At 41.1% G+C, this 125,965-nt stretch overlaps 2 protein-coding genes across 2 annotated transcripts; one reads left to right on the top strand and one right to left on the bottom strand.

Moving 5' to 3' along the window:
- Positions 1 to 23,079: 23,079 nt before the first annotated feature.
- ANAPC16 (anaphase promoting complex subunit 16) lies at positions 23,080 to 49,092 on the bottom strand. Its single transcript, XM_044420525.1, has 4 exons — positions 49,005 to 49,092; positions 38,955 to 39,109; positions 24,125 to 24,199; positions 23,080 to 23,877 (listed from the first exon to the last, which is right to left on the bottom strand). The coding sequence occupies exons 2-4, from the start codon at positions 39,091 to 39,093 to the stop codon at positions 23,762 to 23,764; spliced, it is 330 nt and encodes a 109-aa protein (XP_044276460.1). The 5' UTR covers positions 39,094 to 39,109; positions 49,005 to 49,092; the 3' UTR covers positions 23,080 to 23,761.
- Positions 48,799 to 121,769, top strand: ASCC1 (activating signal cointegrator 1 complex subunit 1). The gene is made up of 10 exons (XM_044420524.1): positions 48,799 to 48,947; positions 52,791 to 52,921; positions 57,541 to 57,640; positions 58,802 to 58,899; positions 60,795 to 60,973; positions 76,518 to 76,654; positions 78,607 to 78,726; positions 82,462 to 82,586; positions 84,263 to 84,339; positions 121,369 to 121,769. Exons 2-10 carry the CDS (start codon positions 52,813 to 52,815, stop codon positions 121,483 to 121,485), a joined length of 1,062 nt encoding a protein of 353 aa, XP_044276459.1. The 5' UTR covers positions 48,799 to 48,947; positions 52,791 to 52,812; the 3' UTR covers positions 121,486 to 121,769.
- The last annotated feature ends 4,196 nt before the right edge of the window (positions 121,770 to 125,965 follow it).

The raw sequence follows: 125,965 nt of genomic DNA, 5'->3' as shown, positions 1-125,965 counted from the left end.
TCTGTCTAAACATATATACAGTTGCATATAATAGTAGGTAAATTTGCCTGGCTTGAGGTAGGGTGTAACATAGTTTTCCACACTGAAGCTACTGACAATCACAGGTAATACAGTTTAGATTTTAAAAAACTGAATGGAACAACTCTTCTCATGCCACTGCTTGGATAAAAATCAAAACTCCCTTTATTTGCTTTAAGTTTACATTAAAAGTCAAGAAATTTGACCCACAACTGACATGGTCCCAGGTCATTCCTCCATTCCCAAGCTCAGAACTCTGACCTGCTGCATTTGGCCACCATTTAAATTTTCTACAATAGGTCAGAATTAGTTTCACCCCAAGGCACTGTGGGAAATTTAAATGGTGGCTACATCCAGCCACTCATCACTGCTTGGGATGCTACTCTGAAATAAGTCCATCAGATCCATTAATGGAAGAATAGGCCCATCACTTTGGCCAAACGCCCTTAATTCTGGAGCCAGTCCTGTGTCTGGGTCATAGTGTTACCCAGAATCCACTGTAACATGCAACGATTCCATGATGGAAAGGAAGGATCTCCTCAGCAAATAAACTGATGTAAAAAGTATTTTCTGAAGCAGAAATTTGAGGGTAGAGATGACCAATTTAGACATTTACTTACCATTAGAAGGTTTTTTTTCTCCCCCCCCCCTTTTTTTGGCTTCATTAAGCCAATATTTACCAAGTACCGTTAGTCAACAACAAAGCACACCTTTAAATACAGGTGGTTCTCCTCTCCTTCATCTATCTACCACTATTTCCTTTCCCATCTGACCATAACATCCTGGCAGAAATTTAGGTGTTTTCTCAGTATTTGTCCATGCACACTGTAGTCCTTGGCCTTGGTTGAGAGGCTTGGTATGAGTGCAACAGGGAGGGTTCCTAGGATAGCAAATAGAAAAGCAGCTGGATTCATGAATCAGTCTTATTTTCTAGGAAACTAAGCAAAGTTTTAAAACTTCTAGTGGAAATGTACAGGTATTTTTCTTAGCTGTCATCCCCTGCTCTCTCTCTGAGCTCCAGCCTGTATAGCCTCTCTCACCCTGCATTGTGAAACTGAACAGCAGCCATGAACAACCCAAGCTGCATGAGCTATGTGCCGTTCTCTGCTCCATCTTTGCTGATAACAGTGTCCCAAATGTACGAAGAAGTTCAGGGTTCATAGATAGACTATGCAAACAAATTCGTTCAGTAGTAGGTATATTGGAGGGTTTGCATAGTTTGCCTTTCACTGACATAAATGTGCTAGATTCCAAACTAGATTGATGGACGTGTTGAAATGGCAGCCTCTAGTCAGGAGATGGGGCAGGGAGCAGGGTGGAAATCTACTCATCTGTCAGCCATCATGACATTTGCACAACAACAATCTTTTATAAGCCTTTTACTACGCCCAGTTCTTGAGTGCTTTGTGCTATAATTTCAAAATGAGTGAATAAGCAAACAGGCGGCAGCAGTGAAGTGGAGGAGTGGCAGGACCTCACAGCAGGTGCCCACCTCTGCTGTCCTGCCTCAGTGGCAGAAGAAGACGGTGCAAGACTCAGATGCTGACAGAATTATCCAGCCATGAGGAATCTTGGAGGTCATCTGATCCTACTACTGCACAATGCAGTATCTACAGTCTTGAGCAGAAAGCATTGGGGAGTGGGGATATGGGAGAAGGTTGACCTTAAGATCTCTGGATCCCAGCCATTTATGTGTTTAAAAATCAAAACTAGCCAAAATCAATGTTTTCCCCTACATACACGTGCTGTATCTGATCATCCCCCATTACCACTTTACAAAAAATGTTTCAATTAGTCTCTCCCTACCTGATACCTGTAGATACTCTCCCGGAATTTCTGTCCATGGGCCATACTGGTTGGGGCTGATGGGAATTGAAGACCAAAATGCTTGGAGGGCACCAGGTTGGGGGAAAGTTAAATCAACTCTTTGTTGAAGATAAAGATACCAAAGGGGGCAACCACAAGAAGGGCCACAATACGGGAGGGATACCACATGTTTTATTAAAGCAGGCATCCTCTGTCCATTGAAACAACATCACTCTAGAATCCCGGTATGTATACTAACATTGCATTTACATAGGGAAACTGCATTCCTTATTAGAAGATGTATGTTTTATAAAGTCAGCGAAAATGAATTGGGCTGTTAAGCATTTGACACTACTTTCCTGACTTTGGAAGCAAATCAGTGCTGCAGGTTAAAAGTACAACATCATCTAATACCAGGGCTCTGATACCTGTACAGATGCAAGGATAATAACAAAAGGTACCTTTGAGCACGAGCAGAGTGCTTTTTCCCTCACCTTCAAATACACACAGCTTGTCTCCATGCAAAGGATTATAGAATAGGATTTTTGGGGTGGGCAGCATGCAGTGGTGCTGCCAGGACTGGTCTTTGGGGCAGGTGTGACAACCCTGGTCAGCAGAAGCCGCCCACTGCAAACGCAGCTAAGCTCTTTTATCACACTTTAAAGTAAGTGAAATCGTTCATATTAGCAACTAATTAGTAAGGGGAGCAAAAGACCATGAAGTCAGACCATGCTAGATCAGAGTCTAAAATGATTTAACTGCACCAGAGAGGCCTTTTTGACCCAAACACCTTTCCAGTTCAAATGCAAGTGCTGCTTAGAGCAGGACAAAGGAATTAGGCCAGTTCTGTTTGCAGGCCCTACTAACAGTTCAGTAGGTCTCTTTGAAAGCAACAGTGATCCAGGCTGGGTTGCAGTGATTCAGCCTATGCATCGTTAAAAAGACTGTCCTAAGGTTTCTGCAGTGCCTGAGTGATGCTCTAGTGCGTTCAGATGCGTGACTTATATGAAGCAGTCAGAGGTGACAGTTCGATGAAGGCCAAGCTACCTGCAGCCATGGCAAACTGAGTGACTATTAAGATACACACCTTTCCTTGTCTTTTACGGCATTACTAAGGATAGCTTTTTTATCATTGTGCAAACTCTGTCTCTGGGTCTAAGGCAGCAAAAATAACATAATAATGTGCAGAGTGGATCATTCGTACTCACTTCAGATTAGACTGATTAGTCAGGCAAAAGTTCAGAATGGGGTGGGCAAGTTGTGGTCCTACAGATGCTTTGGTCTGAGACCCTCACCATTTCTCACCATTGGGCATAGGGCTGATGGGAGGAATAGGCCAAAATGGCTGGAGGGCCACAACTTGCCTACCCCTGGCCTAGGAATAAAGATACACATTCAGATGGCTTCTTTTGCCAATTCTGAAATCTGATGTGTTTTCACGAAGCGCTCCATGTTCCGCCACCATTCTCAAAGGCCCCTCTCCAGGAGCCTTCTCTGAGGGAGACTGAGAAGATGGCAAAGGGAAAGATGGCCTTCTCAGAGATGGCCCTCACGATTCTGGAGGGCTGTGTTGCAGCCAACATTTCTATCTTTCTAGCACCAGGTTAAGAGTTTCATGTTCTCTCAGGCATTCGATGCAGCATATGATGAGACTTTAATCAGGTCTTGAATCTTTCTAGTTGTTGATTGTTTAAAATTGTTTCAGATAAATCTGTGTCTCTCTGAGTGGTAACCTCACATTTAGCTGTCTCCTACTTGATGACTCATCTAATAAAGCCTCAAATCCACTGCCTAGGAGGCAATATTCTGCTGTCTCATGGTATTTATTTATTTTAGAATATTTACTGTTTCCCATTTGAAAAAAATCCAATCCAGTTTACAATGAATGATAAATGCAGTATTCTAAAAGAGAGCCAGTGTGCTGTCATGTTAGACTGGGACCTGGGTTCTAGTTCCCACTCGGCCATGAAGCTCATTGGGTGACTTTGAGCTAGTCATGGATTACTAGCCTAACCTACCTCACAGGGTAGTTGTGAGGGTGGTTGTGTTAAAAAAGAGGAGGAGACCCTTGCAAGCCGCTTTGGGTTCTGTGCCAAGAGGAAGAAAGGCAGTGTATTAATATCATATCATTAGCACAACAACAAGTTAATGGTTGAGAAAAGCCAACAAGGATGCTTTTTAAAATTGTTAACATCATATGATGGTTAGCTCCTGATATTGCAGAGTAGATGTCATTCCAGAGGGAGGGTATCACCCCTGAGAAGGCCCTTTGTCATATTTTTGTCAGATGGGACTCTGACATGGACAGTAAGGCCTCCCCTGAAGATTGCAGTGGGTCTATATGGGGGGGCAATCTTTCAGCTAACCTGGTCCTAAGTTGTTTAGGGCTTTATATATTAAGAACACCACCTTGAAGCTGGCCTGGCAGCCCATGTAGCTGTTCCAACAAAGGTGTTATGTACACATCACAAGATAACCCATTTAGTTCTCCTAACTCTTTGGCATGTTACTCAGTCCAAATTTAGATGCATTTTGTATCCATTGATTTTTATATCCATTTAAATGCCATTTTCCAACTGTATTGTTTCTACAAGTGATGCACTATGAAATTAAGTCAACAACAATGATAGCACAGAGACTAAAACAATAGCAACTCCCTCAAACTGTCCTTGGGGGTCAAGATGAGAAAGTTCAAGAATTTTAGACTGCAGCCCCTGTCTGCACTTACCTGGGAATAAGATCCATTGAGCAGCCAGTGCAGTGCGAAGGCCCGGTTCCCTACACTAAGGCAATAGACCTGTTCATGGAATTTATGGCTTGCTACGGATAGTTTTCCTTCATTTTGAATGCTTCTCTTTTTTTAAGTCTGATGACTTCATCCAAAACACACCTTCTTTTTAAAGTTGAAAACCAGCATTTTATTGCATTTTCCTGTTATTTCCTTCAAGTGAATGAGCTTCTGTATTCTGAGTCCCTAAAACACTTGAACCAGCATTTCTCAGGACCATCCGTGACAGAAGAAAATTATTTCAGTTTGCTTGGTTTTTGACCTGAACAGGGTTTGGTGGTGTGTTGTTTTTTTTTTAAAGACGTCTCCAAAAAACAAACCGGATGGAGTGGAAACTGAAATAACTCCATACATCGGTTGCACGTTGGATGCACGGGAAAGCTGAGGCAGTGGGAGACAGCATGTTCCAGCCTTTTCCAACTGGATGCCCTCCTAATCTTGTGGAATATAACCCCCATCATCCCCAGCCAATGGCTGTGCCGCCAATCTTGTTCAATCATGTATGATGGAGCATGTGAGGTGCTGGGTGCTTTCAAACATCTGGCAGGTGATCTTTTGAAATGCAAAAGGGACAAGGACTATGACACTGGCTCCCTTTCCATCCACTTTCCTCTTTCATATGACATTCCCAGGGTGGCAGAGGCTCCTCTTGGAGATGCACATAAGGAAAATAACAGTTGATTCCCAAGCCTGAAAATCTAGATGCCCTCTTACTAGGGAGGAAACTCCATGCATCACAGCAGACTTTCATTCTGGAGCTGGGAACCAATGGAAGGCTTTTTCAGAAAACTGAAGGGAAGAGGGGAACTGAGGCATAATTTTCTACAGCATGTAAAATGAACATGCGTGTTCATTTGTTATTTCACTGTTCACTGTTATTTCTCAGATGTAACATCTCCCGGACCCAAAGAGTATCCTCGGTGGTCCTTCTGAAGAAGCCTCTGCCAATGGAAATCAGGTGGATGTTTACTAAGAAGAGGGCCTTTTCTGCTGTGGCACCCAACTTTGGAATAAATTTCCAAGGGAGGCTCACCTGTCACCCACATTGTATCTTTCTGGCACCAGGCAAAGACCTTTCATTTTCCCAAGAACTTCCCCAGAAATTTCAGGTTCAGTCTGTTTTCAGTTCTGTATTTTAAATATAGGGCAGTCTTCAAAAAGTTTCCACACTTTTAAAAACTCATTTTATTAAGAATTTCAAAAACAAATTATATCACTTTTCTACATAGTCACCTTCCTTTGTAATGCCTTTTTCCCAGCAGTGTACCAACTTTTTAATGCCATCAGCAAAAAATATATAAAACTTATTTATAAAATATAAAATACAAAAGTGCAGAAATTTTTGGAAGACCCCTTGTATGTGCACTGCTGCTAGGTTTTGCTCTACTTTTCACTTTTATTTTGTACTGTAGTTATAATCATTTAATTTTTATACTGTAATTTATACTATTTTAAATTGTTGTGAACTGCCCAAGAGTTTTGACAGCTTTGGGTGGTATAAAATGTAATAAACAAACAAATACCAGTTTCTCTTCAAAGGTTTTAGTAGTTCTTTTTTTTTTAAACCTGCAAATCCTGTTTGACCAGGCAACGGCAAGACCAAAATGAATGATTTGTATCCCATGGGAAAGGATGCTTCTGTGCTTACACTCTGAAATCTAAAAAGAAGGTCTCTCTTCCACATGAGTAAATATGCATAGATCCACACTGCAGCTTTCTTTACTTGGAAGAAAGTATGCCTGGAAACAGTCATAGCTTGTAGCAGAGCTTGTGCCTTGCTAGAAGAAAATTCCCAGTTTGATCCCAGCATATCCAGGAAGGGCAGGAAAAGATCCTGTGGGAAGCCCTCAGGGTCAACTGTACCAGATTAGACCAAGTTGACTTCTCCAACCTGGCACTTTCTGAATGTGTTGAACCACAACCCCTCACAACCATAGAAGAGTAAATGTATTTGTAGAAAGGAATTCTGCATAGCAGCCATTACCAGCCATCAACTAGCAGCAAGCAGAGAGCCGGTGCAGTGTTGTGCTGAAGGGTTTGGGACTGGGACTCGGGAGAGCCAGGTTCTAGTCCCTACTCAGGCCATGATGCTCACTGGGTGATTGTGGGCCAGTCACTCACTCTCAGCTAACCTACCTCTCAGGGTTGTTGTGAGGATACAAGGGAGAAGCAGAGGAGAATCTTGTAAGCTGCCCCAGGATCCTTGTACAAGAGAAAAGGTGGGAAAGAAATGTGACAATAGATTAAGATAATCAATAGCAGGAAAAGCTATGAGAATGAAAACCAAACACCAGGCATGGTGGAAAGCCTGGCCAAATTTGCTGCCAGTCCTGCAGATGAGAATAAAAAACACCAGGTGACATGATGTTAGGCTGCTTAGTATACGTCCGTGCATGTGAGCACAGCTTTGCCTTTGAGCAGAGTGGTAATACGGACCTGCTTTTGTTGGTGTTTCTTTCCAGTCTGGTCTTTTTCGCTTGAGGCCACCCTTCAGAGCAGAACCACACACACTTTCTGAGGCTGCCTCCCTGCAAATGCTGAAACACACACACACACACACACACACACACACACACACACACACAGGTCCCGGACTGTTAGGGACGTGTCCGGCCAGGCGTTTGCCTGGGAAGGCCGTGGCAACGCCCCTCCGCAGCAGAACAGGCAGACGTGCTGACTTGGGCCGCCTTGCAAGTCACAGGAGCAAGCAGTGGGAGCCGGGAAGGCAAGGATCAAACCGCAAGGCAGCGCAAGGAGCCCCTGGCAGCGACTCGTAAAGCTAAGCAGGCAGGTTCATTTTCAGGAGCGTCTCAGAATCGGGGGCTGTTTTGCAAGGATTGCCAAGCAGACCCTTATTGCCTGCTGCGTGCTTTCAGCCCTTGCGGTACGCCAGGCATCCCTGGACCCCAAGCTAGCCCCCTCCAGCTGTGCTGGACTATTACCCTTGTCCTCCATATGCATGATGGAAGTTGTAGTCCCACACAGCTGGATGACTCCAGGTTGGGGAAGCTTGTTGTCCATCTTCGACAAGTAGCAGTCCCTCATTTCTTTATTTTTTGAACTTAAGCTTAAAATGTGCAACTAAAATTAACATCAATCCAGCCTTCCCCAACTTGGTGCCCTCCAGATGTGCTGGATGGCCATGCCAATGTCCATCGTGGCTGCAAATTGATGGCAGGTACAATCCAACACTTTTAGAAGGCAACAGGTTGGAGGAGATGGTAGCAAACCGATCATTCTTTCATTCACTCTTTCCTCCCATCCATATATTCCACACCTGTGATGTTTGCTTCAGAAGAATCATCTCTAGGTTCAGGCTGGACATCAGGAAAAGCTTCCTCACTGCCAGAGTGATACGACAGTGGAACCAGCTGCCTGGAGAGGTGGAGGGCTCTCCCACACTGGAGACATTCCAAAAGAAACTGGACAGCCACCTGAGTGGGATGGTGTGACGTGGTGTCCTGCAACAGCAGGGGATTGGACCTAATGGCCTTCATGGCCCCTTCCAATCCACTATTCTATGATTCTATGATCTCAGAACTACTTGGCATCCATTAGTGGATCCAAATTCTTTCTTTTTTATATGGTTCAATTCTTGTGTTTTAAGAGGAAGGCATAGGACATTGATGTTCTCTTCAAGTGTTTGAGTTGTATAACAAGTAGGTGTCTACCAAACTGAGAGGTGTCGGGACAAACGATCTGATTTTGCTTGTTCTCTCGGAAGGCATTTTTTTGGATTACTCTTTCTGCCATAACTACATGTCAGCCCCTTTGGCTCCAGATCTCTACAGCCATCTTTTCTTTTTGCAGCTTTCTGTTATCCCTGGCTGCAGTGATCACAGGGCAGTCTGCAGTGTTCCCACTCCACTTACACCATTAACGTAGCACTTGTGTAAGTAAATTATATGGAAACCCAGGATGCCAGCATACCGTATGGGTGTTGTGCTACAAGATCAGTTTTGGTAACCCTGCAACAACAGTGCAAGCACTGGATACTCTCCACAAACAAAACCAACTCATTGGACAAGAGGCTAAGTGATGCTATAGTAGGATTGTTTGGTATCTGATACCCTATAATGGCTGAGACTTCTTGAAAGATCTGGCTCCAGAAGTTATCAGCTAGTGAGCAAGTCTACCGCTTGTGATAGTAAGACTGCTGTTTCAGAAACCCTCCATCAAAAGGGAACCCTAACCTCTCTGTAGAACCTTCCTGGATTCCTCTAGTGGGTGGGGCTTGACTCTAAGCTCCGCCCCTGGAGGAATCCCCACTGTTCTCTCTCATCACAGATTGGAGGGATCTGGGAAGCAGAGGGTTAATTTGTGCATCCCCGCTTCATGAGATAGCTATTGAACACTAGGAGCTTGCAGCGTGGGAGAGTCACATATGCCATCTGGATTACTTTATCCTCTTAGGTATGACAGGACAGATTTTAATGGTCAGTTTTTGCTACCATATTCTCCATTTTTAACTCTGGATTAGTAATTCTACATTTCAAAAAGAGCCACTGCCATCTCAGTAAGAAGACTTCTTCTTGACTGGGGGTGTCTGTCAGATAAAAGGAACAACGTTGTGTAGATTGCAGACACTAGAAGATGATAGCATGGAAATCAACAGCTGCATAACCTCTTATCCACCTCTTTTGTCCTATCATCTGATTGGACCCTTTTCTTAATCATTCCCCTTCTGCTCTGTAACAGACAGCATGAGCTCCCTCCCAGATAGAAGCCAGTAACTATGTGGCACACTGTTATTACATTCATGCACCCAATTTTAGGGAGTGCTTGTAGCTATACAGTGTTTGATAGTCTTCTCCAACAATGTACAGTAAGTTGACTGGAAATGCTAAATTTGAAAATGAATAGAAGCAGATTTGGAAGGGGCCTATGAAGACATCAAGTCCAGCCTCCTCCTCTGCTTCTCTATGTGGTCACCAAAGCTCAGGGAACCAGGGTTCCATTTGGATGCCAGGAAGCACTTCCTGACAGTCAGGACCCCGAGGGTGTGGCATGGGCTTCCACGAGAGGTCGTTGAGGCCCCATCAGTGCGGGTGTTCAAGGATAGGCTGGACATGCACATGGTAGGCATGTCGTGAGCGGAGCCGGCTGGTGCCGGAGGTCAGACTAGATGAACCGGGAGGCCCCTTCTGGCTCGCTCTGTGTCTATGTTTCTACCATCCAACATCAGGCCCATACCTTTCCAGCTTAGCAAAGGTGACTCAACTTGCTAACTCTATGTGTTGCCAGGACAAAGCATGTGTGAGGATTCAGACTCATGGGCTTCGGCTCCAGAGTCTAGCACCTTCTCCACTGGGTATTCCAGCTGCTTCAGCCTACATTTATTCTTCCCTATACTACAGGTGCTGTTACCAGGCTTGCTCTATGTAAGGCAACGTTGTTGTAAGTCACCCCAGATTTTCCAGCGGTGTACAGTCCTGGGCCCAGGGGCCAAATGTGGCTCTCTGAGGGTCCCAGTACAGTTTTCTAGGCTTTCCCAAATGGTCACACCCCTTCCACCAGCAATTGTTTGGTGTGTTCCCAGCTTTTGTGCAGTTTTTTGCCCACTGGAAGAGGTTAAAATGCCTCTCCCAAGCCTTAGTTGCTGGCAGTAAGAGCTTTAAACTAAAATATGCAGGCAGTGTGGCTGACCCTTTTGGCTTTTAGCACCCCTGGAATATGTTGCTTCTCTGTAATGGAATTTGCCTCTTGGGCTGAAAGAGGTTCCCCACCTCTGATTTATGCAGCTCTGCCAAGTAATAAACAAAAAGGTCTCTGCCCCAAGAAGCTTATCATTCAATGGTAGCAGAGATCACAAAGGAGAGAGGAGGGATAGGCAAGGGTAAGAAGGAATCGTGTTCGCTGATGCAATTACAGACAATTAGCTTCAAGTTAAAATGGTCCTATTGCTTTTCCGGGTTTAAGAAAAACCTGCCTGGTTAAGCTTTATCCACCTTCTTATTGTGCAAGTGAAAAGCAAAGCAGGGTGGATTTGGACGACTTACAGATGTGATTTATCACATGCAAACCTTTCTGCTAGCAAGCTATTCCCATTGTGGGTTGGAAAAGAAATTGTGGGAAGAGTCAGAAGGTGAGAGCAGGTTCAGCCAGCAAAGCCCAGGATGCCGCGTGTGTGCGACCGAGTGCGTGCAGGTGCTCTAATTGGCAGTTCCAGTCACTTCTGGCAAAGCATTTAATAAATGCACATCCAGATTACAGCCTAACACATGCCCAAACCGGCCTTTTGCAAGGGGAAATAACGGTGGGCAGTTGAAGCTGGTCTATCAGCCTTAGCTAAGGTATGTTGGCCATGTGCCACAGCTGAGTATATCCGGTGAGCCCACGGCTGCCCTGCCTGCCTGCCACGAGCTCTGAGAGTCAGTGCAGAAGTCTGATTCTGTCTACAGCTGCGGTCAACCAGGAAGTCAATGACCCAAAGGGAGGCCTCAGTCAGATTGTTGCACTATCTAGAGCCCCAGTTCAGAATACTCCATTCCATCTCCCCATCTACCCGGTTTCCTTCACTTCCCACTGTGGGCACATGGGTGCTATTTTGAGCTATTTCTGCCAATGTGGGAGTTCCCCCTCGTCTGTGGTTCGCTCCCCAGTGCGTGTGAGGGGGAGCCATTTTGGCTGCATAAGCTGCAGCGTTCAAGAGCCTGAGGAATGGAAATGGAGTCGTGCAGCATGCTGCAAAGGGCAGATGTGTGGGTGCGTGCCTGGGTAAGACAGCACGGTCTCCCCGAGAGTCCCACAGGGCTCTGCCTGGCAGTACAGGGACTACGGATGCATAAGTCCCTCCATCGGTCAGAACTATTCACTGAGAAATGCCTGCAGGACTGACTGCTCAGTTTGCGGGGAGGGCAAAGCAAATGAATGGGAAACTACACAGGAGAAGGCAGGTATACCCTCACTGTCTCTTTCTCACACATACCACCACAGTAGTATGCCTGAGTGGTTACATGCACACAGCTGGGCAGCTGACTGTGGTTAAGAATGAAGGCAGGGAAGAGCTGCCCAAGTGCACAACTAACACTGAGTAGGCCCCTCAGCATTTCCTTTCCCTGCTTGCTGTGTAAAGCGGAGCAAGGTGTGCTCAAAGGCAGTGGGCAGGCAGGTGAATTTAAACTCTGGACCTGTCCAGTTTAGACGGCCATCGCAACTACTTCAGCTGGGAGGCACACGAGCGACATTTCTCTTCTTCTTGGCCCCTGGCACCATTTCAGGTGTGTAGCTGCTTCTGCATACCTTTCATGCCAGAATAGCCACCGCCAAACTGTTTGCTAACCCTGTTGTTGTGTGTTTTGCTTTAAACTTGGCTGCCTGTGCAGCGAGGCATTTCAAACTCCCTTGGAGGATGGCACCATGATGACTGCGGCAACAGGATGGCGTTTGCATCTGCTGCTGCCTCTATCGCTCCCTGCTCCCCAAGGGGTGACCGTGGGGGTCCCTGGATGCAGGGCCCTGGACTTCATCCCCCAGGTTGGTTCAGCCCTGGCTGCACACAGCTCCGAGGAGAGGCTTCCCATGTTCAGAATCTGTGCTGAGGCTCAAGAAAAATCTGCCCGAACTCAAGGGTTTCAAGTGAAAATTGCAGCTGGGCTTCTTGCCAGAAGTAGCCAGTCTAGACAGAAATAGTCCCTCTCCCCTCCCAGTTGCCAAACCAGTCTCCATGAATGCTAATTCTTCAAAACCAGTCAACTAGCTACACTGAAAAAAGCAAAGCAAAGCAAACCAATCAGCGTCCACAGACAGGGAAAGGCAAAGGCAAAGAACATTTCTCTGCTGGGTTTGTATCCTTGCTGTGTTCAGTTTTTCTAAACTGGGGCTCTTTCAGTACGTCATTGCCCTGTCTCATGTGTTTTATCTCATCTGGCCGCTGCAAAGCAAAGTGAGGGCAATAGCAGATCATGTATCATCTCTCAAGGAATGCAAGCCGGCTCTGGGAAAAGGTAGGGATTAGAGTCAGAGGAGGAGGAGTCTTCTCTGACCCTAGATGTCCTCTGTAGCTGTCTTTGCCAAATGGGTGAGATGCAGATTTGCTGGACTACCACCCCCATAATCCTGAGACAGCAAAACCACACTTGCTGGGGAAGATGGGTCTTCCGGTCCAAGAAGGCACCAGGTTGCAGAAGACTGCTCTTTGCTGCCACTTTCCCACATGCATTTGGAAACCCAGAATGAGACGGCACAAGGACGGAACAGGCCTGCACATAGTGTGGTCCGTCAAGCTCATCACAGTTCAATTACGTACGGTGGACATACCGGGATTGCACCGATCTCCCACTTTTGCTACCATCCTGAAACCGAACAAAAGGCTTGCTGAGCATCTGGCAGACCACAGGAGGGAGAGGCTGCTTTTGAATGGCTCACCATTTCTGCAGCAATATGCTTGGTTCACGTTGTCTGGGGAATGGAAATCCCCTTCCTCTGCTTGGCAAGGTGGCTCAGTGTTCTTCAGGGGTGACCTTCAAATATCAGTACTTCCAAGTGCACTTTCATATCCCCAAGAGGAAAATAACAAAAAGATTCTGAAGAGCCAGAACTTTTCTCTTGAAAAAAGAAGTTTTTGTCACGTACTGAAGAGGCAGTTCCTATTTAAACTCGTCAAAAGAAAAATCCCCTGAAAAGTGGCTTGCATTTTCAGACATGCTGTGTGGTGGAACTGTAAAAAATGTCTACATGGTTATACTGTATTATAACCAGAAAGGCTGAAACAATTAGTTTGGAACATAGTCAAAGATTCAAAATCAAACCAACATGGCAGCCCACCAAAAACAAGCAAACCCATTCAGTGTTCCCAGTACAATAGAGCTACCTGTTAATATTTTGCTCGGCATTAAAATAGCTAATGTGGGTGGGCAAGATGTTATTTTATGGGCAGCCACTCCTCCAAACCTCTTGCTAATGGACCAGGAGCCAGTTTGCCAGTGCGTAGAGAAGCAGGTAGCAAACTGAAACATCTCCTTGCCCGTAAATTAATTGGATGGACTTGGGCAAATTTGTACTTGATTCAGTGTACAAGCTCCTTGATTAGGAGCTTAACAAGTATGCCTTTAATTAATGCACAGATCTGGGAAATAGGCTGCTGGCAGTGTATGTTGGTATCCTGAAGAGAGTGCAAAGACACCGATCCAAAAAAAGGGCAAGAGGGAAACTCAGTGCAAAGTGCACAGAATCACACATTCAGCCCGTCTGCGCACCAGCCTCCCCCAACCTGGTGGCCATCTCGGCCTTTTATTTATTTTTCCTTATTATTCCCAAAGAATTAGAAAAATTACACATCTTACAGATCACCTTTTCTTTACATTTCAGGTTACTCATGGGGTGGGGTTACACAACATGGCAAGCCACAGTTGTTTCTTGCACAGGGTGGTCTGATTGTGTTGTCCAGCCCCTTTTGTGGTTATTTCAGCATGGTGCAGTTAGGTTTTAGAAACCACAGTAAAAAACAATAGTCAGTTCTGTGGTTTCCACACTTCACCATGGTTCCTCTGATTGTTCCAACCCAGTATAGTGGTTTCCACAGTCCTGGAATTCACAGATTCCCCTGCAAAGTGTTGCAGGTGCTGCAGCAGCTGCTCCAGCTATCCAGTATGGGATGGAATTTCAGGTGTGGTGGCTGATGGCATATGTGCAACAGCAGTAGGACAGAGTGGGGAAGATGGATACCATGGTAAAGTAGAAACCACCTGATTAGTTGTCAGGAAGATCATGGTAAAAAAAAACAAAAACCAATACACATACACACAACCATGCAGCTTGTTATGTAGTGTGAATGCAGCCATGGTCAGAGCTGAATGAAATAAGAAGAGGAAATTCTCTATTCAGCTTAAACAGTGGAAAGTTGCTTTTGTTTCCACATGTACTCTTTCTGTAAAAGATGTGATGGGCGAACCCAGCCACGGGGTCATAAGACTCAAGCTGAAATAACTATGAGATAAGCAGATTGGCTATTCAGTAATTGACAACGCAACCATGCCAGGCTTTGATATGCTAATTTTACACCCACAGTAGGAAAGCAAACTATTCTCTTGACTGAAGCATAAATTAATACAATCAAATCTACTGCTAAATTCTAATCCAGCAATTTCACATTGAAGTCTCCTTTTGAAGTTCTGTCTTTTTAAAGAATAGCATCTTTCAAGTCAGTAGCAGAGTGTTTTAGGAGGTTGAAATGTTCTCCCAGCAGTTTCTGAATGGTGCTGGTTATTTATGTAAGATCTGTGTCCATCCATTCTTTAATTTTATTTTTGTTTATTTATTAAAACATTTCTATGCCGCCCCATTCGCCGAAGCCTCCGGGCGGCTCACAACATAAAATATAATACATAAAACAAATTAACAATATAAAATAAGTCGCCCTGGCCAAAGAATAAAATAAGCAAATAATATTAACAGTTAAAATGCCGCTTAAATAAAAAGGTCTTTGCCTGGCGCCGAAAAACAAATAATGACGGTGCCAGGCGGACCTCTCTGGGGAGCGCATTCCATAGACTGGGCGCCACCGCAGAGAAAGCCCTCCTCCGAGTACCTACCCTCCTAATTTCTTTCACGGAGGGTTCCCGGAGAAGGGCCTCTCCCGCAGATCTCAAGGGGTGGGCGGGCGTATATGGATGTAAGCGCTCCTTCAGGTAACCATGTAGAGATGGACTTGGTGTAGAAAGCAGAAGGGCATTGTTGGCAAGTGATGGCACAGCTAGTGAATGAAGTTGTGATGGGCTTTAGTCTACTAAGATACTAGTCTACTACACTCCCATCTATAAGATGCCAAAAGGCTGATTTTTGGGTTGATTGTAGCAGACGATTGCTCTGAAAATACCAGACACATTTCACATGGGATAGAAACGTAAGGTGTGTGTGGCTTCCTATAACAGGTACATGCATAGCTCTGGACCCAGCTAGCAGCTTGCACGATTATGCCAATGGCATGGAAAAGCTGTTTAAGCAAGTGCAGGCACCCTCTATTTCAGCCAATTTGATTTTACAAACTGTTGCTAACTGGGATTATATTCATCTCAGTTGAGCACAAGACAAAGATAAAACAGGAGTTTCAAGAGGACAATGCTGTCTCCCAGCCTTCCAACATTGAGTAGATCTGGCCCTGTTGGCTCAGCAATTTGCATTCTTTACTCAGCTACCCTATGCACACCCCAGCCCCATGCTGTTCTTAGCCGCCACACGGCAAGTGGAAACCCATCTGACACATTCCTCCTGATCATATCTCCACATTTCCTAGAAAGGCTGAAAACTCAGGATTCATAGCAGAGTAACTGTTGATCATCACGATTCTTCACAATTCCTTCTCCCTTTCACCAGATTGCTGGGGCAGCTGGCCTGCCTCCCTGAATGCCATTAGGGATTTTAGCTTTTTGTAAGGAATAGGGTCAGGAATGATGGTGATGCAAAGGGAAGAGATACATGCTGTGATAGCTACAGGAAAACTCAGCATTTTGGCAACATCCACATGAAACCCGGGAAGTAAAATAAGCCCATTCAAGCTCTTTAAAACACCTGTGCATATGTGCCTTGGAAACTTTAACAAGGAATATTGTCCAAAGGAAAGGGGAAATTTAGATAACAATCCCAGCATCACCTGAGTTTAAGGTGTGTGCTGTGTATAGTATACTCAGGACTGAAGTCATCATGGAAAATGCCCTTCCGATTGGTCACTGGTGCAGCACATATTTTGCATGTAGAAGGTCCCAGCTTCAATTCCTAGCATCTTCTGGTAAGACCGAGAAGCTCTCCTATCTAAAATCTGGGAGAACCAACAGTGTGGTAGACAGTTGAATAAACTGGAGTGTGGCAGCTGTGAAAAAGTCCGATTCCATAGGAGGGATCCCCAGGAAAGGGATATTCTCCTGTCCTGCTGATGGGCTTTCCATAGGCATCTGGTTGGCCACTGTGAGAAAGAGGATGTTGGATTATTTTATTTAAAACTTTTATACCCCCTCCACCACTTTGACAGCTTATAACAAAGATTAGACAAGCCTTTGGTCTGATCCTTTGTTTGCTCATCTGCATAGAAATGCAGGCATGATTTTGTTTGTTTGTTTGTTCTGCCCCCTGGTCTAATGGACAGGATTAGAAGATGCTAAATCTCCATCTGATGCAACAGAAGCACTTGACATATCTAAGCCTCGAAGCTGCTTAGATTATGGCAATCATTAGTAGCCAGCAACATTAGGACCCTGTGGTTAATCACCCGTTCCAGAGAGAACTACGGCAGCACTTCCGCTGCGGCAAGTACAACCAGTTCCCAAGCAGCTGCAGCAAACAAAGGGCTGCTGGTGTTCAAGCAATCAAAACACTCCCACTGGTGGCTTATGTGGGAGTTCAGCTGAGATGGAAAATCTCTTAAGAACCTTCCTCAGTACTTAAGAAAGCAGTTGAAAGGAAACCCACACAACTGCTGAGACAGTTTCCCTTTCAGCCCCTGGTGTCAGAAGTTTCAATGCCAACGTACAGTGTCTGAGAAGCAAGTCCTCATTGGCTGGTTTACCTATTTTTTCTCATTTAAGGTACACCTAAGTGTTTTTGTAGGTGTATTTTAAAAGCTATAAAGTGTGGGTGAGATGGATAAGCGTTTGAAAACCTTGCCTGCCATACACAAACAGCTGGGATTTGGGGGCTGCAGTTTCCCCGTCAAGCATGCATTCAGTGGCAAATTGGGGTACATTGCTACCTGGGTGAATCTTGTCCTCAGACAAGAAGATAATTATCTTTTTAAAGATACCAGTTTAGGGTTGTTCCCTTTTCAGACACTAGTTTAGGGTTGTCCTCAGCTTTAACAGCAAATTAAAATAGAAAGGTGGCTCTTTTGTGGAGTCTCGAAGAGATATAAAATAATGGGGAAAGTTTTGCCTTTAAAACAAAGTAAAATACACAATAATGAATTATATTACACCATGAATGTGTAATAAAAACAAAAAAGATCCTCCAGATATTTCTAATCTAAGTTTCAAGAAGTTAGTGGGAAGAGAAGAGTGAAGCTTAATTTCTATATGGCATCTGTTTAAAAACATATGAATAAAGTCAGTAAAACAGACAGCAACATTTTAGTTGAAGTCCAGAAAAAAATACTTGGGCATCCCACTGAAAACAATGGGATTTTACTTAGTGCCAAAGTGACTTGACTTCTAGGCCCCTTAATGTTTAGTCAACAGTAAGTCTTGCTGAGTTCAGTGATGCATAAGCATTCCTCATTGTCAACTCATTTTGGAAAACATAAAAAAGCACAAACTATAAGAACAAAACAAATGTCAGTTAATAATTAGGAAAGTAGAGAATGTGAAAGAGCTATGTACTAAGCAGGAGTAGGAAATATGTGATCTCCAGATGTTTTTGTTTTACAGCTCTCATCATTCTTCATGGATACCTGTTAGGGCTGACAGGAATTGTGAGGCAAACTGTTGGAGGCCCACAGGTTGTTCACTCTGGGCAAAAGCTATACAAATTCCATAAACAAAGAAATGCATCAAAACTGAGATATGCCCTTGCTGCTTCATAATAAGTATTAAACGTCTTTTTTGCTGGAATAGGATTTTTTGTTTAGATTATAAGCAACACCGTGGCAGAAACTCATGAACTGCCAGGACCCAGTTATTTTCCTACACACATCATTTCTGTGTTCAGGTCCTTTTTGTGTGGATATCTAAACAGTAAAAAAGAAATATTAGCATAAAGGTGGAATGTTCTTCCCCACTGTGGAAATTTCCTGCTTGGACTAGAGAGTTAATTAAAGGTTATATTTAATGTTCAGGCTATGTCACTTTCTGGAAATTAACAACTGTAGCTGACTTATCTGAAGACTGGATGTGCATTCTGGGATTTGACTGTGAAGTGCGACAGCAAATGTCTGATTGGGTAGCACAACAGAAATCTCTAGCTCAGAACAGGTGCATGCTTTGCTTACACAATGCTTCAGGTTTAATGCGATGCATTCCTATTTAGGAAGCAGATTTTGGAAAGCTCTTGTCTTGTCAAAACTAAACCAGATCAGCCTATGGTCTGACTTGGTATAGGCCAGCCTTCCTAAACCCAGTCCCCTGAAGAAATTTTGGACTTCAGTTCCTACAGACCAAACCAGTATGTCTAGTGCTTAGGAATGCTGGTAGCTGCAGTCCAAAATGGCTTCGGGCTGAGATTGGCATAAATAATGAGAAAATGCCAATAATCCTTCACCATTGACCACATTGTCAAGGGTTGAGAACTGTAAGCTGAGACACCTGGAGGGCCACAGCCTGCTCATCCCTGCAATAGCCTGTGAATGGCCTCTGAAGAAGCAAAAGTTCACAGATGCCTCACACATAGACAGTCCTCTACATCTGCCTAGCATTGCGGTGGCCAACTCATAGGCCAAAGCCATCCACAACTCCCATCAGCAGCAGCTGGCGCAGCCAGTGGGGAGCAGTGCACCAAAACATCTAGAGGGCCAGGTGTGGCCGCCCTAGCTCTGGCAGCTGTTAAACAGTAGGCTCATTGTTCTCCTCTTTCCATTGGGGGTGGAAGTTCTCAGCAAGCTCCTATCAAAATCCTCATGCCACTGCATATTTTGATGATGTGCCAGGCTGGTTGAAAAGAGAAACAAGCTAGCCAGCCAGCAGTGCAGCAGCGCCTCATACTGAGATCAGCACATGAAGCTTTTTACACCCTAAGCGATGCTGAGCACTGCAAATGCTCAGATAGTGTTTTGCTCCACACTATCTCCTACAAAGGTGTTTTCAAAATACAGAATTGCCCAGTTCATTAAACTCCAGGGAGAATACCCCGCATAGCTAAACACTGAACACATCCATAGGGCTGAAGGGGCATGGGTGGGTATCCAGGCCTTAGGTCGTTTACTAATTTAAGTTGATCATTAGTCAGGTTGGCCCAGGCATTTAGGAGCAGTCTAAGAATCTTCCTGTCAATTCATGTCACTCAAATTTCATCTCTTAGCCTTCCTTACACTGGGACTCTTGATTAAGAGTGTATGAGCAAGGCCATTAAAAAGTAACATCTTTGACTGCTCAGATTTAACAAACATTAGAGGTTCCACTGCAGCCGCACTCATAATCTACCCATTTCCTCATGCCGAGGGCATGCTCATCCTGCCACATTGCACAGGAACTCCTTCAGGTTGCCATTTTTTTTCTCTGTTAGGGCTGCTGTGACTTCGGCAACTACACAGAGAAAGAAACTGAGCAGGTGCCAGGCATTCCCATTCCTGTGGCTGCATGCAAGACAAGCTTTGTCAGTTAGAATTGCTGGGTTTTCATGCAGCTTTTAAATGCATGGGAGCCCTTTGAGGAAAATAAGACAAAAAAGCATCTCCGCTACTTACAGAAGATTACAATTGCCCTCTCTTCCCAGACAAGAGAGCAATGGCTCCATGCCAAGCTGTAGGAGGCAACCGCACAAAAGATATATCTGGGTGCTTTTTAAGCCACACTACAGGCAGCATGTCAGAAATTGTGCTAGGTTCAGCTTTTACAAGCACACACAACTGCAAAGCCAGCCAGGTCAGAAGTACTGGCATGGCTCCGTTTTGGCGGAGACCAGTAATATTTGCTGTGCTATTTACTCCCAGTTATTCAAGAAGCTTCCCTTCTGCTGTTTGAATCTGGAATTATTGGCTGGAGATTTGTTTATACATAATTAGAGTTCATGTACAGATTGTAGCACTTGGGAGGGAAGAGCATCAGAAAAACCTTTACTCAGTACAAAATGTTCCTTTTGGCATCTCCTAGAAACACCAAGAATATCACAGGACAAGGCCTTTTGTTGTATTCTCTCTGTGTAAACTATTTTTAATACATGTCTTGCATCTCAGTCTTCCGCTACTTAAGAAAGCATGATGTACTCAAGATGATGAGATCCATCCACAAATTTTGGATGGGCCAAGGGTCAAAATATTAAATGAAAACTGTTGATCAAAAGTTCACTGCGTGTTTTTTCTACCAGTCCCTCCCTTTCTCACAATGAAGAGATTTCTAAGATTATCACCTCTTTGAAAAGAAAAATGGCCAAAAGATTAAAGATGCTGCAGTTCTGTTTTTAAGAACATGGGAAACTCTTCATGGAAAGACAGCTTCCATGTTCTTGAGACCAAAATGGACCTACTGGCAAGTTGCAATTCATGGCCTTTTCTAATCTACAAGCCCCACAGTGTCTTAAGGCTAGATTGGCTTCCTCTCTGTCTGCCCACTGGCAATGTTTTATTCAAGCAGGTCTTTCCCACGTAAGACAAGGAAGGGCAGATCTCCAGTTGTTTTAGACCTCAACTTCTAGAAGTCCCTTTCCAGCACTGCCAGTGGTCAGCATGCTGAATGCTGCCCACCCGATAGAAGCTGATTTGTTGCTGATGTGGGTTCTATTTGGTGCAGCTTTCATGTTCTTAAAAATTGTTTTGTTTTTATTATTGTTTTAACCAAGTCTATTTGAAATTTTGTTAACTACCTTGAGTGCTATTATTTTGATGGAAAGATGGGTATAAATTGAGCATCAAGTAAATAAGGCAAACTTTCTGTTTTTGTGCAGAAAGCCTGAGGTCAGATCAGTTCCAGTTCAGTACTCAAAACAAGTTCCTTGGCTCAGAAGTCTTTACTTATGTCTTTTACACCTGGGTTTTGATGGTTCTTGGGGTTCAAGTAAAATTCAACAGAGATACTTCAAAACCCGAAATCTGCCAGGCCCTTCTGTAGGTGTGCTGCAAAATAGCTTGGGATGGCACGTTGACGATTGAAAGGCTGGAACCATTCTATCAGAAGGTAAACCATGGCCTATGTTACGTTTAGACTTTCACCTTCTCCCCAGCTCTGATTTTCCCCACTTGCCTTATTGGAGCCTCTTAAAAACTAGGACTTCAATGGGAAAAGAGTGTAATACACTAAGCATCCTTTATTTCCCCCCAATTTAAAAGTAAAAGGGAAGCGAGATTTTCAAAAATAAAGGGGAAATTTCTGAGTCGTAACCTAACCACATTCTTCAGAAACACAAAAAAATGGTAGGAAAGGGTGCTGAAGAAATACTCTTTGAACTCTTTATGAAGTCTCATGGCAAAAATTATTCACCAACTGACTTTCAGTAAAATGTTTTTGTTTGGCCAGAAGGAATCCATATTAGCTAGAATATTTTGTATACAATTAGTTTTAACCTTTGGGTTGCACACACCCTTTTTCCTACTTGATAAAAGTTTGGTTCAGTGTGTTCTGTATTAAAAATTAAGTGGAATGTAGATTGATCACTAATTTCACAGCTTACATGGGACACATTTTTGGAAAGTCTGAATTGCAGTGAGAAATGTACATATTAATTAGTAATGAGAACATGGTCACAACTTGTTATTTGAGCACCTTGTAATTAGCTTTATTGCTTACCATGTTTATGAATATAGCAGATGTGTACCAGCTGTATGCCAGCATGCTACATTAATCTCATAGAATTCCTATTGTGAAATCATGGTGCTCAAAATCCGACAAATCCAAGTCAGCTATAACAAAATGAGATTAATGAACTGTAAGCCCAATCCAGTCAGCCTTTAGTGGCAGCTGAAAGGAGGTTGGAGTCATATATGTTGGTTCCGCCTGCCAAAGGGGGAAAAAAAAGAATGTTCTCCTTAAACTGAAATCAACAAGATTTATACATAAACTTGCTTAAGGCTTGGATTTTACTACAGCAAAGTTATGCAGGCCTAGCTTCATTAAAGACTTAGAATATGCAGGCAGAACTAAATAATTCCTTTCCTACTGGGAGGTATGTTTAGGCTTAGAAATGATAAACATAATGCATTTTCCAAATAGTCAGAAGAACTAGGCATGTTTTTTTATTTTTGAAGAGTGAAAAAGAGAAGAAAAATTAAATTAATAGGCCATTATGTCACACAGAAGTATTTCCAAAGCTGCATGTTGCCCTGTATACAGACTGGATTAAAGCCACTCCAGCAGGCACAGGCCATTTGTTACCTAACTGTTCTGGGCATCATCAGGACCCAACCACTTATAAACAGAGCATTTTTTAGATAATTTGGACAGTTAAGCAGGCAGTTCGGGTCAACAGCTTACCTTCCTATACTGTACAGTAGGGATGTAATTTTGTGCACATTCAGGCAGAAAACATTTCTACTGGAAGCTGGGTGTCCTTTTTCTGTTTTTCTAGGATTGCAATCAATGACAACCTCTCCAAGTAGTTAACCCCCCCCCCCCCCCCAATTTAAGGAAACCAGAATACACAAAGCTTAGTGGTAAGGTGACTTCCACAAGCAAGCACATAGTTAAGAGTATGCTGTCAACTTGGATGTTACTTTTCTAAACTGTGTCACTTTCTCTGTAGTAATTTCTTTTAAATTACCCTTACACTGCTAGCCTTTTTTTTAAAATAACATTTAAATACGGAGAGCAGTTTAATAGATGCTCATGTTGGTAATCAGCCTATTTTCATTCTTTCTACTTCCAAGCCCTTGAAAAGAATACTAGAACAGACACCAAAGCAGTAGTTGAAATAATTTATTTGCCAAGCAGACAGCTCAAATGCACTGGAACCAAAGGAAAGAACAGCCAATATCTCTTTTCAGAGACTTGCCCTGCTTTTAACAGCACTCATCCTCTGTCAGTATTTCCACATACAGTTAACAAAGAAACAGCTGAGAAAACGCAGACTACGCAAAACACAGGATATATGAGAGACAGGAAACAGTTAACATTCTTCTGCCCTTCAAGTGATCTGTCCTATTGTTTTATCACATCCATCTTCAAAGGAAGAGCTTAAGGCCAACGTCTTATGCCTTTTTACTCTACCCTCCAGGAGTTTAACTTGAACAGTAACAAGGGTCCAATTATGGGGCCAGCTTTCAGCACACATCCTCCAAGGTCAGCATAAAGGCTTGTTAAGTTTAAGCAACCATTCCTTCACCTTGAAGCAAACAGGTTATTCTCTGCAAACGGATTGCATCTCCTTATTTGCAGACATCACACCCTTGTGAGACAAGTTGTCCAGGCTGGTGAGAAACTGAACAGATTTTATATGTGACCATAATTCAGTGGATTGTGTAAAAGAATGGCCTGCTATGGATTTTCTTTATTCTACTGGAAGAGTACAGCATAAAACCATTAAATGGTTTAAAATGGAGTTGTGCAAGTGTTTGATCTTTCCACATCAACAAACTACAAGCTTTCAACCCAAGGAAGGAGTGAACCCGAGAAGCTGTTCTATGGGCTTGTATCTCCACTCATCTGCTTCCAGTTCTTCAACTAATCCAGCAAGTTTTTCCATTCGAGCAACTTGCTGATCTGTAAAAAACATAAAATAAAATAACTGCGGGTTGCAATCAATTTTCACTCAGGTCTTTTAAACAAAATGCACGAATGGCCATAAACAGCCTGTTGCAGCAGACAATTCTTTCATCAATTACAAGGAAGTTCCTGAGGACCCCTAGATCTCCAGCTGCAGCCTGATGCACAAGTCATTCACCAGGATTTATGTAATCCCTAATGTGAATATAGCCCCTGACATTTTATACTGTGCTGGAATACTCACCATGTTTCACTTGCTTTAGTGTAGATGCAACCTGGTAGCTGAAAACTGATTCACAGAGAAAGCGCTCTGAGCCATCTATAAACAGAAAAAGAGGACAATTTAGCATATCCCAAGACTGTTACGACCCTAAAAAGCTCTCTATGACAATGTTTGTCCTTCCAGGACCTGAGCACCACTGTGGGTTCTGATTACCTTAAGTGTGGCTTTTCCTCGTCTGTGCTCACATGCGCTCTCTCTCTCTCATAAACATTTTACAAAAATTGCTTACTTTCAATGGGGAGCACTAGGACTGCCTGGTTGTTCACTTTATTTATTTAAAGCATTTCTATCCGATTTGATTAGCATAATACTCTCCAAAAGGTTCACACAATGTTTTTGTTGTAAGTTGCAAAGTCGTCTCCGACCCATCGCAACCCTATGGACAACATTTCTCCAGGCATTCCTGTCCTCCACCATCCCCCGGAGTCCACCTAAGCTCACACCAACTGCTTCAGTGACTCTATCCAGCCACCTCATTCTCTGCTGTCCCCTTCTTCTTTTGCCGTCAATTGTTCCCAGCATTAGGCCCTTCTCCAGGGAGTCCTTCCTTCTCATTAGGTGGCCAAAGTATTTGAGTTTCATCTTTAGGATCTGGCCTTCTCAAAAGCAGTCAGGGCTGATCTCCTCTAGGACTGACCGGTTTGATCGCCTTGCAGTCCAAGGGACTCGCAGGAGTCTCCTCCAGCACCACAATTCAAAGGCCTCAAATCTTTGGCGCTTACACAATATAGCAGAGCTTTAGCAATGGATCAGCTCCTGTGATCTTGGCTATCAGAGGGGGTTTCAGGACTGGAAAGTTAGGAGATCTGTGGCTCAGGAACTGTAAGGTGGAACAGCAGATACTGCAGGGACAAGAGGGGCACTGGAGAAGCCCAAAAGGCAAGGAGTATCCGTGCAGCCCACTTTACAACTTTGCCTGCAATGCCTGAAGCCAAACTAATTTCTGCTTGAAAAATGGTGAAGATCATTGCTTGGTGGCCTTCCTGTGACAATCTAACTATGCTATTGAGAACAACAGCTTTGCTGGTGTACCAAATATTCCAGCTAGCCTGAGGTGTGGAGTTATGTAGGAATGAAGCAAAGAATATCAATCAATTGCTTGCAAGAGTTCATACAGAATTTTGTTAAATGTAAATTTCATCAAAACAAAGAAAAACATATAAAAGAAAAAATATATAATTTACTTAAAGAAATTAAGATAAATGGGTCTGCATGATATGGATATTAGTAAGTATGTAGCAATATAGGAATTAACAGAAATACTTATGCATTAACTTCAGAAAAGGTGAACCAAATATCCATATATTTATCCACCCACAAGTGGCATCTAAATACACCCCCATTCAAATATTGACAGCATCCTCAATCTATTATAGGAGCTGGGTGTTTCCAGTGTTGTAATATCAGTCTTTCAGCTGTCAAAGAGGCATGGGAAATCTACCTATGTTGTCCTTGTGGTCCTTAAAGAGCATTTTATTACTAAGCTTATCCACATAATAATAAGCAACCACTGGACATCACCAGAACAAGTAGACAAATGAAGCATCAGCAGTATTGAGCCTCCAACCACTGGCTGACTTTGATAAAACCTTATTAAAAAGGCACCATGGCATCCATTAAGCATTAAACAGAAGTTTTTGCTGACTAAGATTAACTTCAGATCCACAGCCCCTTCTGATACAAATGCAAAAATAATGAAGGCAAAACAGGAACATCTGATCCCATTTTCTATTTGTCTTTAAGACTCTGGCTATCAAACTATTCAGAGATAGTAAGCATTTAGAAATATGAATTGTGGGTCTATGTAACTGTTCAGACTCAGTCAACACTCTACTAGCAGAGGTGACTCTGATGCTGTAAAAGCAGCAGGACTAAACCTAGATTCTAGTACATGTAGTAATTGCAAGTAGAGCCATTCAGCAGAAGCAGGAAAGTCATCATTTGGCATATAGAAATGAAGACAAGAAAAACTCACAGAAAAAAACCACATCAGCCAGTTCAAAGCAGCAATCAACCTGTCTGTCCAAGGCTGCCACATTTTCTTAATAATTTTAAAGTCTGGATTTCTCCATAAGGTTGTATGAAAAAAGGGTCAAACTATAATCGACAAGCTATAATATGCCACACCTCTCTATTGTGATCATAGAAGGGATCCTATTTGTTTTAATGTGCCAAGTACACAATGACATTCACTTGGTGAACAGTTCAACTGGAAAATACCAAAGTTCAGAACCAATCAAGAAATAAGGCCTATGATATAAGGCAAGATCTGGAAAGCTGAACTCACCCTGAGGTGGAAGGAATCCCTGAGAAATCACTATAACAAACCATTAAGTTTTTCAAAATATTAGCCAGGTATAAAAAGAAGATTCCCTCATAAAATAGTTCCCTCTTAACTATATTAAACTCAACACAATAAACTCAAGAAATGCTCATCTGTGTATATCCTGTGAAATCTCAGTGATCATTTGGGATATGTCTCCAGAGATAAACATTCCCAAATAGGGGTTAAAATCTGGGCACCACTTAAATTGCTAATGAGCTAATACATTATGAGATATAGGCCAGGTTTACATGTCACACAAAGCCATGGTGATCGACCCTTGTTGGTCTTTTGTGCCATCTGGACCCACTTGTGACAGTTCTGCATAGTGCCTTTAGTTTCTTAAAACCATGGAGAGAATCAACAGTCTGCTCTAAGTTTTCCACACTGTACCAAGGCTCCTCCAGGTATCGCCATTTCACAATTATTAGTATGGAAACACCATATAATTCTATGGAAAGAACAGCCATGGAGGTAGCCATCTGGCCACTCATTTGCCTTCAGCTCCTTAGCAACATACACATCATCACCTTCTTTATTCCTACTGGCAGAGCGATGGGCACCTCACTCTGTTTACTCTCAGAAATAGGGAGAAAGTGGATAAATGCATGAAGTGAGAAAGGGGGAATTACAGCAAAAGTGTTTATTATGATTTTATTAAAAAAAATCCTTTGTGGACTGGAGTGCTAAGAAGTGTTGCAGAGATGCAAGTATACTCAGGAGGGGGAAGACAGAGAACTTGCCTCAAAGGTGCTTCAGTGGAGGACAATCAGGACAAGACTGCTGAGATCCACAGAAAGCAACGGAGTAAGGAAGGAGAACTGGTTCATGTGGGTGTGGAAACTGTTGTCATGGAAACCACATGCTTGTCTGACTGGTAAGTCTGTGCAAACATCTATGCGTTGCAGAAACCACACAAGGCGGTTTGCCATGATGTGTGAACCCAGCCACAGTGTTGCCAATTGACATCAGTTCAGACTTTGATGTATTAATTAAACAGCCAGACAAATCACCCCAAGTACTAATCACCTGCATCAAAGTTGGAACCAATGATTGAAGTTTTGAGATAAATCTGCATAAAGAATAATTGTGAATTCTGAAAACTCATATACAAATTCATGAATATTACTTTTATGTCCAATAGCACATGCTGGGGGTTCCAAACATAAATCAACCGTCAATGTGGAAGTGTACATCCCTGTTAAGTACTCCCAAAGATAAAATGAACTGTGAAAAAAACCCAGCCTTATCTGTGGCTTCTGGAATTGAATATAAACATTCATTCATTCATTCATTCATTTGGAACACTTATATGCTGCCCCATTCACAAAAGCCTCAGGGCGGCTTCCAATACAAAAAAAAAACAAAAAACAAAAAACCATTTTAAAAAATGGTTTGGGAAAGCCAACATTTCACAACACAGAAAAGATAAATTTCCATTTTTTGTCAAAGGCCTTCTTAACATCAAACAAAATCATGGCAGCAGAATCTATTGTATTAGTATCTAAAGCAATCGGGTTGATAACAAATATAATATTGTTGGTTTCCAGCTGATTATTAATACATCAGACCTGACTGTATCAAATAAGTGTTCTGATCTCTTAGCCAAAACTGTTGTTAACACTTTAATAGCTACCTTAATTAATGAAACAGGTCAACAGTTAGTGCAATGCATCTGATCCTTACCAGGCTTAGGAATCACAGTAATATCAGCATTATTTCACAATACTAAAAGAAACCCTGATTCAAAAATATAATTATAAACGTGATGAAGCAATGATGAAACAAAATATTTCATACAACTCAGTTGGAAACCCATCTGGCCCAGATGATTTTCCAATATTCCTATTTGAAATTGCTTTCATAATTTCATCAATATAGGGGAGCCAAGAAGAACTGTCACTGTGAAGAATCTAAATTTGGAAGATACCTAACCCATATTATGCAGATCAACATAAAACTTTAAAAATTCTGAATTTCTATTTTTGGGAGATATGTAGGTCATATTATACTCATCTTCAATGGCAGAAATAACACTTTGGTGCCTTTTCTGTTTAAAACAATGTGTAGAAATCTTATTAGGATGTTCATCCTTTTATGCCTGTCATAAAGAGGTTAAAGCAAATTTCACCTGCTGTTCAAAGATATTATTCAATACATATTTAATGTGCTGCTGCTCCTGGTAAATTTCCAAGCTGGACAAATAGCAAACCAAGTTATAAGACATTTCAACTTTGTACTCAACAGACATTGTGTATTCTTTACATTTCTGTTTTTATAGCAACCATAAGCATTATTTCAGCCCTGTATAAAGGCTTTACTGGCCTCTCACTCAATGGGACATGAACTGCACTCTCACTGATTTTAAAATACTCTTTTAAAAAACAACAGGTTTTCATAGTATTAACTATCTCATCAATAAGAAGAGAAACATTTAATCACCAGAGAGCAGAGCTAAGAGAATCTGCAAAGTGCAACCCAACAGACCAGAGCACAATCCAAATCTATCAGTACTTCAATTTTACAAACATTTATATAACATAGCAACAATGCAGAACCCCCCAAAAATATTGAAAACAATTATGATGTACAGGTGAAATAAATATGTGGTCCCTTTTATCATGATACAAAACTCTCCAAACCACAGTCAAACCAAATTCAGCCATATACACCTGAAGTATAAAACTCAGTAATGTTTGCTTCCTAGGTACAAGCCTATTTCTATCCAACAAAGGCTTTAAAAAGCTTAAGTCCTCAGCCACAATCAAATAATCAGTTTGCTAAAACAGTCATGAAACATGAGAATCATTTACGGGGCCAATATAGATTAAATAGAGCAATTACTTAGTTATTGTATTCCCCAATCAAATTATAAAATGGCCTTCAGCATCACTAATAACCTGTTGAACTGAAAGGAAAGTTGCTTATGGATTAAAATCACAACCCTGTGAAGTATCAATTAGATATAACTCTCCAACCCAATTTTTCGTCAACAGGTATTTCATCAGATGGCTACAGATGCTCTTCGTAAGAATAGAAGAGCCCACTGAATTAGACCGAGAGTTTCTCTGACACAGCATCACTTCACAAGAGATGCCTCTGGGAAGCCAGAGGACTAACAGGACAACAACCGTCATCCCCCTCCCAGCATTGCCACTGTCTGTGCTCCAGCCAAGGCTGACTTCAAAGATAGGCATGGTCAGGGCTCATGCCCAACTGTGGGCTGATTGTTTACCTGATGCTCATTCTGAGACCACGTGTAATACTGGCTTGGGGGCTACACAAGTATCAGAACTGTTGGGATAGGGAATTCAGCAGCAGGGGGCAGGGTACTCGCATGGAGCACAGACATGTGGTGTGCAGGTTGTGCTCACCCACCTTTTAGGGAAGGTTCTCCAAGGCTCTTGAATGTTTGGGTTGTGTTTTCTCTCTCTCTTTTGCACTTTGCCCAGTTCCACAATACTCTTTTTGAAATGCTGCATCAGGATTTGTGATCAAGATTGCAAATTCACTGTCACCTTACATTTATATAAACGGTCATACTGTTCATTCAGTATTTTCAGTCCCTTTCCAAGTAATCCCTTGCACAGAATCTAGCATTCATCACCACTGTAGCTACACCCCGGGAACTATGGCAAGAAAGTAAGTCTTATTAAATGATACCCATCCCAAAATTGAAAAGGAAATAAAATGGAAGCTCACACATTTTCTTAGCATCTTTGAATATGACATGAAGCAAACTAGTTCCTGACTACGATGTGTTTAAAGTAACAAATTACTTCAATCCTCTTAACTTGGCAAGTGACAATGGATTTCACCCTTGAAGGAAAATAATGCATTCTTTTTGTAGAAGTGTCACAGACACACTGCTATTTGAATTGAGATTCAAGAGATCTTAATATAGCTGTGCAAATACTAAGCACTATGTCAGTGCCCAAAAAAAGACTGAGAAATTGGAGGTGAATTTTAACCCAAAGCCTTTGGTGGTGGTGGTGAGACTTCTTCTAGGAATGACTATTTAGGGAGACTGTGTATGAGTAACTCATTCATAATGGTGAAGCACACCTTGCCTAGTCAAGAGGTATGCAGAACAATATGAAACTATGCATTATTCAACCATTTCAAGGCAAATCTACCTGTGAATGGAAACAGTAGCCATTTGTAAGCACAAGTTCATTAACTTTCTACAAAGTTAATGAACAAGTCTGTTATTTATGTCTAATCTGCATTTCAAAGCTGACCAACAACCTAACATCACAGGGACAGAATCTGGTTATGCACAGTATGCCACCTACCTTCCGTTACTAATTTGTCACTGTACAATACTGGAGAAACTCCTCCAAAAAGAGCAATAGCTGTGTGACCCCCTTCCAAGTAGTGCAGTTCTAATTGCTCAAGACAATTACACTTTCCTTCGAACCTACCCAGAAAGATGACACATTCATCACAACAAACAGGCTTGAGATTGGGATATCAGTTACATAAAAGACCACTGAGTAGCTTCCTGTAGACTACTAGGTATACAGTAATTTCACAGAGGTTTTTGGATTTCTCGACAGGGCAGGAAGAGGGTGATTTGAGGGTGAGGAATTTGTGTCTGACTCCCCTTGTCATGGTCAGATCACTTTCTCATGAGGTTTGAGCTTGGAGCTGGCCTTTCCCTCTATAAGTGTGCAGACCCTATTGTGATGGTCCACCTCAGAGCCGGATGGATTCCTGGTTTCTGGAATGATAAATTTCAGAAATGAAATTTAAATGATAAATTTCTGGAATGATTTCTGGTTGATAAAGCTGGTGCTCCTGTTGATGCTTCGGCTGAACTGTGGAATGGGGAAATGGCCAGAGCAATTGACACAATCGCCCCTAAGCATCCTCTCCTGCCAAGCAGAGCCCGTCCATCTCCATGGTATACATCTGAATTACGGGCGATGAAGCGGGTTGGGAGACATCTAGAGCATAGGTGGAGGAAATCACGGGATGAATCTGACCCAACATGCTTACATGCTCATTATCGAGTCTATGCTGTGGTGGTGAGGGCAGCGAAGAAGAAATTCTTCTCCACTTCCATTGCCTCCTCACAGTGCCGTCCAGCGGAGCTTTTTTGATTGGTACATGGGCTGATATACCCCGGCCCTAAGAAAGATCCTGTACCACCATCGATGGCCTGCTATGACGACTTTGCCCAGCACTTCAAGGAGAAAATCACTCAGATTTGTCACGAGCTGGACAACTGATTCAGATCCTTTAGGGGAGACACCAATGACTCTGTCTGGTCAGGTATTAATGGATGAATTTCAGTTAATGTGGCCTGATGATGTGGACAAGGTGCTCAGACAAGTACGTCCTACCACCTGCTTACTCAATCCTTACCCTTCATGGCTGCTGACCAAAGCCAAACACGGGAATGGTTCCTGCATCCTAGAGGTTATTAACGCCTCTCTGAGGGACAGCCGGGTGCCCGCTCCTTTAAAGGAGGCAGAAATCAGACCTGTCCTAAAGAAGGTGTCTCTGGATCCAGAGATGGCTGCCAATTATAGACCGGTGGCCAACATCCCGTTTTTGGGCAAGGTGTTGGAACGGGTGGTGGCAGGACAACTCCAAGTATTCTTGGATGAAACTGATTATCTGGATCCATTTCAGTCTAGCTTCAGACCCGGGTACGATACTGAATCTGCCTTGGTCGCCATGTATGATGACTTGTGCAGGGAGAGAGACAGGGGAGTGCATCCCTGTTGGTTCTCCTGGACCTCTCAGCAGCTTTTGATAGCATCAACCATGGTATCCTCCTGGATAGGCTGGCGGGACTGGGAGTAGGAGGCACTGCTTGGCAGTGGTTCTGCTCCTACCTTGACAGCCGATTCCAGAAGGTGGTGCTGGGCCACTTTGGGTCTGCGCCATGGCAACTTTGCTATGGAGTACCGCAGGGTTCCATTTTGTCCCCCTTGCTATTTAATACGTACATGAAACTTCTGGGAGAGGTCATCAGGAGGTTTGGGCTGTGGAGTCATCAGTATGCTGATGACATCCAGCTCTACCTCTCTTTTTCAACCGATCCAGGTGAGGCAGTGGCTGTACTGAAGTGGTGCTGGCCGAGCTAATGGGCTGGATGAGGGACAATAAACTGAAGCTCAATCCAGATAAGACGGAGGTTCTGTTGGTGGGTGATTTGAGCTCCTGCGTAGGTGACTCGGGCCTTGCCCTGGATGGGGTTGCACTCCCTCGAAAGGACAGGGTCCGCAGCTTGGGAGTGCTCCTCGACCCGGAGCTGTCCATGGAAGCCCAAGTGACAGCGGTGGCGAGGAGCGCTTTCCTTCAGCTTTCAGCTGTGTCCCTACCTGGAGGAAGATTGCCTAGCAACAGTAACACACGCATTGGTTACTTACCGGTTGGATTTCTGTAACGCACTTTACGTGGGGCTGCCCTTGAAGACAGTCCGGATACTTCAGATGGCTCAAAATAGAGCTGCCAGGATGCTGTCGGGGACTGGGCGTTATTCTCATATAACCCCAGTCCTCTATCAGCTCCATTGGCTTCCCATCGAAGTCCGGGCTCATTTCAAGGTGCTGATTATTACCTATAAAGCCCTAAACAGCTTGGGACCTGGATACCTAAAGGAACGTCTTCTTTCCTATTTGCCCTCCCGCCCCCTGAGATCGGCAGCAGAAGCCCTCCTCCGGGAACCCTCTGTGAAAGATATTAGGAGACAGAGTACCCGGAGGAGGGCCTTCTCTGCGGTGGCGCCCTGTCTATGGAATGCGCTCCCCAGAGAGGTCCGCCTGGCACCGTCATTATATGTTTTTTGGCACCAGGTTAAGACCTTTTTATTTAATCAATATTTTAATAAGTTTTAATATCGAATTTTATTACATTTTAATTGCAGCCAGAGTGGGTCATCAATTTATTTATATTATATTATGTATTTTGGAATTTTATTTGTGTAAGATGTCCTGAGGCTCTCGCAAAGGACAGCATACAAATATCTTAAATAAATAAATAAATAAATAAATAAATTTATTTATTTATTTATTTCAAGGCAGGAAAGGAGCCATGCATGATAATATGGTTTCTTTAGCTTGGGAAGGCCAGGAGCCTGGGAGAAAAAAATAACTGCATTTTATTTTCACCAAAGCAGACAGACTAACAATACCAGAGCAAATGGGTATTAAGCATGCCACCATGCAAAATGGTTGGAGAGCAAAAAGAAAAATTCCTACTGATGGAGGTATAAAGTCTGCAAATAATTTTCTTTTATTCAGTCGTGGCAGCCACTCTCTATCAAAGACAGAGATGGATGAATGAGAAAACGATCTTTTAAAAAATCACACCTGGTTTTACTTAATACACTTCTTTTCTCAGAAGAATACTCTGTGCTGAGGGCCTGGAGAAATAGAAGTTTCTGGATGTTCCTGGAAAGGTGTAGTAGGGTCTTGCTTTGGCAATCAATGGCCTAGGTGCCATGTTTCCACACAGAATGATTTGCAGGATAAAAGGAGAACTATACTGGCTCCTGTGGATCAGCCCTGACTGCTGCTATCTGAAAGGAGAACAAAATTCCACCCAACCTATTTTTGCTGACACTTTTTTGGGGGTGAGCAGGGCTATCCTACATCCACAATATACACTGGCTTCCATGGATACCTTCCCCAGTTTAAGATGGAAGACTGCATAGGACAGCTGCAACTGAGGGGGTGGCCACAGTATGCAGGGTGAATTAACCTCTCTCTCCCTAGCTACATCCCCAGCCTGCAAAAATTACCTCTTTTCAAGTCTAATCGCTTCAAGTGAGGTGAGATGCAGAGGGAAGAGCATGCAGACTGTTTGCAAGGAGGCTGTGGGCTTCATCTGACACATGAGCTGGTGGTTTCCAATCCTGGACTAGATGTTCTTATGTACAGCTGACCTCTGCTATGCAGACTGAAGGAGCTCAGAAACACAAGAGCTGAGATGGATGATGCATTGAAGGCTACAAAATGCAAAAGGACAAGCATCTTCCTTCTGCCAGACTGCACTTCTTTAACTCTGCTAAGTAAAACTGCACAGGTATTAATGTTTAGAAACATATAATTAGCCACCCAAGGTTGCACTGGCCTCAGTTTAAACATAATTAAGCACCTTTAAGCCTGATTGTTTTAGCAAGACATGTTTATGTTCTGGTGGCTCATACCCACTATCTTTTTCAATCGTCTTGTCATCAGTTATAGGATAAACCTAAAGATCTGACTAGGGCAGTGCATATTTCCATGTGAGAAGGGTGGCCACCAACCAACCAGAGAGGACTACTTGGCTGAGAAATCAGTTTTCGTTAATCTTTTCAAATTCATCTTCTTCTTTGAAGGCAATGAAGTACTTCTTTGTTTACTGAAAAAACACCCATTATACAATACTGTACATCCAAACTTGTCTTGCAGTTCATGGCATTTATGTCTGTGAAGAATGATCTGTAATTAAGTTCTCTTAAACCAAGATTTCTCCAGATAGATATAACGTGGAAAATTCCAGGTTGTTTCCTAAGAGCCATAATCTATCCTACAGGCAACACTGATTGGTTAAATGATAGTTTTCACATACAAAACACCTATGAGAACAAATGTTTCCACTAAAATTAAAGCAAAGTATGCAATGATTTTATCTTGATCCAAAAAGCTCACACTACAGCTACTAACAAAGAGACTAAGATCATTTTGGGCCAGGGATCAGTGTGGCTAGTTTTGCTTTTTTAAGGACTGCTTTGAACTTCTGCTTCTCAAATAGTAATCCTCCTCGCCATATGGTGTGCATTGGTTTTGTTATAAACAGAGGAAAAAATTGGAAGTAGTTTGGCCACAAGCTCTCAACAACACAGCCACTCTTACTAATAAGCAGTGGACACCCAATCTGCCCAGATACTGCTGACCAAACCCTTGCAACTCACTCTTCCTTGCAAATTGAATTCAAGGCACACAAAAAGCAGGATTATGCACTGACATAATTCCAATACCACTTTCCACTCTGGGTGAACAAGTATCACCCCCGACACTTGTGACTCTCTAAACATTCACATTAGCAAATCTACTAATCAGAGAGTAAAGTTGGAGCATGCAGAATGTAAGAGAACCCAGGTGGCAACACCCTCTCTCAATTACTCTGGCAACAACTCCTAATGAGCACCTAGTCCCTACCCATTATTTAAAGTTATTTATACCCCACCTTTAAAAGAAACTTTCTCAGGGTAGTATTAAAATAGCAAAATAATAAGTGCACAATAAAATCAAGAGCAATTAAATCATTTTAAATTATTGTATGCACTCTGCAGAAGTAAGATTCAGTCTCCTTCCTAGCATCCACTGAAAGATAGGTTACATGACAGACACCACCATCTCATCATGCCCTGAAGACTGCTAGAACTGACAAATGGAAATAACTGGGCCATCTTCAATAAGGAAGTCCTCCCAGCAAATCTAGGTGAGGCAGTAATTGAATTATTATGAAGAGTTAAAAGAATATCATACTTCAGCTGGAGCACTTTCCCTCCATCCAGGACAGTCTCCACTGCAGTAGTGATATGGCCAATAAAATGGCAGCTGCTTTAGAGATGTTAGTATTTCTAGTTGGGCATGAACCACATACATGTAACTCTCCCCATGTGAACAGTGTGTCACATAAATGCCTGCAAGCAATACAGAAAAAGTATGTGCTACAGTGTAGCCCACATGACAGCTAATAGACTGGGAAGGCATTGTTGTGTTTCCAACCATTCACTGAATTGTTTCCAGTCAATCTAGTCATTATAAGGACTTTGAGACCTTAACAACTGGTGCCTGTTTGCTTGTTTTCACCTTTCCATCCAGTCCCATTTTCTTTCTGATGATCCATCCTTTAGTTTATAAACCAAAAGACACGTTGCCTTGCTTGTTACTGAATTTATACTGATATTTTTTTCAGATTAACAGCAGGTTTATAAAATGTTTTAAATAAAATAAATAAACTGCATGAAGTCTAAATGCAATACAGTGCAAACTGTCAGACTAATTTTAAAAAACCACAAAAATATCCTTTTAGCTATTACCTGAATGATAATTAATCCAACAACCTGACATACAGATACATGTGTGTATGTATAATTACATTAAAATTGGCATTGTGACAGACACAGTGTATAATTAGTACCACATAGTGTATTTATGCAAAATACTGTCATAATTTACCTGCACACAGCATTCTTTCTTCCCCCTGAATTCTGTTCAAACTCTAAATAAAATGCATCTACCTTTCATGGAAATAGGAAATGAAACATTAGTTTGAGTAGTGAAAACCCTGTAACCACCCATTCTAAAATGTCTTATAAAGGAGGAGTGCCTCCATTCCAACATTTTTTTTAAAGTAAATTTCTAACCCTGCTGGTTGGTGAAAGGTTAGATTATGTGATGTCAAATGTTCCCTAAGCAGTTTCTTACTGGTGAACAAAATTATCATGCCTCTGCCCTGTGATATTTCAGTGTATTTTCATTCCTTCACGATGGAGTGTATAATGACGATCTCAACCAAAACACTCAAATATGTCTAGAAGTTGTTCTTAATTTTAAAAAGAGTACATCCTATATTTACAACAGGGGTTATTATGAATTTTACCCACTATAACTGAAGGGCACAATGGTTCTGGAAGTGGAACAGCACAAGAAAATGCAAGCTAACCATCCCAAAAAGTTTAAAAAAGCAGAGACAACAGTTCCTAAAAAAGTCAATTATGGTAATTAGCTGATAAATCATTATATATGCGTAAATACAATATGCAAGAGCAATTGTGCAATTCAGAGTCATTCTCGTTCCAGTATAAATGAAAGGAAGGATCCTGTCTTTCTTCATGCTATTACAGAGGTAGTTGTGTTGATCCATTGAGGAAAGGACAAACTATGACCAAATAAACAATTCTGTAACTTTAAAAGATTAGGGTCTTTGCCTATCAGTATAAAGCTACCTAGAATGTGGTTTCTTTCTCTGAAAGCAAGGAAGAAGATAACTTTTTTTAGATAGCTACTGCCTCAATCTTAACGAGCAGGCCAGACATCAACTATAAGGTAAAACAGTTCAGTTCATACATTATTTTATACCTAATCAGTTATTGTACTGATAGTATGCCATCCAAGGAAATGAAAGCCAAGTTTCAATCAAAGGCAAAGTTCATTTATTCACAAATATTACAAGACTACCTGGAGTTGGCATTAGGGAAAAAGTAATTTTTTTGCCCCTTCACTTGTCAGCTCAAGCATTAGGCAGGGAGAAGACAGCAACATAAAGCAAAAGGATGAGAAGAAGGGAGAAACCAAGAGAAATCCAAGAACCACCAATGCAAAATAGGAACTAATTCTTGAGAGCAGTCACTGATAGGACTGCCTGACTCCATGGGTCTGTTTAACTGCTTGGCAGGAGCACTGCCTTCAACTTCATCCTTTTGGTCATCCTTCCTACTTACTTGCTGGGGGACAACCAGTTCTGCTTGAGATAGAAGGAAGGAAAAATGGGTCAAGGGACTATCTGAGCAGAAGGTGCTGTGATTGCACACTCTCTTTTTAAGCATCCAGAGGCTTTGAGACAGACAGTCTCCTAGTTAATACCTGGGAACTCTTAAGTATCTGTGAATGTGCTCTATAATTAACCAGAGTGAATCTTGGATCAAGGAGCCAAATGCACACCATGCACATTCCAAAACTCAATAGATTAGATGCCTCTCTTTTGCAACATCAGCAAAATGGTGCCAGAAATCAATATGGGTCACTGTAATAAACTCAGGCCAATTGCTATGCCAATTAAATAGATGCTCCCAATGGTTACAAAAGTAATGCATACTCCACCAAAATACACTCTGTGCAGAACAATCCTAAGCTGGTACACTCAGAAGTAAATATCTTCATGTTCAGGGGAATTTACTCTCTAGTAAGCGGCATATATGGATCGCCTGAAAGCTATTTCTAATTATTCTCATATGCACAAAGAGGAATCTTATTTTCAGTCATGACCCATAGAAGCCACTGCAGGATAGGTCCATAGATAAAAGTCATGCAGTTTCCCAACCTTTGGGTTAGTGGGCATAGTTGTAATTTTGAGTGTTGTGGGCACTGATAAAATGGATGCCATGGAGTGGGGCTTGTGAATTCATAAAATGGATGCTACTAAGGGCATGACCAGTCACAAACCCCTCATTTCCAAAAATGCAAAGTCGTGAGACTAAAAGAAAATAACTTGCCCAAGAACTGAAGTGGGGGCTGATTGCTGAAGTCCTCTTTTAAATTAAAATAAAGATGGACTGGAGCAGCACTTCATTTTGCAGCATAACAGCCTCCTAGCTGCTTTAAAGAAAATCCAGCAACTCAATACAATAAATATCAGGAAGGGCAGGGAACCTAGCAGGTGCCAAGGAAGGAGTCCATGTGCATATTTAGCAGTTTTCTGTACTGGCATGACTGAGGTGACAAAACTAGATAAAGCAATTACCTTCTAACATTTCTCCAGCACCTTTGGGGTAGGTAAACAGAGCTTTTCGTGGTGTGGCAAGATCTGAGACACTGAACCCAGATCCAGTTACAGAACTTCCACTAACTCCACCAGCTGAAGATGAAGATGAGGCAGCCATTTTGTTCAGTCTGGACCTAATGTAGGAGAAACACAAAATCCAGTTAAGAAATTCAGGTGTACTGTTATGTGTGCTATGCAGAGATTTGGGTTCAACATGTAATCCCAACAGATTTTTTTTTTTAAAAACAACTTACTGCAGTCTCAGAAGGGCTAGCCAGTCACAAAGCAATTCATCTGAAACACACACTTATTTTGTGCTTGTAACTGTATCATTTATTGCTTCATCCTTGTGCTGTTATTCAAATTGCACTGTGTGGGCCAATCAGTGGGGGGGAATTTAGGTGCACACTGCTGAGTAATTGAAAAAGATGGAATTTTGTTCAGACAGTGGTTACTGAAGAATAGCAGTAGCCAGTTTATTAGAATACATTATCTTGTGTGTAGCTTGAGGCCAAACAGTTTTCTTTCAGCAGGGGAGGAGATAATTGAGCTTCTGAAATGACCAGTCTTTAAATGATTAGCACTGGCTTGCCTGTGGCTTCTAGACTAGAGGAAAAAATAATCTGATATATTACAAGCCCACCTTTGCCCATATCTCAAATTACAAATCTGCTTCTAAGGAAACTTCTAGAACCTGGATGCTTGCAGTTATGAGGATGGGAATGGAAGAACACTGAAGGTGGGTTTCATGGACTTGCATGACCCCAATTGCAAATACATCTCCATCAATGGAACCTGCTTCTGAAGAATACAGACCACATAATTACAATGTAACTTCGTGCCAGAACAGGCAACTTTTTGCCCCCCCCTCCCCAAATATACCAACCTTTTTCAACCAAGTGCCCTCCAAGTATCAACTCTCATCGTCCCATCAGCATGGATGATGGGTGTTGCACCCAGCAAATTTGGAGGGCACCTGATGAAGGAAAGCTGAAGACAAATATGTGAAAACCAAATCAGCCTCTGTGAGACAAAGAAGCTGAACAAGATTTAGTTCTTTGGAATGCGCAGCAATATATAGTGGGTCTCAAGCAGTCAGTGTACTATTTTCAACTTTCATTTCCTGATCATCTTCGCTCTGTACAGTTGAACCTCAACTTTCACAGGTTTAATTATTTGCGAGTTTGCCATCAATAATTATTTTTTTTAAAGCATTGCAGCATACTATGGAAAATCATCATCACCAGAGAAAGGACATGAAAGGGCAGAAAGGGAAGGCCTCTAAAGCCATGCCCATCCAGGGAGGGAAATTTCTCTGGTGTTACTTGGTGCAAAGAGGAGGCACTGGTGAGTGAAAGGGAGGGGGGAGAACAGGAACATAAGAGTGTAATAAATGAAGAAAGGGAGCTTGCTGGATTAGATCATTGTCTGAGGATGAAGGAGAAGCAATCCAGTTCACGTATGGTCAACAATATTAAGCGTTATGGTTTGGTTTAGAGATATTCATAGTTTTTCCACTTTCATGCACCCTCTAACCCCTACAAATGTGAAGGGCCAACTGAATTTCAGACAGTGCCAACACTGGTATACTGCTCCACGGGCTTGCAAGAAGCTTGTTTCCATAAACAGAATGCAGTACAAAATGTCACCACATTGTGGCACCAAAAGCTAAACCTTGAATATCGTGGAGGGATGTGTGACTCTCCACTCTTATCACCTGGATGCAGATCAGAAACATTTTGCATTTGGAAGCCCATACATTTCACTGGACACATTTCCAGAGAAAAATATGTCCAACAAAATGTGCCATTCAAAAAATGTTGGAGAAAAATGTGTAACTTCAAAAATGCGTACAAACCTGCATCAGTCAACAGATGGGTGGATGCATATAATTCAAAAATGAGTTTTGTTTTTTAAGGCATCAAAACCCAGTGAGGTTTCTTCTCATGAAAAGAATAATCTGTGTGGAGCTGGAACAGAGCTGGAAATGGAAGAAGCCTATGGAAAAGGACCTGCTAGAGCCAATCATTCCTCACCTTCTGCCGTCTCATAGGCCAAGGCTAACTTCACAAATTTCCATTTTATTATTTAACTTTCATCAAGCTGTAACATATATTCCATCTTGCATGTGACAGTGAGTCCATCATAGGCTGTTTTCTTCCTGTTCTTCCATAAGCATTCATTAAAGACTGTTATGCATGTTCCTTTTTAGTATTCTGTATTTATAACTTTATTTCAAATTAAAATTTCCTCAGCAGTCTCCCATTGTGCATTAATTGGCTCCACACCCACTTAGTTCCATAGTTACAGTACAGTCAGGTGCTACCAGATCAGGATCCTATTTTATGACCAAGAATTGATTAGCAATATTTCAAAATGTGCCTCTTTTATAAAGATAAGAATCTTTAAGCAGTAAAATGCACCTGAGTTATTCTAGTTGCTGTTTGGTGTGCTTTGTAGCAAAATCCGTGCTTTAAACAGGTAGGAACTATTTTTAAAAGATGCTATGCACATTTCTTTTGCACTGAAGGAACTGACTTTCAAGGGAAATTCTATCTCTTTTTGCTACTGCAGACTCATTAACTGGCTTTTCTGAACAGGCTGCTAAACACCTTGTGAAACCAGGTCTTGGAAAGAGGGAATGGATACAACAAATTATATGCAATGCTGTAGCCTAATATAGTCACTTCTTTCCTTTTATGTCATCCAACCAGCCAGGCACACAAATAAGAACATTTCAAAAGATCTGCTTAGTTATTAATATTATAATGCATTAAAGGAAACAGAGGAGTGTCATTTTTTAACTAATGGAAATTTCTCATCCACACAGCATTTTCACTCCACTTACAGATACAGAAAATGTAAAACCCAGTTTAACCATAGCTTATGGAAGCGGGTAGCAGGACTCCCTTTCCCTTAACAAAAGTGCTTCTAGATCTACAAGAAGGCAGTCTGCCACCTCATCACATTCCCTGTGTTAAAACTGTTGGGGGGGGGGGTCCTCAAAATGATGCATCTTCCTAATACAATTACTAAGATACATGTGCTGGACCTTCACATTTGATGCCAAACCTTTCTTTTTAGAAAAAACTCTTAAGTCTGTTTAACAGAACTTGTTATCTTATTGTATTAACTACTCCCACAGCCTAAAGAAACTGCATTTTAAGATACTGATGTAGAACATCATCCTCCCACACGCTATCCTATCACTGCTAGTCCTTGAATACCTACCGTTTCCATTATCTATTCCAGATTCACCACAATTATTTGGAATCTCTTCTTTCATCATTATAAGCCATGCTGCCCATTTTACAGGCATACTCTGATGACTATCCGATCAATGGCTCAGCATGGAATCCAAGCATTTGCTGTAGGAAATGCATCTTTGAAGAACTTGCCACAGCAGGAACAGTAAATTAATCCAATCAAGAAGCCCCCACCACCCACACCTTCTGGCCTTGTATTTTCATGTACTGTCCTATATCATATGCTAACAAAGCTATCAACATCCAAGCACACAAGAACCACCGGATGGATTATAAACCAGAGACAGATCCTGCAGCTTTCTTTTACACGTGCTTCAAAATGTCTACATTGTAACAGGATAAACACCATGAATAAGACATGTTCTCTGATTTTAAAAAACACAATGAAGGATACAAATCTAGACTCTCTCCATGGAGAGAGCGGACTGTAGCAGCTGTCTATGTGAATTTTAGTTTGCACTCGCACTCACTCAAGGCTAGGCTGATTGGTTTAAGTATCTATTCTGCTGTACACATCAGTATACCCACGACCTCTTTATGCCCAGCTTGGTCAAAGACACATCCTGAAATCTGAATGTGCTTGCATCATTAAAGTCTCAATCAGAATCACAAGGTTTTTATAGCAGCAAGTTACAGAAGGGTAGCTATGCAGTATTAGTCTATTCTAGCAAAAAAATCAAGGACTTTTAGGGCACCTTACAGAAGAACAAATTTACTGCAGCATAAGCCAATATGAGCATTAGGAAGCAATGCACACTTACAGTGAAGTAATCTCCACTGAACATAGTAGGCCTTGCTTCTAACATACACCTACCTGGTTGCATAGTTAATATTGTTTCCACTTCCAGACAGAGGAAATATAAAACCCAGGTTAAGCAGCACTTCCAGAAATGGGTTCTTTAAGACACAAGAGATACAGTATATCACAGAAGTGAGTACACCCCTCACATTTTGTAAATATTTTACTGTAACTTTTCATGTGAGGACCCTGAAGAAAAGTCACTTTGCTACAATGTAAAGTAGCGAGTATACAGCTTGTATAACAGTGTAAATTTGCTGTCCCCTCAAAATAACTCAACACACAGCCATTAATGTCTAAACCGCTGGCAACAAAAGTGAATACACCCCTAAGTGAAACTCTCCAAATTGGGCCCAAAGTGTCAATATTTTGTGTGGCCACCATTATTTTCAGCACTGCCTGAACCCTCTTGGGCATGGCGTTCACCAGAGCTTCACAGGTTGCCACTGGAGCCCTCTTCCCCTCCTCCTTGACGACATCACGGAGCTGGTGGATGTTAGAGACCTTGCGCTCCCCCACCTTCCGTTTCGGGATGCCCCACAGATGCTCGATAGGGTTTAGGTCTGGAGACATGCTTGGCCAGTCCATCACCTTTACCCTCAGCTTCTCTAGCAAGGCAGTGGTCGTCTTGGAGGTGTGTTTGGGGTCGTTATCATGTTGGAATACTGCCCTGCGGCCCAGTCTCCAAAGGGAAGGGGTCATGCTCTGCTTCAGTATGTCACAGTACATGTTGGCATTCATGGTTCCCTCAATGAACTGTAGCTCCCCAGTGCCGGCAGCACTCATGCAGCCCCAGACCATGACACTCCCACCACCATGCTTGACTGTAGGCAAGACACACTTGTCTTTGTACTCCTCACCTGGTTGTCGCCACACACGCTTGACACCATCTGAACCAAGTAAGTTTATCTTGGTCTCATCAGACCACAGGACATGGTTCCACTAATCCATGTCCTTAGTCTGCTTGTCTTCAGCAAACTGTTTGCGGGCTTTCTTGTGCATCGCCTTTAGAAGAGGCTTCCTTCTGGGACGACAGCCCTGCAGACCAATTTGATGCAGTGTGCGGCGTATGGTCTGAGCACTGACAGGCTGACCCACCACCCCTTCAGCCTCTGCAGCAATGCTGGCAGCACTCATACGTCTATTTCCCAAAGCCAACCTCTGGATATAACGCTGAGCACATGCACCCAACTTCTTCGGTCGACCATGGCGAGGCCTGTTCTGAGTGGAACCTGTCCTGTTAAACCGCTGTATGGTCTTGGCCACCATGCTGCAGTTCAGTTTCAGGGTCTTGGCAATCTTCTTATAGCTAGGCCATCTTTATGTAGAGCAACAATTCTTTTTTTCAGATCCTCGGAGAGTTCTTTGCCATGAGGTGCCATGTTGACCTTCCAGTGATCAGTATGAGAGAGAGTGAGAGTGATAACACCAAATTTAACACACCTGCTCCCCATTCACACCTGAGACCTTGTATCACTAACGAGTCACATGACACCGGGGAGGGAAAATGGCTAATAATGCCCAATTTGGACAGTTTCCCTTAGGGGTGTACTCACTTTTGTTGCCAGCGGTTTAGACATTGATGGCTGTGTGTTGAGTTTTTTTTTGAGGGGACAGCAAATTTACACTGTTACTCAAGCTGTATACTCACTACTTTACATTGTAGCAAAGTGTCATTTCTTCAGGGTTGTCACATGAAAAGATATAATAAAATATTTACAAAATGTGAGGGGTGTACTCCCTTCTGTGATATACTGTATCATGCTAGGTGCAGTCAGAAAGATTTAGCAAAATGTAAGAGGATCTGTAATATTCAACCATCTTAATACAGAAGTGACCACAGCAGGTCCTGAACCTAGGGTTGGAACGCAGTGGGTGCTGCCACTTACATTTTGGGCAAAGAGGGAATTATAGGAAAACCAAGCAGGAAGACACAAAATATGAGTACCTGTAGCCATATATACAGGTGACTCCATAAAAAGCTTGTGATGGTTTAGAAGCCTCACCCAGTGCTTTCTCCAGGTGCAGAGCACTGTCAAGTATGGTGACCCATGCCAAAAGCAGCAATACTACAAAGAACAGTCCCATTGAAGTGGGACTGTGCTCCCCATGTAAGCTTCAGACAACTTAAAACTATACATTTCAACCTGTATGTTTTATTTGTTACATGTATAGCTTGCCTTTCTTCCCAGGAGCCCAGGACAGTGTATATGGACCTCCTCTCCATTTTATCCTTACAACAATCCTGTTAAGTAAGTTAGGCTGAGAGTTAGTGACTGAGTTGGTCATCCAATGAGCTTTATGGCTGTCTGAGGACTAGTACCAGTCCAACACTCTACCACATGAAGTGTCCTCTATGGGACAGAATTACTATTATTAATTGCAATTATATCCCACCTTTCTGCCAAAAATGGCATTCAAGGTAACTAACTATAAAAATAATATAATGAAACTATAAACACAGATTGAAAGCAAATCAATAAAAGCACTCCTCCTTGTGCTAAAAAAAACCACTTTAGATAGCAACTTGGCTTAATTGCCAAAGGCCTGTCTGAATGAAAATATCTCTGCTGGCAGAAGGACAATAAAAAGTGATCCAACCAAGCTTCCCTGAGCAGGATGTTCCAGAGTCTGGACAAGCAGCCATCGAGAAGACTCTCCCTGGCATTCCTGCCAAACATCCCTCTGAATCAAACCATGGTTAGCCAAAATCTTTCTTTCCATACAGGACAGTATCAGTGGACAACTGCATCAATTATACCCAATGCTTTCTTTGCACTAAGGACATTCACAAGTAGGTATGGTCATACCAGTCTGAGCTGAGATGCATAAAAAGAACAAGCAACTAGACTGAGGTATGGATAGCTAAGACTGAATTCTGAGTCACTGAGGTTAACCTCCTGGACATGCTGATGTACAATTTGGGTTGTTCTAAAGCTTACTATTTGGTGCATACACTTTATCCTTTTCTACATAGCTTGGCTGTTACCTGTTGTGGATACTACTATAAGTGTTTCTGTATTTCCTAAGAGAAATCAGTTGGTTTTTTACAGAAAGTCAAGTCTACTTATTTATCTTTTGAAATGTAGTAAAGTAGATGTTCAGAAAGTTAAGGGGAATGGAATAGAGAATTAGAATGCTCTATACAACCTAATCAATTGAAAGCTGCCCTAGCTTACATCTACAGCATTTCTGTGGATTTAAAATTGCAGCTGATTCAACAAACAAAAATAATGTTTCATGCACACTGGACACCACAAAGGCTTGTTAGAAAAAGCTGGCTATTGGACAATGCCTCATTGAGGCATATAATATGGTCATGCATGGTGGTAGCTCCTTTCAGTTTGTATAAATTTTCTTCTTGAAAATTCATATTTCTGTGTAGTGGGGATTAAGAACTGAACAGCAAAACCAGAGTGTGAAAACCCTTACAGTTGTGCAGAGACTCAAGGTTTAAGCCTGGAAGGATAAACCATCAGCCATCTTTAATTATCTGAGGTTCTTACTACTCTTGCAACATTTGAATCTATAGAGTTGTCAGTTTGATGCTTAAAGTATGTATCTAAAATATATGTCGAATCTTTTTTCCCTTTTCTGTAAGAATATCTTATAAAAACAGTTATTATGAATGGATATGCTTTTAATCTCTTTTTTCTTTTTTCACTGCTATCCTACTCTTCTCCTGTTTGTTTTACTTTCATGTTTAAAAAAGATAGTACCCTGCAAATTAAGAGAACTCAGAGCCTGATGCAGTTCAATACCATCTGGCACAGAACACTTTCAGGATTGTGAAGTGGGCCAAGGTTTGGTATGGCAGTCATACTTTCTGTTTTTAACTGTCAATGGAGTAATCCTGTGTTGACATACATTGCATAAAAGTAACTGTTCTGAGTTGAAAGGTTTGTTGTCCAGCCTGAAAATGACAGCCTTTCAATCAGAGAGGTATGTGTCTTACTTCAAAGTTCATTTTGGGGTGCATGGCCATATACACTTTTAGGTAATCATTCAGTTTACTGAGGTCTATGCAAGCTTTTCCTTATTTTCACAAATAATTAACTGGGAACTATTGAAAACCTCAGCATAATATGTGTGGTGCAACTGGATCTCAAGCATTTTTACTCAAATGTAAGTCTTCCACTATGTTCAACAGCGTTTACTCCAATGAAATGTTACAATAAAAAACCTATTAGCTTCCACAGACAGTGAAACAGAGGTACATAAGAGAAAACACAAACAATTAAGACAGTCAGTATGGTGGTAATTTCCCCATTTGTATTTTGGAAGTGCTACCATATTCCAGTCGGATATATGAGAGAGCAATAACTAGCTTGCAAACTTTGTTTAATAAAATACTTTGCACGTAAGAAGTTATACAGACTAAAGAAAAGACTTTCCAAAGAAGCATTCATATTGAAAGAGATTCACTCAACACAAGTAACAACCTAATACTACACCTGGCAATAGTATATGTAAGTATATACCAGAATCACAGGAGGACAATTACACTAGGGAAAGCCAATGACAGAAGAAAAGGACCATATATGAGTTGACCTAACTCTATAAAGCAGCCTTCCCCAAACTAGTGGCCTTCATTGATATTCAGACTGCAACTCCCAGAATTCTCATCCAGCAGGGCCATTGACTGGGAATTCTGGGTGCTGCAATCCAAATCTGTCTAGAAGTCAAGTGTTGGGCAAGGCTGCCATAAAAGAAACCATAAGCATAAGCTGGCAAGGTTGTGAAAGACAGGACTTTTGGGGGGACATTCATTCATAGGGTCACAATAAGTTGGAGATGACCTAACGGCACAGAACAAATATAGTACCTAAGTCCAAACAGTATGGAAAAATGATTGTAGGAGCACACATGTGAACATTCTTCTGCTAACTATTTTCTAAAGGATGCAGCACGCCAAAAGCAAAACAATAAAGAATTTGCCAGTTGTTCCTTCTCCACTGTTGTATTGAACCCTCCTGCTCTTCATCCTCCAAAACAATGGGAGACAGGGAAAGAGCACAGAGAATTGGCGTCTTGTGCACTTAGAACCCGTAGGATCATTGGCAATGTAGTTTTCCCAGAGGATGCTGCAACTGCCAATGGCCTTTGGGAGAACGACAGGCCTCACAAGCTATAGGACTCAGTGGGTAGATGGGGGAGCCAACTCATCTCTCCGGTGATTAGTGGCCTGAAAACGCGCGTTCTCTTCCACACCTTTGCATGGCTTCCCTCAACAGAAGAAAACAGTGATGCAAGTTTAGACCGAGCATTTCTCTCCTATCCCAGAAGCATTTTGGGCTAGTGCCTCAGCAGCCTCCGCGGGAAAGATCTGGAGACAGCCCCCCCCCCCCCCGGTTTCCTTATCTCTGCCTATGCTAAGCTAGAGAAGCCGGGCAGGTCCACCCACGATACCTTTCTTCCTTCGAGGCCACGCGGGTGTTTTCTAACTGAGGAGTCCCACTACATCCAGTGGCGCTTATTTTTAGATTTTCTGTAACTAAGCATAGGATCCCATATAGGTTTAGATTGAAAAAGGCTAAGCTGAGGCATACTGGGAGTTGCAGAACTTTTCAAAAAAAGGTTTAAACCGGTATTGTTTAAACCGTGCCCTAAGATTCACTGAATACATTATGATTTATCTCCGTGGGGGGGGGGGTGGAAGCACAGAACATAAGTGACGAGATGCACGTTTGTTGGCCAACACTTTGCAGTACGCCGGTCACTCAGCCAACTCAACACTGGAACGCATACTGGGCGTGCGTCGTGGACCAACCCCGAAGACGCATGCGCAGAGCCTCCCCGCCAGCAAGACGCAGGTACAAGGCCTGAATAATACCGGCCTTTCGTTAATCCTCCCTTAAACACTAGATTACCAGCTACGGCCTCTCTGACGTGTTTTGCGGCACCCGGGTAAGTGAAATGATCGGGCTCCGCTCCCTCCTCGCGCTTACAGCCTCGCATCCTTACCTCTCTTTCCCCCACTCCCACCGTTTTCGCCTCACTGCGAGGGTAGTACTACGACGCCACAGAAGACGTGCGCGTGCTCGAATGACGCGCGGGCACGACCGCGCCCGAAAGACGTAAAGCGCCGCAGCGAGAGACGCGGGGAGGGGTTGCCTTTCTGTTGGGTGCTATGGCAACGGGGAGAGGGAGGCTTGGGCAGAAGCCGTACGGGCGGCGAATTTCTGAAATAAAGCAAAACGGGAATCGCGAATATTGTATATCCTTAATGGCTGCGAGTTAGCGTTAAGAGAGAGATGGGAGACTATCCTTCCAAGCAATAGGCCGGTTGAAGGCTGAGATATTTACGGCTTTCTCCTCTTGTGGGATTCCCGAACCTTTAAAAACCTGCATTACACGCTTAGTAGAGCGAGTAAAGCTGTTTATCGCGATGCCGTGCCGAGGGGAAGTTTGACCTGTAGAATTTCTGTCTGTCCTGTGAGTGCCTTAGGAGCCCTGCTAAAAAAAAGATGGCGAATGAACGCCAAACATAGCGAGCTTTTGGAAGGCCAGAAGCAGAACACGAATTACGAGAAATGAGTGGAGGACGTAAGATCAGGGAGGGCTTCCATTACTCCACGTTCTAAGTTTGAGGAAGTCCTCGTATGTGTAGGAAGTGTTAGGGATGACAGTTAAGTTACAATATGGTGTGTACAATATGATTTGTGTGCCAACTCTGCTTCTTTCCCTCTGTGTGGGCAGAGTGTTCTGAGAGCAGTGTCAAATTCTTCATTTTTGTCATGTGAACAAGCAGATTTGTGCAAGATTGCAAATGTGTGCAAAATGTCATGTACACAATTGCACAAAATGAGTATGCCTAAAATAAGCACACACACAAAACATATAATCAGAATGGATGTGCCTTTCTGGTAAAAACAAGGAAGGGTGCATACATATTTTCTGTATCCAAATCTTTGCATATATTTCCTCTTCCCTATGGCTGAATACGGCGAGACTATTAGAACAATGTACTCCAAATACAGAATGTAAACCCCATTTTCTCACTAAATATACATGTAAAAACAAAAGAATCCTCCTTGGATCAGGATGTACAATGGCCAGCATTCTGTCTCCAGCAGAATGGCCAACCAGATGCTCTGGAATCTCAGAGGAAGGAAGTATACTGGTTTCCCCCTTTGGTTTCTCCTCAACATCTGGTATTCAGAGGTATATTGCCTCTAACCATGGAAGTTCCATTTAGATATCATGGTTAATAAGTCTAGTTATGGCTAGCTTCCATGAATTGGTCTAATTATTTGTAAGCCAGTTACTCCAAATACAGTAACTCTCTGCCCATTGACATTTGTATGTGCATTAATTCTACATGACTTCTCTGGAGAAACCTAATTTTCTGGAACTGCCTTTTTCAGAATAAAGCTATGTTTAGTTAAGTCTTGAATAGCACAGTCCTTTTTATCTTTATACAGAAAGCAGGTCCTTCAACTTTCCTATTCCTCGCCAACCATGCTAGCTGGGAGATGCTGGGAATTATAGGATTTTTTCTCTCCAAATATGCATAGGATTGCATCCTAAATAAATTCTTCCCCAAATTGATAAAACTCACACAAAATCATATCATGTTTTCCTAATCAAGTGTAACCAATTAGAATTCAGTATTTAGAAGCTTTTCACATTGCCAACAAAGATTTGTTGTTGTGCTGCTCTTTCAAGATTGTGATTTGAAATGGCCATTTCACAGTGTCAGAACTACCTTGACACCTTTTATAATAATCATACAGACTCATAACATGAGCAGAGCCAAAGGTGAATGCGATATTTGGACTCATTTATTCCATTTGTACATTCCCCTTGGCCCTAAATAAATTCTCCCAACTTTGCACAGTTGTGCCAGTGAGGGGAGTTTGGTGTTGCAGCTTTTTTCACTCCTGCATGCAAGTTGCATCAGCCAAAATTTCTTGCCAGAATATAGAAAAGTATTTCTATAAAAAGCTACCCCACTTTGCATCCAGTAGCTCTAGTACAGGGTCCTGTGTGTCACTTTTCCTCTTTCTTCACCATAATGTCAATGTTCTGCTGAGATAGAACTCCATTATGCATGTTCTTCCTTTAACCTGGCCCATTAACTTCAAATGCTGGTACTGATAACAATAGCATTTTATTAGCTATGATAAGTAAATGATACATTCCTATTCAGAGTCAGTAAGTCTCTGATTATCCAATGCTTGGATGACTACCTCTGTTCTGTGCTGTTATGAGTTTTCCAGGCTTTCACCACGGTTGGAAATAGTGCTTAACCCTTTAGCAAACCCAACATATTTAGTTCTTATACTGTTGTTGAGGCATATTAAGTATTTGATTCTGTAGTACAGGGGTGGCCAAACCAAGGCTCATGAGCCACATGTAGCTCTTGGGAGTTTATTTTGCAGCTTGCAGAGCACTCAGGACTCCCCTGTTCAGTCCAAATCACAGTTATGGCCCAGGCGTGATTGCAGTGAGCAATTCTAAGGCCACTGTCCTATCCCACACTCTTCTTGAGGCTCAGGAAGAGAGTGGGTTGGGCTGGCAGCCTTGCAAGATGTCGCCCCAGCATGCCTTACCTACTCCTGCTGACAAGTGCAAAGGTGCTTTGGCAGTTCTACCTCTGCCACTGGTCCAGGCAGCAATTCTTGTGGTGCCATTGAAGGTGATGGCATTTCCTTGGCATCTTTAATGGTGGCCTCTTGAGCTGCAGCCCTACCCCTGGTGAAGAAGCTGAAGATGGAGCAACTCCAGGCCAACTACAAGCTCTTCCTTGAGGCCTTCAAGAGTGAGCATGAAGTAATTGAGTGGGAAGGGAACAGGGGCCAAAAGCAACACCCTCCCCCATGCCATCTGCTCCATCTTTGGCTTCTTCACTGGGAGTAGGACCATGGCGAGGTGATGCCGAGGAAATATAACCCCTGCCAGAATAACCACTGCTGTCACCACTGCCTCCAATAGTACCGCCAGATTTGCTGCCCGGAGCAGCAGCACAAGTAGGACTGCCAAAGTGCCTTTGCACTCGTCAGCAGAAGTGAGTGGGGCAGGCTGACTTTAAAAAGCCAACTTTGAAAGAGGTATCCTGACATGAATGTGGGGAGAGTGAGCCTCAGTCACAGCTCCAAAAAGAATTTTTGTTGTTTATGTGACAGCCCCTGAAGATGGCTATCCTATTGCTGCTTGTCCCTTCTGCAGCTCCTTCCAAGGTCCCTGATAGGACATGGTCTTCAAATTAGAATTCCAACAAAGAATTCTCAGTACTCCTTACTAAACTGCAATTGCCAGGATTCTTTCTGTGAGAACAGTAAAACAAACCAACCAACCTGCTATTTTTGATTAATATGACATTTGCTTTAAGTGTTGTTTCTAAAGGTCCATTTCTTTGGGAAGGGTACCCCACAGTTAAGTGTTTCGGTGTCTCTGTGTCTTATCATACACATTTAAAAATGATAAACTGATAAATTAGAATACACTTTCATAAAATCGTAATAAATAATAGATAAATATTTTTTCATGTGTTATGGCTCTCAAACATCTTACATTTACCAGATGTGGCTTTTCTGTTGAACAAGTCTGGCCATGCCTGTTCAATAGTTGAATAATACTGCTGGAAGATGAAGCCAAAGGCCAGCCAGATAATTTAACACTGAATAATGATTTAAATGTAGCAGAGATAGGCTGATAACACTGCAAACAAAAGCAAAAAACAAGGAATAAATTTTCTGTTGGCAAACTGCATCTTGCTTTCTTTTTTTCTTTCTTTCACTAAAATAGGATTATCAGAAGGGAAAACACAATGGAAGTTCTGCGGCCAACACTGATAAGAATTGGACCATGTGTTTACAGGAAAAACCACATTCGAGAACAGGTCTACCAGCCTGAAGAAGCGGAAGATTTCTGTGCAGGTAGGATACATGTGGTGACTTTATGTTACCTGTTGTCTTTAACTTAGCAACAAGTGAACTTGCCCCTGTTCTTCTGGAATTGTAAGTCTCTCAAAAGGCAATTTCCACCATTTATGTCACAGTTTTAAATCACAGTTTGCAGTGACATTGAACAGACTGCTGAAAATGCCAACATTGTAAGTTGTATTGGATAGCTAAATATGAGGCATTCTGCTGTAGTGTGAGTTTTAAAGCTTTATTGTTAGTAAGAGAGCATATGTGTGTGCAGAAGTTAGCTTCTGTACAGAACTGCTGCTGCAGTCACTTTAAGGGAGGAAATCCCTAGTGATTTAAGGCGCCTCATTTCATTCTCTTGCCCCTTGGCAACCCTGGGCAGGATTGAGCGCAATATATTTTACTTTAGTGTAAACTGCTGTTCATAATATTGCAGAATGAGATGATATTGCTTCCTTTTGTTTCAGCCCTAGATGGTAGTAGGATCTTCGGGCCCTGGAGTAGTGGTAAGAAAGGGGGGCTACATATTGAAGCCAGGATTCAAAGTGCTGCACAAAGTTGTGCGTGTTCAAAGAGTGCAATTTAGAGGCGTGTACAATCCCCAAGATTTGACTCAGACTGATTTGGCAATTTGATTCAGCTCAAAACTATTTGGTGGTCATCCACTTCAGGAGTGAACCAAGTCAACATTCAGAAACCTGAGACATAGTACCTTCCATTGACTGTTACAGGAAATGGAGAAAAAAAAACTTTTCTCTTTCCAGAATTGGTTGCAGGTTTCAAGCAGGGGATAATACCTGTCATAAAAATAGATGGAGGGGTTTCTCTGCTAATGCCTTTACATTTTTAAATGGAACCGCTGATACATATTTTATTGCCTGGATTAAATTTGTGGAGATTCCTGTCTAAAGGGATAAAGCAGGACAAGTTTCAGATAAATAGGAATGCATGTAGATTGTGCAAGAGCACACTTGACATTTTGAAGGTATCAGAAAGAGGATGCCCTTATCCCCTCACGCTTCTTGTGATCCATTGTTGTAAACATGACAGAGAGCCTAGAGGTGTCCCGAAGTAAGAAATCTGCAAGTTTCAGAAGTATAGATGCAAGGAGCAGGACTTTATGATGACTGAAACTGATGACTGATTTTAAGGTATTTGTTTTTCATTGTAAAGCCTGAAGGCAATGAAAAAAAATGGTTCCATCTTTGCCCTTTCCCTAAAGTGCAATGTTCAGAGTCCCTGGTACAACATGCCCTATGATTGGAAGGCAGACCTGTCGGTTACTCATATCTACTCCCTTCTCCATCAGTATTTATACGAGAAATATAAACAAAACTACTACTTTTAGAAACATGCCATCTGTCTTTCTGAAGATGAATTGTGAAGGAAGCCTTTACACAATGGGGGGAAGCCGACTTCAGGAGGCATCAGAAACAGGTCAAAGGGGCCTAATTTGGCTCAGGTTTTAATCAAAACTGATGCACATCTCTAGTGCAAGCAAAATTTGAACCCTTGGAGAATTTCTGTTGCAATGAAGAACAAACATTGCACTGGCAGTTTTGGCTAAAAAATAAGAAATGTCTTTGTCTAGAAGTAAGTAATGTCTCAATTTATTTTACCTCTGGGCCACTTCACATTGCCCAAAATACAAAATTTGTTGCTATTGCATTCCTTTTCTTTTTGCAGTGTTGTCAATGAGTTTATGCTGTTCCTTCCTCATAAGTACATAGGGCTCTACTTTGCCAGGTTTTGTGCAGACCGTAAAGATTGGCTTCTTTCAAACTGCTTTAAACTGCTTTAATCTGGAGTGCCCTAATACTTCAATTTAAGCACTTTTCCTTAACACATGTAGTGCTCTGGATCATTTTAAATAATTGCTATGGCAATGTTTTAATGTTCTAGTATTTTAGTATGGACTATGAAGTTATATATGACTTTATGATGAATTTTATGCATGATGGGTATTGCCTTGGGAAGGTAACTTCTGAGAGGTGAAAACAGTTGTCAATCAATCAAGGAAGAAATGCATGTTCAGTGATATTCTAGCAGAGTGATTTAGGTCCAATATGGACTATCAGGTTATAATGCAAGAATCTGTGTAAAGTTATTACTCATTTTTTTAATAGGATTGAAATGTTTTCCTTAACGATGTACTTTCATTTTTGTGGATATTGAATTTTCCCACCATATGTATCCTGATAAGTTGCTGCTGGGAAAATGCACTACTCATTCATCTATTTGAATCCTTGTCATGTAAATTCCTACTCTGAATATAGTTTTATATGCCACCACCCTATTAAAAGAGAGGGAGCAGGTGAATGCAACCTCTGCCCTCTCCAGTTATGTATTAATGTGAAAAGGACACTCTTTGCACTGATTTCTTGAATAGGCTTGTTTGTTTATAGTTGTTTCTGGCTTTCTGTGCTTTAGTTGAGAAGTAACTTAAGTTGTCTAGCACAGCTGCTGGTACCTTCCACAGAACTTTTAAGTCACAGAATCATAGAATTGTAGAATAGTAGAGTTAGAAGGGGCCAGGAAGGGTCCAACCCTCTGCTGTTGCAGGACATCAGTTTACACCATCCCACTCAGATTCACCTTGAATGTCTCTAGTTTCACCTGGAATGTCTCTAGTGTGGGAGAGCCCACCACCTATCTAGGCAACTGGTTCCACTGTCATATTGCTCTGACAGTGAAAACTTTTTCTGATACCTAGACTGAATCTGGGTTGTTGCAACTTGAATTGAGTATTCTATGTCCTGCACTCTGGTATCAATGAGAAGAGAGCTTGACCTTCTTTGTGACAGCCTTTGAGGTACTTATAGAGGGTTATCATGTTCTCCCTCAGTCTTTTCTTCTCAAGGTTGAACATGCCCAGTTCTCTGTCTGTCCTCATAGGGCAGAATTTCTAAACCCTGGATCACTTTTGTTGCCCTCCTCTTGAACTTTTCTTATTTTTCTGCATTTTTCTTAAATGTTGATGCCCAGAAATGAATATAGTAGGTCCAGTCAGAGGTGCCAAACTTTCAGCCCAAGGGCTAAATTCCATTTCAGAATTCATATTTATTTTCCATATTCCAGGAATTCATATTCCAGGATGGAGCCAAAGGCAAATCAGGGAGGGCAAATAGACCCAAATTACATAGTTTAATTTAAAGCTTTTACTGTCAATAACTAAGCCTTATGAGAAGCATTTCATCCTTTTAGAATAGGGGAACTACATAAAAGCTGGGAAAGCACTGAACAGTTGCAGGGAATATAGGGCATAGGGAAGGATGTGTGGCCTTCGGGGAAACTAGATCTGTAGAAGGTCATATTTGACTGCACCCCAGATTTAAGTGATACAATTAGTTGTACTTCTTGATATTAGATTATTTGTACAGTTTAAGTGGTATGAAAATAAACCACTCCTAAACAGAGGAGTGTTTAGAAGCTTATACCTAGGAATTTGAGAGATCTTATGAAAATTTAGAATAATATTCAGGGCATTTTTGTGTGGCCTGTATTTTGGACACCCTTTGAATTAAATGATTCAGTTCTATCTATTGTACTTTCCTTGACCAATCTTAGGACTTTTCAAGTCAATAGAATACTGTCAATGAATGTTAAGGTGCATTAGACAATTGTTTCAAATAATAAAAATGTTGTCCCACTTTACCATATCTGCTGTTAGAGGCATGGTATACCCATTTAAGGTACATTTTGGAAGCATTTTTTCTGATTTGGAGCAAAATAATGGCTGTGTTTTCTTCTTGAACTGAGACTACCCTATATTGCCACTTATTACAGTTGGTGATACTGAGAGAAGCTAAAATCACTTTTTTTCAGATTTTCAGCTTTCAGGGCCTACATCTGTATGAACTAAACATCTGTATGTTTCTTAAACAGGTATTTGCATGAGAGGAGAAAAATAGATTCCCACAAGGTTTCTTTATAAATTATTTTCAAGAGAAGATAGAAAAGAAGCACTCATTTGAGGGCAGGGACTGCATTCTGAAGATGTCTGCAAGAGTTAAAATTCAGTGTTATGTTCTCCAATGACAGGAGTGGGGAAGAAACACCCTCTGAGAGTCCGCTGCAGGTGTACAATCAAAAGAACATTTACAGTTCATTCAGTCATGGAGGAAATAACATGGAGTATGGAGGCAGTCCCCAAAGGGATTACAAAGTTGGAGTCTGCACAAGATGTTTTTATACGCAGGCTGGAGGAGTGGGGGGATCATGTAGGCAGATTGTTAAAAGCACATGAGAATAAAACAAAAGGGATGAATGGGGTTAGGACAACACAATACAAAAAGAACTTTCAGGAAAGGCAGTTATTAGCATGTCTAATATTTGCCTCAATTATAGGACTTTCAGGACAAGAACATTAGCATTTCTAAGGTATATGTGGGAAGCAAAACTTGGTAACATGGATTTGTAACATGATTAGATCAGGAATCCCATCCTAAGTTAAAAATTGTTCTTACACTGTCAGGCTTTTAGCAACCATATTATGGCAATGCTTTTGCTCATTTTGTCCTGACACCAACAAGTTGCAGTAGAAAAACTGACTATGTTCTTTCAGTCAAACAGGGTGACTGGGCTGTCTTACTAAAGGGAGTTTATAATTACTCTGTGTTTTATAGGTGTTGGGGACGGTACAGATGAGCCCTGTGATGCCTTTGTGGTAGAAGAGACAGAAAGAGGTTACCAATGTGCTGTGGCCATTCCTAGTCCACTATACAAGTGAGTCTGTGCACCCATATTAAAAAAAAATCACATGATCTATTTATTTATTTATGACTTTTCTATACCATTCCCTACCAAATAGTCTCGGGATAGTCTTTGCATAACTTTGCAGTGAATGTTTTCTGCAGTAGAAGATGCAGCAACCTTATTCACAAGTCTCTCCTTTCCCTAGGTGTTTAAGACTAACAACACAATTGGATACACTCCAATTCAAAAGTATATTGAACTCAGTGGGGCTTATTCTCAGGTTAAAGTGTATAGGATTGGAACCAAAGAGGCACTTTGTGTCTTCACTCCTATGTTCTTCTTACCTTACAAGAAAATGTTAAAAAGCAAGCAATGTCAGTACACTCCAAAATGTGATTTCCAGAGCAGTACTGTACACACACAGGCTGTTTTATGCTGATCCTTTGCCATCCCTTTCCAGCCACTTGCGTGTTCCCTCTTTCCTTTTATTGTGGCTAGAACTGTATGAGATCTTTTTTGTACTCCTAAACTGTGATGCAAAAGAAGCTAATGACAGGAATCCCTGTCTCGTCCCATTATTCCAGTTACTGTTTAGTAGTTATTGGGATTCTAGTCCTTGGCTAGAAAGATTGTGGAAAATGTCAGATGTTCTGTGTAGCTACTACCAACGGAGTGATTTGGTATAAGTTAGTTTCCTGAATGGAAACTTAACAGCATGATGCCTTTGTGAGACACTTTTTTGCTACTGTCATTAGGAAAGTATTTGATTGTGCTTTTATTGTTGTTGTTCTTAGTTGTGAAGTCACATCCGACCCATCATGACCCCATGGACAACATTCCTCCAGGCCTTCCTGTCCTCCACCATCCCCCGGAGTCCACCTAAGCTCATGCCGACTGCTTCAGTGACTCCATCTAGCCACCTCATTCTCTGCTATCCCCTTCTTCTTTTGCCCTCAATTGTTCCCAGCATCAGGGTCTCCTCCAGGGAGTCCTTCCTTCTCATTAGGTGGCCAAAGTATTTGAGCTTCATCTTCAGTATATGGCCTTCTAAAGAACAGTCAGGGTTGATCTCCTGTATTAGCTAACAGTATTTCAAATGGGTAGGATGTTTAATCTTGTGATGTTTGGAATTACTTATTTCTTCAAATGTTTATTTCCACTTCCTTATTTTTCCACCTTCTGTTTACACAGGTATATAATAGGAAAGAAAGGAGAAACAAAAAAGAAACTAGAAACAGAAACCCGAACTTCTATCAGTATCCCTAAGCCTGGTGTAGAAGGCGAAATTGGTGAGACCTAGTGTTTGTAAAAGTGAATGGTCTTCTTAACATTAACATACCCAGGTCTATGTATGGCTGTGAAAGCTGGACCATAAGGAAGCCTAGGGTTTGCTGTGGCTCAGTCCTTCTCATTTATGTCATGCTAAATCAAGTGATCAGTATTAGAGACCAAGTGCCCAAACTGCAACTCAGAACCAACTTATTTATCGCAAAGTGCCAACACTGCAATAAAACCTGAATTTGCTGACCACCAGCAGAAGGGGGCAACGTTCCACTGACCACCAGCTTTTGGCTGACCCTGAAAAAGGCATCTGAGTGTATTTCCTACCTGAGAGTATTTCCTACCTTTCCTACCTTCTGCTAAAATCACAGTCCAAGCAAATCCCTGGCAGCTCACTGACCAGCCATGCAAAAGCTCTGCGAGTTGTGGCTGTGGCTAATGAGTGACATCGTTGCCCTTAATCTTTCCAAATATGCACATGGCTGCTGGGGTGATTGTGTGCCGACAGAGACGGCTCTGCGTGCCCCTTTGGGCACATGTGCCATAGGTTCGCCATCATTGTGCTAAATAATGATTTTGTTTAACATGTGAACAGGGCCAGTTTAACTTGGCCCAGGCTGAAAAAAGAAAAATGTCACAGCTTCCATGTATGGCACTGTTAAAAAGTGTTTGGCCAAGGATCTGGTGGGTTATATATTTCCCCTTATTTAAAAACAAATAAGGGTCATAATTTTCTCTTAATTATGCCTCATCATAGCTGGCATAGCTTTTTAAAAAGTAAGTCTAATTGAATACTTGCTATCATTTTTACCCCTATTATAGTTTAAATATATATATACACACACACAGCCAAATATTTATTTTAATTATAAATAATAAGAATAAAATTAGTTTTAAAATGTATGTACTGCTATTTCACAAAGCAGTGTACAGTAATAAAAGCAAATATAATGAAATCTGAATGGATAAACTTAGAGACAAAAATATACATTATATGCACAAGTTAAACTGAAAATCATGTGACAGGTCCATATGTATCCATGAAATTGGTTTATGTCCCTTTCCAAAACACTGCTTTAAAAGAAAGCCTCCTTTATAGAAAGTCTAAAGTAGTCCTATAAATGGATTGGATTGCACTTTATTACTTTCCTGAGAACTTAGAAGCTTGGGAAAGTGTAGAAAAGGTGGAGAACACTGAGAACTGTCTGGTTTTATTTATTTATTTTAAACATTTTTACCCTGTCCATGATCACTAAATAAAAATGTTTTTACCTGGCACCGAAAAGAGTGTAAAGTCGGCGCCAGGCTTTATATGCTGATTCAAACTTATAGCACAGAGGATCTCATTTGGAAGGGGGAGTTGCCACCAGCTTTTGTAACTAAATTTTTTTTTTGCACTTCTATTTTATGCTTGATAGCTTCCCATTTAACAGCTCTTAAATGAAAGCAAAATAACATATCTGAACCCTGGTTTTGTTTAAGAACCTTACCTTACAGTGACATTGACTTGCACACTCTGTTACCTTGTTGCAGTAGAAAACTCTGTACCAGTTTGCATGAGCAAGCAAGCCACCGTGGCTTGTTTTAATGCTAATGTATGCCATGTAATGAATTGTCCATAAGCACCACCCAAGTACAGCTTGTCATATTTCCTGAACCCAGGCATCATGGCTTATTTGAGGGGAAAACAAACATCAAATAACATTACAACAGCCCGAGAATTCTTTGAAGGTTGTTTTCTTCTCTAACTATATTACCTGGGTTTGGACAAAACAGCATGCATGCCCTAGAGGGTAACTGGGAAAGTGGCATCTGATTGTGTGAACATGCCATTCATTATTTGCCTCCATGGTGCACATAGCACATTGTTATAAATCCTATCTTGTATTTTGCTTGTTTCCAGTTATCACAGGACAGCACCGGAATGGTGTTATTTCAGCTCGAACACGGATCGATGTTCTCGTTGAGAGTTTTCGCAAAAAGCAGCCCTTTACACACTTTCTATCATTTGCGCTCAACCATCCTACAATTCAGGAAAAGTTTCTACAGTTCAAAGAGGAAGTTTTGGAAAAGTGCACAAATGTAAGTTGCCTTGATGATATTCAGAAATAACTGGGAGTTTAAAAGTATACTCTGTCCCAGAATGTTTAGTGAATATATCAAGATTGAAATGCATTACAAGCATGTAGTTACTGGCAATACTATTGCCTGAGATGGCAGAATTATCATCAGCAATATGATAAGATACATTACTATAGTAAGAAGTTATTTCTTTCACCTTTTATAGCTTCTCTATTCTGTACCTATAGATAATAACTTATCTATTAGCACAATATAGGCACATTGAATTATTTTATTAGTCAATTAACAGCATGGATTTTATCTCTGATGGTAGCAAAAGCTATGAAATTCCAAAGCATTTGCTCTTCAGATGCTTACAAATCAGAATATCAAACTCTTTAGGCCTTTGTTCCCTGTTCCCATATAGCTTATTTTGTTTTTTAGTTTCCTTCAGGTCCCAGAAAAATTCTTATTTTGTAAGAGTTAGTAATGTGTGCTATCACCAAGGTTTTCATCATGGAGAAATGCTCCTTTTCTTTTCCTCCCCACTAGAGTTGTGCTGATCCTATTCCTTGGTTTGTTTTCACTTCATGACAGTAGCGGCAGAAAATAATCAGAATAAAACAAAGGTGCATATAAACTTAGGTAACTTGAGCAGCAAGTCAGCTATGAAACATTTTATTTTGTTGGATGAACATTCTACTCAGAGACTGAGCTCAGGGGAAATCTTTTCTTCCTGATCTCAGCTGAAAGGGAGCACTGAGCTCAGTCTCTGAAATCTGCACTGCACAGATTGGTTGTCCGTCTTGACAAGGCAACTTCAGCTCCTCAGTGTGATAAACAATACTGTGATGAGCAAAGTTTTGTTTGCAGGAGGGGTCATCTGCCTCTTGGGAAAGTTGGCTAACAGTTGGTAGAAGGTTTAGACCACTGTTGTATTTCTGTTCTAAAATGAACAGTTAAATTCATCCATAAGAAGCTATGTCTGTTCTCAATGGAAGCCACAGAAAACTTCAATATCTCTATTACAACCCCCACTCCCAACATCCGGAACAGTTTTTTCTAGTTAAAATAAACCAGAGTTTCAAAAATAAGATATAACACATGTTGATCAAATTAACTAGCAAGGTATTGGCATTTTGCTTGAGAGAGGAAATGAGTGATTTGGAGGCAAATATGTGTATCATTTGAGTAGCTAAGATTGGGAGAAGACAAATTCATCCAGCAGAAGAAAAAAGACCCAAACAGAATTATTCCTATTTATAAGTACATCTGCATGTTCTGTAAGTGGCCCTTATGAGTTGATATTGGTGTTTATAGATCACTGAAATCTGTTGGATAGACAGCTATAAAATACAGTCCCTGAGTTAGGACCATCCAAGTTACAAGCAACCCATACTTATGAACAACTGTCCTAAAGCCTATTAATTTTTAAAACTTACTGCAGAAAATCATCATTACCATAGAGAGAGAGGAAGTGAGAGGGGAGGGGGGCCTCCAAAGCATGCCTTCCTAACCCACCCATGTGGAGAGGGAAATCTCTCTGGCATTCCTTGCTGCAGAGAGGAGGCACTGGTGAGTCTGAGGTGGTGGTGGTGGTGAGGGCTAGATATATTCCATTTTCATGGGGGTCCTTTGCCCCAACCCCTGCGAATGTGGAGGGCCAACTATACGTGATCTGACTTTCATACAAGTTCAACTTAAAGATGAATTTCCATTTTCTCAGGAACAGAACTTGTTCATAACCAAGGGACTGCCTATACAAAGAAAATGGCATATACATAGTATCTGGTGATACGATTTAATTTTACCAGTATCTGAGGCCTTTACATTTAGAGAAAAGTTGATCTTCCTGTTTTCCAGATGCCTTTACTGAAAGCCAACTGCTAGGGCAGTCTGCATCTACCAGTGGTTTCCTTGTCTACAATATCAACTCTCTTTACAGGGAGGGATGGAGGCACATAGTGTCATACTTGGTGGACAAACAAACCGGGGACAGTTTAGCCACCAGAATCTTGGCAAGTTGATAGGCAGAGTACTGAACGTAAAGGACCAATTAACAATATTATGATTACTGTTGTCAGGGTAAGCATAAATTGAGAATAGAGGCTACCAGCAGTCCTATACTAATAAGGCATTTTTGGCAGCAATCTCACATCTGCCACAATTTGTCGTTAGTTCCTAGAGTTAGCACATAATTGGTTAGTGCATAATTAGCACATAATAGCACAGAATTAGCACATAAAATCCAGGATTTCCTCATGGGAACTTCCCATATCCTTGATTTACTACTATAGAAGAACTTTCCCTTATTAAAGCAAGTGCCTTCCTCGCCCAGCAACACTATTGCAAGGCCCTTCAAGGTGCCCTTGTGGACTTGACAGAGTATGCTACTGCTGCAGATCCCATACTTTCTCCTTAGGTTCTCCAGCTGTGGTGTGATTCAGTCTGCAAAGGCTATTGGGGGATCACTTGATTTTGAGCTCTTCAGGCTGTCCATATAGAATGGGTCAGAAGTACATAATATCTACACAGAGTCCCCATCAATAGCTGTGTGTAGATTTTCTTCAGATTACCTCAGTTCCCTTTGAAAAATGAAATTATCATCCGCATATAGTGGGATTTTTAAAATTTGCTGAAAAGTTTGGCAAAATAATAGTTATTGTCTTTTAATTGAATTTCTGTATGTGCTAAAGGTAAGTAAGACTATTTATTACATTGATCTTGAAAGGTGTCAGCATCTTTCTAATGACCTTTTCTGCTGATCAGAATCTACAGCAGGCAAGATGATGAAAATAACTCCAAATGATTGGCATTCTAATTTGAGGTTCCTTAAATTCATTAAAGTTCTAATTTGAGGTTCACAAATTGATACAGATTTGGCTTTAGAAAGTTCTTTTGTGCACATTTGCAGAATATATGTTCTCAGATTTTATGAAGATTTTATTGGCTTCTTTGAAATCAAACAGCAAATATAAATATCTGTTTGTTGCATTATTTATTCACAACATCTACTTTGTCACTCCATTTACTTACAACCATCACCATTTTTAAACCTAGAATTATGGGCAAGAGATTGCATTTCATACAAGAAAGACTTTAGACTTTGTGGTACAGTATTTTTCCATGTTTTTCTGTAAGCTCCAGTATTAAAGGTTGACAATATACAGCTGCTAGTTAGATGAAGAAACCTATTGCTTCTGCATATGACTCTCAGTCATTTCATGGTCAGCAATGCCACTCCAATACCACTTTATCTCTCAGCAGGATCTGCCAAAAAGCACATGAGTAATGAAAAAAACGATCTTTGAAAGCCTATGCTTTGCAGTGCAATAAAAAAGTATCTAGAGCTATGCAAAGCAGCAGGGGAGTTTTTAGGATGCTGAAAGAAACCTGAATATGTGCCAGTTATAGAAGCTGTGTGTGTTTGTTCCTGCTGCTGATTTCAGCTTCAAATAGAGCAGTCATTTAATGATGTCTCTATTCAAATATGGTTGATTAACAGTCAGGGTATACATATAAAAAGGAATAATATCAGGTGCTGAGATTAGCATTTTTTTTTGTTGTTCAGCGATGGTATGGAATCTTTTCCTCTCACAAGCATAGTTACCATGGCAACCATTCGTCTATCCTTTGTACTGCTGTAGCCTCATGTGTCAGTATATACTGCAGATAACTATTATTTTTTTCTTTTTGGCATCATGAAAAAGATGAAGGTTGTCTTCAAATTTGAAAATTCATAGACATTCTATGCAAGCCATTATACTGGGTGGCGCAACCTGGCTATGAAGTGTGAGGGTCAAGCCTTAATATACACTCATTTTATTTTTATGAAGATAACCCTCTTTCTTACTCAGTGGAAACTATTATTATTTATTTGCCTTAGCAACATCAACATAACAGCAATTGCAATCAAAATAATTCAAAATAAAAGCAAGACATAACATGGAAAATGGAAAACTCTGATCAGTTCAGCTGAAATTAAGTCAAATGCTGGCTTGAAATAGAAAAGTTTCGTTGCCTTTTGAAATAATACAGTTTTTGGTTCAACCAGATCTCCCTTGGGACTGAATTTCTATTATCAAGTGCCACAACAGATAAGGACTATGCTCTTATGGCCTTCATGAAGAATAAGGCAATGACTACTAGTCATGACTGCTATATGTTACTCTCAGGTTTATAGACAATACCTCTCTGAATGCAACTTTTGGGGAACAACTGTAGGAGAGGACTGTTGTTCTTACATGCTGCTTGTGAGCTTCCCAAAGGCATGGTTGGGCACTGTGGAAAGGAGGAGGCTGGCCTAGATAGGCCCTTGGTCTGATCCAGCATGGTTCTTCTTATTATATATTTCTCAGGTAGCTTGAAGTAACACATGCATCTGTAGCAGATCCTAGTGGGCACAGCGGCTGTGTATAGGAGAAGGTCCTCCCTTAGCTATGCAGTTAACAGTCAGCTGAGATTAACTGTCTCTTTATTATAACATGTTAACTACAGGAAGTCCCCTAGATGTGAACGTGCTTTTGCGTACTTTCTGTAATAACTGAGAGAGGTGAGTCCAGCAAAGCATAACGCAGGTCACTAACAGTAATGCCATATGAGGAAGAACCCAACAGATGAACAACACGGGTGTACTTCCACACTGCCATGTACCTGGAAGTATAACTTCTGGAAGTCCTCCAGGGTCAGTATAAATCTCTTAGAGTACAGTACTATACAGTTGATTGTGTTAGTTGGGTACGCAGGCTAACTTCGTTGGACATACGAACACACTCTTAGAATGGAACTCGTTTGTATGCAGGGGACTTGCTGTACAAGAGGATTTTAAAATGGGAAATGTTCTAATATAAAACTTCAGCTTCAGTCAGTGACTGCTGAAATATTTCACATTTAAATTTTATAATATTTTAAATAATATTATTTTTATATGAATTTTAATTTGGTTAAATTTAAAATGTATATTAAAATATACATTGGATGCACCAGTGGGAGTCATTCTGGATTTTTTGTTTGGAATACTGTATTATGAATGTTGCATTGCCTACATATCAGTTGACTGAGATGAAATGGCAAAGAAGGATTTGCTTATTAGGGCAATTTATGCCAGTTAACATTACTTTATTGGCCTGCTAGTAAGAGCTCTGAAGTTGGTGGTACCAGAGACAGGGCATTTTCAATTGTATTTAGAAATGTATCCAATTCCACTATATTTGGAACTTCCTCCCCAGGGAAATTTATATGATTTAATCAGTACAGATTTTAAAGACAAGTCTAAAAACATGTTTACTCTAGTCTTTTTGATTAGTGGACTGTGTCAAGAGAGTCGTTGATCTTAATTAAATGAAAGTCGCTTTGATCCAGTGGATCCAAGTAAGCAGAACAGAAAGGGAGGTGACTTTTGGTGATTTATCTTACCCCCTGTGCCATTTCCAGTGTTGTTGCAACAGTTCCACCAAGCCTCTAAAACAGACTGGAAGCAGTAGGAAAAGGAATTGCTGGAGAAAACCCATCTCCTGGTTTAATTGAAGGAGGTTAGGCTCACTCAACCAAAGTAATACACAATACACCAACTGAATATACTCCTGTGTTGGTAACTTTTGTATTTTTATGTGTTTTCAGTTTTTTTTTTTTAATTGGCTTGTGAGGACAGTTTCCTGTGAAATGTGGGTTAGAATTCTTTGAAATAGATAAAATAAAAATTTCTTGGGAATTCATGTTAAACCAATTTTGACTCTCCATGTAACAACTTTTAAATATAATCTATGTTTTCCCTTGGGCAAATACTGCATTTAGGAAATACAACAACAATAATTTATGTGAGATGTTCTTGAAGTTTATATGGGGATGGAGAGATGAATGTGAAGACTTGTTACATAAGTGAAAGATGTTAAGCAAATGTTAACCACTGGTAATCGCTCTGAAATGTATCTAGGGATTTTAACTGTTAACCAAGGACCTATAAGAATTAGTAGTACTTATTTCTCTATATAGTCCTATCAGACAAGTCCCTGGCTTGAAAAATGTAGGGAAGTGAATGTAGGGGTAAACAGAGAAGCAGAATGTGATAGTTTCAGTGATGTGTGCTTACTTACAGGCTGTTACAGTACAGCGTGAAACTTTGGAGAAAGACCACCTGTCTTTGGAGAATCTCTGCTCAGAGAGTGAGAGTGCCCTTGCCTCAAAATCATATTTGAATTAACTAAGGGAACTGCTTCTGAAAATAGATCTGTCCTGCAAAAAAAACTGATATTGAATTATAGTTGAAAAGAAGATATCTTTGCTTCATAGTTGGGAGGGAAGAATTCCTAATCGGTTGAAATTAATCAGACTTATATTTGCATATATACCAAAATGATAAAGTTTGGGGTAATTGTAAGGTGGTGATAGCAAACACCAAAGGGAGAAAGAAATTATACCTAGCAATATATGCAGGAATTCAACTGATAGTCTAAAGTCCCAATCCTATGATTACAGCAACTTTCTGATAAAATGTATTACAAAGTTGAGATGATGAAGGATGTTGAGTGTTTCTTACCTAGAGGATTTCAAGAAAAATTAATAAGTCCCTCCTGGAAGTAAAGCAGACAGGCTCTATGGGGAGGGCCTTTTCTGCCATGGCACCCCAAATACAGAACAAGCTCTCTAGACAGGTGCACCTGGTTCCAGCACTCTATACTTTTCAGCGCCAGGCCAAAACCTTTTAATTTTTTCAGTGTTTTAATTGTTAGAATGTTTTGCTTTTTATTTTACAGTAATTGTAACTACTGTGGAATAACTATTTTTATGATTTAGGTATTTTATTATTTTTGTATTTATTTAATATTTATTGTATTTTATATATTTTTGTTCTATTTAATTATTTGAATTCATTTTACTTTTTGTGTTAAGCAGAGTTGCAATAATGGGACCACCATTAATATGTGGGTGGATTAAGGATAAGAGGTGGGTAGGTTGGTAGTCAATAGATTTATAGATTTATTTTGATTGTGATTCTATTTGTGATTGTGTTTATATCATTGTTCTTAATTATGATATTGTAAACTATTTTGGTGTAAACTCTTCTGGGAGCCATGTATGGCTGTTGAACAGTATAGAAAACAAATAAATAAAATGAAGCAGGGCAACATTTATGTCCATTTCAGTATTTTCAAATGTTATCTTATGTCCTATTACAGGAAAGTCCCAGAGGATCCATAAAATACATTTAGCTTATATTGGAGAGTAGTTATTATATGTTTCTCTTTAGAAGAGAACATCCTCTTTTTATAAATTGATGGTAAGCAAAAAACTTGAGGTTGCTTTGTCAACATGATTTCATACACGTTGACTCAGAAATAAGCTTCATGTAAATGAGGATTAGATTGTAGCTTCAAGCAAGTATCCTGAAGAAGATCCATGATCTTGAATTAACTCATCATGGACCAAGACATATGTAAGAAAAGATTTAAAACTCCAAATATGTAGCAAATGTTTCAGTAAGCTCAACATGTTTTAGGAATTGCTGGAGTTACATGAACCACTGAAGAGTAGACAGTAGACTGCTTAGTGAAGTACCTTCAGGTCATGGATTGACTGCACCTACCCAGTCTGACCACTGGTTCCTTCTGGGAGGAAAGAATATAAAAGTCTTCCCACTCTTGCTCATTGAGTAACAATTGCTTCCAGAGATCTAGTGTAATTTGTATTTAGGGTTGTTCTTATATTCTGACATCTGGCTTGCTCCTCAATTTTATTGCCTGTATTTCTTGTGGGTCTGACTTGTATTTTGGCTCTCTAAGCTTGTTTTGCAGTACTGCTTTGGCCTTCAGGCCTGACTTGTTCTTTGGTCACTGGCTTGTTCCCTGATTTTTGGTTCCCAGGTCATGGTTCTTCTCAGGTTCTTCTCATGGTTCTTCTTGCCCATGACTAAGTCCTATGAATATGAAGAGAACCAAAAAGAGAAAAGTGGATGGAAATGCTCTTGCCTATTATGATTCCCTTATTGAGATTCTAAGACCTATGCTAGTTAATTGTTAAAAAAAAAAACTTGAAGGAGATCCAGACCTATTATGGGTTAGTATGATGAGAACTGTAGAAAAGTCAAGTGGGAATTGCTCATAATGACTAGGAACATTACATCTGGTGAAGTTCTTATTAAGATATTGTTAGTAAAACAGCTGTTAAAAATGAAGGAAGATGGAAATTTAAGATAAATGAACTGACTTTAAAGGTGATGATGTGGGCAAAGGTGCCATAATGTTCTAGACACTTGTAGCATATAGGTCAAAAGCCTTGAATGTGAATGACCATGAAATAAGTATTGTGTTTGCAGTTCATCTAATAACTAAAGATTGCCCCACCAAGTATTTTGTCTACAATATAAATATGAAGAAAATAGTAGCAGGGAAAATTAGCAGTTGTAAAATCAATTTTCTTTTTTCTTAAACCTTTATTTTTCTTTATTTCCTAGCTTTCAACCCTCAGTAATTTATTTTGTATATCATAACAGTATGTTACTCATAATAAAATAAACACAAATTAAAATAAATATGAATATAAGTATTAATGTAATGTAAAGCACATAATAAAATTTTATTATATATAAAAATAAACACACATTTTCCCCATGATTTATATCCAGCAGGAGGCAATGTTTGGAAGGCAGCCAAATTGAACAACTTTAATTGATACTCAAATCCTAACCACATGTACTTGGGATAAATTATTCAGATTTAAATGGAATTTGCTTCTTTCCATGCACATTAGCTTAGGAACACATATGAGGGATATGAACAGTGGACATCTTATACAGTGGTACCTTGGCTCATGAACTTAATCCATTCCAGGACTCTGGTCGTGACCCAAAATGGTCGTGAGACAAGTTAAATTTCCCCATAAGGTTCAATGTAAATAAGGTTAATCTGTTCTGTAACTATTTGTTTAATCAGAAAAATGTGAAGCAAAGTGACAAAGAACAACAAAGGTCGCTGCCATCTTCCCACCCCGAGAGTGAGTGCGACCATCTCCTGGCCCCTGCAGCACAACCACGATCGCTTTCGTCATCCCTGCATGCACCTGTCATCCCGGTGTGCTGGGGGGCGGGGGGGAAGACGGCATGATCGCGGGCACACTGGGGGGGAAGAGATGGGCGCAAACACGGGTGCACTGGAGGGGGAGACGGGCGCGATCATGCTGTGGGGGAGATGGCCGAGATCACAGATGTGCTCCTGCAGGAAAGACAGGCGCAATCACGGGTGCGCTCGTGCAGAAAAGACGGGTGCAATCTTGGCCATTCCCCCCCCGCCCCCAGCACAATCACAGCCATCTCCCCACTCGGGGGGATGGGGAGACAGCTGCAATCATGGTCGCCACCCAATGCGGAGTTCGCGACCTGAGTTAAAATTTTTATGAAATTTTTGTTTGTGACCCGATTTGGTTGTGAACTGAAGCGTTCGTGAGCTGAGGTACCACTGTAGATGTTTTAATTTTTGAAAAATATGTTCTGTTTTTCCTTGAAATATATCGCATGGAGGAAGAAAAAGTATAATTTAAACATCTGTATCATTTCCTGCACTTCAAACAGCATGCTGAAGTGCTTCAGTGAACACTTGCAATTATTCTATAGACATTTATCCAAATAAAATCAGATTATGAGAACTGAGATTCCCTCAAAACTGGAAAGTCTTGCATATGTTTCAGGATAGGAAATTGTACATCCATCCTTGACAGAGATGGTATCCAAAGCGGGGTGCTAAGTAGCTGAATTACTTAGTTTCAGTAAAGATCGGGCAATTGTTCTATAGAGTAAACTGATCTGGGCATATTGGGTTGTCTCCAGTAATGAATTTGCTGTAGTAGAAAGCACCCCTGCTTGGACAAGTTCAGACACCTGATTTTTGATCATTCTTCTGTACCACTGCAGCCTCCTGTGCCATCACCCATTGTAGTTCCAGCGAGGCTAAAAAATGGTTTTTGAGACTAAAAAAAGCAAAAACGGGAGCCCAGATTTGCACAAGTAGATATATGTCTTACTAAAGAAAGCTTTCACTAGATGGAATCCTTAGAACTTCAATATATTCTGTTTATTTTCTTAGTGTCTTTACTTAGCTCTATAGTTCTGATTTAAGTTGTAGGCTGACTTGATTCTGGGACTTCCATAATTAAGGAACTTTTTTGTCCTACCTTAGCTGTATTAGTTGCTATCTGTCTGCTCTTGAAATACATAATTGAGTGAGAACTGAGCTGGAAAGGACATGGCAGTTTGAACAAATGGTAGAAGGGCTTTGTCTTGGGGTGGGGAAGTATCTAAGCCAGGCTTCTGTAACCTAGCCCCCTCTAGAATTCCTGTCCATTGGACTTGTTGGCCAGGCCTGATAAGTAATGTAGTCCAAAACTTCTAGAAGGGTCCAGGTTGGGGAAGCCTGTCCTAACCAGAAGAGGAGGGGCAGTGAAAGCTGAAACAACCTTAGATCTTCCAGTTCAGTTCAAGATAATTATGCATTTTAAGAGCAGATGTAAGCAGCAGGAGAAGAATGGTGTGAGCTGTTTTGCGTTCATAAGGAAGAAGTGGGATATAAAATAATTGGATTGATTTGGGAATAATTTGCTTCTTCATTATGATGTTTCAGAGTCAAAGTCAACCTCCACCTAAATTAAAACTGTGACATTAAGTAACACACAGAGAAGAGACAGAATATATTAATTACTATGTTATAATTTAATGCTTTAGTTATTTGCCTGTCCAGTCCATTTTGTCTGTGCAGTTTTGCCACATGCTCAGTTTTATTACAACAACTGGCTTATCAAATAATATTTGGCAATCCTTTGCTTAGATAGTAGTGTCAAATTATGTTGCTATTCTGTTACTTTGGGCACCAATATACAACATGAAGCATCATCATCATCATCATCAGAGAAGACACAATCCAGGGCCCTGTGCGTGTAATCCCAACCATGTAATCCCAACCATAGATAACAACGGAAACCCTCACATACATGAATCCCTGGAGCTTTTCAGACTCCTTTTACATCCCCGTTGCTGTATCAAAAGATAACCAATGCATTTATGGTTAAAAGCTGACTCCTAAGCAGAACCAGTTTGTTTATTTTAATTTATTTATTTGTTTATTTATTTATAAAATTTGTATGTCATCCAATTACTAATGTCTCTGGACGGCTAACAGCATAAATAAATTGACGACCCATTCTGGCTGCAAATTAATAAAATACAGTAATAAAATTTGATATTAAAACATATTAAAATATTGATTAAATAAAAAGGTCTTAACCTGGCGCTGAAAAACATATAATGACGGTGCCAGGTGGACCTCTCTGGGGAGCGCATTCCATAGTCGAGGTGCCACCGCAAAAAAGGTCCTCCTCCGGGTACTCTGTCTCCTAACATCTTTCACAGAGGGTTCCCGGAGGAGGGCTTCTGTTGCCGATCTCAGGGGGCGGGAGGGCAAAGAGGGAAAAAGGCATTTCTTTAGGTATCCTGGTCCCAAGCCGTTTAGGGCTTTATAGGTAATAACCAGCACCTTGAATTGAGCCCAGACTTTGATGGCAAGCCAATGGAGCTGATAGAGGACTGGGGTTATATGAGAATAACGCCCAGTCCCCGAAAGCATCCTGGCAGCTCTATTTTGAGCCATCTGAAGTATCCGGACTGTCTTCAAGGGCAGCCCCACGTAAAGCGTGTTACAGAAATCCAACCAGTAAGTAACCAATGCGTGTGTCACTGTCGCTAGGCAGTCTTCCTCCAGATAGGGACACAGCTGATAGATTAGCCAAAGCTGAAGGAAAGCGCTCCTCACCACTGCTGTCACTTGAGCTTCCAAGGAGAGTTCCAGATCAAGGTGCACTCCCAAGCTGCGGACCCTGTCCTTTAGAGGGAGTGCAACCCCATCCAGGGCAAGGCCCAAGTCACCTGCCCAGGAGCTCGAATCACCCACCAACAGAACCTCCGTCTTATCTGGATTGAGCTTCAGTTTATTGGCCCTCATCCAGCCCATTACCTCGGCCAGGCACCGGTTCAGTACAGCCACTGCCTCACCTGGATCGGTTCAAAAAGAGAGGTAGAGCTGGGTGTCATCAGCATACTGATGACTCCACAGCCCAAACCTCCTGATGACCTCTCCCAGCGGTTTCATGTACATATTAAATAGCAAGGGGGACAAAATGGAACCCTGCGGTACTCCATAGCAAAGTTGCCATGGCGCAGAGCCAAAGCCCCCAGCACCACCTTCTGGAATTGGCCATCAAGGTAGAAGCAGAACCACTGCCAAGCAGTGCCTCCTACTCCCAATCCCACCAGCCTATCCAGGAGGATACCATGGTCGATGGTATCGAAAGCCACTGCGAGTTCCAGGAGAACCAACAGGTCTCTCTCCCTGCACAGGTCATCGTACTGGGCAACCAAGGCAGATTTGTTGAAGGTATGTGAGAATCAACCTAGGATTAATGGTAGCCTTGGCTAGCATAATGTGGGGACCCAAATCAATTTCACCAGTCAAACGCTGAAAAAACAGAATATTACCATGCAGCTTGTGGCCAAGTCTTGTTTAGACCCATATTTTTTGTTAACTGTCCTTGGCCAAGCACAAAATTAGGGGTTTGGGGGGTTTGTTTTGTCTTAAGAGTGGCACTTGATATTCTGCTGGGTCTTTGTTTTTTGTTGATTCTTTCTGTTACTGATAGGAGGCTCAAGTACTGCAAGGCTAGAAGATACAGCTGAGCACAGTTTTAAAGGAAAAATCTATGCAATTCTGTGGAAATGAAGTGATTGCTGAGCAGTAAACCAAGGTCTGAGATTTGAATGAGTAGCTTAAGGTTCTCACAGCAAGCAAGCATCTAAACATAATAACAAGGCTTTCGAAAGATAGAGCAACCTGTTGTGGCTTTGCTGTAGGCTTTTTAGTTGGGAAAAAGTCAGCTCAAATTAGGCATGTGGGTTAATCTGCATAAGGTTAAGTCTGCAAACCTGAATACACTTAGTGTGGAATAAGACCCACTGAACTTAGTGAGAATTAATAAAGATGCTTAGGATTGTATTATTAAAAATGCTAGAACTCTATAAAGATAAAGAGCAATAGGTGTGATACTTACAGATAATTTAGAGGAATGAACCTTGCTTACTATTAATGGGACTGTATAGATGTTTTTCTTCTCAAATACAGTTCAGCTCCTTTTGGTGATGTGCAGCATCCAGACTGGAAGCTGTTGGGGCATGCAAGATGCCTTTGATTCCTGGAAAGCTCCAGAAGAGAAAGTCAGATGCTTAACCTGATAATAATTATAGCATGGGTTCTGCTTTCCCTACCACCATTCCTCCAAGGGATTAGATAGAATGTGCCCTTTCCCTAAAAGCTGCTTATTTATTGTGTTAATATATTTTGTGCTCGTCATATCTCTGAGCATTACAGAAATTAAAATGAACTGCTGCCAACAATAGGAATATATCAAACCTGCCCCCTGCTGTCTCGCCATCTTCTGATGCTCCCGGTGTTCATTATGGACTAAATAGCTTCTGGTGCCAGATCCAGATTAAAGAAAAGTTAATAGGAACGAAGTCTAGCATTGCAATATACCTTAAATCTGCTTTCACACAGAAGGGGGTTAGGACAGGTTTGTTTTTGGTAACAGGTTGGCAGAATAGAACTAACAGGAAAAGCAATAAACTCCAGAGAGATCTGGAGTTTTGTTCTTGCTTTCAGCATGCTAATTGAAAGGTGGGATTTACATTTATTAAATAAAATAAATGTGAACATTTATCTGTAAACATATGAAGTATGGCAGTGATGGTAGTGACAATTTCTCAATAATTTCTCAAAGCATTCCCACTAGTGTGACAGGCCTTTCCCCTCTGTTTCTGCCCTTCGACAGCCTTCTGAAACTCCTCTCCTCTCCTCTCCTCCAGAGGGTTTTTCTGTCCTGAGCAGATTTTGAAGGAGTTAGGAGAAGAATCATGCCGCTCTTAGTTTTGCTGAAGGAATTGCTTATGTTAGTGGAATAACTCAATTTGCTATGAGCCCTAGATCTATTTTTCTTCAGAATATCTATTTTTAGAGAGATCCCTGACCTAGGAGGGTGTGAGGCCCTGGAGCAAGGTTCTTTCTTTTAAATGGGCTGATTATATATTTTTTTTAAATTAAGGCCACAGCTGAAAATGCTTTCCCTTTGTAGGAAATCATAACTGCATTATTTTAATAATTTACTTTAGGGTCAGATTTTGATTTTAACTTGACTCTATACTTGTCTTATAGTTTTATCTTGATTCTAATTTTATTTAATTTTATGTAATGGTTTTAATTTGTTGTATTTTGTTTCTTTATATTTTTGGATTTTAAGGTTAATGTTTCATTTTAATAGATTTCAAAATGTTGTGTTTTGCTACCTGTTTTGTAAGTCACTCAGAGTCCAATTGTAGGCTATTGTAGCACCATATAAATTGAAATAATAAATAAATAAACTGCATACCATGTTGCTAGTTTTTCCTTTCCTTTTTTCGAAAGGGGCACTGTGTGTAAACTCAATGTGCGTAGTGATGTTAATTTTAAAATGTCATCCAGGTCTAAAGGATTTATGGTGGAGAACCATTAGTAAGGTGGGGCCTCTAAGTATGCTTTAATCAAATGTACATTTCTTAAACCCCATAAGACAATTCTGTACCTTGTCTTTACACATTGCTTTAATTTAGCTTTTCTGTTTTTATTGCTTTCAATCCTGTCAGCCACTTGGATAGCTGCTTGTAACAAACCCGCATTTGTGCTGCTCTGTGTTTTAAGTCACTGTGTGTGTGTGTGTGTGTGTGTGTGTGTGTGTGTGTTCCCCCTAGTCCTATAGTGTACATGTTATTTGCTATACTACTGAAATCCATTTTGGAAGTCTGGAGGTTACTATTATACTGCAGAACCTGTTAGTGATAAGGTTAACCAAACCTTTCTCCTTGGATTGCGAACAGCACTTTCTCATTCAGTGGACAGCTGTCTTGGGCACTTAACCATTGGCAAAGCCCTCACTGTGCTAATGTTCCAAACAGTGCCATCTGCAGTACTTTACGGCCACTACAATATGCATCACTGTATAAGTGGCAGCAAAGCGGCAAACTTTATTTATTGATATATTTATTATATTTATATCTTGCCAGTTTTCCCTACAAAGAATCAAGGCAGCTTATATGACTTTGCTCCTCTCCTTGTTATTGTCATGAGCAGGTCTCTTCCCTTACTTTGTTTTCTCCCTTCAGCAGCCTGGGAATGTTGGGAGTTATAAGACTTATTTCTGTCTAAAGACGAACAGAATTGAATCCTACATGTTGTGCTTTGATAATGGTGCATTGTTTTATTTGTTGTTAACCACTGCGAGATTTTGAAAATGGAAGGGAATTATACATATTCTAAAACAATTTAATGTAATTTAAATATGGTATTGAAAATATTTCATGTTTGTTGTTATTGCTGTGTATTCATATTGCTGTTTAATACTGTATTTTATCATCCTGACTTGTGATTTTCAGAAGTAATAAATATCTACAGAATTTCTAATGTATGCTTTTGTCACCCAAAGTAATTTTAAATTTTTTATACAGGACTATGGTGTCAGCAGTAGCCTGTTCCAAAATCCAGCAAAACTCCATCTGACTATTGGGACACTCGTGCTTCTGAATGAACAGGAAATCCAGAAAGCTCAAGAACTCCTGCAGAGATGTAAAGAAGACTTTGCTGAGTAAGTGAAGTAGATTGGGTCACTCTGCTGCAGCTATCAAAAGAAAGAGCCCAGTCCCACAAATGGGAGTACATAAAAGTGAGCAGGATGAACCAGTTTGCAGCAATCCAGCAACATGCTATTAAGAATAAGTAAAAAGTACATAGAAGTCAAGGGCCTAATTGTATGTTTTTCCTAACATCAACCAATTAGAGCCATCTGTTTAGTTGCAGTTTTCCTGGAGAATTTATAGTAATTTTGTTCTCGCACAGTAGCTGGTGTTCGTGTATGAACAAAGATTGATCCCCTACCCCCAGAAATGTGTGAAAAATATGCTTATATTAGCATTTTTTCACTAGCAGAATCTTGGGCAAGTAGCTCCTTTTCCCCTGGATGGCTGTATGTCTTGAGATTCATTTCCTAAAGAAGCCCTAAGCAATAAGTATTGATGCCACACAGAGGTTATGAAAAATCAGTCCTGAAACAATAGATCAATGATTCTGTAGTGCAGGAGTTGCCATAAGATTGTGCAAAAAGACATATTGAAGTGGAGCATAGCAAGTACAGTCCTGGGAGATTCCCAACCTCTTCCCCTCAAATACTGCTATGATTCTAATATTTTTGGAAGAACTTTCTAGTTGCAGCAGTTTCTAGTTTGGCGGTTGAGACCCATCTGTGGTCCACAGATGAGCTTTCCAACTATGAACATATTTTCTTACCTGCTAAGTACACACTTCAAGTGGTACAAAATGTAACTGTCCAGATGTTGATGGGGCACCTCAATCAGAATGTGAGACACCCATATTGCACTGGTTGTTAGTTTGTTACTGGGCCCAGTTCAAAGTGGTGATAATTGCTCTTTAAAGCCTAAGTGATTTGAAGAAGCAGCTTCACCCATGTGAACCTTCCTGCAGCATTGGAGGTATTGTCTAACAGTGAGAGCAATTAGTTTAACAGGCATGAGGGACAAGGCTTTTTGGATGACACCGCGCATTTGTGAAATTCTAATCTGTCTGGAATACTTATGACTTCATCAATTAAGGCCTTCAAGTTGGCTCAAAAGACCAATTTGTTTTGCGTTTCTTCTTTTAGAGGGATTTTGGGCATGGTTGTTTTAAATTAGTTTTACGGTGAGTTTAAAGAATTTTAAGTGCTATGCCATGATTTGTATCATTTGTTGATCACTTTATAGCAGTTAGATGTTAGGATCTAACAATATGGTAATGAGTCACAGTGAAACTCAGGCTCCCTTCTCCTTTTCCTCCATCAGAGGAGTATGGATGGTTTTTATTCCGTTGTAGGCTAAACACAGGGAGTTTTTCCTAACCTGGTTAATTGAAACAAGCCAATTTCAAACCATTGGATTTGAAGCTAGCTTGTTTCAACAGTTAACATTAACCATAGTTTAATGTTTGGACACAGTCCTTTAGGTTAACTGAAATTGGAAGCAAAAGCTCCTGATCTTCTCTTTATGACTGAGGTTCATTCTTGTAACCACAACATCTTTATCATCACATCTGACTTGGACCTCTGTGAATATTTGGTGTGGTAGGGGAGAAGGAAGTTGACAATAGACAAAGTCACAAGGCAAGGGCTGGTATAACCCTAGAAATAGCATGAATAACTGCAAAAGTCAACAGTGACAAACAGTTACTTTGTCTTCTAGTGAGAAACTGAATTGGAATTTTGATGTTTATTATTTATTTATTATCTTAGCATTTGTATCCATCCAAAGCAGCTTGCAATGGATCAGATAGTCTAAATAACACAGAATGAAAATTAAACAACATATAAATACACTGAAAAAGCAACAACAGTAAAGCTTCACTTTAACAGCAGCAGTCTATAAAACATTCATTAGGACAGAAATTCCAGTGGCTTAGTTTAGTGCAGCTGAAGTTGTAAAATATACACTTGCCACCTAATGTTACATATGAGTAGAGTTTGGTATGTTTTTTTTTCCTGTTATGAAGCACAATTACTGGAGGCAAACCACTCTTGGTAGAAGTAGCAGGCATAGAATACATGAATGATGATCCAGCCATGATGGATGTTCTCTATGCAAAAGTCCACATGAAGGATGGCTCCAACAGGTAAGTCTTCAGCATATATTTTCATTCCATGAAATTATGAAATTATATTTGAATTGGCAAAAGTAACATAATGATGTTTGCAAAGTCTCTCAAACAGTCTTTTTTGTTTCAACCAAAAAAACTTAACCACCAGGCATCCAGGAGATAAGATATTTCTGTTTCTCTGTAAGCAAAGGGAAGGCTGTAATAAGTTTGCCCTTGGGTTGATAATGAGGGTGTTACTGAAAGAAATAATTGAAGAGCATCCACTGGCGCATTTTTATTTAATCTTAGTACTTCCAAAAACTAAAAAGCAATTTCCACTCTCATGCACTTCGATTTAAAGGCTTGGTTGACAAATTTGCCTCTAGTAGGAATTTTCTGTGAAACTGACTGCTACATTGCACCATTCCACAATCATGTGTTCTTCTTTGTCTAGGGTATAGTCCAATGGGCAGCAACCTCTGTGAACATAAGCTCCCAAACTCAGAGGCTTATGACTATGTCCAATGTATAGCAGGAGGAATGGTAGAGCTGATCTTTACTTCCTTGTTCTTCTTCCTTCCTTCCTTTTAACTAGACAAGCTTTTTTGTCCATCTAACGTGGAAAACTTTGGAGAGGGAGGAAAGGAAGCAGGAGAGGCCTAAGGATAGCTTCTATCCTGTCCCCGCTGGTTTCCTCTACTCTCTGCCCACAGGAATGCTCCCTTCTCTGAGGTCATGTTTCCATAGTTGGGAAACAGCTAGAACAGTTCTTTTCATGCCAACTGTGAGCAGGTGTGGAAGGAGGCAGAGCTCCAGTTCCCCCTTCTGACGTTGGACAGCTGTCTCTGACCTCAGATCATGGAATCCAAAATATCCTATGGCTCGTCAGATGCTGCCTAGGAATCACAGGACTGTTCCCTCCATGCCTGTATAAATGTTCATTTACTTTGTCTTAAACTTTGTAATATGTGAAAGCAAAGTTTAAGCATAGATTTCAGTTCTTTGTTTCCAGAGATAGACAGACAGACAGACAGACAGAGAGCGTTTTAGCTTCTTTCTTATATCTGAAATGTCAGAGTGCCAGTGTGGTGCAGTGATTAAGAGCATGGGACTGGGACTCAGACGATCTGGGTTCGAGTCCCCGCTCAGCCATGGTGCCAGCTGGGTGACTTTGGGTCAGTCACAGACTCTCAGCCCAACTTACCTCACAGGGTTGTTGTTGTAGGGATAAAATTGAGAACAGGAGGAGAATGAGGTGAGTTGATTTGAGTTCTTTATAAGAAAAAGGTGGTATATAAGTTTGATAGCTAAATAAGATTTTATTAGATCATCCCAAATTAATCTTCAGCTTTGCTAAAGATGACCATATTTTTCTTTATTTTGGCCCTGTACATTATGAGGAAACTGTGTAAACTGATCAGTGGTAGTATCAAGAGCAAGAAGATTTAGATATCTTGGGATGACATATCTTATGGCTGAAGCTATAATAGTAGATGGTAGATTTCAAAAGATGGACCATCTCTTTCAACACAATCATTAAAAGACTTTCTCAGCCTAGATATGGTATTGTGAGAAGTGGATGTCCTTTCTGACGTTGATTCTGTTCTCAATAGCTAATTCTGCAATTTCCCTCTATCACTGTGATGATATGGGAATGCTCTCTGTTTTTGAGATAAACTGGGCGGAGGGAGAGAAACAATAAGATGAGGTTATGCTCCAATAGCTCCAAGATCGCAATAACTCATATATTACTTTCATTTGTCTCATTTCTTTGATTAATTTTATAACATAATAAAGTACCATTTTCACATGAAGTATTCTATTAATTTGTTTTAGTATCAACTTTAATGATATATTTGCCATGTCTAATTCTAAAAATTGCTGATACATCAGTAAAATATAATTGAGGAAAGTGGGAAACAGACAATTTGATCAGTAAGGCCAAAAAGTGGCCAGAAGCTATCCCAAAGCGGTGGCACAAAGTCAGCAGGCCATAACATTTGCTCATCAAACAATGTCATGCAAATAGTGACCAGAGGGGGAGGGGGAATAACCTTATTACTGTTCTGTCTCTGAGCAAGACCTAAAAGGCCAAGATGGTAACTTATAGTTGGGAACTGATGAACTATCCAGCAAATTACGTTCCAAATAGGCTTGGTGAAAAGATTGTATAAGATTCTACTTTTGTGCAACAATTTCTCATTTTAATGGGCAGGAATGTTTGATTTTAATGAATGCTCTCTGTCCTTGGTGCTATGAAGGGAGAAACAACATGGAAATGCTGCAGGACTTTATCCCGTCGTACACACATTTAGCTTACGGTTAGCTCTAATGTGAGTCATCACATCACTCCTAAGTTCTAGCAATGTCAAGTTTCATACACTTCACAAACTTCCTGGTTTTGTAATTTGACTTTTAAGTAATGTTGAGCTGTAATTAGAATTGGTATCATACTAATGCCTTTAAGAAGATATAGAAGCTTATCTTTTCTAGATTCCATATAAATGAGAATATGTTTTGGCACTAGCTCTTGGACTGAACAAGTTCATATTCAGAGTGAACTAATTTCTGATTCCACTGATGGAACACAGCAAACGATAAATCATTGTAATTGATGGTTCACTGTTGGAAGAGGCAGCCAAAAGCTGACGGCAGATTTCAATAGTTATGGCTGTTTTGGTCAGCTGCCCATTTCTGGGCAGGTGCTGTAAGGTGGGAGCACTACCTTACCTCTTTTTAACCAACACTTGTTATTCCATTGCTCCTGTGGGTTATAGTAAGGCAGACCTGAAGAGGCAAGGAGTTGCCATATATTATGATCCCACCACACCCATCTTTCCCTTTCCATCAAACTGTACTTTGAATGGAGTGAGGCAAAATGATGTCCAAATACCGATGTAATACACATTTTTTTCTAACTGTGGAAAGGATCACTGGATGAATGCTGCTGTCAAGTTATACTGTGGATTTAACCAAAGGGGTTCAATTATGCCAAGCCAAAACTAAATAAATTACAACCCAAAAAACAATTTAGAACACAGTTTTCTAGCAAAGATTACGTACTGCCCAATTTGAAAAGTTCATATTTTAAAAATTCCACTTTCATGCTTTACTCTATAAAGGGAGAGGGAGCACTTCAGCTGTGCATTTAAAAAATGCACACTGAAATGTACATTTTTTGGTTTGGGGAACAGGAACAAGATTGCTTTAATCAGAGGTAAGAATATGACAATCTTTACATAGTTGAAAGATCTTCCCACCCCTATTGGCAGCTCCCAGCTACATTGTGGTATCAACCCTATCAAGTGGGAGATGAATAATGACACGTTCAGTCATGGCTCAAACAATACTTGGCATTCAGCGATCATTTGTTTATCTAAGCAAGCATCTTCTCCCAAGTTTCTGATTTTTACACTGCAGTGTTGTAAACAGAACAGGATAAACTCTTTTTAATGGGCTATTAAAACAACTTCAGTAGGAGCAAAACATTTTTAATTGTGTTGTCCCTTCCAAAGAGTGACACATTATTTCTGTACTAAAGCATAGTGGCTGAAGCATTTTGCCGTGTACTCCAGAACGATTTTGCCCTGTACTCCCTTCGAACTTTCACTACTGATAACTTGCCACCATGAAGAAATGAAGCAAGATGTTCAATGGTTGTTACCAAAACCACATTCATTCCCCTCAAGGAAATGAACATTCAGGTTTATACTACATTAGTACATAAATGAAAACATTGTCATAACTGATTTTTTCTTTTCCTTCCACTAGGCTGCAGCTGATAGCAGATAGACTGATGGATCGGTTTGTGACCTCTGGATTCATGATGAAAGAGTGGGATAGAGTGAAACTCCATGCCACTGTCATGAACACAATCTTTCGGAAAGATCCTAGTGGTGAGCATTCGCTTTAAGGTCTCCTTGAGAAAATATGGCAGCTGCTTTGCCCTGAGATTGCTATATGATTCTTAGGTTTGCTGTTCCTCCTTTGTTATGGTTCTGTGGCCTTTAGGCAGAAGATAATGGGTTCACGACCCTCACCAGGACTTGGCCATCTGCATTAGAAGGAGGGAGGGATCTTTAATTGAAACATTCAACAAACCCTTCATGTTTGGCATTGCTTGATTCCTTCTTCTCCTTATGTCAAAAGAAAGATAGGCTCTTAAACAAGATTGTTATTTCTTCATCTATGTTTCCTGTCATTTAAAATGAAAGATTTGGTTAATGTAGGTTGGATGCAAGTTTCTACAGAAAAAAAGACAATGACTAAATTAACAAATAGAAAAATAACTGAGTAGTTGTGTAGTCAGACCATGAAATTGTCTGGCATTAATTCCAACACACTGGGGAGAGCAAAGGTGCACAACTATTTGTTAGGCTATTGAACAGGAATTTATGTGCTGATCAACATACTGTATGATTAAAAAGACCTTGACCTTGTTGACGTCAAAGGAGATAGAGTTGAATTTCTTGAAGGATTTTCGTTCAGTAGTTTCAGGTGCAAATCTGCCTTTGAAGTTCCTTTGTTAAAGAATGGGCACCTTAAGGTCTTTGGCGGGGTACCTTGGGAGACGGATGCATTTCCCTGCGGCTTTTTAATTCCTGCCATTCTGAAGACAGATTTGTGGTCATTTATTATGTTGCATATAGACCTGTTTGTCTTTTGTAGATTGTAGTAAGGTATTGCTGGCAGTTGAAGGCATGTATCAAATTGGAAGATGAGCTGGTATATGAACCTTTATCATTTTGAACTTCAGTTCCCATCTGACTTGGCCAGCATGGCCAGGGATGATGGGCATTATAGTTCAAACCATCTAGGGTAGGGGTTCCCAACCTGGGGTGACCACACCCCCAGGGGGTCTGAGATGGCATTTAATGGGGTGAGACAAAGAGGAAGGCTGCGTTGTGGTTTGCCAAAATTGGCAAATCATGACGTTTTTCGCCAAAAATCACCCCAATAATAAAGTTATTGAAATGATAACTATAAAAGCTTATTTTGAACAGCTGTTTTTAGTTCAATTGGTTCATTGGCAGTGCTGTGTGTGTTCAAAAATTAGAAATTTGATTTCTTCATCTTCAAATGTGGTATTACTTTTGCAGGGGGTGTGAACATAAATCAAACAATTTCTAGGGATGTGGAGCATAGAAGAGGTTGGGAACCATTGACCTAGGAGACAACCGATTGGGGGAGACTGGCTAATATTGTAATAAATCTGTTAGACTTTAAGACTTTTTTGCTGCAACAGACCAATATGGCTAGCCCTTTGCAGATAGTTGATGCTGAACTTGGTAATTCAAGAGATGAGAGCATGCCCTACTGCTGAAACACGTTTGACAGAGCACTGATTATTAGACTCTGGTTTCCCATGGATGATTCTATTACACTGAGCTGTCAGCCTGAATAATCTTTACAATAATATTGATGACTCTAGGTATTTTGATAACGTACTTCTGGAAATAATTTGCAGATTATCTTGCTTGCCGAAAAAGAGAGTGTAGAGTTGTATTCCATGTGTGAAAAATACATTTATGGGCATTGACACAAAGTATGGTCTCATTTATTTATTTTGCAGCTGAAGAGCAAACTAACAGAACTGCAGGCAGATCTTTCAAGGAAAGGGAGTCATTTGATGGCCGAAAGATATTGAAGGTTTGTATGAAATGACAGGCTGATTTAGCCTATGCTATATTACCATTCAAGGTCATGTTAAAAATAACCTTCAAAGCTGTCTTTGTATTTCTTGTATGATAGGGGAAAGCTATTCAAAAAAAAAAAAAAAACCAAATTCATGCAAACTAAAATACCCATGAAATCTCTGAAAAATGGAAAAAAGTGTAAACAACATAAAGCACAACTGATGCTATGAAGAAAGGATTTGCACATTCATGTATAGTCTCTGAGTCATGTTGAGCAATGCTCTTCAGAGAAGAGCAGATCACTCCAGTCCTTTGTTGGTTGCATTGGCTGCCTGTTGTAGTTTGGGCTCAGTTCAGTGTATGGGCAGTAACAGACAAAGGCTTGGGGCTGGGATTTCTGAGGACTGCCTGTCTCCATATATCCCTACCAGACCACTAAGGTCTTCAATGGAGGTCCTTCTCCAAGAGCCCCCAATGTAATGAGGGGGAAATGGATAGGAGAAGGGCCTTCTCTGTGATTGCACCCACTTATGGAATGCTTTCCATAAGGAAGTGTGTTTAGCACCATCATTCTTCTGTTGCCAAGTAAAGACTTTTTAATTCAACACATGCTTTTAGTAGCCAATTTGCCTCTTATTCTGTTAACTTATTGCTGCTTGCTTGCTACATTCTTCTGCTGTGAATATCAGATTTTATATTTTTAATTCAATAGATTCTTATATTGTTGATTGTATTGTTCCATTTTATTGTTTTTATTGTTGTCGTCCATGTTTTTATTGTAAGCCACCCAGAGAGGCCCTTGTGGTATAGGGCTATAGGGCAGCATATTTACTAACTAACTAACTAACTAACTGCTATCCCTATCATTCTTCGTCATGGCCTCTGTGCATCACACATATGGGTGCTGCGCCTGCACAGTGCCTGTGGCCAGAAAGATTCAAAGCTTAAAGGTTTTGGCAGGAACTCTGCACCCTTCCCCACTACAGTATCAGAAGGCGGAGTGCCCGCCATTTCCTTAGTCTTGTGGCCCCCATTTGCTGTGCCTCGAGCCTTTCATCTCTGAGTTTGTACTACACGTTTATCTAGTTACCACTATTTCTCTTAGATTGTTACGATTCCAAGTTTTACCTTCCCTGTTAGAAGTTTTCTTCTCATTCCCCTTTCCTGTTTTTCAAAAAAAAAAAAAACCCCCAAAAAAACCAAAAACCAAAAATATAGTTCCTCTTTCTTTATTCTTACCTTGCTATTTTCTCCTTTTTCTTCCTCGATGGCGCAGCGTGCGGCTTTCCGCAAGTGCTCTCAGTGCGGATCTAAGATGTCACCTACTGATCCACACGATCTGTGCCTTCTCTGTCTCGGAGAAGGACACAGGACTGATAAATGCAGCCATTGCCAGGCCTTTACTAAGCAGGTGAGGAAAAATCGAGAAAACCATCTGCGTAAACTCTTATGGGATGAAACCCTGCTCCAATCCGACCAACTGGCAAGCAAATCTGCTGCTCCATCCTCCTCTTCCACTACACCTCCGCCCCACCCATTGGCTGATGGTGCCCCTTTGCCGGAGAGTCAATGCTCCTCTACATCTCCACATAAGCAAAAGGAGAAGAGGAAGCATAGTGGATCGGACAAGTCCTCAGGCTATAAGAAGCCTAAGAAGGACAAGATGGACAAGACGGCTCGTAAATCTAAGAAGGCTGTCCATTCCCGACATCGTGACTCGGGTTCGTCCGCTCCGTCGATCCCGACGACGACTTTGGTACTGACACCAACTGGACTGGCTCTTCAGTTGGCCATGCAAGTGACCCCACCCAGGTCTCCAAGACGGGTTACTCCTTCTGTCCCGTCTTCACCTGATCACCAAGAGGTTCCCTTGTTGGGATCCATCTCTGATGGAGAGATTTGGGACTCTCCCCCAATGGCTCGCTTGCCTACTCCTCAGCCATCACTCGAGCCTTCCCTGAGGGCCCCTTCTCAGCAGTCCCTCAGAAGAATGGGTGCAACTGCCCCATAGGCCGACTCATTGTGAGCCATGAGATGACTATCCACCCTACGGCTATTATCCTTTGGTACGCGATCGTACCCTCTCTCCAGTCCCGAGAGACGCTCCTTCGACTTCCAGAGCAGCTCAGCCCAGGTGCCCTACCTCGCCTGTTGATTCCTCCTCCAGCCTTCCGCCTCACTGGGAGGACTCCGAAGTAGCTTCTCCTTCACCGGACACTGTGATCTCTATGCAAGGTCCCAGCTCACCGGAAGAGCCTTATGTAACCTTTGAGGAATTAATGGTGAGACTTACAAGGTCACTTGAGATTGAAGCCCGGCATCATTTTGATCCCAATACCGATAAATTCTATAATATTGTCAAGGGTGAACAGTCTGCCGCCATCATCTCACCGCTGATCACCACTTTTCACCAGGTGATGATGGAACCATGGAATTATCCCAGTCAGCCTCAACCCACTTCGCGATGTTACGAGTCCATGTACCGAGTCCGTGAGCAGGATATTCCATTCCTCCTGTGTCACCCAAGACCAAACTCGATCGTAGTAGAGTCGTCTCAAGGCCACGAGTCGAGGGGACACACCACTCCTCGTGATAAGGAAGGGTGTAAGATCGATATGTTGGCTTGCCGCATCTACACTGCCACAGGTCTCGGCCTCCGTATTTCTAATTATGAGGCTACGCTGACTCGATATCAGTATTTTCTAATGCAGAAATTAGAAAATATCACAGGGTCACTTCCAGATCAGCAAAAAGACCTGGCCTGAATTTTCATCAAAGAGGCGATGCAGGTGTCAGTCCAGCAACTCTGCACGGTGAGACACCATGTCAGTTGCGACTCTAGGGCTCTCGTCAGTGCTGTGGCCCTCTGTCGCCATGCCTGGCTCCGGAACTGCAACTTCCCAGACGAGGCAAAGCATCAGATTGAGGATATGCCTTTCGACGGCTCAGGGCTCTTCAGTGCCTGGATGAACCACAAGAAGAAGACAATGCATGAGTCGAGGGTTACAGCTTGCTGGATGGAAGTCCCTAATCGATCTCACTGTAAGTGGTCTTGGTCCCTTCCATCCTACCAATACCAGCCCTGGTGGCAGGACAAGGCACAGAAATCCTCTCCAGAGCAGGCCTGCCATCATTTCACACCCTGCTGATGAAAGCCCAGACGCGCTGGGCAGGCCATGTTGCAAGGATGCCAGACCACCGCACCCCCAAACAGCTCTTCTATGGTGAGCTGTCTCAAGGAACGGAATCGCACGGGGGACAAAAGAAGCGATACAAAGACACACTGAAAGCCTCTCTCAAGTCCCTGGTTATCGACACCACCTCCTGGGAGACCCTGGCACAAGACCAATCAACATGGCGCACGCTGATCCACCAAGGCTGCCAAACTTCTGAAGTCAGAAGGACAACCATAACACAAGAGAAGCGAGCACTCCGTAAAGCCAGAGTTGCAAATGTTGCAACAGTGGTGCCCACACATGTCTGCCTGACATGTGGCAGAACACTCCATGCCTGTATCGGCCTTACCAGCCCCCTGCGGAAACACCATGGACAACTCACAACCCGTTAAATGTCAAGGTCCTCATTGAAATTGATGGACGAACATCATCACCGACAACAAGGAGGCGGTCACACTCAGCAGACAGATGTCGACGACCCACGAATGGGAACTAGATCGTCAGACCTGTTATCGTCTCTTCCAGACATGGGGCTCTCCAGACATAGATCTGTTCTCCACTCACATGAACAGGGTGTGCGAGATGTTCTGCTCCCGCGCAGGCATTGGACCGGGTTCGAAAGGAGACGCTCTCATGATCCCCTGGGTGAACATGTTCTTTTATGCGTTTCCCCTGATTCCACTTATAATGAGAGTCCTTGCCAAAATCACTTACGACAATTCCCAGGGAATCCTCATCACTCCCTGGTGGCCCCGGCAACCATGGTTCCCTACTCTTCTCCGTCTGTCTGGCAGCACGTTCCAGTGACTGCCTCTCATACCTCATCTAATCACTCAGCAGAACAGAGCTGTTCATCACCCGAATCTTCTTTCACTCAGTCTGACAGCCTGGCTCATTCAATAAACCACGGGATCCCTTCGATATCGGTGTATTCAGTGGCTTCCACACTGGCCCGACATCGTTCTGATATGGCTCCTCCTTCCCCTTCAGTACCAGCAGACACCTTATTGAATCCGAGCGCTCTGCATCCTGATAGCCAATTCATTCTCCAGTCTGCGCTAAGACCTGCAACCTGCTCATCTTACGCGGCCAAATGGAAGCGCTTTACATCTTTTGCTGAATCCAATAGCTTCATTGCTTATTCAGCCTCCACTGAAAATATTCTTCAATTTCTCTTATCACTACATCAGTCTGGGCTTAAGCCGCCATCTATTAAAGTTTATACCTCCGCAATCTCCCACTATCGTGGCCAGATGCTGGGTTCTTTGGTGTTTTCTCATACCCTCATACGTCGATTCCTTAAGGGATTACAGAACCTGCAAGCACCAGTTAGAGCAGTTATTCCTACTTGGAGCCTCTCTGTTGTCCTGCAGGCATTCACTCGAGCTCCTTTCGAGCCCCTGGCAACTACTGACTTACGCCTCTTGTTTTGGAAGACTGCCTTTCTCGTCGCAGTCACGTCCGCTAGAAGGGCTAGTGAACTCTGTGCACTCCGTATAGATCCTCCTTATCTCAACTTCCATAAGGAGAAGGTCGTCCTCAGTACCGATCTGGCGTTTTTACCCAAGGTTGTGTCTCCTTTCCATATTAATCAAGACATCGTCTTACCAGCTTTCTTCCCTACTCCGTCTACACTGATAGAGCGATTGCTTCACTCTCTCGACGTTTGTCGTTGCCTTGCCTTGCCTTTTACAGGTCTCGCACAGAATCCTTCTGCAAATCTAACTGCCTCTTTATCAAATACTCGGAACATGATAAAGGTTATCCTATTGGATCCCAGAGACTTTCCAAATGGATTGTGCAGACCATCGAACTGGCATATCGGCTTGTCAAGTTGGACTTACCTGTCATGCCCAGAGGGCACTCCACGAGGGCAGTAGCAGCTTCCGCTGCCTTTTCTGCTGGCATCCCGATTCAGGACATATGCAAGGCTGCCACCTGGACTACTCCTTGCACCTTTTCCAGACAATACTACCTTGATGTGCATGCCAGGTGCAATTGCTCCTTTGGTCGAGCAATCTTTTCTTCTGTTCTCCAGTGACGACACTGCTCGCCTCTGGGTTCAGTAAGCTTGCTAATCACCCATATGTGTGATGCATAGAGACCACGATGAAGAAAGGCAGGTTGCTCACCTGATACTGTTGTTCTTCAAGTGGCCATCTGTGCATTCACACAACCCACCCACCGGCCCCGCTCGGTGTCGGTGACTGGGTTTATACTGTACTGTTTTACTTGATAGTGGATCAGTAAGTGTTTTCTCTATATTGTTCAGCAGATTCCCTGTAATGTTTAACGCTCCCGCAAGGGGGCGAACGATTGGTCTCCAGTAGACTGAGGAAATGGCAGGCACTCTGCCTTCTTATACTGTAGGGGGGGAGGGGTGAGAAGTTTCCACCAAAACCGTTAAGCTTTGAATCTTTCCGGCCACAGGCACTGCGCAGACGCAGCACCCATATGTGTGAATGTACAGGTGGCCACTTGAAGAACAACAGTTACAGGTGAGCAACCTGCCTTTGTTCCCATTTGAGGCAGGTGAGGTTTTATTTATTTCACCTTTATACCACCCAGTACTGTAGGATTCCATGACTGGTTAATCTATTGGACCCTTAGATTTGGAAAAGAAATACTACATGTAGTATATATAAAATAGCTTTATTTACACCCTTCCCAATCTACATACTTGGTAACAAAGAAAAGACATCCTCTCTATCAGTTATATGTGGAATCATTTGCACCTCTGTGTCTTCTTGATTTGGCACTCTGCATGTGACATTCCTAAGTGGAGAAACACATTAAACATCAACCATGTCTATTATTCATACCATTACTCTGTGAAATGTGAGGCAGAGCACTCGAGCTTTTGTAGAAGCTTTAATTGATTTTTTACTGTTCCAGCCAAAAGAACCGTTGGCTATTTGGTACATAAAAGCATGCTGATAATTGCCTCAAAGCAAGCCTTCCTGTTAGAAATGCCATTTTTCTCCAGCTCTCCCACATTCTTTCCCCAGTCACTTGGTATTTCCCTTCCTCTTGCCAAGTGCCCAGAGCAACACCCACTGGCACTAATTAATTATGACTCATAACTGGCAGTAGAGCCCTGTCAAGCTTGACTGTTGATCAGCCGTGCGTTCCTGCCGAACTGTGTAGTGATAGGCTCTCTCACCCCTCCTGCTTTATGTATTACATTCTTCTGCCGATAATGCTTTCCTTACTTGCAGTGTAGTTCATTTTGCTTTGGAGAATGAAGCCAAAATGTCAGACTGGTAACGTATACAGCTGCAATTACTGTCAACAGCCTACCAGCTGCATCTTGCCATCAGAATGCAATGTGCTATACAAAATCACCCATTCTCTTGCCCTTAAATTATAGCCTTTTGTTTTGGGCTTCCAGTCCTGATTGTATTTTGTTGACTATTCACTTTGAGTCAGCTTGTGCAACAAGGCCAGTAATTAGGTTATTCTCCCAGTTGGATGACTTGCTTGATAACTGTGAGCAAGGGCAGGCCAAATAAGAATAAACCCCTCTTACTGAACTTAATTACTGAAAGAGGTCAAGCAGCAGTATAGCCAATAAAGAAACTGCACATGGAAGTAGTAATTAAATATACTTGTGAACTCCAAATGAGAACAGTGAAGGAAAGTGCAGAGCTCAGACACAAGCAGATGAGTTCTGAGCAGCAGAGGTATGTTTTCAAATACTTCTTGATTTTTCTACGGCCATTCTGCTGGTGTGGTACAGGATCATCATCCAGTGATAATTTGTAGAAAGAGTGTATTTTCAGTGACCTATTCTTCCAAGATATGCTTCTGGAAAAAGCCATCTTGTATACACACATGCACACATATTTATTTATTTAAAGTTTTGTATACCATTCTGTAGCAGAAAGCAGAACAGTGTACATTAAATAAAAATAATTTAAAAACACAGCATAACAAAAATAACTTTGATGTCAATAGAACATCAAAAACAACCATGCAAATTCAAATATAATAAACAACAGTTAACAAGTAAATAGTAATAATGCATAATGTAACAATGAATCTACAGGAAGCCACTGACAATATGAATAAAAAGCAGTATAAACATTGAGTCATCCTATTTACCAGTTAAAATAATGGGAAAATAAAATGCTGAAAATGAATAAAGGGTTGGTGCCAGGTGCACCTCCCTGAGGAACTGGTTCCACAGCAGGGGTGCCATAGCTGAAAGGCCCTTCCCCTCTTGGCCACCTTCTTTACTTCTCTTAAAGGTGGCTCCCAGAGAAGGACTTCTATAGATGATCTTAGGGTCTATGTAGGTACATATGGGAGGAGATGTTCCTTTAGATATAGATGTTCCCTTTAATTTAGGGCTTTATACATCACTGTAAATGTACAGTCTATAAACTGTGCATATATGTACAGTCATCATAATCTTCCAGCAGTTATTACATTTCCTTACAGTATGCAATAGGCACATAAAACCAGGCCTTGAATTTCTATGCATCTCAACATTTTCTAACAGAGTTGTTAGAGAAGAGTAAGGTGCATATAGCATTATAGGATCATTCATATTTACTCAGAAGTAATTCTTACTGACTGGGTCTGCATGGCACAGCATCTCATTATAGGTAACTAACCACATGGGTTAGTGGGTTATCATACTGAATTATCATACTGTCTGAACCTATTCCACTTCCCTGAAGGTGACTTATTTTGCCTTGTATCAGGAGTTATTCAGTCCACAATGGGTTGCTATGTTATCCAAACCCAAGAGAACATTTCACAGGTCTTAACACCCACCTCCCCAAGAAGTCGGCTGAATGGGATGCAGTAAATGCAGCTCCATGCGGGAGTGAGGGTACATACTACTGATGCTGATGCCCCATTTACCCCATTCTGTTGTGCCACCTGTATTTTTTTAATTATCAGGAGTATTTGCCCAGTTTCTTGAGCTAGGAAATATATGCAAATTCAATAGCTGGGAAGTAGATGGAGGGAAAATTTGTGCCAATTTAAATTGGGCAGTACATGGGGAGGAAATTTGCACAGCTGCAGTAATAAAGCAGTTACTGCTACTGTGCAAGTTGCTCGAGTTACTTTTGAGTACATAAACTGGGTATACTTCCCCTCCATTTACTTTCCAGCCATTACATTTGTATCCATTTTTTTCTTTTTAGCACTTCCAGGCAACTGCAGTAACTGCAGGAGTAAGTGCTCTGAAAAGGAGGCATGGGGAAATGTTAAAAAGGTGGAGGGTCCCTAAGAAAATCAATTCAGTACTTAAAATTGAAATGGTTAGATTGCTAAGTAGGACGATGTCTTCCAAGTTGTATGGTGCACCTACTTCTACCATTTCTCCCCTTTTTCAATGGTTTTCAATTGACAACTCAGCAATTGACTCCTGGCAACTGTGTGCACTATGTGATGTTCAAATGTAATCTCTTGTACCTTGCCCTGGCAAAAATTTTAGTGCAATAAATGATAAAATAATAGAATATTAAAGCTAGAATGGGCCAATAAGCCCATTGGTTCTACCCCCTGCTGAGTGCAGGACACCAAGTTAAAGTACCTCCAAGAGATAGCTTACCTGTCTGCATAGCTATGCATCAAGCTAGCATGCCAAGTCATCTTTGCTAAGCAGGAAAGGTGTGTGTCTACAGCTGGATGGGCAACCATGTATGGAAGTGGAGCAGGGATTTGGCCTCATAGGCCCCGTCCAACTCTACTACCCTTCTCTTCTCTGTGGCTGTTCAACTGTATCTTGAATGTCTTCCATGTGGGAGAGCCCACAACCTCCCTAGGTCATTGGTTCCATTACTGTATTGCTCTAAAAGTCAGGATGTTTTTCCTGATGTTCAACTGACTTCCTGTAACTTCATCCCATTATTCAGTCTATATTTTGGGATGATCAAGAAGAGATCCTGGTCCTCCTCTGTGTGACAACCTTTCAAGTACTTGAAGAATGCTATCATATCTCCTCAGTCTTTTCACAGTGAAACATGCCTAGTTCATCCACAGGGCATTGTTTCCAGTTGTCCTCCTCTGAACCTTTTCTAGCTGATCTCCATCTTTCTTCAGTTGTGGTGTCCAAAACTGGACACAGTACTTAGGATTAGGCCTGACCAGTACTGAGTAGAGGAGAACTAGTACTTCACACACTATGGAAATGATGCTTCTCTTAAAATGGGCTAAAATATCATTTGTCTTTTTTGCAACCACATCACACTGTTGACTCATATTCAGATTGTGATCTACAACAATTCTAAACTCCTCCTCACTTGCAGTAATGTTGAGCCAAGTATCCCCCATCCTGTAACTATGCATTTGGTTTCTTTTCCCTAGAACTTGGCATTTGTCCCCATTAAATTTTATTATGTTGATTTTGAGCCCAGCACTCCCGCTGATCCAGATCGCTCTTAATTTTGTTTCTATCTGCTGGGATATTAGCTAGCCCACCCAGTCTGGTGTCATCTGCAAATCTGATAAGCATTTCCTGCAGCTCTTCATCCAATTCATTAATAAAAGTGTGGAAGAGCACTGGGCCTAGGACTGAGCTCTGCAGTACCCATCTCATTAGCTCTCCTCAGTTTTTGAAGATACCAATGAAAAGCACTCTTTGAATAGCCAGCTGAGGATTCATCCAACAGTTGTCTGATCTAGGCCACTTTTGCTAATAAGGATATCGCAGTAGTATCAAAGTGGAAAGCAGAAGATTGTACATCTAGCGAAAATTGGAAAAATAAGCTAGCTGAATATGCAATAATGGTAAAATTAACTAATTATATAAATAGAAGACCTGCCAAAGAATTTAATGAAAAATTGAAAGTTTATTATGAGCAATGTAATATTTAAGGAATTAGCATTTGTAAAAATATCGTAAGAGACTTGTGCTTCATGCTAAAGTCATGACATTATTTCCAATTATTTTGATAAATTAATCTGTTGTTGAATCTGAAATGAGAATTGATTGATTTAACTGTAGAGGAGAGAATTTTTTGCTTTCTCATTAACAGGTTAGATGTTGAAATTATATGCTATATTTCTGTAACTTGTATCTTATTTCTTTGTAATAAGAAATTTCTTTGTAATGAAAATTATAATATATATTTAAAGGAATATCAGGGAACACTTAGTCAAAAGCTTTGCTGTAGTCAAGATAAATTATGTCCACAGCATTACCAGGATCCACAAGGGAGATTACTCAGTCAAAAAGTGGGATCAGATTGGTCTGGCAGGATTCATTCTCAACAAAACCATGCTGGCTCGTAATAAACACTGAAGTGTTTTGAAGGTGTTTACAGACTGACTGCTTTTTAATTTGCTCCAGAATTCTCTAGGGATTGATGTCAGACTGACTGGTCTGTAGTTCCCAGGTTCCTCTTTTTCTCTCTCTTTGAGAATAAGGACAAATACTACAGCCAGCTGGACTACTACACTACCCTAGGTAGCTACCTTCCTGTTGGTCAGGCAATAATTTACTGACAGTTTCTGGTAGTTATAGTAGTGTGTAGCAGTAGTTTGTAGTAGTCTGCTGATCTAGATCAAGGATGCTGTATCCAAGGTAACTGCCAAACGAACCAAACTTTACAATGCAGCCCAGATGTTGTAGAGTTGGGGTTGTGATACCTGAGGAGTCTGATCTGAATCCTGTTTTCTTCATACTGGAGCTGCCCTGATACATATGCTTCTGCTCCTCTCTTCTGCAACACAAGTAGACATTTGACGGGTAAAAAGTGTTATAAGAAAGCAAGAGATGTCAGTGGCGGTGAGTGAAAGGGAATGAGTAATGGGGCCAGAACCACATGTGTATCATTAATTGGTTAGCAGCTGCTGCCTATTTTGGAATAGGGACCATAAGCTTGCATTATTGGAGAGTAGAGACCACAGGATAAGGAGAGGCAAGCTGGGAACTGAAGCAGCAGATGAGACTTTCTCTGAGACTTCTGGGTTTATGGCAGCACTCCTTGGCAGAACAAGCTCGGAGAGTTGCTTGGCCAAACTGCTCTTTAAGGCAAAAAGGCAAAAGGATAGGTGGGGGAGGTACATCTTAATAAATGAGCATGTCACCTCTTCATTCCTTCAATATAGAAAGGAGCATTGTGTTCAAACGTTGCAACACAGCTCAAGGGTTGATATCAGCAGGCATTAAATTAGATTTGAATGGATAGGCAGAAATGCATGAAAATGGACTAGAATGGCAAGGAATATTAATAAGAATTCATGTTTACCAATTGATGTTTTGTCTGTCTTAAGCAACTAGGTTGGCATTTTCTGGTAGTATAGCTGCTATGCTTAATAATTCATGTTCATGTAAAATAGTAAAGTTACTTGAAACTATTGTTCCCAGTTATTTTCAGGGTAAGAAAAGTATTCACTTTGTGAAATCCAGGAACCATTGCTTTATTTTCCCCCTGCTAATGCAGAGAGAATAAAATCAAATGTACTTAGACAATTACGTTTCTTCCTTTCTGAAAGACCTTTCATTTGACCAAAAAAAAGGGTGCTTTGTTCTGATGGGCAGCAGAAGTATAGATTAAAACTATAAGCCAGTCTAACAGTTAAACTCAGAATTCATTCTCCATATGCCCATTTCAGATGGTAGCCAAAACAGACCTATCTGTACACAACGGAGAGATAAGCAGGCTTGAGGGAATCTCAGTATTTGCAAAAGCACACAAAACTGTGTGTGTGTGTGTAGAGGGGAGCACTGAAAGGGAAGAAACCTTAAAAGCAGTCCAGGGAGGACTGAAGATGCTCAGTCACCCCAGAATATGAAGCGGCTGGTGGTGGTGGTGGAGAGAGTGGGAGGAATGGAGTAGTCTTGAAAAGGTCATGGCTGCCTGTCTGGGCCCCTCCACAAGAAGACTCCAGTGCCCCCCCCCACCCCGATTTATATCCTGCCTTTTTCCTACAAAGAGCTCAAGGCAGCTTACATCGTTCTCCTCCTCCATCTTACCCCACAACAACAACCCTGTGAGGTAGGTTGGGCCGAGAGTCTGTGACTGGCCCAAAGTCACCCAGTTGGCTCCATGGCTGAGTGGGGACTCAAACCCGGATGGTCTGAGTCCCAGTCTCATGCTCTTAACCACTACACCACACTGGGTCTCTGTTTTGTTGAAGGATCCACTTTTGATTATTAAAACTGTGCATAAAATTGCTGGAGTGTAATGTAGCATAGTGGATAAGAGTGTAAATGGAGAAGGCCCCAGTTCATATCTTGTTTCTGACTTGAACTCACTGACATCGCCTTAGGCGTGCCACTGTCTCTCAGCTTCACTTTATCTTCCTGCCCCCCCACCCCACCTAACGTTAGGGACAATAATGTCTCTTGTAAGGATTGATGAGACAATGCGTGTGAAATGTTGCAGCTCTGAAAACTTGAAATATGCTATTTAAAGACTAAGAATTATGTTCTTAAGGGCAAATGCAAGACCTACCAACAGGGATAATTTGCAGCATTTTCTCCAAGAGCCATCTGTTGCTTGGCTGGTTGTTCATAGTTCATTAGTTCTAGCTTTTAAAATTGGGTTTAAATTTGACTTTTAAATCTTGAATTGTATTTTATGATGTTTTTATTGTTATTTCATATTGTATATTATCTTATCAGCTGTTGTCAACTATTGGGTGGTATAGAAATACAATGTATATTAATAAGTGTATTTATTGGACAGAATGAATTAGCAGGTTCTGTTGAAAAATATTAAATGTTCTCCTTTCAAGCAATGACTGGTCTTGCCTAGTCAGACTATTGGGTAACTATCTGACTAGGCGAGACCAGATAATGTTCATAAGTTTGGTCATGAAAAAAGAACGTGTTCTTGGAGTTTACCATGGTCATCAATCCATTGATATTAAAACCCAGAGGACTGTCATTTTTCTTTGCTCAGGATGTTTCAAACTAGGATACTAAAAAAGGGAGTGGCTCTAAAAGAAAAAAAAATCCTCTGCATAGCATTTTTGCCTCTAAACGACAGATATAGGTCTCAGTAAGGTTGTAAATCTGTGTTTGGGTGGTTGAATATTCCTCTATATGAATAAACAAGTAAATACATACATTAAATAAATACTCTGTACATAGGAAAGCAGATATCAGGAAGAAAAGCTCAAACTAGCTTTCTTCCCGACATCAAATTATCTGCATTCAGGAATGTTTAACAAGATCACAGGACATACAACCTGTTGCCATAAGAGGTTGAGCCTAGATGCAGGTTTACCTCCTTAGTGGAAACTTGACCTTAGATTATTTAGGCTTTTGGATACTCAAACATTATTAGCTGCAAACTACTGGCCTTTTAGGCATACCATTCTTGATCATATAAGATTGGGGGACTTTCTTTAACCAGGAGAGGTATAGAAAAAGCATTCCCTTCGCCCTGAAATGTGTAGGCAGACAGCATGGCCTAATTTGTCATTCCACACCCATGGAAGAACTTGAACAATTGTATCTGAACTGCAGAAATTAAATGTATTAGATAAATTGCTAAATAATGGACCAAGCATGTCAGGTGGTAACATGCCCTTAGACTTCAGTGCGTAAAATAGCAAGTGGATTGGATTACCAGTGTTAATAATATGCTTATACTGTTCAGAGTCTGTTGTATTGTAAATGGATATTGCCAAAAATCTTTGGAGGCTATTCTGCCATGTGTTTGTAATACAATCTGGTAAAAAGTGGATGAATCCCTGCAATTCCTTGGGGAGGGCTGTTTAAATACCCAGTAGAAGCTCGGCAGGTGACTCACGTATACACATGAACAATGGAATAAAGTAATTTTCTGCCTGCTTTTATCCCTGGCCAACTAAACAAAAATTTTAATTTCTTCCTAAAACATTGGACCATGGAAAATGTGTGTGGGAAGGATGCTCTACATTTGGACAGCTGTTAATAATGCTTTCCTTTGTATCATCATCTCTAGAATTTAACACAGAAGTGTGATCTCCCCTCCCCTTTTTTATTTGTTTTAGACAGAAAAATACCATAAATACAATACTTCACAACAGTGATAATATAACATAACAAGAATGCAATAATTAAGAAAATAAATAAATAAATAAATGAGAGTGCCCCCACTACCCCAGAGACCAATACTACCACCATTCACATACTATAACAATTAATAATATATAATATACTTCAATTATATCCATATCCCCTCCAGAAATTCATATAATCTTGACTGGGTTTACAGCCTTTGGGTTTACAGCCTTTGACTTCTATCAGTACTCAGAAGTGTGATCTTGAAAAGGTCACTCTTACTTGCTCTTATAAATTGTGAGTGTATATATGTGAGAGCATAGACCTAAGCCATTGTCAAGTTCTTGAAGTTCTTGAAAAAAAGGAGTAATTTCTTATTTGATGTGCAATACCCAGTATAATGGCAACCCAGCGATACTGAGTCCATTGTTTTAAAGGCTTCCAAGGTTTTAGCAGACCGTACTTATGAATGTCTTTCCTTGGGACCCTTCTGTCTATTCTTAATTCTTGAACATGAAGGCATCCACTCCCTTAATTTTTTCTGCTGCAGTGGCCCACTCAGCTTGCCTTCCTGCTTCATATCCTAATTTTAACTGTTCAGTCCACTAGAATGTTTAGACTACCACTGTGGACATTTCTGCTGAGATACTATTGTTAAAAATGCTGGATAAATAGAATGTGAAAGGCATTTGCTGTGTGGGTGTTTGCGGGGAGGGAAAGATTATTTACCAAATAATTTATAAGAATTAACTCAGCCTAGGAGTGCAATAGTCTACTGAAATGCAAGTATCCATGCTAATAAATAGTCCAAATGCTAACAAAAGCATGTTGACAAGTGTAGAAAACAAAACAATGTCCCACAGACCGGAAACATTCAATATATATTCCAATCCCAAAGAAAGGAGATGCAAAAAAGTTCAGCGAACTATAGATCATTGCGTTAGTCCTTCAAGCAAGAAAAGTGATGCTTAAAGAATATTACCTTATATGGAAAGAGAAATACCTGACATCCAAGTTGGATTCTGAACAGGAAGAGGCACTAGAGATCATATTGCAAATATGCATTGGCTACGGGAGCACATCAAAGAATTTCAGAAAAAGACCAGCCTATGCTGTACAGACTACAGCAAAGCCTTTCACCATGTGGATCACAAGACGTTATGGATGGTTCTGGAAGAAATGGGGTTGCCTCAGCACTAGATTGCCCTGATGTGTAGACGAGAAGCTTCAGTTAGGACAGAATACAGAGAATCAGGATGGTTTTCCATAGGCAAAGGTGTCAGACAAGGATGGACTTTATTTCCCTATCTGTTCAATATGTACACAGCACATACCATAAGAAAAGCTGGATTAGAATCAGAGGAACCAGTTAAAATTGACAGAAGAAACATTACTCATTAAAGATATGCAGATGATACCATACCACTGGCAGAAAGCAGCAATGACTTGAAATGACTCCTGATAAAAGTGAAAGAAGAGAGTACAAAAGCAGGACTTTCTTTTCATCTTAAGAAAACAAAGATCATGTCCACAGAATTACAGAATTTACTGTAAGAAACTGAATGAAGAAATTGAAATTGTGAAAGATTTCACATTCTTTGGTTCAGTCATCAATTAAAAGGGAGACTGCAGCCAAGAAATTCAAAGAAGACTAAGCCTTGGAAGAACAGCAGTGAAGGAACCGGAAGATTGTAAGGGCATTTAACTGGAGACCAAGGTCAGGATCATCCAAACTATTGCATTCCCAATCATAATGTATGGGTGTGAAAGCTGGACCGTGAAGAAAACTTCCAGGGGGAAAAATGATGCTCCCAAAACAGTGCTGGATGGGAGAAAAACCTGGTCCAACAGAAAGACAAACAAGTGGTCCTCAAGTGAGTCAAGCCATAGCTTTCCCTGGAAGCAGAAATGACTGTCACACTTCAGACACATCAGGAGAGGGCAAGACTCCCTGGAGAAGACAATCATGTTATGGAAAGTCAAAGGCAGGAGATGAACGGTCTGATCAAATATGAGGCGGATCAAACCCATAAAGGAAGCCACAGCCTTGAACTTGGGAGAACGGAATAGAACCGTCATGGACAGGAACATTTTGGAGGGCTGTCACTCACAGGGTTGCCATAAGTTGGAGTCAGCTTGACAGCACCTAACAACAACTGCAGGTCATAGGCTTTAGTAAGACCATTCTCTTTTAGATTTCATATATTTAAAGTAAATGCTGGGTGGGGGACACAGCCTGGATCTAAATGCAATAAGAGCTGTCTACATATTGCTGAGCAGAGTTACTTACTCATGGTACCACATCCTGATAGTAAAGTTTTTATGGCATTCCACAATAGCCAGTATTGAGAAATTGATCTATCTTGGTTTTCTTAATGATGAGCCTTGCAGGCTATAGCTCAGCCTTCCACCGTTCTGCAATTTGCATTTATACCAGTGCTGAACACTGGGAAACTGTTTGATTTGTTTTAATTAATTCCAACACAAGAATTAAATGCTAAAGAAGGATTATAAGTAATGCATTGTCCTGTATGCACAGCAATATTTGGGACTTTGTTTTTAATCTGTGTGATTAGGATAAGTCCATATGCATGAAAGAAGTTTTGGGTTCTCTCTCTCTGTTATACTCTGATATGATCAAGACATAAACCGCAGTGTGGGGTTATGCAGAAACATATGGGCTCAGTTATCAGTGGTTTCCAGAGTCCTATGAAGCAACATAAACTAGGTTGTAAACTGGAGGACAGTGGAAGGAGAGTAGGGAAACCTCCTTGTGCTGCAGACATGGGTGCCCCTGGGGAGGGGACAGATTTTGTAATACCCCAGTAGAGTAACAGTATCAACTCACCTATTAGTAAATAGCTTCCACAGACATATACAGGAAAAACGAATGTACTTTAACGGAATAATTGTGATGGTGGGAAGAATGTGATGGTAAGAATCCTGTCCTTTGTCCCAGCTAGAGTAGAAGTGGGCTCACTCTCATCTGAACCCTGTTCCTAATCCATTGCCTAATATTAAAATAAATGGGTCTTACAGGAAAAATGGTTGAATTTGATCTCACAGTACTGATAGGGAAAAGCCTGCTGTTCTCTCAGACTGGGAAGCCCAGCCTTCAATGACAGATATGCTGTGTATTTTGCCCACATCAGTGAGTCCATGCAACACATGAGTTGTTCTTTTCTGCCTTTCATAATACTATGTATTTCACATCGGACTAGCATGTCGAGTCCCCTTTGCTAGTCTGGAAAGGAGTGGGCCTGAAGCTGGATGAGTGACCACATGTGGAAGTGGAGCAGGGGTTAGACTCAGTGGTCTTATAGGCTAACTCTGCATAGACTCTTCCATTTCTTAATTCCATTTCATTCCAAATTAATAGAAATAAAATGAATGTATAAAGTTGTTTCATGTTTAATAAAAAGTAGGAGATGGAACAAAAATGAAAGATGCTGAATGTAAATATGTTTGAAGCATTGTTGGATAAAACATCCTGTTGGAGAGTTGAGCCTTTTTTCTAATATGAGACTTGTAATGTAGCAGAACAAAATGGAGAATCAAAAAGTCATAATACCACTTTGCACACTGCAGACTATTGCTTCCATTTCTGATCCTTGCCTTATGAAAGGATTCTAGAGAAAATTCAAAAAAACACAATTAGAATGATTCTGTAGTAGGAGAATGCAGGAAGAAAGATTCAAGATCAGCTTTCACATTGTCTGGAAGAAAGAAGATTAAACGGGGTGTAATTGAATACATTAGTAGAAATAAAATCTTAGAATAGGAAAAGGCTTGTTCATATTATCTGGATATGGACAGACTAATGATCTAAGAAAAGAAATAAGAAAATTCAGAAGAGAGACTGAGGGAAAAAGCAATTCTGTGATCGGAATACAGAAGAAGCAAAGGTAATCTACTGAAGAAAGAATTCCAAGAAGAATTAAATAAGAAAACAAATGCAATGCAGAGGTCTGATAGCTTTTCCTAGATTTGCTGGCCTAATGGCGGAACTATGTAATTAATTTTCCTATGATTAACAAAAGGCCTGCTTTTTCAAAGATACTGAGCACAGGAAATTAACTTTCTTTAACTAGAGTTGTGGATACTCAGATACTCCTAAAATCACATTCTAATCTATCCCATATTTCCTTCCTTCATTTTCTTCAATCAGTACAGCAGCCACAAGTTTTGCCTCTTTTCCAGCAACGGAAGGGAAAGTGCTGTGGTTGATTTACAGTAGCAGGTAGACAATAGTGGCCCAATGCATTTTGGAACCAAAAGTGAAAAATAATTATGGAAGAAAATATCTTGGAGGTTCTTTATCCCATTTATATTAGACTTTATGTATGAATCAGGCTGCAGTCCGAAAGTATACTTTCTAGAGAGTAATCACCACTGAAAACAGTGAGACTTAGGCAAAGCAAGCATGCACATTTTTGTATTATACATGTTGCGTCACTGGAAGTCCAAGTCAAGCTAGTGAATTGCACTGTTCTAGGTCCTCATGTACTTTCTAAACAGCATAACCTTAAGTGCCTCCTGCAGTATACCTGAAATGTACTGCTGCCACAACGTAATCTGTAAGTGCTAACTGACTGATGATTCTGTGCATCTGACCTTCAGTAAATCTTGTGAGGAAATGTGGCAAAGAAGAGACAAGCCTATGTACAGCAAGGCACATTTAAATAGCATGAGTAAAACCTGGATTTATTGTAAGAGTTATTCAAATTGTTCTGCCTGACCCCATTATTTGGTGTTTGTGGAACTAGTCTGCATACGAAGATGCACAATTTGGTCTAGGCTCCTTATGCTTGAGTGAAAAGCTCAATAATAAATCCATTTCCAAGCAAAACACAAACAGTTAGATTGGATGCACCAGGCTTTTGCAGAAGAATTCAGATTGTTCAGCTTTACATGGACTACCAGACAAAGGCAACACAGTATCTGCAAAGAGGGGAATGGCGTATGATGGCTTGTATAGCATTTGTAATACAGAAAGACATAGCCAAATAGGCACCCTATTTCAAGTAGTCTTACACTGGCAGGAGTGGCTTTATGTTTATACCACTACCCATGTAGCAACCAGTAAGATCCATTTTGCAGCCTAAGTACCTCTACAGCCATCAGTGTCCCATTAGCACATTACACACTCAGAGGTCTCTATGGTTTCATTCAAAGTGCACTAAAGTTAATGGAGCATCACTAAAATGTACTGGAGAGCTCTGTGCAGATACTTTAATATGTTATTCTTCAGCAGGTGCTGTTACTGCTTGCTTAAGTCAGCTGTAACACCAATTCTGCATGTGTGTGTGTGTGTCTAGCCAGTTGCTGAACTATTTCAGTCCATGGGTGGCCCAGTGGCTTGTCAGCCCCAGTTTTTGAACATAATGGAGCAGAGAGCATAAAATTCAGTAAAAATTTCCAGGTCAGGTAATTAGGGCTTAGACAAAGGCCATATAAGACACATGGATCCACACATTTTCATATTCAGCAAATGGGTATTGCACCCTACACGTAGCCTTAAACTAACTTTCTAATTAGGACTGATTGCAGACTTAGTGTCTTCCAATTCAAGGTAGACTTGATGTGGGTACAAGGCTATAGACGTGTTTGAACAGCATGAGCAGCAACATTTGGGGACATCTGGTGGGGTTTTCTTTTCTTGGGGTAAACAGCAGCAAAATACCTCTTAACAGCTTATTACCCTTGTAATAGAATATGAGCTTATTCAATTGCAGCTTATAGTTTATTAAAAGATTATGAAAAAGTAGAAAACAAAAATCATAGCAATGCAAAGGGAAATAGATGGGATGATCCACTTGAAGACAGACTCTTTCATGCTTTTTAGCGCTCTACAGATAAAATCTTGTCATCCAGATCAATAGTCCCCAAATATTGTGGGAAATCTGCCCCATCAGTTCATCTGTGGAAGAATTATAACACATCTTGGAATCCCTGTGCATTGAGTTATCAATATATAAAATCAGATAATGTACCACTGACAGTTACAGTAGGAAGAGGAGTCTGGTATGTACTTTCATGTCAATCTCAGTTTGATTTATTTTCCCTTGCAAATTTAATTCCCTGGGAAACCTAAACTTAAAGATTGGCAAGAAATATCTGTTTGGAGCCCTTGGATGGTCAGGCTGATTTTTACTTCGGATCAGCTTGTAGGTCCCATGATAACTTCCAGTTATTCTCTTTCCTGTGCGAAATATGATTTGCCAGCCACAGCTGAATGGCGGCAATACATGCAACTGAAATTAGAATCTGGGTTTCGCTCTGCCACTTTTACAGCTTCAGAGCCCTCCTTGTTATTGAAAATATTGATTGAGGCTGAACAGTTACACCGGCTCACTATCCATGTTTATAAATATCTATTATTGGTGAGTAACTATGATGAACAGAGTCTTCAGCAAGAATAAAATAATTACTGGATCAACTTATTTTCCCCAGTCAATGAAGTGCGTCATTGACATCCATCTCAGAAGGGGCAGTGGATCTTTGGTTCTGTTTAATTCAGCAAAAATGTTGCACGTATATTTTTATATAATAGTATATTAGGGCCTGCACTGAGTACTTGGTAGCTTTACTGGGCTTCTCTGTTGTCTCATTTGAACTGAGAAAGTGGCCTCCAAATAGAACTGATGGTTTTGTGCATCTGTCCATTGCCAGGAAAGGTTGGTAGAGGAATGCAAGCTACTATTCTTAGGGAAAGTTGTTCTTTACTGCTGTTCAAGGGAACTCTGTAGAGCAAACAAGGGTTTCCCCGAAACAGTTTGGGAACCCCTGGCCTAGAGCCCTGTTTCTGTCACAAGCAGAAAGTGGCAGTAAGAGAGAGGCAGTGCTTGCAGAAAAGGAACAATTTTTCTGTGCCAAACCAAATCCTATAGTGGGAGGTGAATGCTCTATGGGTTGGTACTTAACTTGATCAGGAGAAAAATATTAAATCGATTGTAATTGATCAGCCACTGAGGGTCAAACACAACCTATTACCAAGCTGATCGTACAGAAAGAGATCAAGCAGAGATCTTGGACCTCTCTTGCAAATTCATCCCATGTGGTATCCTAGGTGTGACAATCTGGCACATCCCAAGAGTACAGGTAAAAGCTAGATGTTTTCAGTCTGGACTTGAGAAGATTTCTATACCTTTAAAAAGTAAGAATATCACCACAGTTTCCTTATTGAAGTGTTGCAAAGGTAGGGGAAACCACACCTAGCAAATTTTCTCTATAAGGCTATTCCAGGCAAGAACCCAAGTGGGTTTTGGTGGGGTGGAGCTGAACTCAACAAGTTCCATGTGAGATACCAAATTTAAAACCATACAATAGTTTAACAAGAGTATTTCATTCTGATTTAATGTTTTATGTGCCCTTTTGGGGCAGTAAGACCAGAATTACATCTGGTACATAAGTAGTACTATTAGGAGCATAAGAGTTATGCGGCATATTCTTTGTTTTGGGGTTGGGGGAGGGGAGCTTGTGGCATGTCTTTAGTTTTGCTATGTTGGAAGCTCTGATGTGGGAAGTGAGGAAGGAGGACCTTGCTTTCCTTCTTTCTGTTTTGCCCTCCATGGTGTTCCCCGCTCCCCCTTGGAACTCTGCAGCACATCTTAACCACAAAATACCTGTGCCATACCTTGATAGTCATGTGGCTAGAGTGTCTTTAAAATTTCTATCAGAAAAGAGCAGCATGTTCATTTTGAAAGAAGGCAGTGTACATTTTAAGGGTCTTTCATTCTGTATCAACATCAGCCTACCTGCTCATTTTTGGCTGTAGATGGAAATGCCTCCAGGTGGTATTAAATTGTGTCAGGTAATTATTAAGGCAGCAGAGCCAGGAGTCAAACAGAGTCTGAAATATGCTTGTTTTGTCATAAAAATGTTCTTGAAAACATTTGAATATGGAATGAGAAACCAGAATTGATTAATGTAGAAAATAACTTTGTATTTGTTCCTTTGCCATGAAGTTGGCTGAATGCAAACTTCTGTTTCCATTGCCATGAGTCAGTAGGGGATCTGACAGAAGAAATTTATAGATTAATTCCACTGGATTCCGATTTACATCTGTTTCACTTCACAAGCACACTTGCTATGGTTGTCTTGAACTTAGTTGGGTAATTGTCAGGATCTGCCATCCAAAATGGATTTTGCTTTGGGTATGTAGCAGAGAATAGAAAATATGCTAGTTTATCAGCTGCTTTTTGCAGGAGAGGAGTGGGAATCTTGGAAGTTGAATAAGTTGAAGTGTTGCAGGTTTATTGAATAATGAGAATCGCAGATACTGAAAGCCATGATAGATACATAGGTAAGTATTGTCTGCTTGCCTTCTTAGACCAGGTTGTTATCATGTAGGAATGTGTTAGGTCATGTCTGACTATTTGCATACTGCAGCAATGCACATATGTAGGTGAATACATACACCTATATACATACAACAGTAATACGGGGAAGGGGCAAGTAGACCTAGACTTACCATTGTAGTATTGCTTTACTAAGCATTCACTATCTGCATATGGATGTCTTATTTCCTCCTACTTTCATTTTGTGAGATGCTTCAGTCTGCATCACGTGTGTCAATCTGGAAATGGTGTGTGTGTGTGTGTGTGTGTGTGTGTGTGTGTGCACGCGCGTGTGTGTGTGTGTAGAGGGTCTTGCCTTAGATTTAGGTGATTTTTATATTCCTTCCAGCTTTATAATTCTATGAAATAGAATATCAGCTTTGTTCCGTGTCGTGATTACAGTTCACTAGCAAAGCTTTGTAGGACAGATGGCCAAAGCATCCTGTGTCCATCGTTCCCATCTGCCCTGCTACCAACATGATTCATTCCACACATGCATGAACTGTGAAATTCACCCCATTTGTATCAATCCATCTTCTCTGTCCTATCACTCACTTTGATTTATTTCCTATCCTTACAAGCATTGCTTTCCCCTTCTTTCTGTCTCACATGGTATCAGTATCAGTAGTCTCAGGACAGAATGTGTTACTAAATCCATACAATTCCCAGAGGACAATGCCAGAGGTGCTTAATTCTTGCTGACCATTTCTTTGTTTTTAAAGCAATCTCATTCATGTCGGAGACCTTGTAGTAGATAGTGTGCCAAAAAGCCTAAACAAGAGCTCTAGGCCAATACAACAAGCACTGTCATCTTTGATAAATTATAGCATGCATGATGGCTGTACTGCTTTTAGCTCTTTCAGCATGTGCTGGTATTAGAATTCTGATTTTGCTTAATATTCAAAATAATGATATGTTGCAATCTGAGTAATATTTCCCATGAGAGAAGTCTATAGAAAGGGGGAGGTCATTGCTTTAGGGAGTCATATGATTGTGACTAACTAGCTAGTTTTTAGCTATGGGACCAAAGCATATACAATTTTGGCAGTTCCATTCCGGTATAGCAGTTATTTCTTAAATGCTTTGGTTTATCACATTTTTCTTGTGTTTTCTTTCAGGAGAAGCGCTCTTCTGTATTTTGTGGTACATGCTAACCACTAAAGTAGTGCATAAAAGGCCTTTGTAAAGTTGAAAGCTAGGGAGGGTTATAGGTAATTAAGGAGCTGAGCTAAGTTTCTTTACATCATCATCTGCATCCTCATGCAAGGCATATATTGTTTTTGAAGGCTGCATTCGCCTTGCAAATAATGTACTCTTGAGCATGATTCCAACCTTGTTGCTGTCACAATCTATGTTTGAATATAGCTGAAGTCAAGTCCTCCCACCCTTCTTGTCTTTCAGATAGCGTGGCTAAGAGCTGATTCATATGTTTGTAGTGAATTTACCACCAAATTTACCACCAAATTTTATGAAGATACAATTAGTGCAATTGTCCTCATGAAATCATGAGTCATGACAAAGAAAACCCTATAAAAGTAGACATGCAGAATCTTGTCCTGCACACCTGTGAGTCGAGTTGCTGCTCATGCTTACTTCAGAGTATACATGCATATACTTGATAGTTGTGATTCTGCTTGAAAGCACTGCTGCATGATTCAGTCCTGCTTGCTTCTGGGTAGCATGTAGAGCTTTGGCCTACTCAGTAGGCTTAAAATGGATAAGATTCACATTTTGGTCCTGCCCACTCAGCCTTTGGTAACATCCAGAAATGGAATGTGGCTGCCAATACCTTTCCAAGATTGGAATTCAGCTTTTGGACTGAAAAAGGTTGGAGGCAATCACTTTTTCTCAGTAAAATGATGCAGTGAGTTGTTGTGTGAAAGGCTGCAGGACACCATGTCACACCATCCCTCTCAGATGGCTATCAAGTTTCTTTTTGAATGTCTCTAGTGTGGAGAGCCCACCAACTCTGTAGGCAGCTGGTTCTACTGTTGTATCGCTTTGACAGTGAGGAAGCTTTTCCTGATGTCCAGCCCTGAATCTGGGTTGTCACAACATTATTCCGTGTCCTGCACTCTGGCATCAGCAAGAAGAGATCTTGACCGTCCTCTTTGTGACAGCCTTTGAGGTACTTACAGAGGGATATGTGGCAACCAGTGAAGATGATAGATGACTGTTGCAATGTGATCATACCTGCTCACCTTCATCATCCGCCTCACTGTCCTATTCTGGACCAGGTGAAATTTCTGGACTGTCTTCAAAGGAAGCCCCATGTAGAGAGCATTGCAATAATGCAAATGAGAGGTTACCAGTGCATGAACAACCATTGCCCAGTTCTTCCTGTCTAGATAGGGTCATAGCAGATAGATCATCCTTAGCTAATAAAAGGGTCTCCAGCTTATCTAGATAGAGCTTCAGTTTACTGGACCTCATCCAATCCATTATCAAGCCCAGAGCATGATTCAATCATCCACTGCCTCACCTTGTCAGATGAAAAAGAAAGGTAGAGCTGAGTTTTATCAGTGTTCTGATAGCATCTCAGCCAACTCCTTCTGATAACCAATTCCAGTGGTCTAATGTAGATGTTAAAGAGCATGGGGGACAAGATAGAGCCCTGCAGAACTCCAGGGCATAAATGCCGTGGCGCAGAACAACAATCCCCCAGCACCATCTTCTGGACTTGGCTGTACAGAAGCACTGCAAAGGTACAGAAGCACTGCAAAGGTACAGAAGCACTGCAAAGCTGTGCCTCGTGCTCCCAGCTCAACCAGCCTGTCCAGAAGGATACCGTGGTTGATGGTATCAAAAGCCACGGAAGGCTCCAGGAAAAGCAACAGGCGACAACACAAGAGCAGGGCTGGGGAGCCGATTTGCATTCCACTCCACCTTCTCTAGAGGTTGAGCAGAGTGCAGCTACCCCCACTCCAGATCTAGCATGCCTGCTGCCCCATCTGCCACGCTGTGCCTGTGGAAGAGGTGGGGGCATGACCAGCCAATGGCAGCAGGATGTACTTGGTCACAAGCAGTCCTGCTTTACCAGGGCATCTGCCTCACAACTGCCCCCCACTGACACTTGGGCGCTTCAGGGTGGCTGTCTTTGGTGCTCAGCTGGAGCTACTTAGCTGAATCAGCAAAGACTTCTTGCCGCTTTTGCCAAGCAGCTCTGTAGAATTTGGGGGTTACCCCTGGGCTTGTCCTGTCATCTCCGTTGGGACAATACAGCAAGCCCAGTTTTAGCTACTAAACCCTACAAGGCTTGCTCTGTCAGACAGGCTTATAAGCTCAGGAGCTGGGCTTCTAAACTGCTCCAAACAAGCAAGGGAGCATGTGAATTCAGTCCCTGGGTGTGTGGCCTCTCTCTCTGCCCCTCTTGTTCCAAAGGACCCGAGTCTGACTACACCCCTGCCTATTCTGTGAAATTCTGCTGTCTGCCCTTGTAGCCATGCCAAGCCATTGCTGCAAGGATTTATATTTGGGGTTGATAGAACCAAGGACTGTATCACCTTCAAGGCATCCAACCCCTGCTGTCTTTGGATGCTTAACATGTTCTCTTCAGGCTGAGATCCTTGGCTTGACAATAATAATGAGGGAGTTGGGTTTTGTGGGTGAGCTGTTATGGGCTGATGCTGTTTTATATTTCTGCCAGCCTACAGTGCTGATTCACGAGGGACAGTTTTGTACCATTAATCTCCAATACCCTTATCCTAAGGCAATGCTTTATTTTTTCAGCGGATGGACCTCCCTAAAGACTGACTGTGTCCATGTGTTCATGTGTGTGTGTGTGTGTGTGTGTGTGTGTGTGTGCACGCGTGCGCGCCTTTCGTTCTGTGGTAGTAGATTTTAACTGCAAAGCATTGCAATGACTTGTTGTTCCCATGGTATTAGAGTATTGAGATTCTCAGCAGAACTGGGTTTTCTTTTTTTAATTAATTCCAAGCAGTCCTTTTTGGCCTTGCCACTTTAGGCAAAAGCAAAGCTTTGAAACTGATCAATACATCTGACAGTAGCGGTGAAATCCAGGCCAGGCTGCTCTAAGTGCAGAGCACAGCGATTACGTGAAGGAAGTTTTAAATACCTCTGCTTTCCCTTCTCCTCTTCTGGATGGAATTGTCCTCCTACCGCCCAGCACCTTTTCAGGCAAATCTATTAATGTTTCTCATGCTTGTTGCGCTCCTGACAGTTGATTTAAAAGCAGTAGTTTGTGTTGGCATGTCCAGGCTTTCATAAACAGAGCTCCAGCACTGCTCTGTTAGTACCCTGGTATATATTAGTCCTGTGATTTATTGTAGCTGTTCCAAGGCTTGAAAAAAGAACTTGGTGCATCACATTTTTGGAAAGGTAACCTAAAGGAAGCTGCAGAATCCAGGAATAGTGGGAGGGAGTGGTTCTCATATGCCCTAAACAGAATGTAGTGAATGCATCGATGGAACTTATTTTGAAATATTCTCAAAATCTTAGTTAAACTATTTTGTTTTATTGTAATGCAATATATTAATTTATTACCTTTATCTCTACCCTTGCCAAATCCGATTTGACAGAAGTCTAAGAGGAGATCCCTCAGAGCTTACACCTTTTCCCGATTCTCATGCATAGAAACTGAAGCATTCACTTCTCTGGGATTCACCCTGCTGCAGCTTTCCATATTTTTGATTCAGTGATTGTCTGCCTCCATCCCTCCTAATGCTCAACTTAAAATGAGGTGGTCTGTATCCATGTAAGACTGGACAGAAATTACCATTCATTTTCATGTAGCCACTGGTTTCATTTACTCCTTTAATTCTTTAATACATACTTGAATTAGAAGGCTGGAGTTGGGTAAAGAGCCTTGCTTGAACTCAGTCATACTCCTGGGTCCTCATGCACAAAACTAGAGGCTACTTGGACGTGGGGGAGCTGGAAGGTCCATCTCCTCCTTTTCTCAAAAATACCACAGGTCTGGTGTTCAGATTTTGAATAACAAATATGAGGGGGACGACTGCTATTAAAGTGAAAAATGCCCCTCATCCTGTTCTGCCTCACAGGAAAGCTGGAAAAACGTGTTCTTCACAACCACACATCCTATGTCAGCATTCCAGTACTTTATGGCTTTCATCCCCAGCCAACATCCAGAAACATTTAACATTTTTGCTACATGCAGGAATCATAACTTGGGGAAGGAAAACAGGCTCTTCCAGTATGATGTTACTCCAAATTATCCTATCCATCTACTTTAAAAGCTGAAGAGCATTTGCATTGCCAACAATGCTGTTCAAAAACACTGATTCAGTCCGCAATAATGTAATATTGGTTTAATAAATAAGAATAAAAATGAGATTATAACTTGTTTTTTTCACCTGCACACCGGTGCTACAGAGATGCAATTGAGACTTTCCTTTTTAGACCATTACAGGTGGAACCGTATTTTAGAATCCAGTTACTGCCAAAATCTGTGTGCGCTGATATCAGTAAGCATGGGGCTAAATAAAATTGCTTTGCAAGCCATGTGCACATTTATGTGCAGCCCATGCAATAATTATTGTGCCCTCCCTTAAAAAACATTCTGTTAGTGGGTTATTAGATGCTATGCAAGATGGAATCCTGCATACACTTTCTTGGAAGAAAGCCCACTGAACTCAACAGAACTCAGCTCTTTGTATTTATGTACAGGATTACATTATAGGTACCTATACATCTTAATATAGCACCTGCCTTTATTAGAACCAACCCACCCATGAAGAGGAAACCTCTTGCTGAGTGGCGCCGGTCCACAGACTGGTGGTTGAAAACCACTCCACTAACAATCCTGGCAGCCCTTTTCTCCCTGTGGCAAGAAAGTGGCCAGCAGAGCTGTGTGGACCAGCCACTGGCCCTGTGTTGCTGCAGGCTCCAGGGAGGGACTCTTGTGATACCTTTGCACATGTCTAACACCCCACAGTATCTTGATTATGTGCTGAGATATTGGTCCTCCCTATTGATCCTCCCTATTGGCTCTTGCCAGCCCCAACCCAGAGAACCCCATAGGGCAGCAAAAATGAAAGACAATGGGCTCTTGGGCTTGGTTCTGGTGACTGGAGGAAGAAGGTGAGGTTGCATGATATGAGAAAAAGTTTTGCTTTAGACAGCAAGAGAGCTCACACTGGGCCTGCCTTTCCTACACAGCTGGGGAAGTGCTACACTTGAGTTTGTTTCAGAACAGCAGCTTGGAATACTGAACACTTGGAATGCTCCTTCTCTCTCATTTAGATTGTTCTTTAGGATATATGGGAAGTTAGAGGCTGTTTATTTGCTTGTGTGTTTTTAAAGTAGAGTTTCATGTGGCTTTATTATAGTTATGTAAATACAGGAAAAGCATGTGTGTGTGTGTGTGCGCGCGCGCACCCCCCAAGTGGGAAAATAATGTTTGTGAACTAACCTCTCCTCACACTGAATCCATTTTTAATAATAATAATAATAGTTTCAACTGTTTTATTTATTCTCTCAGCAGCTCTGGAAGGCGTGGATGTATAGTTTACAGTCTGGTGGTTGTTTTTCCTTTGAGCTTCTTATCATTAGTGTAAAATTCTTTAGTTTGCTCTTGTTATCGTACATTGAGCACTGCTCAGTGTTCTGAGCTATCTGGGTGTTTCCACAATAGGTTTTTTCCCCCAATATCCTCATTATTTATTCACAGCAGAAGCTTATATTCATGTGTACTCAGAAAAAGGTCCCATTCAATTCAATGAAGTTACTGGGTTACCGAGATTGGACCCTAAGAGAACTAATTTTTGCAGGCAATCCTGCTGGCATTGCCACTAAACCATGGCACTCAGGAGTTTCCCCATCACTGTTCTATTTCCCCTGCTCCTCCAATTATTCTTATTGAGTTTATCTACCAGATACCAATCTGTGGCGAGAAGGAAGCAATCCCCACCCCAAACCTGCAGGAAATCCCAGTGGACCAGCACTGGTCCAAGGACTAGCGGTGAAAACCGCTGATACAGATCACACACATTCAGAGATCCACACATTCTGAGTGATCCATTTACAAACCATTTACAATAATTTTTTTCTGAAACTTTCCATTTCCTCCCAAAACTAACAAGAATGTAAATTTAGTAAGTTTAGGCCCTCATTAGGAGTCTGATGAATATTTGTCAAGATTTTCTGGAAAATTTGCAACCAAAGGATTGCCAAAACATGCCCCCTGAGATCGGCAACAGAAGCCCTCCTCTGGGAACCCTCTGTGAAAGACGTTAGGAGACAGAGTACCTGGAGGAGGGCCTTCCCTGCGGTGGTGCCCCAACTATGGAATGCGCTCCCTAGAGAGGTCCACCAGGTGCCGTCATTGTTTTTCAGTGCCAGGTCAAGTCCTTTTTATTTAATCAATATTTTAACATGTTTTAATATTGAATTTTATTGTTGTATTTTATTAATTTGCATCCAGTGTGGATGGTCTATTTATGCTGTAAGCCATCCAGAGATGCAAGTAATTAGACAGCATACAAATTTTATAAATAAATAAATAAATAGCAAACCAAACCAAACCATACCATCACAACTCCATCATATATGAAGGCATGTGCCTATGTCCTGAACATGAGAAAATGAATTGCTGATATGCAAGTAAAATACCAACAATGCATAGAATTCAGGCACAATTCCCTTACTCTAGCCAAGAATGAATTAAGTGTTTCTTAGCCCATAGACCGATTTGGTGGAATGCAGCTTTCCCATCCATCTCCCACCCCATTTTTAACCCTTCAGATAGGTCCCAGGAGGACTCCAGTACTGAGATGGTATAGATCTCCTATACCAAACTTCAGGAACAGCTGTTGGAATAGCTAACACTAACCTCTCAAAGTCAGTTGGTGGTTGTAACATTTGTAAAGTAAAAGGCTTTATTTATTTATTAGATTGTATCCTGCCTTTTTTCTTTTAAGAACTCAAAGCAGCTTACATCATTCCCTTCTTGCTGTTCTCAATCTTATCCTCACAACAGCCCTGTGAGGTAAGTTGGGCTGAGGTCTGTGACTGGCCCAAAGTCACCCAGTTGGCTCCATGGCTGAACGGGGACTCGAACCCGGATCGCTTGAGTCCCAGTCCCATGCTCTTAACCACTACGCCACACTGACCCTCTAGCTCTTTCTAGCTATCCCCACCTCGCCCCTACTGCAGTCTTTCAACATAATTACACTGCAAGCCTATCACATGAACAACAAAATAGCAAAACATTATTAATGCATATGGTGGGATGGAGGACTCTTGGTGATGTGGTTGTAGAAGTCCTGCCTTTCAGGTTTGCTTGCCTTGCACTGTCTGGTCATATTGCCACTCCCATACATCCTGTGTCCATGCATCTCCACCACACTTAAAATTCTGCAGATTGTTTTTCAGGTGTGTAAGCAGGACCCTCCCGTTTCCCCATTCTCTGCTATACAGTTTCCCAGAATGAATTGAACCTATGTCAGCTGCTTGGCTCTCTGTCAGTATGTGTCCAGCAGCATGGTTCCTTTCTCCTTCTCTCATTACTTTACCACAGCAACTGTGGGTCTTTTCTGATTTTTTTAAATTCACTTTGATGCTAAAAGGTAGGTGCAATAATTTAAAAATAACAATAACATGTTTGCAACATTTTTTTTGGTTAGAATTGTTATGGCTGACAGTTACAGTGTCTCTGTTGCCTTTGCTGTCATGAGGAATAGTGCAGGATTATAATGGGAGAGATAGTACCAAAACACACACTCATTATGTGAAGTAGAAGGTGACCCTATTAAACCAAAGCTTAGAAGTCAGGTCACAGAAGCCTTTTTTAAAAGCGAGAAATTGACTTTGAGTTATCAGAGACCTTTTACTGCCATCTGTACTCCCAAGAGCCTTAGTGTTTGCAAGAGTACTTGTGTCCTTTTGACTGCACACTTGCCCTCATCTGCCTACTTGTGATTTCCAGTGGCTCCTATCACCTGAAGCCTGAGGGAAAGAGGAGATGAGATAATAAAAATAAAAGCCTTGCAGTGAACACAGGAATAAAAAAGCTGTGGTTGTCCCTTAAACCTTGCGGTGTGTTCCTTATTAATGTACGGCCAGCTAGCTTTCTAAAAATCAATTGTTCTCGCAAAGTTCTGTATGGGAAATTCACGCAAGTGCACACCCTGTCTCTTTTGTTCTCCGTCTTTTATTTTTAACCATGCTGTAAGAGGCGCCCATCTTTAGCAACTCGGTGGCTTCTGGTGTTTCATCCTATTCTAGACAAGTGTACCTTTATGTATGCGTATTCTTGCTAAATATGTCCCCCATCAATTATCTTGAAAAATAAGGTCATCCTGGTCTGAATGACCAACTGCTTTTTATAAGGCTGACCTTGGGGGTGGGGTAGAGGGAAATGGCTTATTGATTTATTTCATTAATATACCACTCCATAGCTGAAGCTCCCTGGCCAGTTTACAGTAATAATTTAAGAACAGTACCATAAAATACTATAACATCTTATCAAAATAAACATTAAAGACAGTTTTTAAAGTACAGTGGAGAATGACCGTATTAATTCAGATGGGTAATTCCCTCCAGCCTCTGGATAGCCAAATACAGCTTTAAAAGCCTCAGCATAAAGGGTCATCTAAGCAGAGCTCATGCCAGGTGGGCTGCAATAGGGAGGTCATTCATAGATGGGGGCCACCACAGAAGACGTCCCCCCCCCCTTGCTAGTACCCTCCAAAGCTCCTTCACGCTGAGGAAGGGCCCAGATGTTGAGTGTAGCCTCCATGTTGTGTGCAGCTGGGAGAGCCACTCTGGCAAGCACGGTTATCCCAAGCCCTGGTTCTGTGTGCTTGCTGCAGAAACCACACATGTGGAATGCTAACTGGCCAGTGTTTGTGATATCACAAACCTACCTGTCATGCAGCAGTTTTGCTTTACTACACATGAACAAAATTAATTCAAAATGAACGAATGATGCTTTCAAAATAAAAACCATAGACTGGAACCATTGTAGAAGGGCCAAGATTGATCACAGGTGGATTAATATTCAAATCCTCCAAAAGTCTATCTATTACATATTGGAAACGGAGGAGGAAGGAGGGCTCCTAGATTTATGGAACGTTTGTACAAAGTTTTGGAGAAAGTGTGCAGATTCAGCATTTTCTGACTTCCCATGCTAGGTAGAAACATGAATACATAGCCCATGAATAGGTTGCAGCATTCTGTACAGGAGGCATGCAAGTTTCAAAATGGCAATCAGATCCCAGAAATTACCTGCTGGCCCAGAGAAGACAGTGATCTTCATGCAGGTGCAATATATCATAGTGCTGCATGTGACAAACCAATGTGGTAGAGCACACAGCTTTAAAAAGAACCCCTTCTAGAAAGAGAGGAGAGAGACGCTTTGCCTCTCTTTGTGCCTGTCGGTGTTTCACACCTCTGAGAGGCTGTCAGCTTTGCTCTCCATTTTGCAGCCACAATCACAGAATATAGCTGGTTTTATTTTCATTGCCCTGCCTTCTTTTGTTCCTTGCAGCTCCTCCAAAGGAAAGGAAACATGTTACTATATGCAACCGAGTTTGTCTGTGAGGAACTGCCTGTATTGCAAAAGAATGCTTTAGTTTTTTCAAATACATATTTTCAATATGCTATATATGCATTTTGCTGGCCGTGCTAGCTTGTTTCAAGGCAGATAATCCCCTTAGAAGTCGAAAGTGCAACGTTCCCCCACTGCAAGTAAATGCTTCAATTTTCCTTGCTTGAAAACATCTTTAGGCTCACAAACAACCAGACAGGAACAATTTCCTGTTTTGTAGAGAGTGCAGGGAGCAACTTCTTTGCTGAGAAAGCAGAACGATTAGGATTAGAAGGACCTGTGAGAACTACTTATTTAAAATATATGGAAAATAAAACTAGGTAGTTTTCAAAGTCCATTTCTGGCATTAAAATACCCTGTCAAAACTACTGTAGTCTACAAAAATATTCTCTAAAACAATACATTCAAAGTGGATTTTATCTAAAAATAGTATCCCCTCCACACACAATCATTCCTTGTCTATAAAATATTTTTATCTTGAATGTGGGAACATACATTTTGAAGCCTCGTTGCAGATTATATTGCATTTTTATAATTGTATAAAACAGAATTTTAGTAATTTTAATGTTCCATTTTTAAAATATTATATTTAAAATGATGGTTTTTTAACCCCCCCCCCCCGAAAAATGGCTCTTGCGGGGCTTAATAAGAACAAAAACAAGCCGACTCTTCATTATCCAAATCTTGATTGCTAGAATTCTAATCATTCCAAATTAATTATGTGCCTTCATGTTGTTCCAGATCTTTTAAAAATGTAATCTACACATTTGTGCACTGTCATAACAATGTTCTAGCAATTCCTATTTTACAGGAAAAGCTCTGAGAGTGGATTCATATGACTCCACAGTCACTGTGGCCCTGCAGTGCAGCCATGTGAAACTCGTGTGCTAAATGTTATCTTTGCCAGTGTGCTGTGGGACGAATAACTAGAATTCCTCCGGTGCTGTTTGGAAGGACCAGGTGGCCAAATATTTAGGCATATGAAGGACTGCACTTGACCATTGGAGTGCCATACTGTGGAATCTTGGGCAACAATATTAATCTAAAACACACTGGCTAGATAAATAACACTTAGTCAAGCTGTATGTACAATGCAATTCCCATTTATTATTTCATTCTCTTACATTCTTACATGGTAGAACAGTAGGAAGAAGGATTTAAACAAAAATGAGCCTTTGATCTTGTATGGTATAATGATTCACGTGCTGGACAAGGAATGGAGAGATCCGAGTTCTAGTCTCCGCTCTGTCATGAAGCTCACTGGGTGACTTTGAACACTCACAGCCTAATCTACTTTATAAGATTGTTGTGAAGTTAAAATAGAGAGGAAGATCATGAACACTGCCTTGGCTCCTTGAAAGACAAGTTGGACATAAACAGAGAAACAAAAGTTTATATTTTTGGCACAGTTTATTTGTTTCAAGCCTCTATACCTTTTTAGTCAGGCCCCATCTCCTTGGAGACTCAGCTGCTTTGAAATTCCTTCTGTCCACTAACACAGCAGACCCTGCAATACGTTCTGCTCAACTAACCATAGTTACTGACTTCTCCCTTTTGCCACTACCTGTCCCAGCCACTTAATTTGCAGCAAGGCTGATACGATGAAGAGCTGGGGTAGCTGCAAAGTCTCTTGAAGTGTCCTCATCTCTGTGCAATTTCTCTTGCTCCCACAGGCATTCCTAGCAAACTTTCATAGGGTCAAATTCACACTTGGGCAAATTCTACTTTATATAAGAGGGCCATGGAGCATACACAGAACAAATGCCAAAGCCAATAGAGAACTGATTTGAGATCATCTCTGCTAGGAAAAACTCAGTATGTTTCTGGAAAGAGGAGAAATACAAGATTATGACTACCAAGCGGATAGTTGAATTTCAGTGGTTCGACACAGAAGAATCAATGGATTTGTCCGCTATGGATAAACAGGGCTTAATGAAGCTGTAGATTTTTCAAAAGCACTGGGACTCCTTAATAGCAGGAAATGCTGTATGTGTCCATCTTCAGCTGTGGTCTGTAGGGACAGATACAAAATGAAAAATAAATCAGATGGAATATGGTTTTTAAGATCTCTTTGATGGAGAAGCCAAACTACTTAGGCGTTGTTGATTCTTGGCACAAGCAGCATTGAACTGAGGTCAAAATTAGTATATTTGTTGAAAGGTTTTCCAAAGACTTTGTGTGCACTGTAAGGCAGACCAGTTTCCTGTTTCTTAATGGAATGGAGAAAAGCACTTGAACATGTTATTTCTTCTAAACAGTATCACTGGGCTCCTTATAATGTATTCTGATGTCATATTTCCATCTGTCTCCTGTACACTGTTAATCACTGAAGCATCTTCCTTGTGAACTGTGTTTCAACTCTCTCTCTCTCTCCCTCTCCCTCTCCCTCTCTCTCTCTCTCTCTCTCGTCCCCTTGAAGGTTTTGTTGAAAGAATCAGGACAGGAGACCCTTTTGTGTCTAGTTTCACTGTTCTTATCTAGAGAAAAACTGGTCAAACCTAGCAACTTTCAGAGTGCTGGCTGGTAACCTACATGAATTAACCAGACTCAATTTAATGTATTATGGGAATCACAAAATAGCTCTCACCAAAGTAAAAAACAAACAAAACACACACACACACACACCATCCAACCAAATTAAAGGACTATTGTAGGCAGGGTTAGATGAAGAGTGGGCCCCAAGGTTAAATCATAATTCAAGATGGTACCTGTGCCATAGTCCATATCTTCTTTGATGCCACCATGCACTAAAAAGAGAGGAGCCAACCCCACTCTTGAAATCTACTGGGGAAATAGTAATTGACCTCATGTAGTGTGTTTCGTAATCATACTTCCATCTACCAGAGTCTGGGAAAGGAAGGAAGATTCCATTATTCCTTTTCCTTAATCCTGTGTAAACAAGGTGTGCTATGTGAGGAATAGAGATGTGGCCAACTGGTAATCTGTGAAGCAATTACATTTGGCCTGTGACAGCCCTCAGAAGTGAAGTGCTTTAAAAATGCTACCCACTTTTTCACTCATAACGAAGTTGTCAAATGGAGTAACTGATCATATCCATTCAAAAGGAGCCTCCAGATAAGCTTTCACTGTGCAGTTGCCTTGCCTCACCGATGGAATTTTATAGGCAGGTTCACTCTTCCATTTGGGGCCCTGCTGGGTTTTCCTACCACTTCTTCCACCAGTTTCCTTTCCATCAAAAATGTCTTCAGAGAAAGACAAGATAGCTGAACAGTTTGACTGATAGCACTAAGAATCATTGATCTGGAAAGCGCCTTTGTTGTGGCTGTCTTTTCATTTTGCATATAATGCCTTGACCAAGATCTACTTGGAGAAGCAACAAGGTATGATTTTTATTGTAACAGCATTACTGTTGTTCTGTAGGCCCTCTCCAGCACCTAGTTTCCAAGTGCATGTGCTCTGCAACTGCAAAGCACTTTTATGTGCCACCATTTCTTACAGAGCCTAATCACCCAAAAAGAGGTCCAACTTCTAGACTTGTATTTGCAGAATAGAAATGTCTTCAGGAAAAGATGTTGACTATCCCTGGCCTTCAAGAAAGGAAGCATTATTGATATGCACCCCTTGACCAGTTTGCATGATGGAATATCTAAGATATGGTTCTTAACTACTCAGACTTACAAAGGCATGCATTTTTACCTCCATTAGTCTTCTTTTCTACACAGATATTCAAACTACAGGCATTAAGTGCTTACAGTAGCTTTTAATGGCTGCAGTCAGTTTTCTTCCATCTAGATCAGATAGAGCGAAAGTGTTTCTAGTGTTGTATAGGTAACTTACATTTTAAAAGCTCCCATGATGCTTTTACATGGCTATCTTGCAATGACATTTAATCATTGGTGAAGGAAAATGAAATCTGTTCAGAAGAGGGATTTTTTAAAATGTGTGTGGAAGGGAGACAAGTGTGGAAATTCCTCTTCAAATGTTTTTGACATACATGTATTTCATGTTATTTTGCAAGAAAACTCCAATGCAAGAAAGCTTGTCTGGGATCTCATGAGTTCTTCTGTCTCTTCTCTTTCAGCTCTTTGAGAACTTCCACTTTGGGGAAGTGCAGCTAAATACAGTCTACATGTCCCAGCGATTCTCAACAGACAGCTCAGGTTACTATGCAACATCAGGGCAGCTCATGTTCTCCTGAGGTGCAGCCTCACTGATTGTATGAAGATGATGGGGATGCGGATGATTCAGATGGGTCCTGATTTGGGCAGGATCATTCAGGGTCATCCTGAATTAGCCTTAACGTGTTGCAGTGAAATTGTACCTGAATTTGTAAAACCACAATGATCTGAGCCCCTGTAAAAACATGACTATACAATCAAGTAAGTTGTTTTGGTTTGCTTTTCTTAATGAAGGAAAATGCTGGTTAAGTAAGAAGCAATAGTACTTGTGTTTGACAGGGTTGAAATAAATAAATTAATGAAAGTTGTAAGGACCAAGTTTTTAAATAGCTGACCTAATTTTACGTATTATACAGATACATTGTGGCACCCAGATTGGCCTAAGAACCCACCTCCTTTCAGTTAAAAAGCCCTTTCTTCTTTAGTTAAATGGAAGTGATTTTTAATTGCTACAAGTGCAGATAGCCTGGTAAGTCTTTCTTTTGTGTCTGAAATAATCACAGCAAACACAGGCCTTGCAAAGAGGCATATTTCCAAGTGAGGGATTAGCTATTACCATGTGGAAAGAGTTTACCTAACTCTGTTTCATGGTGTTCAGAGGCTACTTACAGAAACAAAGTATTGCCTTTCTGTTCGCATGCATAGTCCTTTTCGCAAGCACCCACAAATAGGCCTGGTACATTAATTTGCAGAGCAGTCTGTGCACAGTCCTAGTGCTTTTCTGAAATTCTCAGGACTGTGGCCTTTATCTTAAAAATCATCAAGCAACTGCTGGTGTGAGTTCCTTAATTCTTTCACTTCATAACCATTTCCAGAAATAAGGGAACAAGACAGACAGACAGACAGACAGACAGACAGACAGACAGAAGTGAAAGGGTAGATAAAAAAGAAAATGGAACAGAAGTCGAAGGCATGTACAGCTAGTATCTGGAAAATAATGCACTTATTAGTGGGTGCTTGGATGTCGGAAGACCAAATCCAGGCAATCAGAATGATTGGCAACTACAGATCTGGTTGAAAATGATTGACAGGATTTCATTATACAGCGTGTTTTTAAGTAGAGTAAAAAGTGTTCAGTTAGCACCCACCTTGTTTTGGATGTTACAAACCAACTTTATTTCTATTAATTTTGATAAAATGAATAGAAGTCTATTTGCTGATGGTCAAAGGTGTTGTACCTGAGTGTTACTGTATATCACCTGGAGAGCCTTACAACAAACCACCCTGGTACTAAGTGAAGGTGGGTTGGGTGTACTGTGAATAGCCCACAGTGTGCCCAGCAGGCAATCAGGTCCACTTTGGGTTGCTCCTCCCCATTTCTTTTGGTCCATCAGGCAGTCTCCCAGTGGACCTTGTGCGCACTGGGCAGTACCAAGTTATTTCTCCCTGCTGTGATTGACAGCCATCTGGGATGGTGGCCTGGGGCCAGAACATACAGCTTTATGTGTCCCAGTGTTTTGAAAACACCTTTCAAGGGGACCTAGATTTTTTTTACAACTAGCTCACAAAAAACTCAATTCCCCAGAAAAAAACGGCTGGAATGCACTTTTGTAATTTCCCAATAAGGTTTTTTCCCCACTTTTGCCTAGTGAGCAGGATTTTCCTCACAGCGGGATTGGTCATCTGGGTTCAGACAGCACAACTGTGAATAAAACAAACCGTGGGTTTTCAAGGTGGCTTTTTTCCCCAAGCCAGTTTTATTTTTAGGAATGCTAATAAGGGGATTGGCTGCCTATTTGCCAGGGGCTGTGCGCAAATTTTACTGTGTATCAGTTGGAGTTCACCACTGTCCACATTGGGTGGGTTTGGATCTCACATGCAGAAAGCCATGGTGCATAAACTGGGCTGGGCATGGGTAACATGACAGTGAATCGTGGTTCACTGCCCATGGTAGGATGGTGTCTCATATGAACCAGGTCCACAAAGGCACTGGCAGCGTAGTTTTTCAACAGTGGTGGTGTTGGTGCTTTGTTTATTTGCTTAATCAAGTCCCGTTTTCTTGGATTAGTCTCACAGGATGCTCTGTCACTTCTTAAAAAACCCACTTCATGGCAGACAGAGTAAAACATCTTTTGCGTAAACTATTTTAAGGATCACTCTTACAAAATGAAGTCACAGTTTCCTATTTACTCCTGGCCTGCCTGATAGTATTGCCTACATTCTCCAGCTATTAAGAGCCTCTTTTTGAGATCCTTAGACTCTCTTAGCTTTAACTTTGCCAGTTGCCTTGGAGAACCCAGATAGTCACTAGAGGTCTGATCCTGACAATACTATACTCCCACACTCGAGTTTTCAGCACCTTTGAGAAGTGCTTCGCTCTACTGGTCCTTTTGGCTCTTCCTCTACCCAGGCTTGTGGGGGGGTTGTGTTGTTTTTCACTTGCTCACAAAAGCCAATAATCTCTGTTGCAGTAGAACAAAGGAAGTACATCCAAAATCTTCTTGACATATTTTTAACTACAGTAACCAAGAAGCTGTTTATGCACTTAGCAATAAACTTCATGCTGAATATTAAAGCCCTTAAAAGGACAGGAGTACTATTTTTATTCTTCTTTGTCTGCAGTTCCCCCATAGAAGCTTTTTCAATACATTTTCTTTCCTGACCAGTTTTGCACGTATCATCTAGCATTGATTTTTCTCTAGCTCCTTGTTCGTCATTGAGGGTGACTTTAATATAGTTGGATTTGATTACTTTGGTCTGGATTCTGCTGTTCCAAATCTTTTCAAAGAGTAGTATTCTACTTTCTGGATATTACCACCAAAACCAAATGGATTGAACGGAAGTGTGACAAGTCAGCACAGGAGCTGTTACACTGCTATTGATTCAGTCCCAATAGCACTGAATGTCTGTACAGATGTAATAGATATTATTCCAAGGCCAAGGTCTAAACCAGCAGAACAACATGTATTTTAATGAGGTTGGGGAGAGTTTCTTCTAATTTTATGTACTTCCTTTTTCATTTCTAAATATAGATATATTTAATAAGTTTAGTCCTTTATAATGTATGAAGTATAATTAATTCAACAACATTGGATTAAGTTGCTAAATAAAAGTCACAGCAGAGATAAACAGATCTGGAATTAATTCTTCTCAAGCTGAGCAGTGTTCTAAAACCTCATATGACCATTTTTAAGGGCAAACTGTTTAATAAATAGATTTTTAATTTGTACTGAATCATCTTGGATTTCTGGTTTGAAGCCAGTCCTAAGCAGAACCCCACAGCTAGCCAATGCAGTATGCACAGATAAAGGCTTAGCATGGGGCATGCCTGAAGGAGAGCATCACAAATTATGTTAAAATTTAAGAGTTTAGGTAGATATATTTGGACTCCTTACTTCAAAAAGATAAATATTTGGACTCCTTACTTCAAAAAGGTAAATGACTGAGTACTAGCCATCACTTATAGCATCCTTATAAAAGCTATGGGTAAATCCCAAAATGATTGGCCAATTCCAGTCTGTCAAGATATAAATGGGCATAGAATCCATTCTACTGAAGAAGGCAAACTGTGATCACAGGAGCTAGTAGCATTACATCTCATGTTCAGTGACTATAGAAGCATTTCTCAACAAAAGCTTAACTCCAGGATTTGAGGAGAGTTGCACACTACACATCTGCCAACGAGTACCATCCGCAAACCTCAAATGTATTCACAACATGTAGAATGCATGTGATTGCACATGCACACAAGTGATTTATACTTTACAGTGAACACAAGTCTCTGTTTTATAAAGTTTTACATGTGTTTATGTATCTCAAAACATACCATAAAACATATTCCTGAGGACCTTGGTCAATCACAGCAGCACAGGAATATTTGCTACATGGTTTTAGATATGAATGCCCTTCAAAAGATCCAGAGTGGGAACATGGTGATGTCTCCTTGCTATTGTAACATGTGAAGTTGCTCTAGAAGAAACACAAGCTTGAAGACCATGCTAACTAAAAGTAGGCACCAAAAGTTTATTTTTAGCAGCGATGCCAAAGTTCCCAACTAGACTTTGAGGGAACATTAGAAACAAGTGAAGAATTTCTCTTGACACATCTTGATCCATGTCAGGAACACTGTATTGATACAGTTGTCCTTTTTGTCTTGACCAGACAAGAGGAGGCTGGAGCTCACAATCTAACAATTGCCCTGAAATAACTGATCGTGGTTGTCCAATGTGTCTGTGATGTATGAGTCAGGCAGTGCTTAGGTGCTGCCTTCAGCCCATTATTTCACTCCATATTCTCCATTTCACTTATCTCCATTTTTCCCCTTCCCCATTTTCCCCTCTTGTTGCGCCATATTGAAAGTTAAATTGAAAGCCATGCAGGGACCTGTCCTCTTACCATTTCTAAAGCACCATATGCATCAATATTGCTGTATTAATAATATTTCGATTGGAGTACAGGAGGAGTTTACACATCCTCAGCATTTTGTGGGACCCTGCAAAAAGCATCTGCAAGGAGCAAGCAATGCAAGCAGTTCTGCAGCCCCTGGACTTACAATGCAAG

The sequence above is a fragment of the Varanus komodoensis genome, unplaced genomic scaffold (genome assembly GCF_004798865.1).
Source record: "Varanus komodoensis strain SLA01 unplaced genomic scaffold, ASM479886v1 scaffold11, whole genome shotgun sequence".
Classification (NCBI taxonomy): Eukaryota; Metazoa; Chordata; class Lepidosauria; order Squamata; family Varanidae; genus Varanus; species Varanus komodoensis.
The sequence above is the reverse complement of the archived record's forward strand: the minus strand, read 5'-3'. Positions and strand labels throughout refer to the sequence as shown.

Bases quoted from the DNA above. Each gene is read 5' to 3' on its own strand.
- ANAPC16 (XM_044420525.1), bottom strand. From the start codon at position 39,093: ATGGCTGCCTCATCTTCATCTTCAGCTGGTGGAGTTAGTGGAAGTTCT. The intron at 24,200-38,954 runs GTAATTGCTTTA...TTCTGTTTATAG, and splicing joins TGCTGGAGAAATGTTAGAAG to ATGGCTCAGAGCGCTTTCTC. The intron at 23,878-24,124 runs GTGAGTATTCCA...TGTTTTTTACAG, and splicing joins ACTAAAGCAAGTGAAACATG to ATCAGCAAGTTGCTCGAATG.
- ASCC1 (XM_044420524.1), top strand. From the start codon at position 52,813: ATGGAAGTTCTGCGGCCAACACTGATAAGAATTGGACCATGTGTTTAC. The intron at 76,655-78,606 runs GTAAGTGAAGTA...CCTGTTATGAAG, and splicing joins TGTAAAGAAGACTTTGCTGA to CACAATTACTGGAGGCAAAC. The intron at 82,587-84,262 runs GTGAGCATTCGC...TTTATTTTGCAG, and splicing joins CTTTCGGAAAGATCCTAGTG to CTGAAGAGCAAACTAACAGA.